Source organism: Arachis hypogaea, chromosome 10, assembly GCF_003086295.3.
Source record: "Arachis hypogaea cultivar Tifrunner chromosome 10, arahy.Tifrunner.gnm2.J5K5, whole genome shotgun sequence".
NCBI lineage: Eukaryota > Viridiplantae > Streptophyta > Magnoliopsida > Fabales > Fabaceae > Arachis > Arachis hypogaea.
This window is the reverse complement of record NC_092045.1, coordinates 32566544-32710722: the sequence shown is the minus strand read 5'-3', so window position 1 is coordinate 32710722 and position 144179 is coordinate 32566544. Positions and strand designations below refer to the sequence as shown.

At 39.9% G+C, this 144179-nt stretch overlaps 1 non-coding gene across 1 annotated transcript; it reads right to left on the bottom strand.

Annotated features, from left to right (window-relative positions):
* Window positions 1-87499: 87499 nt before the first annotated feature.
* Window positions 87500-87607, bottom strand: LOC112718924 (small nucleolar RNA R71). Its single transcript, XR_003161250.1, has one exon. It is a non-coding gene; the product is annotated as a small nucleolar RNA R71 (small nucleolar RNA).
* Between the last annotated feature and the right edge of the window lie 56572 nt (window positions 87608-144179).

Sequence of the window (144179 nt, the reverse complement as noted above, 5' to 3'; positions counted from 1 at the left end):
ATTGATCCCACTTAAGTCCATAATGGACAAAAGGGAAATGATAATGATTGCAAAGAGATAAATTTTGTTTGTTTTTTTTTTGAATTTACGAAAAAAATAGAATAAAACAAAATAAAATTAAAATAAAAATTCGAAAATTAAAAAGAAAATGAGATCAAAGCAAATTGAAAACTGAATCAATGAGTTAATAAAAAAGATTTTGAAAACAGCAATTAAAAAGATATGATTGAAAAATTTTTATGAAAAAGATTTGATTTTGAAAAGAGGAAAGAGAAAAACACAAAAAGACACCAAACTTAAAATTTTTAGAAAATCAAACACACCGTTTTCGAAAATTTTTAAGGGAAAAACACAAAGAGGACACCAAACTTAGAATTTTTATAAATCAAAAAGGGACTAAGAACATGCAAAAATCGAAAATTAAAAGAAAAACAAAAGCATGCAATTGACACCAAACTTAAAATATGAAACTAGACTCAACTAAAAGACTCTAAACCAACAAAAATAAAATAGTCCTAATCTAAGCAACAAGATAAGCCGTCAGTTGTCCAAACTCGAACAATCCCCGGCAACGGCGCCAAAAACTTGGTGCACGAAATTGCAATCACACTTTTGCAACTCCGCACAACTAACCAGCAAGTGTACTGGGTCGTCCAAGTAATACCTTGCGTGAGCAAGGGTCGATCCCACAGAGATTGTCGGCTTGAAGCAAGCTATGGTTATCTTGTAAATCTTAGTCAGGATATCAGAAATTATCAGGATTGATTGTGAAAGACAAAAGAACATGAAATGATTACTTGTTTTGCAGTAATGGAGAATAGGTTGAGGTTTGGAGATGCTCCATCTTCTGGATCTCTGCTTTCCTACTGTCTTCTTCTTCAAACACGCAAGTCTCCTTCCATGGCAAGCTGTATGTAGGGTTTCACCGTTGTCAATGGCTACCTCCCATCCTCTCAGTGAAAGCGATTGCATATGCTCTGTCACAGCATAGCGGAATTCATCTGTCGGTTCTCAATCAGGCCGGAATAGAATCCAGTGATTCTTTTGTGTCTGTCACTAACGCCCCACCTTCAGGAGTTTGAAGCACGTCACAGTCATTCAGTCATTGAATCCTACTCAGAATACCACAGACAAGGTTTAGACCTTCCGGATTCTCTTGAATGCTGCCATCAGTTCTAGCTTATACCACGAAGATTCCGGTTAAAGAATCCAAGAGATAACTACTTAGTCTAAGGTAGAACGGAGGTGGTTGTCAGGCACACGTTCATAGTTGAGAATGATGATGATTGTCACGGATCATCACATTCATCCGGATTAAGAACAAGTATTATCTTAGAATGGAAGCAAGCATGATTGAATAAGAAACAGTAGTAATTGCATTAATCCATCAAGACACAGCAGAGCTCCTCACCCCCAACCATGGGGTTTAGAGACTCATGCTGTAGAAAGTACACAAAGAAGGGTGTAAAGTGTCATGAGGTCATAAGGTACAGATACAATGTCAAAAGATCCTATTAATAGTAAACTAGTAGCCTAGGGTGTACAGAAATGAGTAAATGACGTAAAAATCCACTTCTGGGTCCACTTGGTGTGTGCTTGGGCTGAGCAATGAAGCATTTTCGTGTAGAGACCTTTTCTGGAGTTAAACGCCAGTTCTCATGCCAGTTTGGGCGTTTAACTCCAAGTTTTATGCCAGTTCCGGCGTTTAACGCTGGAATTTCTGAGGGTGACTTTGAGCGCCGATTTGGGCCATCAAATCTTGGGGAAAGTATGAACTATTATATATTGCTGGAAAGCCCAAGATGTCTACTTTCCAATGCCGTTGAGAGCGCGCCAATTGGGCTTCTGTAGCTCCAGAAAATCCGCTTTGAGTGCAGGGAGGTCAGAATCCGACAGCATCTGCAGTCCTTTTTGGTCTCTGAATCAAATTTTTGCTCAGGATCCTCAATTTCAGCCAGAAAATACCTGAAATCACAGAAAAACACACAAACTCATAGTAAAGGCCAGAAAAGTGAATTTTAACTAAAAACTAATAAAAATATACCAAAAACTAACTAAATCATACTGAAAACATACTAAAAACAATGCCAAAAAGCATACAAATTATCCGCTCATCAATGACATAGGGTCAAAAGAGCTTCAAGTCTCAACCTAGAGCACGTGATGGCTAGCCACTGCTTTCTCCCAGGGAAACTCTCATCTCCGATAATGGAAGTGCAACATTCATTATTCATTCAATAGCATATAAATGGATTTATTCTTAGCCATAATCATGGCTCCGCCGCAACACGGCAATAATCCAGCCATCCGGCTCACGGTTAAATCCATAACCAGCCACCCGGCTCACGGTTAAATCCATAACCAGCCATTTCATTAACAATTACGACCTTTCGATCCATGGCATAACAAGCACTTCCACCACCATCCTCCGCCTCTCACGTAATCATCTTTGATCCTCATTGATCATTCATTTTTCCCTTGCTTCACTCGCAAGTTACCACATCCCCTAGCTCCTTTTCTAATAGCTAGGCATATTAACATAATTTAAGACATAAGTGGTGAGATCGGAGGCTTAGAAGTATGAGATTTAGCTTTTAAAATTCAAAAATCAACTTTGGGATGAAAATAGGGACACTCGTACGCGCACTCCGCGCGCACGCGCGGATGGCCACAAAAACTCATCGGCGCGTAGGGGCCCTTAACGCGGACGCGCACATTCAAAGATTAGTCAACGGCGGCACGCATCAACCACGCGTACGCGTGGGTACTCTTGTGCCCCAGGCACAAAACTGGCACAACTCTGGCACAACTCACTGGAAAATAGCTGGGCATTGGGTGCAGCCCATCGGCGCGCCCGCGCACATCACGCGCACGCGTGAATGGTGCTTTCTGGAACAACGGCGCGTACGCGCCAAGTGCGCCTACGCGCGGGGGATCATTCTGCTAAAAATTTTCTAAGTTAAAAACTGCAAAATTCACAGATTCAACCCCCAATCTTCCGACCGACATAACTTCCTCATTTTAAATCGTTTTTCACCCGTTCTTCGAACGGCATGGACATCCCGGATCCAATTTCATTTCTAAACAGATTTGGCACAGAACAGAGATTCGTAGTCCAAGTTATGTCCCGTCAAAGTATGCCCAAAAACCAAGTTTTTCATAAAAACCACAAAGTGCCATTTTCAAAACAAGCCATTTTCAACTCTTTTCAAAATCAATCAAAACATGCCAATTTCATCCCTTTTCTTTGAAATCAATCAAAATATATCAAATTCAACACCAAGCCTCCTCAACTCACACATAGACAATTTACCACAATTTACCAAAATCACTATCTCATCATTTTAACCCACTTCACCCAAGTGGCTCAAACTCAAACATATTTACATATCATATACTCTTCCTCATGCCAATTTTCAACAACACCAATTCCAAAAAATCATCATTATACACAATCAATATCATACTCACCATCAACATGGTTCCACCCACAATTCAACCATAACCAAACATCAAGCATATATCACAACATGCATATTTCTCATACATCATACCATCAAGGCATCAATAATCATCATCACATATATGACCACATCATATATTTCAACCATTCAACAACATCAACAATTCAATGCCTATCTTAGGGCCTCTAGCCTAAGTATTTCCTACCACATTACATATTAGATACGGGAAACCGAAACCATACCTTAGCCGATTTCCCAAGCTCAACCGGAGCACTTCCAAATCACTTATCCACAAGCTCTCAAGGCCTCAACACCTCCAAGAACAGATTTTTCACCACCAAACCCTCTTTAAGCTTTTCAATATCACCAACCAAGCTCCAATATTCACACACACACAACCTAAGCCACAATCATCACACCCATACACAACATCTCAAAACCCAAACATCATAGAACCACAAATTACACTAGGGTTGAGAATATTACCATACCCAAGGTACAAGGAGACAAGATTAACCTTCTCCTTCAAGAGAGCTGGGTCCTATAACATCAAAGAGCCCAAAATCTCAACTTTTTTGCTCATAAAACTCGAAATCAAGGCTAGAAATTCGAAGAGCAAAACGTGGCTTACCTCAAGATTGGTTGTATGGGTTTTGTAGAGCTCTCCACGGTGAACACGTGGCCATAAACGGTGCAGCGATCGGAGCTCTAGATCAAAAGTTATGGTGGTTTGAAGATCAAGTGAGAGAAAGAACTTGAGAGAGTGTTCTTCCTCCCCTCTCTTCAATTTTCAGCGTGAGTTTGAGTGTTGTGAGGAGAGAGAGTGCTGAAAACTAGGGTTTTGGTTTAGTTATGTTGGGCCAAGGGCCCACTTTGGGTCTGGTTGACCCGGTTTGGCCCGTTCGGTCCAATCTTGGTCCGAATTTTATAAAATTGGTACCGAAATTCTCGTCTCAATCTCCTCTATCTTATTAAGCCATAAAAAATCACATTTTGGGCTTTCTAGAATAAATTCTCATTTATGGGTTAATTAGCCGTTAATTAACCGTGTTTTACATTCTACCCACCTAATTGGGAATTTTGCCCGCAAAATTCAGATATAGATACCTGAGAATAAGTGCGGATAATCCGTTTGCATCTCCGACTCAAGTTTCCAAGTGTGTTCCTCAATACCGCCTCGACTCCATGCCACTTTGACTAATGAAACCTCTTTTCCACGCAACCGTTTGATACTAGTATCATCAATTCTGACTGGAGCCACTGGAAGCGTCAAATCTTCTCTTAACTGAACCGATTCAGGTTCCAACACATGGCTAGCATCAGGAGTGTACTTCCGAAGCTGTGACACGTGAAACACGTCGTGCAGGTTCGAAAGATGAGGTGGTAGAGCCATCCGATACGCCACCGGTCCAATCCTCTCCAGGATCTGAAATGGACTAATGTATCGAGGATTTAACTTCTTTGCCTTAATCGCCCTACCTACTCCTGTAGTTGGAGTAACCTTAAGGAAAACATGATCTCCTTTCTCAAATTCTAAGGGTTTTCGCCTCTGATCGGCGTAACTCTTTTGACGACTCTGTGCAGTAAGCATCCTATCACGGATTTTCTTGACTCATTCAGTGGTCTCAGCTATCATTTCCGGTCCCAACAAGCCTTTCTCTCCAGATTCATACCAACATAGCGGAGATTGACATTTCCTCCCATACAAGGCCTCATACGGAGCCATTCCGATGCTCGCATGGTAACTATTATTGTATGCAAACTCCACTAATGGCATATACCGATCCCAACTCGCCGGTTGGTCCAAAACACAAGCTCTCAACATATCCTCTAGTGTTTGGATCGTCCTCTCGGATTGACCATCTGTTTGAGGATGGTAAGCCGTGGTCAAGCTTAGTCGGGTTCCAAAAGCTTTCTGAAATGCACCCCAAAATCTTGAAGTGAAACGAGGATCTCTATCAGAGATTATAGTAGCAGGTACACTATGAAGTCTCACAATCTCCTTTATGTATAACCGTGCTAGCTCTTCGAGGATGTAAGTCATACGAATGAGTAAAAAGTGAGCTGACTTCGTCAGTCGGTCCACAATCACCCAAATAGCATCAAAACCAGCCCTAGTCCTTGGCAATCCCGACACAAAGTCCATTGCAATACTTTTCCACTTCCATTGTGGAATCTCTAAAGGTTGCAACACCCCAGAAGGTCTTTGATGTTCAATCTTTACCCTTTGACAAGTTAGGCACTTTGAAACATATTCCGCCACATCATTCTTCATACCCGGACACCAAAACATCGCCTTTAAATCATGGTACATCTTAGTACTTCCCAGGTGAATGGAGAAGCCGCTTTTGTGTGCCTCCTTTAAGATATCCTGCCTCAAAGTGCCAACATCCGGCACAATGATCCTACCCTTGAACCTCCATAACCCATCTTTTTCTTCTGACACTCTCCACTGTTTTCCTTGCTCAATGGCCGGTAACACCTTCCATAACGCTTCATCATTTTGATGAGCCTTTAGGAGCTCGGACTTAAAGTCACTTGAGATTTCTAATCGGCTCAAACATAAGGTTCCGGATACTTCTCGAGCACCAATTTTTAGACTCTCGAATCCCTTGAGCAACTTCTCCTCTTGGAGCATCATCCAAGCCGCATATAACGACTTCCGACTTAACGCATCCGCCACTACATTCTCCTTTCCCAGATGGTAATTCAACTTAAAGTCGTAGTCCTTCAATAATTCCATCCACCTTCTCTGCCTCATATTAAGCTCTTTCTGATCAAAGAGATATTTCAAACTCTTGTGATCGGAGAAGACTTGGAACTTAACCCCATAGAGATAATGCTTCCACACCTTCAAGGCAAACACAATCGCAGCGAGTTCCAAATCGTGCGTAGGGTAATTCACTTCATGCGGTCTCAACTATCGTGAGGCATACGCCACCACATTATGATGTTGCATCAGTACGCACCCTAGACCCTCTAATGAGGCATCACAGTACACCTCAAATGGCTCGTTCGGCTCAGGTAACACTAACACAGGTGCAGTGGTCAACTTTTTCTTCAATGTCTAAAAGCTCTCCTTGCACTCAGGAGTCCAAACAAATGAAGTGTCTTTGCGGGTTAACTTTGTCATTGGCAAGGCTATCTGTGAAAAATCCTTGATAAACCTTCGGTAATAGCCAGCTAAGCCCAGAAAACTCCTTATCTCTGTTACGGTGGTTGGTTGCTTCCAATCCATCACAGCCTCCACCTTAGTTGGATCTACGGCTATTCCCTTCTTACTCACCACGTGACCCAAAAACTTCACCTCACTCTTCCAAAACTCGCACTTAGACAGTTTTGCATAGAGTTTCTTCTCCTTTAGAATTTGCAACACAGACCTCAAGTGTTCTGCATGCTCTTCTTCGGTCTTGGAATAAATCAGTATGTCGTCAATGAAGACAACAACAAATTTATCCAGAAACGGACGGAAAACTCTATTCATGTAATCCATGAATACTGCTGGAGCGTTCGTCAACCCAAAAGACATCATAGTGTACTCGTAATGACCCTAACGAGTCCTAAAAGCGGTCTTAGGGATATCCTTACCCCTCACCCTTATCTGGTGATAACCGGATCGCAAATCGATCTTGGAAAAAACCCTAGCTCCTTGTAACTGATCCATGAGATCATCAATTCTCGGCAGTGGGTACTTATTCTTTATTGTAACCTTGTTCAGCTGCCTGTAATCCACACAGAGCCGCATACTCCCATCTTTCTTCTTTACCAATAGCGCTGGCGCACCCCACGGAGAGACACTCGGTCGGATAAAATTCTTACCCAACAAATCCTCTAACTGAGACTTTAGCTCGTTCATCTCTAACGGTGACATCCTATAAGGAGCACTTGAGATTGGTCCCGCCCCGGGCACCAACTCAATAGCAAACTCAACCTCTCGGTTAGGTGGAAACTCATCAATATCATCGGGAAACACTTCCAAAAACTCACACACAACCGGAATCTGCTCCAACCTTTGATCATCATCCGAAACGCCCGCGGTTAACAACAGGATTCCCTGACATTCGGTTCCGGAATAGTTCACCATCATCGAATTCAAGTAATAATTATTCACCACGACCGGCCCTTCTGTATCCTCCGGCATAAAGTACACCGACTTTGTAGAACAATCAAGCAGGTCATGGTTCTTAGATAACCAGTCTAATCCCAAGATAAGATCAAGACCGATCATCGGTAAGCATGCTAAATTATGAACAAAATCACACTGCTTGAACCTAAAGGAAACTTCCGGGCATCTTAGCCTAGTCACCATGGCTTCATGGGTAGCATTATATACTTTTAGGTTATAACCTAAGATTACGATCTTCAATCCTAACTCATGGGCTTTCTCAAATGCAATGAATGAATGCGATGCTCCCGAATCAAATAAAGCATTTAAAGTTTGACCAGCCATTTCACAGTTACCTCGGATGAGTGTCTCGGATCCCACGACACCTATAGCTGAGGTGGTGAACATCCGACCAGTCTGTTGTGCTTTCCCAGCACCTTGTTTCTGCTTCTCTGGACAGTTTGGGACCTTATGTCCCGCCTTACTATAGTAATAGCACAAACCCCATCCGGCCATACACGGGGCTCCCGGATGGTGACTTCCACACCTAGCACAAGCTTGCTCATTCTGTGGTTGCTTCCCAAACCTTTTCCCTTGGGAGTTGTTGTTGTTGGGCCTCCTGAAAGAACTTCTCCACTTGAAAGGCGGACCTCTAGGTGCAAAGTTCTTCCCTCGGTTCTGTGGGAATGGTCCCTTGTGATTTCTTCTCTCAGCGGCTGCCTTTTTCACATACTCTTCAGCAACCCTACTCTTGTTTACCATCACAGAGAAAGCTCTAACCTCTATTGGTCCCTGAGCTCTATTTCTGTTGTTGCCATGATTGTTTATCCGTTGCCCAAAAGCTTCAGCAGTGGCTTGCATCGCAGCAGCCACATTCTCCAACGCAATCATAAGGTTTACCGGGTCATTAGAGTTAACCTCAGGTGCACGAGCATAAGTACGACCTCTACCACAGCCTCTACCATGGCCTCTACCACGGCCTCTACCGCGTCCACGAGGCGCCATCTGGTTCCTATACACACCAAACAATCGATATTAAGTTGATCAGTCTCAATATCGGAAGTTTAGTGCTTCAAGTCCCAAATGCATGCTCATGAACGTTTATGCCAATTATATCAAGCAGATATACTAACAGCACATAACACACATACAGAGAATGCACAGAAGCATAGTCAGTCCATCCCTCAGGCTCTACAGGAACGAACTGCTCTGATACTATAATGTAATACCCTACCATACAGAGTCTTATACTTAAGTCATAATTCAGAGATGGCAAGGTATTACGACCTCTAAAATAAAAATTTAGTACGTATAGTAGTATGAATGATTGATTATAACTAGGAGCCTTTGTAGAAAAAGGGGTAAACAAAAATCGCAACTCGAAAATGCAACACTCCGATCGATAACGTAACGAACAAGGATAACCAACGCGAGATTATATATATACAAATGAGTGTCAAAAACAGGAATATCAAGACTCAAAATCCAGCTGTGAAGATAACCGGTCCAAGCATAGCAATATATATATACATATGATAAAATAAGGAAACCCCAAAGGAAACCCAAAGGGACACAAAAACAGAAACCTAATCTCTAAAATCTCCCATAAGAGGAGTCATCATAGTTTGTATTATTTAATGGAGATAAAAGTATCTAAGCAAAACATATAACCCAAAATGTAGTCCCGAGAACAAAGGATCTTCGCAAATCTAGAAGTCTCCAGCATGCCTCAGCGGGAAACCTCACGTCCTGCATCTGAAAACCACAAAATCCGCATGGGTGAGAACCAGAGGTCCCCAGCATGGTAACAGCTTCCACATATATAATACATAATAATAGAGGAAAGCCAAAGGCAATCCTAGAACTTCCTCCAGATAATATCCAAGCTTATAAACAAGCTAAACCATAAATGGCGACTGACTAAAGCTTCTTCAGTCTAACTAATACTTCCCTTTCCAATTCCTTCAGACCTCCCAACCACCAACAGAAGTATAATGTAGCAAACACAGTTATATCAAACAAGAAATATACAAATAGGAACAATTAAGGCATTTAGACAATTAGTAAGTAATATGCAGTCAAATAGGCAATCTCAAACAATTCATATAGTATGCATATGATGAATGCCTGTCCCTAGTGGCTGATGATATCATCTGTCGGTTATAGAGCCAACTCGACAAGTCCTGGTAGTTAACCATTGGACTGTCCCTCTATCGTGGGTCTAACTCGAGTTATACTCAATATAAACTTGATCATAATCATGATCCATATCCATCACCCTCACTGGTGAATATTTAAGGGGGTGAGCTCATCCGGGGCTTTCACAGTGCCCAGCCACTGATGAGCGGATAATTTGTACGCTTTTTGGCATTGTTTTTAGTATGTTTTTGGTATGATATAGTTAGTTTTTAGTATATTTTTATTAGTTTTTAGTTAAAATTCACTTTTCTGGACTTTACTATGAGTTTGTGTGTTTTTCTGTGATTTCAGGTATTTTCTGGCTGAAATTGAGGGACCTGAGCAAAAATCTGATTCAGAGACTAAAAAGGACTGCAGATGCGGTTGGATTCTGACCTCCCTGCACTCGAAGTGGATTTTCGGGAGCTACAGAAGCCCAATTGGCGCGCTCTCAACGGCGTTGGAAAGTAGACATCCTGGGCTTTCCAGCAATATATGATAGTCCATACTTTGCCCAGGATTTGATGGCCCAAACCGGCGTTCAATGTCACCCTCAGAAATCCCAGCGTTAAACGCTGGAACTGGCGCCCAAATGGGAGTTAAACGCCCAAACTGGCACTAAAGCTGGCGTTTAACTCCAAGAAGAGTCTCTACACGAAAATGCTTCATTGCTCAGCCCAAGCACACACCAAGTGGGCCCGGAAGTGGATTTTTATGTCATTTACTCATTTCTGTAAACCTTACGCTACTAGTTCTCTATAAGTAGGACCTTTTACTATTGTATTTGTAGACTTTGGTAGCTATCTTCCTTTTTATGCTATCTTAGATCATTGGGAGGCTGGCCATTCGGCCATGCCTAGACCTTGTTCTTATGTATTTTCAACGGTGGAGCTTCTACACACCATAGATTAAGGTGTGGAGCTCTGCTGTACCTCGAGTATTAATGCAATTACTATTGTTCTTCCATTTAATTCCGCTTGTTCTTGTTCTAAGATATCACTTGTTCTTCAACTTGATGAATGTGATGATCGGTGACACTCATCATCATTCTCACCTATGAACATGTGACTGACAACCACCTCTGTTCTACCTTCGATTGGGTGAATATCTCTTGGATTCCTGATTGCACGATGCATGGTTGATCGCCTGACAACCGAGTGCTCGCCTGACAACTGAGCCAACCATTCCGTGAGATCAGAGTCTTCGTGGTATAGGCTAGAACTGATGGCGGCATTCAAGAGAATCCGGAAGGTCTAACCTTGTCTGTGGTATTCTGAGTAGGATTCAATGATTGAATGACTGTGACGTGCTTCAAACTCCTAGCAGGCGGGGCGTTAGTGACAGACGCAAAAGAATCGATGGATTCTATTCCGGCCTGACCGAGAACCGACAGATGATTATCCATGCTGTGACAGAGCATAGGCAACATAATCACTGAGAGGATGGGAGGTAGCCATTGACAACGGTGAAACCCTACATAAGCTTACCATGGAAAGGAGTAAGAAGGATTGGATGAAGACAGTAGGAAAGCAGAGAGACGGAAGGGAAGGCATCTTCATGCACTTGTCTGAAGTTCCTACCAATGAATTACATAAGTACCTCTATCTTTATCTTTATGTTTATTTCGTTCATCATTGATGACATGTCATCATATACCCATTTTCTATGCTTTTTCATACAAGAAATTGATGATTTGTGCTTAAATATTGAATGCTTTTTGTACTTAAATGATATATTTTCTTGATATTTTAATTTTATAAATCTTGTAGGAAATAAGAAGAAAAAGAAGCAAAGAAGCACAAAAAAAGGAGAAAAAAAGAGCTTTGGGGTACACTTTGAAGTTGGGGTACACTTTGGAGCCTTAGGCCACGCTTTTAAAAGCGTGGCCCATGACCAAATCAAGGAAGGAAGCAGCCAGCACGATTCTGCCCTGCCCTTGCCAAGGGCAGGATCGTGATGCACATTAAGGATTGGAAGCAAAATTTTCGCTAAGTTAAAATCTGGGCGCTCACAGCATGACCATGCCTACTTCAAAGGGCTATAACTTGAGCTACAGACGTCCGATTGATGTGCTTCCAGTTGCGTTGGAAAGCTGACATTCAGTGCTTTCCAACGATATATAGAAATCCATATTTGGCGCACAATTAGGGCAGGAACGAGAGGCATCTTTAAGGGCCAAAAATAAGCAAAAAGAAGCCAAGGAAAATGATGTAGCGTGTTTGCCTCCTCCGTGATTCGAACTTGGGACGTGAAGGAAGGAACATTGCCCTGCCCTTGGCGCGGGCAGGGCAGCATTTGGATGGCACAAGAAATTGGCGCACCAAGCAACAAATTTGGCGCACCAATTTCCTCCCCTGGCAGCGTCCCACGCACCAATTTTCAACCTTGGCGCACCAATTTTCTTCCTGGCAGCACCAACGCACGCACGCCTCAACCTTGGCAGCACCAACTTTTCTGCCCTGCCCTTGGCATGGGCAGGGCAGCATCTTGCCACACCAGGACGTGCCAGACTTGCACCAATGGCGCACCAAACTCGCACCATGCAGCGCCAAGCTCCCGCACCATGCATCAATTTTCTGCCCTGCCCTCCACAAGGGCAGGGCAGCCTACTGGGAGTGTTATGGGCCAAAAATCAACTAAAATTCAATTTAATTCAATTTCTCACCAAATTGAATCAAGGCCATCCAAGACCCATTTCTCCTCAAATCCAAAGCAAGCAAAGCCCACATCATCACTCAAAGGCACATGGATCAATTAAATTAGGATTTTCATTTTTGTAATTTGTTTTAATTTCATTTTCATTTTATTTTGTAAAGCCTATATAAGGCATCATTTCCATCTTTGTAAAGAGGCGGCTCCATTAGGAATAGATAGTTCTCTCTTTAATCTTTCTCTTGTTTTGAAATTTTGGATTGAGGTTGGAGGAATTCTGTTCCAATCTTTGATCTGAAATTCAATTGTGTTCTTCTGCATAATTAAAGGAATTGTGATTTGAATCAAGGCTCTCTTTGCTGCTTCTATTTTTCTTTCTTCTTCAATCTATTTGCTGTTGGATCAAGGAAGGGAGTGAGATCTAGACTTGTTTTCTAGTCTCATTGATTCCCTGAGATCTTGTCTCTTTAAATTTCAAAATCAAGCTGAGTTACATTCTGTGTTGCTTCTTCAAGCAATTTTCCATTTCTGTTTAAATCTGCTGCACTTATTTCATCTTTTACTTTTCTGTTTGATTGCTCCTTACATTCTCTTGTTGAATTTTAAATTCCCAGCACCCAAGTCCTTTTAATTTTCATGCAATTTAATTATTCTGCAATTATTCTAAGTGTTGCTTATTGCTTTCCTTTAAATTTTCTGCACCCATTCCCCTTTACATTTAATGCAATTTACATTTCTTGTCATTTAAGATTTTGTCAATTTACTTTTCTTGTTCTTTAAGCTTCCTGCCTATTTACATTCTGCAATTTAAGTTCACTGCTATTTACATTCTGTTGCCACAATTCTCACTTAAATGTTAGCTTGACTAAACTAATCACCCACTAAAATTGCTTGATCCATCAATCCCTGTGGGATCGACCTCACTCTTGTGAGTTATTACTACTTGATGCGACCCGGTATACTTGCCGGTTGGATTTGTGTGTTGGAAATTCATTTTTCCACAAAAACACCATCAAGTTTTTGGCGCCGTTGCCGGGGATTGATTTAGATCAACAATGATTAAGTGGGTGAGAAGTCTAGATCAAGCATTTTTTTTATTTTTGTTCTCTGATTCAAATTGAAACCAAGGTGTTTGTGTTTTTGCCTCACTAAGCAAAACTCATATCTGATATGAGTAATTTCAATTTTCATTGGTGTTGTGTTCTACAAAATTCAAATGGAGTTCACCTCATCTTTTAATCAACCAAACTTCATAGGATATTGCCCACCATCACAATATGATTCAAGTCATTATTCTAATGATGGTTGGGAATATCACCAAGAAGATACAGATTCTGAGCACTCCAATTCATGGAGCTATGCTTCAGAACCACAAGATGAGAAAGAAAATCATATGGGATATTTCCCTCCACCACAAAATGATGCAAGTCATGATTCTAACAGTGGCTGGAAAGGGAATTCTAGTGCTCCATGTGATATTCATCCAAACACATCATCACTTGACCATACTTCAACAGAAAGCCCCTTTCAAAACTCACCACCCACACAAACTTCCATGAACCACTCAAGGCTCTCGAAGCTTGAGTCCATGTTCAAAAAATATGAGGAGGAGACAAAGAAATTTTGGAAAAGAAAAGAAAACTTCTTCACAAACATGGAAGTGCACGTAGCTCAAGTGGTGAGTGCAACGAAAAAGGAGGAAAAACAAGAGGAAGAGGCTACTGCATCAAGTGAAATTGCAAAGAAGGAAGAGGTGGTGGAAACATTTGAACCTAAAACTGCACTTGAGATGACAAGAGAACCTGAACACTCACAACCTCCTCAAACTCCCCTGGACCAAAGATGCTCAACACTGATCGAAAAATATGAAGAGGAGATGAAGAAAGCTTGGGAAAATCAACAAACCTCCTCCATGAAAGAGCTATTAAAGCAAATGTTGAGTGTAAAAGAGGAAGTGGAAGAACAAGCTAGTGAGGAGGATACTCAAGAGAAGTCAAACTCAAGTGAAGCAGAGAAGTACATAGAAGACAAGTTCATTGAACCACCAATTCAAAAGGTTCTGGATGAAGATCAAACTCCAAAAATCACACAGCAACCAATTCATGAATCCAAAAAAGTGAAGGCAACTAACAAGAACACCAATTCTGTCCCTAATCCAGCAAGCAAGATCAATCAAGCCATTTGCAAAAGGAAGCTTGCTGAGGAAAGGCCAAGACAAGGGACACTAGCTGAATCTTTCCCTCCTTTGAGGTCATTCCTCTTAACAAACTGGAAAAAGAGGAAGAAAGTGAAGAACAACATGTCAAGCTAATGACACTAAAAGAGCACTTGTTGGGAGGTAACCCAACCATAGGTACATTTCTTTCTATGCTTTGTTTAAATTCAATAAATTGGCATATGGTTACATTCTAGGTTTGGTGTTGCCTTGCAACAAATTGTTTTCAATCTTTTTGGATGATTGCATCAAATCAAAAATGAAAGTGACGCACCAAGATTCTAAGTTTGGTGTGCCACTTATTTTTCTATGCAATTCATTCAAGCAACACCACTTGTTTACATAATCATAATGCCGCTGCAGTGTTGTTTTTTTTTAGTTAGACAATTTTAGTTTTCTTGATTGTTTTAGTCATTTCCTTGTTTTTAATGCTTTCTTTTATTAACTGTGTTTGTTAATACATCACCCAAACATCCTTACTCATGACAGATTCTTCACTTGGTGATTGTATTCAACAAATAACAGTTTCTTTTGTTTAGTTTTAATTCAAATAAATTGACATATGGTTGTATTCTAAGTTTGGTGTTGCTATGCAACAAAATTTGGTTCAAATACTTACAAGATACTTGCATCAATTCCAAGTGAAAGTGTCACACTAAGTTTGGTGTGCCACTTATATTTTTTTTATGCAATGTATCATGCACACCATCTTATGTTTGCAATCATAGTGTTTTTATTTCTCTGTGCCTTGATTGTTATCTTAATCTTGCTTGCCTAAACACATATGCTACTGACATCCTTTTGTGTGAGACATTCATGATCCATTTTAGACCCCACCACCATTGTTCTAATTGTTGCTTAAGAAAGAGCAAGCATTCTAATTTGGTATGGGAAGGAGAAGAATGGGAGGAAAATGACAACAATAGAGAAGATGGACTACAAGGTTGTAAAGTTCCTTTTCCTCTCATTTATTTCTAGCACTTTAAATTGCATGATTGTCTTTATATTTTCTGTATACATGTGTGGTATGACCAAGCATAGCTTGAATTTGATTTGAAATATGTTGTTGTGACATTATGACTACCAACTTAAATCCTGTGAGTTCAAAAGCAATAAAGCATCATGATCATAAACAAACAAGGCATTAAAGAAGATTTTAGCATGTGCATACAAGTATTGGAAAGCTAGTATGATTGATTGTTGCTCAATTGCATTGGATTTTATTTAATTGAAGTTTTTCATCTAGTACATTTTGTGAAATCTTTTGAAATCATGAAAACCTTGAAGAAGCAAATACAATTAAAGCAAGAAAAGAAAAAGGGAAAGAATGAGAAAGCTAAAGGCTCTGAGTACCAATGGCAATTTATTTGCTAAGTGCTTGTGGTGTTTATGTATCAAGCCAAATGCTTGAAAACAAAACACTTAGAAGTCAAGGCTAGGCTCAAGTGCAAAAGCACTCCCTCAAAGCTCAAGGTTCTGAGCATCAATGATTAGAGAGTCAAAGAAAAGAAAAAAAAATGAGCTTAATGAAGTCCTCTAATTAAATGCTTGTGGTGCTTATGTATCAAGTGGTAATACTTGAAAACAAAGCATTTAGAAGTCGTAGCTTTGTTATTTACTCATGGGGCAAAGCACCCAAAAGGAGAAAAAAAAATCAAAAGCTTGTTTCAAGGAAGAATTATAAGAAAATGATTTCATAAAATAAGCTAGATAGAAGCATCAATCATTTACATCTCTTTTGTAATTGTAGCATGCAGAGAAACCTAGCTTGCCATGAACATTGAGTTGCTATTCTTCTTACCTTGGATTGTCAATCTTTATTGCATGATTCTTTTCTTGCTTGGGGACAAGCAAGATTTAAGTTTGGTGTTGTGATGACATGTCATCATATACCCATTTTCTATGCTTTTTCATACAAGAAATTGATGATTTGTGCTTAAATATTGAATGCTTTTTGTACTTAAATGATATATTTTCTTGATATTTTAATTTTATAAATCTTGTAGGAAATAAGAAGAAAAAGAAGCAAAGAAGCACAAAAAAAGGAGAAAAAAAGAGCTTTGGGGTACACTTTGAAGTTGGGGTACACTTTGGAGCCTTAGGCCACGCTTTTAAAAGCGTGGCCCATGACCAAATCAAGGAAGGAAGCAGCCAGCACGATTCTGCCCTGCCCTTGCCAAGGGCAGGATCGTGATGCACATTAAGGATTGGAAGCAAAATTTTCGCTAAGTTAAAATCTGGGCGCTCACAGCATGACCATGCCTACTTCAAAGGGCTATAACTTGAGCTACAGAAGTCCGATTGATGTGCTTCCAGTTGCGTTGGAAAGCTGACATTCAGAGCTTTCCAACGATATATAGAAATCCATATTTGGCGCACAATTGGGGCAGGAACGAGAGGCATCTTTAAGAGCCAAAAATAAGCAAAAAGAAGCCAAGGAAAATGATGTAGCGTGTTTGCCTCCTCCGTGATTCGAACTTGGGACGTGAAGGAAGGAACATTGCCCTGCCCTTGGCGCGGGCAGGGCAGCATTTGGATGGCACAAGAAATTGGCGCACCAAGCAACAAATTTGGCGCACCAATTTCCTCCCTTGGCAGCGTCCCACGCACCAATTTTCAACCTTGGCGCACCAATTTTCTTCCTGGCAGCACCAACGCACGCACGCCTCAACCTTGGCAGCACCAACTTTTCTGCCCTGCCCTTGGCATGGGCAGGGCAGCATCTTGCCACACCAGGACGTGCCAGACTTGCACCAATGGCGCACCAAACTCGCACCATGCCGCGCCAAGCTCCCGCACCATGCATCAATTTTCTGCCCTGCCCTCCACAAGGGCAGGGCAGCCTCCTGGGAGTGTTATGGGCCAAAAATCAACTAAAATTCAATTTAATTCAATTTCTCACCAAATTGAATCAAGGCCATCCAAGACCCATTTCTCCTCAAATCCAAAGCAAGCAAAGCCCACATCATCACTCAAAGGCACATGGATCAATTAAATTAGGATTTTCATTTTTGTAATTTGTTTTAATTTCATTTTCATTTTATTTTGTAAAGCCTATATAAGGCATCATTTCCATCTTTGTAAAGAGGCGGCTCCATTAGGAATAGATAGTTCTCTCTTTAATCTTTCTCTTGTTTTGAAATTTTGGATTGAGGTTGGAGGAATTCTGTTCCAATCTTTGATCTGAAATTCAATTGTGTTCTTCTGCATAATTAAAGGAATTGTGATTTGAATCAAGGCTCTCTTTGCTGCTTCTATTTTTCTTTCTTCTTCAATCTATTTGCTGTTGGATCAAGGAAGGGAGTGAGATCTAGACTTGTTTTCTAGTCTCATTGATTCCCTGAGATCTTGTCTCTTTAAATTTCAAAATCAAGCTGAGTTACATTCTGTGTTGCTTCTTCAAGCAATTTTCCATTTCTGTTTAAATCTGCTGCACTTATTTCATCTTTTACTTTTCTGTTTGATTGCTCCTTACATTCTCTTGTTGAATTTTAAATTCCCAGCACCCAAGTCCTTTTAATTTTCATGCAATTTAATTATTCTGCAATTATTCTAAGTGTTGCTTATTGCTTTCCTTTAAATTTTCTGCACCCATTCCCCTTTACATTTAATGCAATTTACATTTCTTGTCATTTAAGATTTTGTCAATTTACTTTTCTTGTTCTTTAAGCTTCCTGCCTATTTACATTCTGCAATTTAAGTTCACTGCTATTTACATTCTGTTGCCACAATTCTCACTTAAATGTTAGCTTGACTAAACTAATCACCCACTAAAATTGCTTGATCCATCAATCCCTGTGGGATCGACCTCACTCTTGTGAGTTATTACTACTTGATGCGACCCGGTATACTTGCCGGTTGGATTTGTGTGTTGGAAATTCATTTTTCCACAAAAACACCATCAATCATCATATCCATTTGAGTTTGCCTAACTAAGATTTACAAGATGACCATAGCTTGCTTCATACTAACAATCTCCGTGGGATCGACCCTTACTCGCGTAAGGTTTATTACTTGGACGACCCAGTGCACTTGCTGGTTAGTTGTGCGAAGTTGTGTAATGCCATGGTACTGAGCTACCAAGTTTTTGGGGTTCATGACCGGGGATTATGAGAGTTGTGAAAAGTATTGTTCACAATTTCGCGCACCAAGTTTTTGGCGCCGTTGCCGGGGATTGTTCAAGTTTTGAGCAAGCTTTTTGTCCGGTAACATCAGTGCCAAGATCCGGCAACAGCACCAAGTTTTTGGCGCCGTTGCCGGGGATTGTTCAGTTTGGACAACTGACGGTTCATCTTGTTGCTTAGATTAGGTATTTTTTTTCAGAGTTCTTAAGAATGAATTCTAGTGTTTCAAGGTGATGTTCTTATCATCACCAAAGCTGATTGATCTTCATCAATTTAGCTCTTGAATGTGATGTTCTGCTGAAGCTTGGCTGACCATGTCTAATTCCTTTAGACTGAAGCTTTAGACTAACATTGCATGATTCCTGGAATTCTCATTAAGAATTTTGATACCTTTTTCCACCTTATTTTCGAAAAAAAAAATTTACAAAATCATAAAATCCAAAAATTTCTTGTTTGAGTCTAGTGTCTCATCTTAAGTTTGGTGTCAATTGCATGCATTCATTCATGTGTCTTAAGGATCTTCAAGTAATTCTTGATGATTTTCGTGCTCTGATCTTTAAATTCTATTGACTTGAGTGTTTTGAGTGTCTCATATGCATTCTCATTTTGTTAGTGTCAGCAGTATACAAACTGCTAAGTTTGGTGTCTTGCATGCATTGTTATTTGATTCTTGTTGCATTTTGATTTTTCCTTATTATTAAAAATCCAAAAATAATTTTAATTTGTGTCTTTTCAAGTCAATAATACAGAGAATTGAAGATTCAGAACATACAGCAGAGGAATTGCACAGAAAAAGCTGGGCGTTCAAAACGCCCAGTGAAGAAGGACAGACTGGCGTTTAAACGCCAGCCAGGGTACCTGGTTGGGCGTTTAACGCCCAAAAGGGTATAGTTTTGGGCGTTAAACGCCAGAATGTGCACCATTCTGGGCGTTTAACGCCAGGATGGCTAAAGGGGGAAGATTTTGTTTTCAAATCAAATTTTTTTTCAAGTTTTCAAAATCTTTTCAAAATCAAATATTTTTCAAATCAATTTTTCAATCAAATCTTTTTCAAAATCAATTTCTTTCCATTTTCAAAGATACTTACTATCAATTAATGATTTGATTCAACATTTCAAGTATGTTGCCTTTTCTGTTGAGAAAGGTTTAATGTTTGAATCATATCTTTTCTTGTTAGTCAAGTTTTTAATTTTCAAAATCAAATTTTTTTAAAATGTTTTTCAAATCATATCTTCTCAATCACATCTTTTTAAAACCAATCATATCTTCTTAACCACATCTTTTTCAAAATAATTTTCAATCAAATCTTTTTGATTTCTGATTTCAAATTTTTTTTTTCAAAAAACACTTAATTTCTTTTCCACTTTCATTTTCGAAAATCTAGTAGTGTTGTCAAAAATGTTTTCAAAATTTTTCACTTAATTTTCGAAAATCACTTCCCTTCTTCTCACATCCTTCTATTTATGGACTAACACTATCCCTTAATGCAAAATTCGAACTCCATCTACTTTGATAAGTTCAAATTTTCTACTTCTGTCTTCTACTTTTCTTTTCCTCTGACACCTAAAGGAATCTCTATACTGAGACATAGAGGATTCCACATTTTCTTGTTCCCTTCTCTTTCTTATGAGCAGGAACAAAGACAAAAACATTCTTGTTGCGGCTGATCCTGAACCTGAAAGGACCTTGAAGAGAAAGCTAAGAGAAGCCAAAGCACAACTCTCTTTAGAGGACCTGACCGAATTCTTCAAAGAAGAAGAACTCATGGCAGCCGAAAACAACAACAATGCCAACAATGCAAGGAAGGTGCTGGTGACTTTACTGCACCTACTCCCGATTTCTATGGGAGAAGCATCTCTATCCCTGCCATTGGAGCAAACAACTTTGAGCTTAAGCCTCAATTAGTTTCTCTAATGCAACAGAATTGCAAGTTCCATGGACTTCCATTGGAAGATCCTCATCAGTTCTTAGCTGAGTTCTTGCAAATCTATGACGCTGTCAAGACTAATGGGGTTGACCCTGAGGTCTACAAACTTATGCTATTCCCTTTTGCTGTAAGAGACAGAGCTAGGACATGGTTGGACTCTCAACCTAAAGAAAGCCTGGACTCTTGGGAAAAGCTAGTCAATGCCTTCTTGGCAAAGTTCTTTCCACCTCAAAAATTGAGTAAGCTTAGAGTGGAAGTCCAAACCTTCAGACAGAAGGAAGGAGAATCCCTCTATGAAGCTTGGGAAAGATACAAACAATTAATCAGAAAGTGTCCCTCTGACATGCTTTCTGAATGGAGTATCATAGGTATTTTCTATGATGGTCTCTCTGAACTGTCCAAGATGTCTTTGGATAGCTCTGCAGGAGGATCTCTTCATCTGAAGAAGACGCCTACTGAAGCTCAAGAACTGATTGAAATGGTTGCAAATAACCAATTCATGTACACTTTTGAAAGAAATCCTGTGAACAATGGGATTAGTCAGAAGAAAGGAGTTCTTGAGATTGACACTCTGAATGCCATTTTGGCTCAGAACAAGATATTGACTCAACAAGTCAATATGATTTCTCAAAGTCTGTTTGGAATGCAAAATGCACCAAGCAGTACTAAGGAAGCTTCATCTAAGGAAGAAGCTTATGATCCTAAGAACCCTTCAATGGAAGAGGTGAATTACATGGGAGAACCCTATGGAAACACCTATAACCCTTCATGGAGGAATCATCCAATTCTTTCATGGAAAGATCAACAGAGACCTCAACAAGGTTTCAATAACAATAATGGTGGAAGAAACAGGTTTAGCAATAGCAAGCCTTTTCCATCATCTTCTCAGCAACAGACAGAGAGTTCTAAGCAGAATAACTCTGACTTAGCAACCATGGTCTCTGATCTGATCAAAACCACTCAAAGTTTCATGACTGAAACAAGGTCTTCCATCAGAAATTTGGAAGGACAAGTGGGTCAGCTGAGCAAGAAAATTACTGAACTCCCTCCTAGTACTCTTCCAAGCAATACAGAAGAAAATCCAAAAGGAGAGTGCAAGGCCATCAACATGGCCGAATTTTGGGAGGAAGAAGAGGCAGTGAACGCCACTGAGGAAGGCCTCACTGGGCGTCCACTGGCCTCCAATGAGCTCCCCAATGAGGAACCATGGGAATCTGAGGCTCAAACTGAGACCATAGAGATTCCATTGGAGTTACTTCTGCCATTCATGAGCTCTGATGAGTATTCTTCCTCTGAAGAGGATGAGTATGTCACTGAGGAGCAAGTTGCTAAATACCTTGGAGCAATCATGAAGCTGAATGACAAGTTATTTGGAAATGAGACTTGGGAGGATGAACCCCCTTTGCTCACCAAAGAACTGGATGACTTGTCTAGGCAGAAACTGCCTCAAAAGAGACAGGATCCTGGGAAGTTTTCAATACCTTGTACCATAGGCACCATGACCTTCAAGAAGGCCTTGTGTGACTTAGGGTCAAGTGTAAACCTCATGCCTCTCTTTGTAATGGAGAAGTTAGGAATCTCTGAGGTGCAAGCTACAAAAATCTCACTAGAGATGGCAGACAATTCAAGAAAACAAGCCCATGGACTTGTAGAGGATGTTCTGGTTAAAGTTGAAGACCATTACATCCCTACTGATTTCATAGTCCTAGAGACTGGGAAGTGCATGGATAAATCCATCATCCTTGGCAGACCATTCCTAGCCACAGCAAGGGCTGTGATTGATGTTGATAGAGGAGAGTTGATCATTCAAGTGAATGAAGAATCCTTGGTGTTTAAGGCTCAAGGATATCCCTCTGTCATCATGGAGAAGAAGCATGAAGAGCTTCTCTCAAAACAGAGCCTAACAGAGCCCCCACAGTCAAACTCTACGTTTGGTGTTGGGAGGCCACAACCAAACTCTAAGTTTGGTGTTGAACCCCCACATTCAAACTCTAAGTTTGGTGTTGGGAGGTTCCAACATAGCTCTGGGCATTTCTGAGGCTCCATGAGAGTCCTCTGTCAAGCTAATGACATTAAAGAAGCGCTTGTTGGGAGGCAACCCAATGTTATATTTTATCTATTTTATTTTGTTATTTTCTCTTTTTTGTAGGTTGATGATCATGAGAAGTCACAAAATCAATGAAAAACGCAAAAACAGAATGAAAAACAGGAAGAAAAACAGCACACCCTGGAGGACGCACCTACTGGCGTTTAAACGCCAGTGAGGCTAGCTGTTGGGCGTTTAACGCCCAGTCTGGCACCATTCTGGGCGTTTAACGCCAGAAAGGGGCACCAGACTGGCGTTAAACGCCAGAAATGGGCACCAGCCCGGCGTTTAAACGCCAGAAATGGCTAAAAACGTGATTTTGTTTGCCATTTGGTGCAGGGATGACTTTTCCTTGACACCTCAGGATCTGTGGACCCCACAGGATCCCCACCTACCCCACCACCCTCTCTCTTCTTCTTCACCCATTCACCAATCACCTCAACACCTCTTCCCCAAAAAAACCCTTCACCTATCAAATCCCATCTTTCTCATCACCACTCACATCCATCCTTCATAAAACCCCACCTACCTCACCATTCAAAATTCAAACCACTTTCCCACCCAAACCCACCCTCAAATGGCCGAACCCTACCCTTCCCCTTCTCCTATATAAACCCTCCTTCACTCCTTCATTTTCACACAACATACACACCACTTCTCCCCTTCTTTGCCGAAAACAAAAGCCATTCCCTTTCCCCTCATTTCTTCTTCTTCTACTCTCTTCTTTCTTCTTTTGCTCGAGGACGAGCAAACATTTTAAGTTTGGTGTGGTAAAAGCATTGCTTTTTGTTTTTCCATAACCATTTATGGCATCCAAGGCCGGAGAAACCTCTAGAAAGAGGAAAGGGAAGGCAAAAGCTTCCACCTCCGAGTCATGGGAGATAGAAAGATTCATCTCAAGGGTGCTTCAAGACCACTTCTATGAAGTTGTGGCCTTGAAGAAGGTGATCCCCGAGGTCCCTTTTTCACTCAAAAAGGGTGAATATCCAGAGATCCGACATGAGATCCGAAGAAGAGGTTGGGAAGTTCTTACCAACCCCATTCAACAAGTCGGAATCTTGATGGTTCAAGAGTTCTATGCCAATGCATGGATCACTAAGAACCATGATCAAAGTGTGAACCCGAATCCAAAGAATTATCTTACTATGGTTCGGGGGAAATACTTAGATTTTAGTCCGGAAAGTGTGAGGGTGGCGTTCAACTTGCCCATGATGCAAGGAGATGAACATCCTTACACTAGAAGGGTCAACTTTGATCAAAGGTTGGACCAAGTCCTCACAGTCATATGTGAAGAGGGCACCCAATGGAAGAGAGATTCAAGAGGGAAGCCGGTTCAATTGAGAAGGCATGACCTCAAGCCCGTGGCTAGAGGATGGTTGGAGTTCATCCAACGCTCAATCATTCCCACTAGCAACCAGTCCGAAGTTACCATAGACCGGGCTATCATGATCCATAGCATCATGATTGGAGAAGAAATAGAAGTTCATGAGGTTATAGCCCAAGAACTCTATAAGGTGGCGGACAAGTCCTCTACCTTAGCAAGGTTAGCCTTCCCTCATCTCATTTGTCACCTCTGTTATTCAGTTGGAGTTGACATAGAGGGAGACATCCCCATTGATGAGGACAAGCCCATCACTAAGAAGAGGATGGAGCACACAAGAGACCCCACTCATCATGAGATCCCTGAGATACCTCAAGGGATGCACTTTCCTCCACAAAACTATTGGGAGCAACTAAACACCTCCCTAGGAGAATTGAGTTCCAACATGGGACAACTAAGGGTGGAGCATCAAGAACACTCCATCATCCTCCATGAAATTAGAGAAGATCAAAGAATCATGAGAGAGGAGCAACAAAGACAAGGAAGAGACATTGAGAAGCTCAAGCACTCCATAGGATCTTCAAGAGGAAGAAAGAGCCGCCATCACTAAGGTGGACCCGTTCCTTGATTTCCTTGTTCTTTATTCTTCTGTTTTTCGAATTTTAGTGCTTATGTTTATCTATGTTTGTGTCTTGTGATCATTAGTGTCTTAGTGTCTATGCCTTAAAGTTATGAATGTCCTATGAATCCATCACCTTTCTTGAATAAAAACGTGCTTAAATTGAAAAGGAAAGAATTGCATGAATTTTGAATTTTATAACAGTTTAATTATTTTGATGTGGTGGCAATATTTTTGTTTTCTGAATGTATGCTTAAACAGTGCATATGTATCTTGAATTTGTGGTTCATGAATGTTGGCTCTTGAAAGAATGATGAAAAAGGAGACATGTTACTGAGGATCTGAAAAATCATTACAATGATTCTTGAAGCAAGAAAAAACATTACTATTCAAAAAAAAAAAACGAAAAAAAAGAAAAAGAGAAAGAAAAGAAAGAAAAATAAAGTTGTGATCCAAGGCAATAAGAGTGTGCTTAAGAACCCTGGACACCTCTAATTGGGGACTCTAGCAAAGCTGAGTCACAATCTGAAAAGGTTCACCCAATTATGTGTCTGTGGCATGTATGTATCCGGTGGTAATACTGGAAGACAGAGTGCTTTGGGCCACAGCCAAGACTCAATAAATAGCTATGTTCAAGAATCATCATACTCTACTAGGAGAATCAATAACACTATCTGGATTCTAAGTTCCTAAAGAAGCCAATCATTCTGAATTTCAAAGGATAGAGTGAGATGCCAAAACTATTCAGAGGCAAAAAGCTAAAAGCCCCGCTCATCTAATTAATACTGATCTTCATAGATGTTTTTGGAATTTATTGCATATTCTCTTCTTTTTATCTTATTTGATTTTCAGTTGCTTGAGGACAAGCAACAATTTAAGTTTGGTGTTGTGATGAGCGGATAATTTGTACGCTTTTTGGCATTGTTTTTAGTATGTTTTTGGTATGATATAGTTAGTTTTTAGTATATTTTTATTAGTTTTTAGTTAAAATTCACTTTTCTGGACTTTACTATGAGCTTGTGTGTTTTTCTGTGATTTCAGGTATTTTCTGGCTGAAATTGAGGGACCTGAGCAAAAATCTGATTCAGAGACTAAAAAGGACTGCAGATGTTGTTGGATTCTGACCTCCCTGCACTCGAAGTGGATTTTCGGGAGCTACAGAAGCCCAATTGGCGCGCTCTCAACGGCGTTGGAAAGTAGACATCCTGGGCTTTCCAGCAATATATGATAGTCCATACTTTGCCCAGGATTTGATGGCCCAAACCGGCGTTCAATGTCACCCTCAGAAATCCCAGCGTTAAACGCTGGAACTGGCGCCCAAATGGGAGTTAAACGCCCAAACTGGCACTAAAGCTGGCGTTTAACTCCAAGAAGAGTCTCTACACGAAAATGCTTCATTGCTCAGCCCAAGCACACACCAAGTGGGCCCGGAAGTGGATTTTTATGTCATTTACTCATTTCTGTAAACCTTACGCTACTAGTTCTCTATAAGTAGGACCTTTTACTATTGTATTTGTAGACTTTGGTAGCTATCTTCCTTTTTATGCTATCTTAGATCATTGGGAGGCTGGCCATTCGGCCATGCCTAGACCTTGTTCTTATGTATTTTCAACGGTGGAGCTTCTACACACCATAGATTAAGGTGTGGAGCTCTGCTGTACCTCGAGTATTAATGCAATTACTATTGTTCTTCCATTCAATTCCGCTTGTTCTTGTTCTAAGATATCACTTGTTCTTCAACTTGATGAATGTGATGATCGGTGACACTCATCATCATTCTCACCTATGAACATGTGACTGACAACCACCTCTGTTCTACCTTCGATTGGGTGAATATCTCTTGGATTCCTGATTGCACGATGCATGGTTGATCGCCTGACAACCGAGTGCTCGCCTGACAACCGAGCCAACCATTCCGTGAGATCAGAGTCTTCGTGGTATAGGCTTGAACTGATGGCGGCATTCAAGAGAATCCGGAAGGTCTAACCTTGTCTGTGGTATTCTGAGTAGGATTCAATGATTGAATGACTATGACGTGCTTCAAACTCCTAGCAGGCGGGGCGTTAGTGACAGACGCAAAAGAATCGATGGATTCTATTCCGGCCTGACCGAGAACCGACAGATGATTATCCATGCTGTGACAGAGCATAGGCAACGTAATCACTGAGAGGATGGGAGGTAGCCATTGACAACGGTGAAACCCTACATAAGCTTGCCATGGAAAGGAGTAAGAAGGATTGGATGAAGACAGTAGGAAAGCAGAGAGACGGAAGGGAAGGCATCTTCATGCGCTTGTCTGAAGTTCCTACCAATGAATTACATAAGTACCTCTATCTTTTTCTTTATGTTTATTTCGTTCATCATCATATCCATTTGAGTTTGCCTGACTAAGATTTACAAGATGACCATAGCTTGCTTCATACTAACAATCTCCGTGGGATCGACCCTTACTCGCGTAAGGTTTATTACTTGGACGACCCAGTGCACTTGCTGGTTAGTTGTGCGAAGTTGTGTAATGCCATGGTACTGAGCTACCAAGTTTTTGGGGTTCATGACCGGGGATTATGAGAGTTGTGAAAAGTATTGTTCACAATTTCGCGCACCAGTCACACTGACGACATAGGGTCAAAAGAGCTTCAAGTCTCAACCTGGAGCACATGATGGCTAGCCACTCCTTTCTGATGACAAGTCATCATATACCCATTTTTTAAGCTAATTTCACTTGTTTCACTAGTCTTTATGCACTTTCTTGCATCCTAAGTAAGTAATTTGGAATGGAAATGCATGACTTCTTTAAATCAAACAACCACCATTTAATTGATGCTAAATCATGAGGTTTGAGCTAAAATTAATTGATTTTTAATAAATTATAAACCTTATGAGTTTGGAGATACTTTGATTGGTTGCATTGATTTCTTGTAGGTGAAGAAAAGAAGAAAAAAAGAAAAGAAGAAAAACGTGGCTTAAGAAGTGTGGCCAAGGGAAGAAAATGGTGTGGTGAAAGAAGGAGAAGTGTGGCGCAACATTGAAGGAGGAAGCAACACTGCTCTCCACAAGAACACACTGCCCTCCAAGAGAGCAGCATAATAAACCAAGCCTCCAAAATATCACTGCCCTGCCCTCCATAAGAGCGGAGCACAATTCTATGCCAAGGACCAAAGGAAGAAAAAATTCTGCCCTGCCCTCCTCAAGAGCAATATCGGGCTCCATGCAAGAAAAATTCAAAGGAAATTGCTCTCCTAGTGCTACCCATGGGTTTCGATCCCAAGACAAGAAGGGAAGGAGGTAGCACTCAAATACAAGGAAAACAATTGGCTTGTTTTCAACCTTCAAGGATCGAACACAGCACCTTGGGGAAGCAAGGAACTAGGCGCTACTTTGGTGCCAAGAAAGCCAAGGAAAAAGGGGCAGTGTATGCCCCCACCAATTTTCGAACCAAGGACCCTTGGTTGCCTTGCTGTGCTGCCCACAAGAAGAGCAGAGCAGCGTTCCTTAGTATGGCACGGGTAGCACATTGACGCACGGCTAGGAGCTTGGGCGCGCACACAAATTGGCACGGCCAGAAGCAAGCACGCACGCACACTGCCCTGCTCTCCGCAAGGGCAGGGCAGCATCCTGATGCTACACACGCAGCACAAGCACGCACGATGCCTCATGCTAGATTTCCCTGCTCTGCTCTCCACAAGAGCAGAGCAGCCTCCTAGAGCCAAATTCTTCATGGGCTGAAAATTGGATTAAAAATCCAATTCAATTCATTTCTTCACCAAATCAAAAGCCCATTCAAATTCCAAAATCCAAGAATAGAAAGTGTATAAATAGGAGATAGTTTCATGTAATTAGGACTTTTCTTTTGATTTTTGAATTTTTACATCTTTAGACTTCATTTTTGAGCTTTGAACGGAAATCTTAGAGAATTGGGAAGGATAATTGATCTCTCTTCTTCCTTGTTCTTGCTTGAGCACTTTTTACTTTTCTTGATTGAGTCTTGAGTGTGAAGAATTAAGGAACTTCTGTCTCAATCTCCATTTAAGAACTCTTTGATTTTCCTACTGCATAATTGAGTTGTATTCAATTTCCTTTACTGCTTCATTCTTCAATTTCTCTTTAATTGCTTTGTGAACTTGGATCTGGGAAGGCAATTGAGATCTAGACTTTGCTATCTAGTCTCTGGAGTCCTGAGATCTAATTTTCCTTTTGGTGCTTCTGTTGAACCACTGCTGCAATCAAATTTCCATTTCTATTTGAGATCTAGACAATTTCAATTCATCTCTTGCTTTAATAATTGCTGCAAGTTAATTTTCCTTGCTTAAATTCTGAATTCCCAGTCCTCAAATCCCTTTTTCCATTCAAGCAATTTATATTTCGTACACTTTAAGTTACTGCAATTTAGATTTCTTGCACTTTAAGTTTCAGTCATTTAATTTCTTGTTCTTTAAGATTCAGCACTTTTACTTTCAGTTCTCTTTAATTTCTGCAATTCATCCCTCTCCCTTTACATTTTCTGCTATTTACTTACTGTTGGATACACAATCACTCAACCAATACTTGATTCGCTTGACTAAACTAACCACTGAACTAAAATTGCTCAATCCTTCAATCCCTGTGGGATCGACCTCACTCCCGTGAGTTTTATTACTTGATGCGACCCGGTACACTTGCCGGTGAGTTTTGTGTTGGATCATTTTCCACACATCACTTTCTCCCAGGGAAACTCTTATCTCCGATAATGGAAGTGCAACATTCATTATTCATTCAACAGCATATAAATGCATTTATTCTTAGCCATAATCATGGCTCCACCGTAACACGGCAATAATCCAGCCATCCAGCTCACGGTTAAATCTATAACCAGCCGTTTCATTAACAATTACGACCTTTCGGCCCATGGCATAACAAGCACTTCCACCACCATCCTCCACCTCTCACGTAATCATCTTTGATCCTCATTGATCATTCATTTTTCCCTTGCTTCACTCGCAAGTTACCACATCCCCTAGCTCCTTTTCTAATAGCTAGGCATATCAACATGATTTAAGACATAAGTGGTGAGATCGGAGGCTTAGAAGTATGAGATTTGGCTTTTAAAACTCAAAAATCAACTTCGGGATGAAAACAGGGACATGCGTACGCGCACTCCGCGCGCACGCGCGGATGGCCACAAAATCTCATCGGCGCGTAGGCACCCTTCACGCGGATGCGCACATTCAAAGATTAGTCAACGACGCGCACGCGTCAACCACGCGTACGCGTGGGTACTCTTGTGCCCCAGGCACAAAACTGGCACAACTCTGGCACAACTCTCTGGAAAATAGCTGGGCATTGGGTGCAGCCCATCGGCGCACCCGCGCAAATCACGCGCACGCGTGGATGGCGCTTTCTGGAAGAACGGCGCGTACGCGCCAAGTGCGCCTACGCACGGGGGATCATTCTGATAAAAATTTTCTAAGTTAAAAACTGCAAAATTCGTAGATTCAACCCCCAATCTTCCGACGGACATAACTTCCTCGTTTTAAATCGTTTTTCACCCGTTCTTCAAACGGCATGGACATCCCGGATCCAATTTCATTTCTAAATAGATTTGGCACAAAACAGAGATCCGTAGTCCAAGTTATGTCCCGTCAAAGTATGCCCAAAAACCAAGTTTTTCATAAAAACCACAAAGTGCCATTTTCAAAACAAGTCATTTTCAACTCTTTTCAAAATCAATCAAAACATGCCAATTTCATACTTTTTCTTTGAAATCAATCAAAATATATCAAATTCAACACCAAGCCTCCTCAACTCACACATAGACAATTTACCACAATTTACCAAAATCACTATCTCATCATTTTAACCCACTTCACCCAAGTGGCTCAAACTCAAACATATTTACATATCATATACTCTTTCTCATGCCAATTTTCAACAACACCAATTCCAATAAATCATCATTATACACAATCAATATCATACTCACCATCAACATGGTTCCACCCACAATTCAACCATAACCAAACATCAAGCATATATCACAACATGCATATTTCTCATACATCATACCATCAAGGCATCAATAATCATCATCACATATATGACCACATCATATATTTCAACCATTCAACAACATCAACAATTCAATGCCTATCTTAGGGCCTCTAACCTAAGTATTTCCTACCACATTACATATTAGATACGGGAAACCGAAACCATACCTTAGCCGATTTTCCAAGCTCAACCGGAGCACTTCCAAATCACTTATCCACAAGCTCTCAAGGCCTTAACACCTCCAAGAACAGATTTTTCACCACCAAACCCTCTTTAAGCTTTTCAATACAACCAACCAAGCTCCAATATTCACACATACACAACCTAAGCCACAATCATCACACCCATACACAATATCTCAAAACCCAAACATCATAGAACCATAAATTACACTAGGGTTGAGAATCTTACCGCACCCAAGGTCCAAGGAGACAAGATTAACCTTCTCCTTCAAGAGAGTTGGGTCCTATAACATCAAAGAGCCCAAAATCTCAATATTTTTGCTCATAAAACTCGAAATCAAGGCTAAAAATTCGAAGAACAAAACGTGGCTTACCTCAAGATTGGTTGTATGGATTTTGTAGAGCTCTCCGCGGTGAACGCGTGGCCACAAACAGTGCGTTGATCGAAGCTCTAGATCAAAAGTTATGGTGGTTTGAAGATCAAGTGAGAGAAAGAACTTGAGAGAGTGTTCTTCCTCCCCTCTCTTCAATTTTCAGCGTGAGTTTGAGTGTTGTGAGGAGAGAGAGTGCTGAAAACTAGGGTTTTGGTTTAATTATGTTGGGCCAAGGGCCCACTTTGGGTTTGGTTGGCTCGGTTTGGCCCGTTCGGTCCAATCTTGGTCCGAATTCTATAAAATTGGTACCAAAATTCTCGTCTCAATCTCCTCTATCATATTAAGCCATAAAAAATCATATTTTGGGCTTTCTAGAATAAATTCTCATTTATGGGTTAATTAGTCGTTAATTAACCGGGTTTTACATTCTGCAGGTGGATCCATTCACCTAAAGAAAACGCCTGCAGAAGCTCAAGAACTCATTGACATGGTTGCAAATAACTAATTCATGTACACCTCTGAGAGGAATCCTGTGAGTAATGGGATGCCTCAGAAGAAGGGAGTTCTTGAAATTGATGCTCTGAATGCCATATTAGCTCAGAACAAAATGTTGACTCAGCAAGTCAACATGATTTCTCAGAGTCTGAATGGATTGCAAAATGCATCCAACAGTACTAAAGAGGCATCTTCTGAAGAAGAAGCTTATGATCCTGAGAACCCTGCAATGGCAGAGGTGAATTACATGGGTGAAGCCTATGGAAATACCTATAATCCCTCTTGGAGAAATCATCCAAATTTCTCATGGAAGGATCAACAGAAGCCTCAACAAGGCTTTAATAATGGTGGAAGAAACAGGTTTAGTAATAGCAAGCCTTTTTCATTATCTTCTCAGCAACAGACAGAGAATTCTGAGCAGAGCCACTCTAGCTTAGCAAACATAGTCTCTGATCTATCTAAGGCCACTTTAAGTTTCATGAATGAAACAATGTCCTCCATTAGAAACTTGGAGGCACAAGTGGGTCAGCTGAGTAAGAAAATCACTGAAACTCCTCCTAGTACTCTCTCAGGCAATACAGAAGAGAATTGATGAGCGGATATTTTATACGCTTTTTGGGGCAATTTCATGTAGATTTTAGCATGTTTTTATTAGTTTTTAATAGAATTTTATTAGTTTTTAAGCAAAAATCATATTTCTGGACTTTACTATGAGTTTGTGTGTTTTTTTGTGATTTCAGGTATTTTCTGGCTGAAATTGAGGGAGCTGAGCAAAAATCTGATTTAGGCTAAAAAAGGACTACTGATGCTGTTGGATTCTGACCTCCCTGCACTCGTAATGGATTTTTTGGAGCTACAGGAGTCCAATTGGCGCGCTCTCAATTGATTTGGAAAGTAGACATCCAGGGCTTTCCAGAAATATATAATAGTCCATACTTTGCGCGAAGATAGATGACGTAAATTGGAGTTTAACGCCAGTTCCATGTTGCAGTCTGGCGTCCAGCGCCAGAAACACGTCACGAACCAGAGTTGAACGCCAGAAACACGTTACAACTTGGCGTTCAACTCCAGAAACAGCCCGGGCACGTGAGAAGCTTATGTCTCAGCCCCAGCACACACTAAGTGGGCCCCAGAAGCGGATTTCTGCACTATCCATCTTAGTTTACTCATTCTCTGTAAACCTAGGTTACTAGTTTAGTATTTAAACAACTTTTAGAGACTTATTTTGTACCTCATGACATTTTTAGATCTGAAATTTGTACCTTTTGGCAGCATGAGTCTCTAAACCCCATTGTTGGGGGTGAGGAGCTTTGCAGCGTCTCGATGAATTAATGCAATTATTTCTGTTTCCCATTCAAATATGCTTGTTCCTATCTAAGATGTTCATTCGTGCTTCACTATGAAGGAGGTGATGATCGGTGACATTCATCACCTTCCTCACCCCATGAACGTGTGCCTGACAACCACCTCCGTTCTACATCATATTAAATGAGTATCTCTTAGATTCCTTAATCATAATCTTCATGGTATAAGCTGGAATTGATGGCGGCATTCATGAGAATCCGGAAAGTCTAAACCTTGTCTATGGTATTCCGAGTAGGATTCTGGGATTGGATGACTGTGACGAGCTTCAAACTCGTGAGTGTTGGGCGTGATGACAAACGCAAAAGAATCAATGGATTCTATTCCAACATGATCGAGAACCAACAGCTGATTAGCCGTGCTGTGACAGAGCATTTGGACCGTTTTCACTGAGAGGATGGGAAGTAGCCATTGACAATGGTGACACCCTACATATAGCTTGCCATGGAATGAGCCTTGCGAATTCTGAAAGTAAGAAAGCAGTATGTTGCAGAGATTCAGAGGACAAAGTATCTCCAAAACTCCAACATATTCTCCATTATTAAGTAACAATTATTTATTTTATGCTCTTTTATTTTTCGTAATTCAAACTGATAATTATAATTGATATCCTGACTAAGAATAATAAAATAACCATAGCTTGCTTCAAGCCAACAATCTCTGTGGAATTCGACCCTTACTCACGTAAGGTATTACTTGGACGACCCAGTGCACTTGCTGGTTAGTTGTGCAAATTTGTAAGAAATCTTGATTTTGATATTGACATTACAATTTCGTGCACCAAGTTTTTGGCGCCGTTGCCGGGGATTGTTTGAGTTTGAACAGCTAAAGGTTTATTTTGTTGCTTAGATTAGGAATATATTATTGATGCTATAGAGTCATTAAATTTGAGTCCTTTAATTTCTCTTCAAAAAATTTTCGAAAATATTACTTGTCCTTATTAATTTTTAATTTTTAGTGGGTTTAGTGTCTTGTTCTAAGTTTGGTGTCAATTGCATATCTTGTATTTTCCTTTAAATTTTTGAATTAGTGTTCTTTGTTTTTCCTTGATCTTCAAATTGTTCTTGTCAATTTTTCTTGTTTGATCTTTGGTTTGTCTTGTTCTGTGTCTTTTCTTATTTTTCTTGTTCTTTTTCAAAACATTAGTTTTCAAAAAAAAATTTATTTTTATCTATAAAAATAATACATCTTTAAAACACGTTACATTTATAGCTCAGTTGGCTAGAGCGTTGGCTTATGTTCTTAGCAATTGGGTATCTTCTTTTTAAAACTTTTTCAAAAATAATTTTTCTTTGATTAATTCTTGTGCCAAACTTTAAGTTTGGTATCTTCTTGTTAATCTTTTTATAATTTTCAAAAATTTATTTTAGTTTTCCCAAAAATTTTAAGTTTGGTGTTTGATGACAAGTCATCATATACCTATTTTTCTATGCTTTTTCATACAAGAAATTGATGATTTGTGCTTAAATTTTGAATGCTTTTATACTTAATTGGTATATTTCCTTGATCTTTTAATTTTATAAATCTTGTAGGAAATAAGAAGAAAAAGAAGCAAAGAAGCACAAAAAAAGGAGAAAAAAGAGCTTTGGGACACACTTTGAAGTTGGAGCACACTTTGGAGCCTTAGGCCACGCTTTTAAAAGCGTGGCACATGACCAAATTAAAGGAGAATAGGCAATCAGCACACACTGCCCTGCTCTTGCCAAGGGCAGGGCAGAATCGTGATGCAAAGTGAGGTTGGAAGCAAGAATTTTCGCTAAGGTAAAATCTGGGCGCTCACAGCATGACCATGCCTCCTTCAAAGGGCTATAACGTGAGCTACAGACGTCCAATTGATGTGCTTCTAGTTGCGTTGGAAAGCTGACATTCAGAGCTTTCCAACAATATATAGAAATCCATATTTGGCGTACAATTAAGGCAGGAACGGAAGGCATCTTTAAGGGCCAAAAATCAGCGAAAATAAACCAATGTGCTTCCACCAAGATTCGAAGCTGGAGCCTCACCCTAAAGCAAGTAGCGCTCATTTTTCTGCTCTGCCCTCTTGGAGAGCAGGGCAATGTCGTGCTCTTCATGAAAAATCAAGGAAAATTGCTCCCCCAATTGCTTTCACCAAGGTTCGAACACAAGACCTCCAAGGAAGCCAAGCCTTATGCGTGAATTAGGTGCCAAGGAAACCAAGGAAAAGGAGCAGCGTGTGCCTCCACCAAGTTTCGAACTTGGAACCTCACCTTTTGGCAATATTGCCCTGCCCTCTGCAAGGGCAGGGCAGCAATTCTTGGTGCATGGCATAAAAACTAGCACGGCCAGCTTGCACAATTGTCGCGCACCAAAGGAATTTCGGCCAGCAACAAACGCGCACCATGGCAACTCTGCCCTGCCCTCCACAAGGGCAGGGCAGTATCCTGATGCTTCCAAGCCTTGGCACGCAAATTGGATACCCACACAAAGTTTCCCTGCTCTGCCCTCCACAAGAGCAGGGCAACCTCCTGGGAGCAACATGGGCCAAAATTCAACCAAAATTTTATTTAAATTCAATTCCTTTCCAAATTGAATGAAGGCCAACCAAACCCATTTCTCCTCAAATCCAAAGCAAGCAAAGCCCACATCATCACTCAAAGGCACATGGATCAATTAAATTAGGATTTTTATTTTTGTAATTTGTTTTAATTTCATTTTCATTTTTCATTTTGTAAAGCCTATATAAAGGCATCAATAGGAGCTGAATGGGGAAGGCAAGCTCCACTAGGGAGCATTAGGAATTGAGAGTTCCCTCTCTTAGTTTTCATTTCTGTTTGAATTTTGGATCAAGAATTGAAGGAATTCTGTTTCACTTGATCTGAAATCTCTTGTTCTTCTTCTGCATAATTTCAGAAAATTGAGAATTGAATCTGAGTTTTCATTTACTGCTTCCATCTTCATTTCTTCTTCAATCTGTTTCTTGGTTGGATCAAGGAAGGGAGTGAGATCTAGACTTGTTTTCTAGTCTCATTGATTCCCTAAGATCTTGTCTCTTTAAATTTCAAAATCAAGCTGAGTTACATTCTGTTTAAATCTGCTGCACTTATTTCATCTTTTACTTCTCTGCTTGATTGCTCTTTACATTTTCTTGTTGGATTTTAAATTCCCTGCACCCAACCCCCTTTACATTTTCTGCAATTTACATTTCTTGTCATTTACTTTTCTTGCAATTTAAGTTTCAGCTATTTTACATTCTTGTTATTTAAGTTACTTGCAACTTTACTTTCTGCATCTTTAAGATTTCTGCAATTTTACTTTCTGTTGATCAACTTCACACAATTCACTCAATGTTAGCTTGACTAAACTAATCACCCACTAAAGTTGCTTGATCCATCAATCCCTGTGGGATCGACCTCACTCTTGTGAGTTATTACTACTTGATGCGACCCGGTATACTTGCCGGTGAGTTATGTGTGTTGGAAATTCGTTTTTCCGCAAAAACACCATCAAGTTTTTGGCGCCGTTGCTGGGGATTGATTTAGATCAACAATGATTAAGTGGGTGAGAAGTCTAGATCAAGCATTTTTTTTGTTTTTGTTCTCTGTTTTAAATTGATAGCAAGGTGTTTGAGTTATTGCCTCACTAAGAAATTCTATCTCTGTGACATGAATTTCAAATTTCATTGATGTTTGCAAAATACAAAATGGAGTTTAACTCATCTTATGGTCAAACAAAATTTTATGGGATATCACCCACCATCACCGATCTCTAATGGTGTTTGGGAATATCACCAAGAAAATACAAATTCTAAGCACTCCAGTCCATGGAGATTTGCTTCACAGACACAAGATGAGCAAGAAAATCATATGGGATATTTCCCTCCACCACAAAATGATACAAGTCATAATTCCAACGGTGGCTGGGAAAGGAATTCTAATGCTCCATATGATATTCATCCAAAGATATCATCACTTGACCATGCTTCAACAAAAAGCCCCTTTCAAAACTTACCACTCACACAAACTTCCAATAGCCAAAGAATCTCAAAGCTTGAGTCCATGCTCAAAAGATTTGCGGAGGAGAAAGAGAAGTACTAGAAAGAACAAGAGAACTCCCTCAAAAATATGGAAGTGCAGTTAGGCCAATTGTCGAAAGCATGGAAGGAGAAAATGGAAAAACAAAAACAAAAGGTCCCTATATCAAGTGAAATTGCAAAGAAGGAAGAGGTGGTGGAAACATTTGAACCTGAAACTGCACTTGAGATGACAAGAGAACCTGAACACTCACAACTTCCTCAAACTCCCCTGGACCAAAGATGCTCAACATTGATCAAAAAATATGAAGAGGAGATGAAGAAAGCTTGGGAAGATCAACAAACCTCCTCCATGAAAGAGCTATTAAAGCAAATGTTGAGTGTAAAAGAGGAAGTGGAAGAACAAGCTAGCGAGGAGGATACTCAAGAGAAGTCAAACTCAAGTGAAGCAGAGAAGTACATAGAAGAAAAGCTCATGGAACCACCAATGCAAAAAGCCCTGGATGAATACAAAACTCCAATAATCACACAGCAACCAAGTCTTGAATTCAAAGAAGTGAAGGCAACTAACAAGAGCACCAATTCTGTCCCTAATCCAGCAAGCAAGATCAATCAAGCCATTTGGAAAAGGAAGCTTGCTGAGGAAAGGCCAAGGCAAGGGACAGTAGCTGAATCTTCTCCCCCTTTGAGGTCATTCCTCTTAACAAACTGGAAGAAGAGGAAGAAAGTGAAGAGCAACATGTCAAGCTAATGACACTAAAAGAGCACTTGTTGGGAGGTAACCCAACTATAGGTACATTTCTTTCTATGCTTTGTTTAAATTCAATAAATTGGCATATGGTTACATTCTAAGTTTGGTGTTGCCTTGCAACAAATTGTTTTCAATCTTTTTGGATGATTGCATCAAATCAAAAATGAAAGTGACACACCAAGATTTTAAGTTTGGTGTGCCACTTATTTTCTATGCAATTCATTCAAGTAACACTACTTGTCTGCATAATCATAATGCCTCTATAGTGTTATTTTTTTTCTTTTTTCTTTTAATTTGACACTTTGTCATTCTACTTTCTTTAGTCATTTTTCTGTTTTTAAATGCTTTCATTTTAGTTTGCTTATTTACTGTGTTTGTTAATACATTACCAAGAGAGCTTTATTCATGACAGACTCTTCATTTGGTGATTGTACTTAACAAATAACAGTTTCACTTGCTTAGTTTCAATTCAAATAAATTGACATATGATTGCATTCTAAGTTTGGTGTTGCTGTGCAACAAAAATTTGGTTCCAATATCTACTAGATACTTGCATCAATTCCAAGTGAAAGTGTCACACTAAGTTTGGTATGCCACTTATTCTTTATGCAAAGTATTGTGCACACCTTCTTATGCTTACAATCACAATGTCTCTGTCCTTTGTGCCTTGATTTTTATCTTTCATTTTGCTTGCTTAGAACACATGTACTACTAACATCCTCTTGTGGAAGACATTCATGATCCATTTTAGACTCCACCACCATTGTCCTAACTGTTGCTTAAGGATAAGCAAGCATTCTGAGTTGGTATGAGAAGGAGAAGAATGGGAGAAAAATGACAACAATAGAGAAGATGAATTGCAAGGTTGTAAAGTTCCTTTTCCTCTCATTTATTTCCAGCACTTTAAATTGCATAATTGTCTTTATATTCTCTGTATGCATGTGTGGTATGACTAAGCATAGCTTGAATTTAATTTACAATATGTTGCTGTGGCATTATAACTGCCAACTTGAATTCTGTGAGTTCAAAAGCAATAAAGTATCATGATCATAAACAAACAAGGCATTAAAGAAGAACTTAGCATGTGCATAAAAGTTTTGGAAAGCTAGTATGATTAATTGTTGCTCAATTGCATTAGATTTTATTTAATTGAAGTTTTTATCTAGGATATTTTGTGAAATCTTTTGAAATCATGAAAACCTTGAAGAAGCAAATACAATTAAAGCAAGAAAAGAAAAAGGGAAAGAATGAGAAAGCTGAAGGCTCTGAGTACCAATGGCAATTTATTTGCTAAGTGCTTGTGGTGTTTATGTATCAAGCCAAATGCTTGAAAACAAAACACTTAGAAGTCAAGGCTAGGCTCAAGTGCAAAAGCACTCCCTCAAAGCTCAAGGTTCTGAGCATCAATGATTAGAGAGTCAAAAAAAATGATTAGCTTAATGAAGTCCTCTAATTAAATGCTTGTGGTGCTTATGTATCAAGTGGTAATACTTGAAAACAAAGCATTTAGAAGTCGTAGCTTTGTTATTAACTCATGGGGCAAAGCACCCAAAAGGAGAAGCTAAAAAAAAATCAAAAGCTTGTTTCAAGAAAGAATTATAAGAAAAATATTTCATAAATTGAGCTATATGGAAGCATCAATCATTTACATTTCTTTTGTGATTGAAGCATGCATAGAAAACTAGCTTACCATGAACATTGAGTTGCTATTCTTCTCACCTTGGGTTGTCAATCTTTATTGCATGATTCTTTTCTTGCTTCGGGACAAGCAATATTTAAGTTTGGTGTTGTGATGACAAGTCATCATATACCTATTTTTCTATGCTTTTTCATACAAGAAATTGATGATTTGTGCTTAAATTTTGAATGCTTTTATACTTAATTGGTATATTTCCTTGATCTTTTAATTTTATAAATCTTGTAGGAAATAAGAAGAAAAAGAAGCAAAGAAGCACAAAAAAAGGAGAAAAAAAGAGCTTTGGGACACACTTTGAAGTTGGAGCACACTTTGGAGCCTTAGGCCACGCTTTTAAAAGCGTGGCACATGACCAAATTAAAGGAGAATAGGCAATCAGCACACACTGCCCTGCTCTTGCCAAGGGCAGGGCAGAATCGTGATGCAAAGTGAGGTTGGAAGCAAGAATTTTCGCTAAGGTAAAATCTGGGCGCTCACAGCATGACCATGCCTCCTTCAAAGGGCTATAACTTGAGCTACAGACGTCCAATTGATGTGCTTCTAGTTGCGTTGGAAAGCTGACATTCAGAGCTTTCCAACAATATATAAAAATCCATATTTGGCGTACAATTAAGGCAGGAACGGAAGGCATCTTTAAGGGCCAAAAATCAGCGAAAATAAACCAATGTGCTTCCACCAAGATTCGAAGCTGGAGCCTCACCCTAAAGCAAGTAGCGCTCATTTTTCTGCTCTGCCCTCTTGGAGAGCAGGGCAATGTCGTGCTCTTCATGAAAAATCAAGGAAAATTGCTCCCCCAATTGCTTTCACCAAGGTTCGAACACAAGACCTCCAAGGAAGCCAAGCCTTATGCGTGAATTAGGTGCCAAGGAAACCAAGGAAAAGGAGCAGCGTGTGCCTCCACCAAGTTTCGAACTTGGAACCTCACCTTTTGGCAATATTGCCCTGCCCTCTGCAAGGGCAGGGCAGCAATTCTTGGTGCATGGCATAAAAACTAGCACGGCCAGCTTGCACAATTGTCGCGCACCAAAGGAATTTCGGCCAGCAACAAACGCGCACCATGGCAACTCTGCCCTGCCCTCCACAAGGGCAGGGCAGTATCCTGATGCTTCCAAGCCTTGGCACGCAAATTGGATACCCACACAAAGTTTCCCTGCTCTGCCCTCCACAAGAGTAGGGCAGCCTCCTGGGAGCAACATGGGCCAAAATTCAACCAAAATTTTATTTAAATTCAATTCCTCTCCAAATTGAATGAAGGCCAACCAAACCCATTTCTCCTCAAATCCAAAGCAAGCAAAGCCCACATCATCACTCAAAGGCACATGGATCAATTAAATTAGGATTTTTATTTTTGTAATTTGTTTTAATTTCATTTTCATTTTTCATTTTGTAAAGCCTATATAAAGGCATCAATAGGAGCTGAATGGGGAAGGCAAGCTCCACTAGGGAGCATTAGGAATTGAGAGTTCCCTCTCTTAGTTTTCATTTCTGTTTGAATTTTGGATCAAGAATTGAAGGAATTCTGTTTCACTTGATCTGAAATCTCTTGTTCTTCTTCTGCATAATTTCAGAAAATTGAGAATTGAATCTGAGTTTTCATTTACTGCTTCCATCTTCATTTCTTCTTCAATCTGTTTCTTGGTTGGATCAAGGAAGGGAGTGAGATCTAGACTTGTTTTCTAGTCTCATTGATTCCCTGAGATCTTGTCTCTTTAAATTTCAAAATCAAGCTGAGTTACATTCTGTGTTGCTTCTTCAAGCAATTTTCCATTTCTGTTTAAATCTGCTGCACTTATTTCATCTTTTACTTCTCTGCTTGATTGCTCTTTACATTTTCTTGTTGGATTTTAAATTCCCTGCACCCAACCCCCTTTACATTTTCTGCAATTTACATTTCTTGTCATTTACTTTTCTTGCAATTTAAGTTTCAGCTATTTTACTTTCTTGTTATTTAAGTTACTTGCAACTTTACTTTCTGCATCTTTAAGATTTCTGCAATTTTACTTTCTGTTGATCGACTTCACACAATTCACTCAATGTTAGCTTGACTAAACTAGTCACCCACTAAAGTTGCTTGATCCATCAATCCCTGTGGGATCGACCTCACTCTTGTGAGTTATTACTACTTGATGCGACCCGGTATACTTGCCGGTGAGTTATGTGTGTTGGAAATTCGTTTTTCTGCAAAAACACCAGTTCTTGGTGTTCTTGTGAATCTTCAAAGTGTTCTTGAGTCTTCTTTATGTTTTGATCTTAAAATTTTTAAGTTTGGTGTTTCTTGGTGTTTTCCCTCCAAAATTTTCGAAAACAAGGAGCATTAGATCTAAAAATTTTAAGTCTTGTGTCTTTTGTGTGTTTTTCTCTTTCATTATAAAATTCAAAATTCAAAAAATATCTTTTCTAACTATTTTTAAGCTACTTTTTTGAAATTTTTTTATAAAAATTCAGATTTCAATTTCAAAATTTTTCAAATCTTATCCTTTTAAGATAAAAAAGAAGATACTATTATATCTTTTTTGAAAATATCCTAACCATTTTCTCTCTCCTCATTTTTTTCTGAAAATCTTCATAAAATATTTTCAAATTCTTATTAATTTTTTAATTTTAATTTTCTTATTTTATCTTATTTTTATTTTGGTTTTTATTTTATTTTATTTTATTTCAAAAATCATTTTTTTTATTTATTTATAAACTAAAAATTTAAATCCACATTACCCCCTTTACTCCAACATGGACATAAGTGGAAATAAACAGTCTAGAAGAACTCTGGGGTCATATGCTAACCCCACTACTGCTTCATATGGGAATAGTATATGTATACCCTCCATTGGAGTTAGTAGTTTTGATTTGAATCCTCAGCTCATTATCATGGTGCAGCAAAGTTGCCAGTATTCCGGTCTTCCACAAGAAGAACCTACAGAGTTTCTGGCACAGTTTTTACAAATTGCTGACACAGTACATGATAAGGAGGTAGATCAGGATGTCTATAGGCTATTACTATTCCCATTTGCTATAAAAGACGAAGCTAAGAGGTGGTTAAATAACCAACCTAAGGACAACATAAAGACATAGAAACAGCTGTCAGAAAAATTCCTGAATCATTATTTTCCTCCGAAACGGATGACACAGCTAAGGCTGAGCATCCAAGGCTTCAAACAAGGGGATAATGAATCTCTCTATGATGCCTGGGAGAGATACAGAGAGATGCTAAGAAAATGCCCCTCTGAAATGTTTTAAGAGTGGGTGCAGTTAGACATCTTCTACTATGGGCTTACAGAAAGAGCTCAGATTTATCTAGACCACTTAGCTGGTGGATCTATACACATGAGAAAGATAATAGAAGAAGCTCAAGAGCTCATTGATACAGTTGCCAGAAATCAGCATCTGTACTTAAGCAGTGAACCTTCCATGAAAGAAGAGGCTAAAACAGTAACTGTTGAAATGAGTCCTGCAGAACAAGTTATAGAATTCAATCAGCAATTGGATTTTCTAACAAAACAATTAGCTGAATTCAAAGAGATGTTACAAGAAACAAGAATGGCTAATATGAATATGGAAGTGCAATTGAAGCAAACAGAATAGTAGTTATCAAAACAAATAACAGAAGAGTGCCAAGTAGTTCAATTAAGAAGTGGGAAAACATTAAATACCTCACTTCAAGACAGCAGGAAGCCAAGAAATGAGCAAACTACACAAAATCCCTCTGAGGACAGTAAGAGCCCAGAGAGGAATAATTCTGGCGCTCAAACGCTAGAGAATGGGTGGAAAGCTGGCGTTGAACGCCCAAACCATGCTCAGTCCTGGCGTTCAACGCCAGAAACAAGCAATGATTTGGCATTGAACGCCCAAAGGGAGCACTGATAAACCCCATTTTGACGGTTTATCTTGTATTGATTTTAAGAGATATTATCACATTTTACCAACATTTATTCAATGAAATAGCATGGTTTTGTGATTGTCTCCTTATTTGTGCTTAGATGTGAAAACATGCTTTTAAACCCTTAATTTGATGGTTTTAATCTCCATTTGATTCCACTAGATGCCTTGATATGTTTATTAGTGATTTCAGATTGAAAAGGGCTAGGAATGGATCAAAGGAGTGAAGAGGGAAAGCATGCAAAGTGGAGAAATCATGAAAAGTCAAAGAAGTTGAACTCGCCCATGGACGCGCGCGCGCACCTGGCGCTTGTGCGCACCCGCGAATCACCCCATGGACGCGTACGCGTGCTGTGCGCGTACGCGTCGGTGCTGGTTTATGATTTTTTAATGAAAACGTGACCAACAAATTCTCAAGGGTTGTGGGGCCCAATCCCAACCAACTTTGGCGCCAAAGATGCTATTTAAAGCCAAGGATTGAAGAGAAAAGGGATTCCAACCATTAGTTCATTCACACTCATTAGGATTAGTTTTAGAAGTAGTTTCTAGAGAGAGAAGCTCTCACTTCTCTCTAGGATTAGGATTAGGATTAGTTCTTAGATCTAGGTTTTAATCTTTGCTTTCTTCTACTTTTACCTCTCAATTCTTTGTTGCTACATTCATCTTCTTCTACTCTTTTGTTGTAATTCCCTTTATGTTGTTCTTATATTTTGTTGTAGATCTAGTATTGTTCCATCCATTTTCCTTCAATTAAATAAGAGGTAATTCATAATAATTGTTCTTCTTTGCTTTTCTATTGTTGATCTCTTGCCTTTGTAGTTAGATCTCTCTTTAATTCTTGCAATTTATGTTGTTTACTTTTATTGCTTTTTATGTGTTTGTTGAAATGCCTCTTCTAGATATAGTATAGATTTTGTTCCTCTTGGCCTAGGTAGAGTAATTAGTGACACTTGAGTTATCTAATTCCTTTGTTGATTGGTAATTGGAGAGATTGCTAATTGGTTTGGAGTGCACTAAAGCTAGTCTTTCCTTGGGAGTTGGCTAGGACTTGTGGCTCAAGTCAATTCATCCACTTGACTTTCCTTTATTTAGTAAGGGTTAACTAAGTGGTAGCAATGAATAATTCTCATCACAATTGAGAAGGATAACTAGGATAGGACTTCTAATTTTCATACCTTGCCAAGAGCCTTTTATAGTTGTTAGTTTATTTTCATTGCCATTTACTTTTCATGCTTCTTATCCAAAACCCCAAAACACATCACAACCAATAACAAGACACTTCATTACAATTCCTAGGGAGAACGACCCGAGGTTTGAATACTTCGGTTTATAAAATTAGTGGTTTGTTACTTGTGACAAATAATCTTTTGTATGAAAGAATTTTTGATTGGTTTGGAAACTATACTTGCAACGAGATTTCATTAGTGAAATTCTAAACCATCAAAAATCTAATCATCAAAATGGCGCCGTTGCCGGGAAATTGCAATGGTATTATGTTATTGGTTATTGTATATATGTGAATAGCTTGCTTTTTAGATTGCTTGTTAGTTTTTGCTAGTCTTAGTATTTTGTTTCATTATTTCTTATTAGTTTTTGTTTCTTATTTTCTCTTGCTTCCATGAATTCTCATTTTGGCTATGAGTGTGATTACAATTATGTTGAAGGTGATGAGGACTATAATGAAGATGTGTATCAAGGATGGGATAACCAAAGGTGGGAGAAGCCATATGCTTATGATCAATCCTCATGGCAACAACCCCCACCAATGCACTATGAAGAAGAGCCATTCTATGATGCATACCAATCAAATGGCTATGGTGAATCTCCTTGTGACTTTCAAGAACCACCACCATATGCCTATGAACCATATCCTCAACATAACTCTCAACCATACTCACAAGCCCCTTCTTACCAACCACCTTCATATGACCCTAATCCATATCCATCACACCAACCAACTTTTGAGCCATATGAGCCATATATGGAACCACCACAACATCAACATTTTCAAGAGCTACCCCCTCTATATTATTACCAAGATGAACCACCTCCAATAAATGAAAATTTTCAACCACAAGATGAATACTATTTTCCACCACAACCTCTCATGGAAGAATACTCATATCCATTGATCCAAGAGCCACATGATCCTAATCATATTATCCAAGAGGAACAAGAGTCAAGGGATCGTCTCAAGGAAGCATTGGATCAATTTCAAGCAACCATGGAGTGTGTGGTGCAACAAGTGGAAAGAATGGAAAACATAGAACCACCACAATTCTACCAAGAACCACCTTCCTACTATGAACCCTCCCCCCAATTTGATGAACCCTTCCACCCACCCCAATCTCTAATGGATGAAACCGTTGGTGTTCTTGTTCAAGGGAAAGAAGAGATGAAAAGGGATGTGCAAATTTTCATGGCCGCCTTGGATGCGGTAACAAATCAATTAGCCTCCCAATACTTGAACACTCAAGGAACTCCCATGGTTCAAGAAGAGCATAGCATGAAGGAGAGATTGGAAATTCCGGTGGGAAATGAGGGAAGTTGCTTTGTATTGGAACAATTGGAGGAAGCTTTAATTGTTGAAGACAAGGAAGAAGTGGTAGAAGATTTGGGAGATACGGAGCCTCCATGGGAACATAGAGTTGAAGAAAACCCCTCCAAGATGATTGAAATTGATGCTAGGGTGGAAAGTGCACACCTTCCAAGGCATATTCCATATGAAGACTTGGATGGGATAGAGAAAGAATTGAGTTCCCTTGGTGATGAAGAGCAAGCATCAAGTCCTAATGGTGGAAAATCCTTTGAACTTGAAGAACCTTCTCCCGGTGCATTTGAAAATGTTGTGGAGGTAAACTTCTTTCACTCTCCCAATTATAGTTTGATTAAGGGAAAAGGCTTAGATAGTATTAATGAACAAAGGATTGAATTAGAGAAATCTTGTGAAGAGGTGGAGGTCCTTAGAAATAGAAGGATGGGAGTGGAATACGCTTTGTCAAGATCGTTGAAAGCATCTTTGCCTAGGTTGTCATCTACATCTTCATTTGAGTGGGTGAAGTTCATTTCTATTAGCTTCATTATCCCACTTGAATATGGTTTGCTTGAAACAGATGGCCAACTTAGGGAAGTTTGTGGGATGAAGCGTAAGCGGAAAAGGTTTTGTGGTGGGCGTTGCAAATCAAGGCTCATTATGGTTGATGCATCAAACATGAGATATAAAGGTTAGAGTAGTGCTCAAATAGATGGGTCTAGAAGGATTGTTGGCCACTATATAGAGAATTCACCTTACTCACCACCCGGTTGGACTAATAATGATGATCAACCTCAAGACGGGTGTGAAAACAAATTGTGGGATCCCAGATTACAAGAAGAGGACCAACTTTGGGAGCCCCAAGCTTGTGAAGAACTCCATCAACACTTGGCTCAATCCATAAGAAATCTTGGGGCACAATGGAGATTCAAGCATTGGTGGAAGTTTCAAGATGAGTACAAGCACAAGCCACCTTGAGAGGAGCTCCCCATAAGTCCAACTTAAGGACAATAAACAAAAGTACTAGGTGGGAGACACCCCACCATGGTAAAATCCTTTCATTTTCTCTTTTGTACATATTGGTAGAATTAGTTTAATTTCTTGTTTTGATTGTTTTAATGAGTCTAATTGGTAGTTTAGTATGTTAAATAAGGTTTTATGGTATTTTGGTAGCTGTTTGGAGGTTTGGAGTGCTTGGATTGGTGCAAAAACATAGAAAATTTTTGAAAACAGAGCACCATCCACGCGTACACGCACTGCGTGCGTACGTGTGCATAAAGCGTTTTGGACCACCTACGCGAGCGCGCCATGCACGCGTACGCGTGGATTGAGAAGTTTCACCTTCCATACCTTGACCTGAGAGTTAGGCCTGCACTGTGCGGAAATTGGGCCTGAGGCACAAACCTATTTGCGCGCTCGCGCACATGACGCGTACGCGCCACTCTCGAAATAAGCCATCGACGCGCGCGCGCCATGCATGCGTACGCGCGGATTTCCTTCCTTCACCACATTTCTTTTCTTCTCCTCTTTCCATTTCTTTCCTTCTCCTTTCTTCTTCCCCCCTCCTACCCCTCATCCAACACTTCCAAACACCATGGATAACCATTTATTTTAGTTAGTTAATTAGTTAGTTGGTTAGTCGATTAGTTAGTTTTAGTTAGTTTTCATTTCATTCTCTCCTTTTTTTATTATAAGTGTTGGATTATTGACTTTGTTTACTACACATTGTTGCCTCTTATTGCCTAAATGCTATTTTAGCATGAATGTTTTTCGATAACCTTTGTTGGACTATTTAATTGAGGTTATATTTTGCTACTTGATTTTGAGTTTTTCATGCTTACCTTTTAAGAATACCAAGTGATGAGAATTGCATTTGAACTTGTAACTCTTTTTGAATTGCATGATTTGGCCACCATGTGATTTGAACCATATTCTTTGATTAGGCAATCTCTTGATGGATGATGTTGAGCATTTACCTTAATGCATTGTATTTCATGATTATATGCATCCATATGTTTGACTTGAATGCTTTCATGCTTCTCTAATGCTTGTTTTACCTTACAAGTTCACTTAAAGCATCTCAAGCACACTAAAATGAGTAAAGTGCATGATTCTTTTGTGACATAACTTTTATGCTAATGTGTGTTCTAAACCGCGCAATTTAGAATTCACACACCTATTTGTCATTAATGTCACAATAATTCACTCACTCATTTCTAGTGATTTACCTCATTCCAACAATGTATGCTTCCTTGCTTTTATATCTTCTCCTCTTATGGTGTTATATTTTTTTTATGATGAATGCACCACAAGCAAACATGGAAGCAAGACTAAGAACACGCAACAATCCGGAGAGTCGGCGTGCCCCCTTGCTCATCTTTGAGTGCACCGAGGACGGTGCAAACTTTTAAGTGTGGGGAGGTCGTCTGACCGGTTGGCGATTTTGGGTGACAAATTTCTAATTCCAACACTTTTGCATTTCATGCTAGGATTCTAGGATTTTTACTTGCATTTTCTTAATTTTGCATATATATACAAAATAAGCTTAGTCAAAATAATGAATTTTCAAGATTTCTATCTATAGGGCACCAATTGATTTGAGTGAAAACTTTTCATTAAACTTGCTTGAATTATATATCTTGTGGAACATGAATTTTTGAGCTAAGAACACAAGCTTGTGAGATTTGAGCCTAATGGTGTGGTTACATCTTATAACCACTTATTTTCTTTCTTGTTGCATTATTCTCTTTCTATGATTGTAATCTTTGATTTGTTTGATTCTTTATGTCCATTATTTTGTGTATTCATGCATTTATATGATTGAGGCCATCATTTCATTAGCTCACTTATCCAAATAGCCAACCTTTTATATTCCTTTGTTAGCCAATTTGAGCCTACGCTTAACCCACTTGTTCTAATTTTAGCACATTACAAGCCTTAAAGCGAAAAATAATAAATGTCCTAATTTGGATCTTTGATTGGCTTAGACTAGTGTGTGTGAGTACCATTCAAGTGTGGGAATCTTGGGACATTGGGTGAATAAAAGGGTAGTTTTGTATTTTTATTGAAAATATTGGGAATTGGGTACATGCTCATGTATTGATCAAATGTAAAACCTTATGCATTGAGATTCTTGTATATAAAAAAATGAGAAAAACAAAAGAAAAAAAGAAAAAAAATAGAAAAAGAAAGAAAAAAAGAAGAAAAAGAAAGAAATAAAAAGGGGGACAAAATGCCCCAAAGCAAAGTGTAGCTCAATAAAATCAATGCATGAGTGTTGTGAAATGAAAAGAAATTGCATGAGTATGTGAAAAAGTGAGAAATGGGTAGTTAGGATAGCTTTGAAATTGTATAGGATGTCATAGGTTAGGTGGGAAGTTTAAGCTTATCAAAGATTCAAATTCCAAACTCACTTAACCAAATATGCATCCTACCTTGACCATAGCCCCATTACAACCTATGAAAAGACCTCATGATATATGTATGCATGCATGAAATATTTGTTGATTGTTAGAATAAAAACAAATCTTAGAAAGCATGATTAGGAGAGAATTGAGAGAATCGACCCTAAACACTTGAGCGAATAGAGTGCAAACACTACCGGTGAGGGTTTGATGCTCAATTACATGTTTCCACCTATGATCATCTCTTTTCATGCAAGTTTATAAAAATATTTAATAACTCAATTCAATTGTGGATTAGACTTGCTAGTCCTTAGCCCTTGTGCATATATGTTTCTTGGGAATTGATTTATTTTGACCAAGCAATTGCATTCATTTAGATAGTTGCACATAGGTAGATTGCATTTAGTTAGTTCCATTGAATAAATGCCATACCCTTACTTCATTCTTGGTTTAAGCATGAGGACATGCTTGGTTTAAGTGTGGGGAGGTTGATAAACCCCGTTTTGACGGTTTATTTTGTATTGATTTTAAGAGATTTTATCACCTTTTACCCACATTTATTCAATGAAATAGCATGGTTTTGTGATTTTCTCCTTATTTGTGCTTAGATGTGAAAACATGCTTTTAAACCCTTAATTTGATGGTTTTAATCTCCCTTTGATTCCACTAGATGCCTTGATATGTTTATTAGTGATTTCAGATTGAAAAGGGCTAGGAATGGATCAAAGGAGTGAAGAGGGAAAGCATGCAAAGTGGAGAAATCATGAAAAGTCAAAGAAGTTGAACTCGCCCATGGACGCGCGCGTGCACCTGGCGCTTGCGCGCACCCGCGAATCACCCCATGGACGCGTACGCGTGCTGTGCGCATACGCGTCGGTGATGGTTTATGATTTTTTAATGAAAACGTGACCAACGAATTCTCAAGGGTTGTGGGGCCCAATCCCAACCAACTTTGGCGCCAAAGATGCTATTTAAAGCCAAGGATTGAAGAGAAAAGGGATTCCAACCATTAGTTCATTCACACTCATTAGGATTAGTTTTAGAAGTAGTTTCTAGAGAGAGAAGCTCTCACTTCTCTCTAGGATTAGGATTAGGATTAGTTCTTAGATCTAGGTTTTAATCTTTGCTTTCTTCTACTTCTACCTCTCAATTCTTTGTTGCTACATTCATCTTCTTCTACTCTTTTGTTGTAATTCCCTTTATGTTGTTCTTATATTTTGTTGTAGATCTAGTATTGTTCCTTCCATTTTCCTTCAATTAAATAAGAGGTAATTCATAATAATTGTTCTTCTTTGCTTTTCTATTGTTGATCTCTTGCCTTTGTAGTTAGATCTCTCTTTAATTCTTGCAATTTATGTTGTTTACTTTTATTGCCTTTTATGTGTTTGTTGAAATGCCTCTTCTAGATATAGTATAGATTTTATTCCTCTTGGCCTAGGTAGAGTAATTAGTGACACTTGAGTTATCTAATTCCTTTGTTGATTGGTAATTGGAGAGATTGCTAATTGGTTTGGAGTGCACTAAAGCTAGTCTTTCCTTGGGAGTTGGCTAGGACTTGTGGCTCAAGTCAATTCATCCACTTGACTTTCCTTTATTTAGTAAGGGTTAACTAAGTGGTAGCAATGAATAATTCTCATCACAATTGAGAAGGATAACTAGGATAGGACTTCTAATTTTCATACCTTGCCAAGAGCCTTTTATAGTTGTTAGTTTATTTTCATTGCCATTTACTTTTCATGCTTCTTATCTAAAACCCCAAAACACATCATAACCAATAACAAGACACTTCATTACAATTCCTAGGGAGAACGACCCGAGGTTTGAATACTTCGGTTTATAAAATTAGGGGTTTGTTATTTGTGACAAACAATCTTTTGTATGAAAGAATTTTTGATTGGTTTGGAAACTATACTTGCAACGAGATTTCATTAGTGAAATTCTAAACCATCAAAAATCTAATCATCAAGCACAGTTCTGGCGTTCAGATGCCAGAAACAAGTAAGGAGTTGGCGTCTAACGCCACTCCAGCTTCCATCCCTGGCATTCAAATGCCAGTGGGGGATCAGACACATACAAGTGCTGATAATAACCCATCTAAAAAGGCTTCTCAACCCACATCTGTAGGCAATAAATCTGCAGCAACTAAGGTTGAGGAATACAAAGCCAAAATGCCTTATCCTCAGAAACTCCGCCAAGCGGAACAGGATACGCAATTTGCCCACTTTGCAGACTATCTCAGGACTCTTGAAATAAAGATTCCATTTGCAGAGGCACTTGAGCAAATACCCTCTTATGCTAAGTTCATGAAAGAGATCTTAAGTCATAAGAAGGATTGGAGGGAAACTGAAAAAGTTTACCTCACTGAAGAATGCAGTGCAGTCATTCTGAAAAGCTTACCTGAGAAGCTTAAAGATCCGGGAAGCTTTATGATACCATGTACATTAAAAGGTACTTGTACCAAGCAAGCTCTATGTGATCTTGGGGCAAGTATTAACCTAATACCTGCAGCTACTATCAAAAAGCTTAGGTTGACTAATGAAGTTAAACCAACCCGGATATGTCTCTAACTTGCTGATGGCTCCATTAAATACCCATCAGGCGTAATTGAAGACATGATTGTCAAGGTTGGGCCATTTACCTTTCCCACTGACTTTGTGGTGCTGGAAATGGAGGAGCATAAGAGTGCAACTCTCATTCTGGGAAGACCTTTCCTAGCAACTGGCCAAACCCTCATTGATGTTCAAAAATGGGAAGTAACCCTGAGAGTCAATGAGGATGAGTTCAAGTTGAATGTTGTCAAAGCCATGCAGTATCCAGACACCCAAAATGACTGCATGAGCGTTGATATTATTGACTCTCTGGTAAAAGAAGTCAATATGGCTGAGAGTCTCGAATCAGAACTGGAGGATATCTTTAAAGATGTTCAACCTGATCTGGAGGAATCAGAGAGAATAATAGAACCTCTGAAAATCCCTCAGGAAGAGGAGAAACCTCCTAAACCCCAGCTCAAACCATTACCACCATCCCTGAAATATGCATTTCTGGGAGAAGGTGATACCTTTCCTGTAATCATAAGCTCTATCTTAGAGACACAGGAAGAGGAAGCACTAATTCAAGTGCTAAAGACACACAAGACAGCTCTTGGGTTGTCTATCAGTGATCTTAAGGGCATTAGCCTAGCCAGATGCATGCACAAGATTTTATTGGAGGGTGACGCTAAGCCAGTGGTTCAACTACAAAGGCGGCTGAATCCATCCATGAAGGAGGTGGTGCAAAAGGAGGTCACTAAATTACTAGAGGCTGGATTTATTTATCCCATTTCTGATAGCCCCTGGGTAAGCCCTGTCCAAGTCATCCCTAAGAAAGGCAGCATGACAGTGGTCCATAATGAAAAAAATGAACTGGTTCCTACAAGAACAGTTACAGGGTGGCATATGTGTATTGATTCCAGAAGGCTCAATACAGCTACCAGAAAGGATCATTTTCCTTTATCATTCATAGACCAGATGCTAGAAAGACTAGCAGGTCATGAATACTACTGCTTCCTGGATAGATATTCAGGTTATAATCAAATTGTAGTAGATCCCCAGGATCAAGAGAAAATAGCATTCACATGTCCATCTGGAGTATTTGCATACAGAAGGATGCCATTTGGTCTGTGCAATGCACCTGCAACCTTTCAAAGATGCATGCTCTCAATTTTCTCTGATATGGTGGAAAATTTTCTGGAAGTCTTCATGGATGAATTTTCAGTATTTGGAGATTCATTCAGCTCCTGTCTTGACCATCTAGCACTTGTTCTAAAGAGGTGCCAAGAGACTAACCTAGTTTTAAACTGGGAGAAATGTCACTTTATGGTGACTGAAGGAATTGTCCTTGGGCACAAAATCTCGAACAGGGGAATAGAGGTGGATCAAGCTAAGGTAGAGGTAATTGAAAAATTACCACCACCAGCCAATGTTAAGGCAATCAGAAGCTTTCTGGGGCATGCATGATTCTATAGGAGGTTTATAAAGGATTTTTCAAAAATCGCCAAACCTCTAAGTAATCTGCTAGTTGCTGACACGCCATGTATCTTTGATAAGGAGTGTCTGCAGGCGTTTAAGACTCTGAAAGTTAAGCTGGTCACAGCACCAGTCATCTCTGCACCAGACTGGACATTACCTTTTGAATTGATGTGTGATGCCAGTAACCATGCCATTCGTGCAGTGTTGGGACAAAGGCATGACAAGCTTCTGCACGTCATTTACTATGCCAGTTGTGTTTTAAATGATGCACAGAAGAACTACACAACCCACAGAAAAAGAGCTACTTGCAGTGGTTTACGCCATTGACATGTTCAGATCCTATTTAGTAGGATCAAAAGTGATTGTGTACACTGACCATGCTGCTCTTAAATACCTGCTCACAAAGCAGGATTCAAAACCCAGACTCATAGGATGGGTGTTACTTCTGCAAGAGTTTGATATAGAAATAAGAGACAGAAAAAGGACAGAGAATCAAGTAGCAGATCACCTGTCCCGAATAGAACCAGTAGAAGGGGCGTCCCTCCCTCTTACTGAGATCTCTGAAAACTTTCTGGATGAGCAACTCTTTGCCATCCAGGAAGTGTCATGGTTTGCAGACATTGCGAACTACAAGGCAGTGAGATTCATACCCAAAGAATACAGTAGGCAGCAATCAAAGAAGCTGATCACGGATGGAAAGTATTATCTTTGGGATGAGCCGTATCTCTTCAAGAGATGTGCAGACGGAGTAATCCATAGATTTATGCCTAAAGAAGAAGCGCATAAGATCCTATGGCATTGCCATGGATCACAATATGGAGGACATTTTGGAAGTGAGCGAACAGCCACAAGAGTCCTCCAATGTGGCTTCTACTGGCCTACTCTTTATAAAGATTCCCGAGTGTTTGTACTTAATTGTGACAGTTGCCAAAGATCTGGTAATCTGCCTTACAGTTATGCCATGCCTCAACAAGAGATCTTGGAGATTGAGTTGTTTGATGTATGGGGTATTGACTTCATGGGGCCTTTCCCACCATCATACTCAAACACTTATATTCTGGTGGCAGTGGATTATGTATCCAAATGGGTGGAAGCTATTGCAACACCCACTAATAACACTAAGACAGTGTTAAAATTCCTCTAGAAACACATCTTCAATAGATTTGGCACCCCTAGAGTACTAATCAGTGAGGGGGGCACTCATTTCTGCAATAAACAGCTTTACTCTGCTTTGGTTCGTTATGGAGTTAGCCACAGGGTAGCCAGTCCATATCATCCACAGACAAATGGGCAAGCTGAAGTCTCTAACAGAGAACTTAAAAGAATCCTGGAACGAATTGTAATTAACCGTAGAAGGGATTGGGCAAGAAGCTTGGATGATGCTCTGTGGGCATACAAAACTGCATTCAAAATCCCTATAGGGACCTCCCCATACCAGCTTGTGTATGGAAAGGCATGTCACTTGCCAGTGGAACTGGAACATAAGGCCTACTGGGTGACCATATTCCTAAACCTTGATGCCAAGTTAGCTGGAGAAAAGCGTTTGCTCCAGTTAAATGAGTTAGAGGAATTTAGACTCAATGCTTTCGAAATGGAAAAATTTACAAAGAGAAAGCAAAAAGATGGCATGATAAGAAACTGTCATCCAGAGTCTTTGAGCCTGGACAGAAAGTTCTGCTATTTAATTTTAGGCTCAGATTATTCCCCGGGAAATTGAAATCCCGGTGGAGAGGACTATATGTGATTACAAGTGTGTCACCATATGGATACGTAGAGCTTCAGGATAATGATTCTAACAAAAAGTTCATTGTTAAAGGATAGAGAGTTAAACATTATCTTAAAAGCAATTTTGAGCTAGAATGTTCAAAAAATGAGGCTTGATTAAAGCTTAGTAATAGTCCAGCTAAAGACAATAAAGAAGCGCTTACTGGGAGGCAACCCAGTCAGTTACAACGTTTATTTATTGATTAATTAATTTTTACAGGTATATCTCAGTTATCTTCAAGCTAGAATAGCAATTGCTTGAGTTCACAGAGTTACAGGGGAATTTGGAAGTTCACTGGCCTGAAAAAACCAGTAATAAATATTTTGGGCGTTGAACGCCCAAAAGAAGCATCCACTGGGCGTTCAACGCCAGTAAGGATAGCCATCTGGGCGTTAAACGCCAGAAAGAAGCATCTTCTGGGCGTTGAACGCCAGAAAGAAGCTCCTTTTGGGCGTTTAACGCCAGAATTACAGCGTCTTGGGCGTTCAGAAAAACACCCAGTGACAAAGTACTTCCTGGCATTCAACGCCAGAAAGAAGCAACAGCTGGGCGTTGAATGCCCAGGAGAAGCAGCAATTGGGCGTTAAACACCCAAAACATGCAATGTTTGGGCGTTTAACGCCAGGATAGTGGGGAGGAGGTAAAATTCGTTTTTCTTCACAAATTTTCTATTTTTGTATGTTTCAATTCATGATTTTTTGCATAAACATGTTCAAAATGTCATCCTTCAATTTCAAATTTTTTTTTTCTAAAAACCCTAATTTCTAAAATCCCTTTTTCAAAAATATCAAATATATCTTAATACATAAATACAAATCTTTTTCCAATCCAATCCAACTCTTTTTCAAATTTTTCAAAACTCAATTATCTTTTAAAATCTTTTTCAAATTAAAAATTCAGATTTATTTTTTTCAAATATCATTCACAACTTTTTAACTTTAAATTATATCTTTTTCTTATCATATTTATCTTTTATAAATCATATCTTCTATCTTATTGGTGGACGAAATTGTGATCACTACAACTTCGCACAACTAACCAGCAAGTGTACTGGGTCGTCCAAGTAATAAACCTTACGCGAGTAAGGGTCGATCCCACAGAGATTGTTGATATGAAGCAAGCTATGGTCACCTTGTAAATCTTAGTCAGGCAAACTCAAATGGTTATGAATGATGAATAAAACATAAAGATAAAGATAGAGATACTTATGTAATTCATTGGTAGGAATTTCAGATAAGCGTATGAAGATGCTTGTCCCTTCCGTCTCTCTGCTTTCCTACTGTCTTCATCCAATCCTTCTTACTCCTTTCCATGGCAAGCTGTATGCAAGGGTTTCACCGTTGTCAGTGGCTACCTCCCATCCTCTCAGTGGAAATGTTCAACGCACCCTGTCACGGCACGGCTATCCATCTGTCGGTTCTCAATCAGGCCGGAATAGAATCCAGTGATTCTTTTGCGTCTGTCACTAACGCCCCGCCCTCAGGAGTTTGAAGCTCGTCACAGTCATTCAATCATTGAATCCTACTCAGAATACCACAGACAAGGTTTAGACCTTCCATATTCTCTTGAATGCCGCCATCAGTTCTAGCTTATACCACGAAGATTCCGGTTAAAGAATGCAAGAGATATCCACCCAATCTAAGGTAGAACGGAGGTAGTTGTCAGGCACACGTTCATAGGTGAGAATGATGATGAGTGTCACGGATCATCACATTCATCAAGTTGAAGAACAAGTGATATCTTAGAACAAGAACAAGCGGAATTGAATAGAAGAACAATAGTAATTGCATTAATATTCGAGGTACAGCAGAGCTCCACACCTTAATCTATGGTGTGTAGAAACTCCACCGTTGAAAATACATAAGAACAAGGTCTAGGCATGGCCGAATGGCCAGCCTCCCAAAGTGATCAAAAGATCTCAAGATCAAAAGATTCCAAAGATCCGAAGATGAAAATACAATAGTAAAAGGTCCTATATATAGAGAACTAGTAGCCTAGGGTTTACAGAGATGAGTAAATGACATAAAAATCCACTTCTGGGCCCACTTGGTGTATGCTTGGGCTGAGCATTGAAGCATTTTCGTGTAGAGACTCTTCTTGGAGTTAAACGCCAGCTTTGGTGCCAGTTTGGGCGTTTAACTCCCATCCTTGTGCTAGTTCCGGCGTTTAACGCTGGGAATTCTGAAGGTGACTTTGAACGCTGGTTTGGGCCGTCAAATCCTGGGCAAAGTATGGACTATCATATATTGCTGGAAAGCCCAGGATGTCTACTTTCCAACACCATTGAGAGCGCGCCAATTGGGCTTCTGTAGCTCCAGAAAATCCACTTCGAGTGCAGGGAGGTCAGAATCCAACAGCATCTGCAGTCCTTTTTAGTCTCTGAATTAGATTTTTGCTCAGGACCCTCAATTTCAGCCAGAAAATACCTGAAATCATAGAAAAACACACAAACTCATAGTAAAGTCCAGAAAAGTGAATTTTAACTAAAAACTAATAAAAATATACTAAAAACTAACTAGATCATACTAAAAACATACTAAAAACAATGCCAAAAAGCGTACAAATTATCCGCTCATCACAACACCAAACTTAAATTGTTGCTTGTCCCCAAGCAACTGAAAATCAAATAAGATAAAAAGAAGAGAATATACTATAGACTCCAAATTATCAATGAAACTTAGCTCTAATTAGATGAGCGGGACTAGTAGCTTTTTGCCTCTGAACAGTTTTGGCATCTCACTTTATCCTTTGAAATTTAGAATGATTGGCTTCTTTAGGAACTCAGAATCCATAGTTAAGTATGATGATTCTTAAACACAGCTACTTATTGAGTCTTGGCCGTGGCCCAAAGCACTCTGTCTTCCAGTATTACCACCGGATACATACATGCCACAGACACATAATTGGGTGAACCTTTTCAGATTGTGACTCAGCTTTGCTAGAGTCCCCAACTAGAGGTGTCCAGGGTTCTTAAGCACACTCTTTTTGCCTTGGATCACAACTTTATTTCTTTCTTTTTCTCTCTTTTTTTTTCTTTTTTCGTTTTCTTTTCTCCCTATTTTTTCGTTTTTCTCCTTCTCTTTTTTCTTTTTTTTTGTATTCACTGCTTTTTCTTGCTTCAAGAATCATTTTTATGATTTTTCAGATCCTCAGTAACATGTCTCCTTTTTCATCATTCTTTCAAGAGCCAACAATTTTTAACATTCATGAACAACAAATTCAAAAGACATATGCACTGTTCAAGCATACATTCAGAAAACAAAAAGTATTGTCACCACATCAAAATAATTAAGCTAGTTTTAAAGATGAATTTGAAATCCTGTACTTCTTGTTCTTTTGTAATAAAAACATTTTTCATTTAAGAGAGGTGATGGATTCATAGGACATTCATAACTTTAAGGCATAGACACTAAGACACTAATGATCACAAGACACAAACATAAGCACTAAAATTTGAAAAACAGGAAAGTAAAGAACAAGGAAATTAAAGAACGGGTCCACCTTAGTGATGGCGGCTTGTTCTTCCTCTTGAAGATCCTATGGAGTGCTTGAGCTCCTCAATGTCTCTTCCTTGTCTTTGTTGCTCCTCTCTCATGATTCTTTGATCTTCTCTAATTTCATGGAGGAGGATGGAATGTTCTTGATGCTCCACCCTTAGTTGTCCCATGTTGGAACTCAATTCTCCTAGGGAGGTGTTTAGTTGCTCCCAATAGTTTTATGGAGGAAAGTGAATCCCTTGAGGCATCTCAGGGATTTGATGATGAGAGGGGTCTCTTGTTTGCTCCATCCTCTTCTTAGTGATGGGCTTGTCCTCATCAATGGGGATGTCTCCCTCTATGTCAACTCCAACTGAATAACAGAGGTGACAAATGAGATGAGGAAAGGCTAACCTTGCCAAGGTAGAGGACTTATCCGCCACCTTATAAAGTTCTTGGGATATCACCTCATGAACTTCTATTTCTTCTCCAATCATGATGCTATGAATCATGATAGCCCGGTCTATAGTAACTTCGGACCGGTTGCTAGTGGGAATGATTGAGCGTTGGATAAACTCCAACCATCCCCTAGCCACGGGTTTGAGGTCATGCCTTCTCAATTGAACCGGCTTTCCTCTTGAATCTTTCTTTCATTGGGCGCCCTCTTCACAAATGACTGTGAGGACTTGGTCCAACCTTTGATCAAAGTTGACCCTTCTAGTGTAAGGGTGTTCATCTCCTTGCATCATGGGCAAGTTGAATGCCAACCTTACATTTTTCGGACTAAAATCCAAGTATTTCCCCCGAACCATAGTAAGCCAATTCTTTGGATCCGGGTTCACACTTTGATCATCGTTCTTGGTGATCCATGCATTGGCATAGAACTCTTGAACCATTAAGATTCCGACTTGTTGAATGGGGTTGGTAAGAACTTCCCAACCTCTCCTTCGGATCTCATGTCGGATCTCCGGATATTCACTCTTTTTGAGTTTGAAAGGGACCTCGGGGATCACCTTCTTCAAGGCCACAACTTCATAGAAGTGGTCTTGATGCACCCTTGAGATGAATCTCTCCATCTCCCATGACTCGGAGGTGGAAGCTTTTGCCTTCCCTTTCCTCTTTCTAGAGGTTTCTCCGGCCTTGGATGCCATAAATGGTTATGAAAAAACAAAAAGCAATGCTTTTACCACACCAAACGTAAAAGGTTTGCTCGTCCTCGAGCAAAAGAAGAAAGAAGAGAGTAGAAGAAGAAGAAATGAAGGAGATGAAGATGGCTTTGTGGTTTGGCCAAAGGGGGAGAAGTAGTGTTTAGGTTATGTGAAAATGAAGGAGTGAAGAAGGGTTTATATAGGAGTGGGGGGAGGGTTATGGTTCGGTCATGTATGGGTGGGTTTGGGAGGGAAAGTGGTTTGAATTTGAATGGTGGGGTAGGTGGGGTTTTATGAAGGATGTATGTGAGTGGTGAAGAGAAAGATGGGATTTGATAGGTGAAGGGTTTTTGGGGAAGAGAAGTTGAGGTGATTGGTGAATGGGTGAAGAAGAGAGAGAGTGGTGGGGTAGGTGGGGATCCTGTGTGGTCCACAGATCCTGAGGTGTCAAGGAAAAGTCATCCCTGCACCAAGTGGCGAGCAAAATTGCTCTTCATGCCAATTCTGGCGTTAAACGCCGGGCTGGTGCCCCTTTCTGGCGTTTAACACCAAGTTCTTGCCCTTTTCTGGCGTTTAACGCCAGTCTGGTGCCCCTTTCTGGCGTTAAACGCCCAAAATGGTGCCAGACTGGGTGTTAAACGCCCATCTGCTAGCCTTACTGGCGTTTAAACGCCAGCAGGATCTTCCTCCAGGGTGTGCTGTTTTTCTTTCTGTTTTTCATTCTGTTTTGCTTTTTCAATTGATTTTGTGACTTCTCATGATCATCAACCTACAGAAAACACAAAATAACAAAGGAAAATAGATAAAATATAACATTGGGTTGCCTCCCAACAAGCGCTTCTTTAATGTTAGTAGCTTGACAGAGGGCTCTCATGGAGCCTCACAGATGCTCAGAGCAATGTTGGAACCTCCCAACACCAAACTTAAAGTTTGAATGTGGGGGTTCAACACCAAACTTAGAAGTTGGTTGAGGCCTCCCAACACCAAACTTAGAGTTTGACTGCGGGGGCTCTGTTTGGCTCTGTTTTGAGAGAAGCTCTTCATGCTTCCTCTCCATGATGACAGAGGGATATCCTTGAGCCTTAAACACCAAGGATTCTTTATTCACTTGAATGATCAATTCTCCTCTATCAACATCAATCACAGCCTTTGCTGTGGCTAGGAAGGGTCTGCCAAGGATGATGGATTCATCCATGCACTTCCTAGTCTCTAGGACTATGAAATCAGCAGGGATGTAATGGTCTTCAACCTTTACCAGAACATCCTCTACAAGTCCATGAGCTTGTTTTCTTGAATTGTCTGCCATCTCTAGTGAGATTTTTGCAGCTTGCACCTCAAAGATCCCTAGCTTCTCCATTACAGAGAGAGGCATGAGGTTTACACTTGACCCTAAGTCACACAAAGCCTTCTTGAAGGTCATGGTGCCTATGGTACAAGGTATTGAAAACTTCCCAGGATCCTGTCTCTTTTGAGGCAGTTTCTGCCTAGATAAGTCATCCAGTTCTTTGGTGAGCAAATGGGGTTCATCCTCCCAAGTCTCATTTCCAAATAACTTGTCATTTAGCTTCATGATTGCTCCAAGGTATTTAGCAACTTGCTCTTCAGTGACATACTCATCCTCTTCAGAGGAAGAATACTCATCAGAGCTCATGAATGGCAGAAGTAAGTCCAATGGAATCTCTATGGTCTCATTTTGAGCCTCAAATTCCCATGGTTCCTCATTGGGGAACTCATTGGAGGCCAGTGGACGTCCATTGAGGTCTTCCTCAGTGGCGTTCACTACCTCTTCCTCCTCTTCAAATTCGGCCATATTGATGGCTTTGCACTCTCCTTTTGGATTTTCTTCTGCATTGCTTGGAAGAGTACTAGGAGGGGGTTCAGTAATTTTCTTGCTCAGCTGACCCACTCGTGCCTCTAAATTTCTAATGGAGGACCTTGTTTCAGTCATGAAACTTTGAGTGGTTTTGATTAGATCAGAGACCATGGTTGCTAAGTCAGAGTTGTTCTGCTTAGAACTCTCTGTCTGTTACTGAGAAGATGATGGAAAAGGCTTGCCATTGCTAAACCTGTTTCTTCCACCATTATTATTGTTGAAACCTTGTTGAGGTCTCTGTTGATCCTTCCATGAGAGATTTGGATGATTTCTCCATGAAGGATTATAGGTGTTTCCATAGGGTTCTCCCATGTAATTCACCTCTTCTATTGAAGGGTTCTCAGGATCATAAGCTTCTTCTTCAGATGAAGCTCCCTTAGTACTGTCTGGTGCATTTTGCATTCCAGACAGACTTTGAGAAATCATATTGACTTGCTGAGTCAATATTTTGTTCTGAGCCAATATGGCATTCAGAGTATCAATCTCAAGAACTCCTTTCTTCTGATTCGTCCCATTGTTTACAGAATTCCTTTCAGAAGTGTACATGAATTGGTTACTTGCAACCATTTTAATTAGTTCCTGAGCTTCTGTAGGCGTCTTCTTCAGATGAAGAGAGCCTCCAGCAGAGCTATCCAAAGACATCTTGGACAGTTCAGAGAGACCATCATAGAAAATACCTATGATGCTCCATTCAGAAAGCATATCAGAGGGATACTTTCTGATTAATTGTTTGTATCTTTCCCAAGCTTCATAGAGGGATTCTCCTTCCTTCTGTCTGAAGGTTTGGACTTCCACTCTAAGCTTACTCAATTTTTGAGGTGGAAAGTACTTTGCCAAGAAGGCATTGACTAGCTTTTCCCAAGAGTTCAGGCTTTCTTTGGGTTGTGAATCCAACCATGTCCTAGCTCTGTCTCTTACAGTAAAAGGGAATAGCATATGTTTGTAGACCTCAGGGTCAACCCCATTAGTCTTGACAATGTCACAAATTTGCAAGAACTCAGCTAAGAACTAATGAGGATCTTCCAATGAAAGTCCATGGAACTTGCAATTCTGTTGCATTAGAGAAACTAATTGAGGCTTAAGCTCAAAGTTGTTTGCTCCAATGGCAGGGATAGAGATGCTTCTCCCATAGAAGTCGGGAGTAGGTGCAGTAAAGTCACCCAGCACCTTCCTTGCATTTTTGGCATTGTTGTTGTTTTCGGCTGCCATGGGTTCTTCTTCTTTGAAGATTTCTGTTAGGTCCTCTACAGAGAATTGTGCCTTAGCTTCTCTTAGCTTTCGCTTCAAGGTCCTTTCAGGTTCAGGGTCAGCCTCAACAAGAATGCTTTTGTCTTTGCTTCTGCTCATATGAAAGAGAAGAGAACAAGAAAATATGGAATCCTCTATGTCACAGTATAGAGATTCCTTGAGGTGTCAGAGGAAAAGAAAAATAGAAGGCAGAAGTAGAAAATTCGAACTTATCAAGAAAGATGGAGTTCGAATTGTTCATTAAGGAATAGTGTTAGTCCATAAATAGAAGGATGTGAGAAGTGGGGAAGTAATTTTCGAAAATTAAGTAAAAGATTTTGAAAACATTATGAAAAACACTAATTGATTTTCGAAAACCATTGGTGGAAAAGAAATCAAGTGATTTTTGAAAAAGATTTTGAAATTAGAAAATAAAAAGATTTGATTGAAAACTATTTTTGAAAAAGATGTGATTGAGAAGATATGATTTGAAAAATATTTTGAAAAGATTTGATTTTAAAAATTAATAACTTGGCTAACAAGAGAAGATATGATTCAAACATTAAACCTTTCTCAACAGAAAAGGTAACATACTTGATATGTTGAATCAAATCATTAATTGATAGCAAGTATCCTTAAAAATAGAAAGAAATTGATTTTGAAAGAGATTTGATTGAAAAGATATGATTTGAAAAAGATATGATTTTGAAAAGATTTTGAAAACTAAAAAAAATTTGATTTGAAAACAAAATCTTCCCTCTTGTGCCATCCTGGCGTTAAACGCCCAGAATGGTGCACATTCTGGCGTTTAACGCCCAAACTACTACCCTTTTGGGCGTTAAACACCCAGCCAGGCACCCTGGCTGGCGTTTAAACGCCAGTCTGTCCTTCTTCACTAGGCGTTTTGAACGCCCAGCTTTTTCTGTGTAATTCCTCTGCAGTATGTTCTAAATCTTCAATTCCCTGTATTATTGACTTGAAAAGACACAAATTAAAAATATTTTTGGATTTTTAATAATAAGGAATAATCAAAATGCAACTAAAATCAAATAACAATGTATGCAAGACACCAAACTTTAGCAGTTTGTACACCACTGACACTAACAAAATGAGAATGCATATGAAAAACAACAAAACACTCAAGTCAAGAGAATTTAAAGATCAGAGCAATGAAATCATCAAGAACATCTTGAAGATCACTTAAGACACATGAATGAATGCAAGAAGAACAGAAACATGCAATTGATACCAAACTTAACATGAAACACTAGAGTCAAACAAGAAATTTTTGGATTTTATGATTTTGTAAAATTTTTTTTTGTGCTTTTTTGAAAATTAAGTGGAAAAGAAAATAAAGGTATCAAAATTCTTAAAGAGAATTCCAGGAATCATTGCAATGCTAGTCTAAAGCTTTAGTCTAAAGAAATTAGACATGGCTGAATAAGCTTCAGCAGGACATTGCATTCAAGAGCTAAATTGATGAAAATCAATCAGCTTTGGTGATGATAAGAACATCACCTTGAAACACTAGAATTCATTCTTAAGAACTCTGAAAAAAAAAATACCTAATCTAAGCAACAAGATGAACCGTCAGTTGTCCATACTCGAACAATCCCCGGCAACGGCGCCCAAAACTTGGTGGACGAAATTGTGATCACTACAACTTCGCACAACTAACCAGCAAGTGTACTGGGTCGTCCAAGTAATAAACCTTACGCGAGTAAGGGTCGATCCCACAGAGATTGTTGGTATGAAGCAAGCTATGGTCACCTTGTAAATCTTAGTCAGGCAAACTCAAATGGTTATGAATGATGAATAAAACATAAAGATAAAGATAGAGATACTTATGTAATTCATTGGTAGGAATTTCAGATAAGCGTATGAAGATGCTTGTCCCTTCCGTCTCTCTGCTTTCCTACTGTCTTCATCCAATCCTTCTTACTCCTTTCCATGGCAAGCTGTATGCAAGGGTTTCACTGTTGTCAGTGGCTACCTCCAATCCTCTCAGTGGAAATGTTCAACGCACCCTGTCACGGCACGGCTATCCATCTGTCGGTTCTCAATCAGGCCGGAATAGAATCCAGTGATTCTTTTGCGTCTGTCACTAACGCCCCGCCCTCAGGAGTTTGAAGCTCGTCACACTCATTCAATCATTGAATCCTACTCAGAATACCCACAGACAAGGTTTAGACCTTCCGGATTCTCTTGAATGCCGCCATCAGTTCTAGCTTATACCACAAAGATTCCGGTTAAAGAATCCAAGAGATATCCACCCAATCTAAGGTAGAACGGAGGTGGTTGTCAGGCACACGTTCATAGGTGAGAATGATGATGAGTGTCACGGATCATCACATTCATCAAGTTGAAGAACAAGTGATATCTTAGAACAAGAACAAGCGGAATTGAATAGAAGAACAATAGTAATTGCATTAATACTCGAGGTACAGCAGAGCTCCACACCTTAATCTATGGTGTGTAGAAACTCCACCGTTGAAAATACATAAGAACAAGGTCTAGGCATGGCCGAATGGCCAGCCTCCCAAAGTGATCAAAAGATCTCAAGATCAAAAGATTCCAAAGATCCGAAGATGAAAATACAATAGTAAAAGGTCCTATATATAGAGAACTAGTAGCCTAGTGTTTACAGAGATGAGTAAATGACATAAAAATCCACTTCCGGGCCCACTTGGTGTATGCTTGGGCTGAGCATTGAAGCATTTTCGTGTAGAGACTCTTCTTGGAGTTAAACGCCAGCTTTGGTGCCAGTTTGGGCGTTTAACTCCCATCCTTGTGCTAGTTCCGGCGTTTAACGCTGGGAATTCTAAAGGTGACTTTGAACGCCGGTTTGGGCCATCAAATCTTGGGCAAAGTATGGACTATCATATATTTCTGGAAAGCCCAGGATGTCTACGTTCCAACGCCATTGAGAGCGCGCCAATTGGGCTTCTGTAGCTCCAGAAAATCTACTTCGAGTGCAGGGAGGTCAGAATCCAACAGCATCTGCAGTCCTTTTTAGTCTCTGAATCAGATTTTTGCTCAGGTCCCTCAATTTCAGCCAGAAAATACCTAAAATCACAGAAAAACACACAAACTCATAATAAAGTCCAGAAAAGTGAATTTTAACTAAAAAATAATAAAAATATACTAAAAACTAACTAGATCATACTAAAAACATACTAAAAACAATGCCAAAAAGCGTACAAATTATCCGCTCATCACTTATCTTTTTAAAATTTTCGAAAACCCACCCCCTCCCTTTTAAATTCACATTCAGCTTCCCTCTTCTCATCCACCATTCGACATTAGCTCTCCTTCTATCCCTCTCCTTTCTTTTCTTTTTCTTGAGGACAAGCAAACCTCTACGTTTGGTGTGTTTATCCGTGATCACAAAAATATACTCACTAAGATCATGGCTCCTGTTCATACCCTGACCGAGCTCCTCCAACTCGGTGAAATCCATGAAAGGTCCGACCTCGTCCCAAGGCCCACACCTGAGGTCGGACCTCGGATAGCAAAAGCTAAAGAAGGCCCATCAAAAGGAACGCAGCCCAAAACCTAAAGGCCGAAAAGGCCTAGGAAAGGCGGTTCCACAAAGATAGAGATAAAACTCCCAAAAGATAAGATAAGATAAGAATATCTTATCCAGGGAAGATCACGGCCAACTATTATAAATACACTGGAGCACCCAGGTATAACTCATACTCTAATTCTACTCAATATCTGCTTGGACCCATGCTAACTTAAGCATCGGAGTGTCATTGCAGGTACAACCACCAACCACTCCACATATCAAGCTCGGGTCCCTGACCCCCACCTCGGGCCTCACCAAGACGTCCGAGCTACTCGTTTCAGGTAACCCTCGGAACATTGGCGCCGTTGCCGGGGACCTGGAAGTCATCCCTTTACCATGGCGGACGACCCTCTTGACAATGACCACGCTGCATCAGAGCAAGAGGATGAAGTTGACACCGGAGAACGACCGGACAGCCCTCTATCACCGTGCACTCCAGGAGGAAACAAACAGAATCGCCCAAAGACATCACTCCAAAACAAAGATCCACAAAATCCCGAAAAAGAAAAGAGCTCGGAAATTCTAGAAGCAGTTCGGGCACAACAAAACCGACTGAAACAACTCGAAGAGGATATAAAGAAGCAAAAGGAAACTGAACAAGAGCTGAGAAGAGAGGCTCGAAAGCGCAGAGAATTAGAAGAAAAACTACGGAAAATAGAGGCCAATCTGAAAGACCAGACAGAACGCGGCACCACCCCCGAATGCAACCATGATCCCTTCACGCAAGAGATCATGAAGGAGAAGGTACCACGAAACTTCAAGCCACCCGATATGGATCTCTACGACGGCACCACCGATCCAAGTCACCACCTCAGCAACTTCAGAAGCAGAATGTACCTAGTCGACGCCTCCGATGCGATTCGATGCAAAGCCTTCCCCACCACTCTCACCAAGTCGGCCATGAAGTGGTTCGACAACCTGCCACCAAGATCAATCACCAGCTTCGAAGACCTAACCAAAAAATTCCTGACAAGGTTCTCTATTCAAAAGGACAAAACGAAACATGCCCCCAGTCTACTCGGAATCAAACAAGGTAACCAAGAAACTCTCCGAGAGTACATGGAGCGATTCAACAGAGACTGCCTGGACATACAACACTTGCCGACTGAAGCAGCCATCATGGGACTAGCAAAACGGCCTAAAGGAGGGACCATTTAGCTAATCCCTATCCAAACGATACCCGACCTCCCTATACGAGGTGCAGGAGCGAGCAGAAAAATATATCAACATGGAGGAAACCTCCCAGTTAAGAGACTCTTCTAGGAAGGAATCGACCTACCCACTCCGAGATCGAGATCGGGAACAGAGGAAGAAGGAAGAAACCAACTCGGACAAGCCACGGAAGTACCACAGTTACAGCCCCCTCCGAGTCTCCTTGGTAGACATCTACAGAGAAGTATGCCACACCGAAAAGATCCCACCACCTCGACCGCTAAAACACAAGAGAGCGGGGAGAGATCGGTCCGAATACTGTGAATATCACAAGCTCTATGGTCATTCTACTAACGACTGCCACGACCTAAAGAATGTTATAGAGAAGCTAGCCAGAGAAGGAAAACTCGACAGATACATAGTAGAGAAAGGAGAAGAGACCAAGAAGAGAAGGAGGGGAGATAATGAAGATCGGGCTGAACAAACCCCGCGAACCCCTAAAAGGCACGTTCACATGATAAATGGAGGTTTTGCAGGCAGAGGAAACATCCAGATCCTCGCGAAAAAGACACCTCAAAGAAGTCTACCACGTCTGAGAAGACAATCCCCTGCCCGAACTACCTACTATCTCGTTTACCCGAGAAGATGCTCAAGGGATAATACCCGGGCACGACGATCCAATGGTAATCACCATTATCCTAGCAAACGCCAACTTACATCGGACCCTGATTGACCAGGGAAGCTCAGCAGATATCCTATTCAAAACGGCCTTCGACAAACTCGGACTCGAAGAAAAAGAACTAAAGGCCTATCCCACCGACCTATTCGGGCTAGGAGATGCCCCGATCCATCCCTTAGGATACATCTCGCTACACACTACCTTCGGAAAAGGCGAGCAATCTAAAACATTGAGCATCGACTACATTATAGTCGACGTCACTTCAGCATACAATGCCCTCATTGGGCGACCAACCTTAAACAGACTGGCAGCTATAGTCTCGACCCCACACCTCTGTATGAAGTTCCCTACCGCAAAAGGAATCGCCACCCTAAAAGGCGACCAAAAACTGGCGCGGCGATGCTACAACGAAAGCCTGAGCTTAAAAGGAAAAGAGATCAACACAATAGAACTCGGGCGAGTTCAAGCCCGAGAAGATCTTCGGCCACAACCAGAGGGAGAAACCGAAAAAGTCCAGATCGGAAACACTTCTGAAAAAGTCACAAACATAGGAGCAAACCTCGAAGCAGGCCTAAAAGAGGAACTCATAACCCTCTTAAAAGAAAATTCCGATCTCTTCGCCTGGAAAGCCTCGGACATGCCGGGCATAAGCCCCGACCTGATGTGCCATAGGCTATCAGTGTACCCGGGATCCCGACCTGTCCAACAAAGACGCAGGAAGCTCGGGCCCGAACGCATGCAAGCAATAGAAGAACAAGTACAAGCACTACTAGATGCAGGGTTCATTAGGGAAGTAAAATATCCCCTATGGCTCGCAAACGTGGTCCTGGTAAAAAAGCCCAATGGAAAATGGAGGATGTGCGTCGATTACACGGATCTCAACAAAGCCTGCCCCAAAGACCCATATCCACTACCAAACATCGACGCCTTAGTAGACGCCGCCTCAGGCTATAGATACCTCTCCTTCATGGACGCATACTCGGGATACAATCAAATCCCGATGTACGGACCCGACCAAGAAAAGACCTCGTTCATAACCCCAAGGGCAAACTACTGCTACGTAGTAATGCCCTTCGGGTTGAAGAACGCAGGGGCAACCTACCAGAGGCTAATGAACAAAGTATTCTCAGAGCACATCGGACTACAATTAGAGGTGTACGTCGACGACATGCTGGTAAAGACACAAGAAGACGGAAACTTGCTGACCGACCTCACCAGTGTCTTCGGCACCCTCAGAAAGCACAACATGAGACTTAACCCGGCAAAGTGCACCTTCGCCGCAGAAGCCGGAAAGTTCTTAGGCTTCATGCTGACTCAAAGGGGCATCGAAGCAAACCCGGACAAATGCCAAGCGATACTCAATATGAAGAGCCCGACGTGTGTCAAGGAAGTACAACAACTGAATGGAAGGCTGGCCGCCCTATCAAGATTCTTGGCAGGATCAGCGATAAAATCACTACCTCTATACTCACTCCTAAAGAAAGGGAAACCCTTCTCGTGGACCCCGGAGTGCGAAAAAGCCTTTCAAGAGTTCAAGGAATTCCTCGGGCAGCCACCAATCCTAACCCGACCTTTAAAAGGGGAAGAGCTCGTACTATACCTCTCGGTCGGACATCGAGCAGTCGCTTCAGCATTAATACGAGAAAATGACCAAGGACAACACCCCATATACTTTGTAAGCAAGGCACTACAAGGGGCCGGATTAAACTATCAGAAAATAGAAAAATTCGCCTACGCCCTAGTGTTCACAGCTCGGAGGCTCCGTCCCTACTTTCAAGCCCACACCATCAAAGTCCGGACAAACCAACCCATGAGACACATCCTACAAAAAACAGACCTGGCAGGACGAATCCTACAATGGGCGGTGGAACTGTCCGAGTTCGACCTCCACTATGAAGCCCGAACTGCCATAAAATCTCAGTATCTAGCCGACTTCATCGCAGAATACACTGAGACCCCTGGAAACCCACTCTCGTGGAACCTATATGTCGACGGGTCCTCAAACAAAACAGGAAGCGGAGCCGGTGTTATACTCGAAAGCGACCAAGGAACGCGGATAGAACTATCCCTAAAATTCGAGTTCCAGGCTTCAAACAACCAAGCCGAATACGAGGCCCTACTAGCAGGACTAAAGCTAGCCGAAGAGGTCGGAGCCCGGAAAATCACAATCTTCAGCGACTCTCAGGTCGTCACATCACAAGTAAATGGAAGCTACCAGGCCAAAGACCCCACCATGAAAAAATACCTGGACCAAACACAGGCACAACTGCGCCACTTTTCAGAGATACAGATTCAGCACATACCTCGGGAACAAAACGCCTGGGCAGACGCCCTCTCGAAGCTCGCCAGCACCAAGCCCGGAGGCAACAACAGAAGTCTTCTCTAGGAAACCTTGCAATCCCACTCCGTGCTAAGAAAGGAAGAAACGCTGAGCATATCCAACCAACAGCAAGGATGGATGACCCCCATACTCAACTACCTGAAGTCGGGAACTCTTCCCGCCGAAAGAAAGGAAGCCAAAAGACTCACGAAAGACGCCCAGAATTATACACTAATTCACGACGTATTATACAGAAGAGGATTCACAACTCCCCTCCTTCGGTGCGTCCCGACCTCAGAAACAAAGAACGTCCTCGAAGAAGTCCACGGAGGCATGTGTGGGAACCATCTCGGAGCTCGGGCATTGTCCAAAAAGGTAGTCCGAGCCGGGTTCTACTGGCCGACCTTGCAGAAAGACTCGACGGAATTCGTGAAAATATGCCCCCCCTGCCAAAAACACGCCAATTTCCACAAGGCACCACCAGAAGACCTTATCAGCATCACCGCACCATGGCCCTTCGCAAAATGGGGACTTGACCTGCTCGGCCCGTTCCCCCAAGGACCGGGGCAAGTCAAATACCTCATAGTAGGGGTCGACTACTTCACAAAGTGGATCGAAGCTGAACCCTTATCCACCATTACGGCTCAGAAAAGCCGCAAATTCCTATACAAAAACATTGTCACGAGGTTCGGAGTCCCCTACTCCATCACAACGGACAATGGAACACAGTTCACGGACACAAGCTTTCAGAACTTAGTAGCCGAACTAAAAATCAGACAGCAATTCACCTCAGTCGAGCACCCACAAGCCAATGGACAAGCAGAGGCTGCAAATAAAGTCATCTTGGCAGGGTTAAAACGAAGACTCCAAGAGGCCAAAGGGGCATGGGCCGAGGAGCTCCCCCAGGTACTATGGGCGTATCGGACAACCCCACACTCTACAACGGGAGAATCACCGTTCCGACTAGCTTACGGGATGGAGGCAATGATTCCTATCGAAATAGACGAAGGGTCACCCAGAGTCATCTTCTACAACGAAGAAGGCAACCCACAGGCACAAAAGGAAGAACTCGACCTCCTCCCCGAGGTCCGAGAAAGAGCCCGAGTCCGAGAAGAAGCCTTAAAACGACGAACGGCCCTCAGATACAATCAGAAAGTAATAAAGCGAAGCTTCTCCATTCACGACCTGATTCTAATCCGAAATGACATCGGAACACAAAATTCGGGAGAAGGAAAGCTAGCCGCAAATTGGAAAGGGCCCTACAAGGTAACAGAAGTCTTAGGGACAGGCTATTACAAAGTATCCGACCTAGAAGGCAATGAGCTGCCCAGGGCCTGGCACGCCTGTAATCTAAGGCGGTACTACAGCTAGAAAAACTTACCCGAGGTGTACTCTTTTTCCCTACAAGGGTTTTTTAATGAGACACCCGGTTAAGTAAGACACCCGACCTAGTCAAAAGGGTAAACACTCTGTAAATATTCTTTCTTTTTTAATACTAATCAAATTTCTCTATTTTCTTTTCCTTTTCCTCATGATGAAACGAATCCTAGAAAGTACCCCACCAAGGCGCATTAATTTATGCTCGGCAAAACGCAAAAAATCATTTGCCAAGAGACCACACAAGGTCGGCAAAGATGAAGCGACGAGGTTCAAATTAATGTGAGAAGTTATAAAGTAACTCTGAAAAGGCTCAAAAGGCCAAATAAAAAGAGATTACAAAAATAACTTAAAAGGCCGACCAACAACAAGGTCGGACCCAACAAAGGGAAAGTTATAAAGTAACTCTGAAATGGCTCAAAAAGCCAAATAAAAAGAGATTACAAAAATAACTCAAAAGGGCCGACCAACGACAAAGTCGGACCCAACCAAAAGGAGGTACTCAAGCGCCCGAGGACCGAGAAAAAGCTCGGATCCAAGAAAGAAGCCTTAAAACGAAAGGGAACCAAGATTTCGAAAAACGCTTACTAAAAAAGTTGCTTTACAAAAAGCAACTAAAAAGTACAAGCAAAAGAACGAAAGCAAAGGAAGTTTCGAGACGCTAGCTAAAAAGTTGTTATCCAAAAACAACTAAAAAGCACAAAAGCGGAAACAAAAAAGTCAAAACGCGAACAAAAACACCGCATAATAAAGTTACTTCAAGTAGCTAAATAAAGCAAAAGGTGTCCAAAGCGTTCACAGAAACCATCCAAAAACAAAAAAGCCCACAAGCCGGGCAAAACACCAAAAAGATTACAGAGGATCAAGGTCCTTTCCGGACTCCACATCAACAGCAGACTGCGGAGGAAACATAGAGATCGGGACTGCATCGACGGCAACGTCATCCCGGTTTGGAACCTCCACACCAGACCCATCCCCGACCAAAGGTGAAGTCGGGTTCTCAATCGGAACTTTGGGGTCGGACATCGGAACCTCATCCTCGGTAGGAGCAGGAACAATCTTTCCCTCCACAACAATGTTATCCGTACTGAATAAGCTCAGATCCAGGTCGGGAGCAAGAACCCGGACCTGAGCCCTCAAATTTTCGAACATAGCATCCATACCCTTGGCCACATGACCTTCCAGCTCGTAAAACTCGTCCTGCGCAGATTGCAACTTCTCCTTCGTCTCCACAAGCTCGGCATATAGCCGAGTATAATTCTCTGTAGCCGCCTTCGCCATCTCCTCAGACGTCTTCGCTGCCGCCACAGCCGCGGTAGCTTTAGTTTTCTCTTTCTCCAAAGAGGCCTCCAGCTCAGTAATCCGGGCAGCCTTCAGTTGACTAATCTTATCAAGCTCGGACTGAGCCTTCTCAAGTCGGGAGCTGGTCGCCCCAAGGGGGGATCTCCTGAACTCCCGGGCAATAGCGGCATGAAGACTAGCCATCCGGACGCAGCTCCGCGCCATATACTGAAAATGATGCTCCATAGACACATCATCAGTAGAAATAAAGGTCTGAGGGAGAATATGCTGTTCAATCCAACCAAGAGCATCAAATTCCTTATCGTTGAAATCGGCAAGCTCCTGAGAGGTCTTCTGCTTCTTGGGAGGAGGACCCGAAAACGGAGGAGGAGAAGAAGTAGCAGGCCCAGAGGTCGGAGGATCCTGACTTACAGCTCGGAACTGGGGAGTCGGAATAGTCTTCGACCGAGTCTGAACACCCCCGGTAGTCTTCTGTGGAGAAGATCGGGCAGAAGCCTCCCCGGCCTCGATATTCCGAGCAGCCACAGACTTCTTCGTCCGACGAAGGAACTTCATGGAATCCGCCTGAGAAGACATCTCTGCAAGAAATAAAGAAAGGGATTACCACAAACAGAAATTCCACCAAAAAACAAGCAAAACCAAAGTACTAAAAAAGATGAATCTCGGAAGAGGTCGGGAACTACCTAACTCGGAACGGAGAAGGCTTGGATCCCCCAACATTTTCTTCGTGTCCAAGTGAGGTGCCCGACCCCATAAACTGCTCACCACACCCACAGAAGCCTGCTCCACCTCATCTAGACTCTCAAAGGTATACTTAGCAGACACTACATTCTCCTGCCAACAAAGAGGAAAAGAAGGCTCCCCACTCTCATCGAGAAAGAAAGGTCGGGCGTCTCCAGTAGCCCGGACCTTGAAATAAAAGTTCTTAAAATCGTGAAAGGACTCATCATACAGGGTACAAAACTTTCTTCCCTGGTTAGCCCTAAAAGAGACCCAAGATACCTTCCCTACACCCGACCCCGGCTTCGTCAACACAAACAAGTAGGAAAAAAGAGAAATAAAGGGAGCAACGCCCAAAAACTGACACAAAAGTTGAAACAGCTTTAAAAATGCCCAGGAATTTGGATGGAGCTGCGTAGGGGCAAGGTTACAAGACCATAACACCTCGGACTCCAGGTCGGTAAAAGGAAGTCGGACACTCAGCTTAGAGAAAAAACAATCATAAGCGTAAAAGAAGAGCTTCTCGGAACTATCTAAGGGCGGGAAGCAAACTCTCTCCTCGGAATCCGGGGCTACTAGTTCATAATCCCTCTCAGACTCTCTATCTTCACATATGCTACATTGCCTACGAAACCTAGCTAAATACTCAGAATCTACCACAGAAGGGACTCTTAGAGGAACAGGATCTACCCAACCAAGACCACTTGGAATCTTGGTCGACATCGCTTGAAGAACCTTTCGAGACATAAAATTCTTGCCTACAAAGAAGAATACAACAGCAAAGCAAAAATCACATAAAAGCAGACAGAAAAAACCCATCCAGCAAAGCAAGAAAACAAAAATCTTTTAGAAGAAAATACAGCAACCCGGAGCAAAATACCAGAGAACAAAAAAGAGTCCCCCCCATACAAACAAACAAAGCAATGGCGGCGCCTCTTTTCGGGGCAACCCAGGCATAGAGAAAAGAAACAAACAAAGAGCCACACAAAAGAAACAGAAGCATATGTGCACAAAAAAAAAGAGATGGGAACAAACCTGGAAGAAAGAAACGAGGACGACGAGCTCCAAAGCAAGGAGAACAGAACGGCGGCGCAGAGGAAACCCCGGAAAAACGCACAGAAAGATTCGAGGAAGAAGAACAAAAGAGAAAAGAAGAAAGCGATGCTCGAAAAAGAGATGGCGAAAACTCAGAAAACAGGAAGGGAACAGAATAAACGAAGAAAAGGAGGAGAGGGGCAAATAAATAGTACCTTCACCAAAGCCCGAACGGAAATCGAGGAGAAACGGTAAAATGCAATAAATGCAGGAACGGCCACCTTTTGAAATTTGAAAAACTACTATGCCCGAGCTCGACCTCTCAAAAAGGACGAACTCGGGCAGGGGCACTGTTCATACCCTGACCGAGCTCCTCCAACTCGGTGAAATCCATGAAAGGTCCGACCTCGTCCCAAGGCCCACACCTGAGGTCGGACCTCGGATAGCAAAAGCTAAAGAAGGCCCATCAAAAGGAACGCAGCCCAAAACCTAAAGGCCGAAAAGGCCTAGGAAAGGCGGTTCCACAAAGATAGAGATAAAACTCCCAAAAGATAAGATAAGATAAGAATATCTTATCCAGGGAAGATCACGGCCAACTATTATAAATACACTGGAGCACCCAGGTATAACTCATACTCTAATTCTACTCAATATCTGCTTGGACCCATGCTAACTTAAGCATCGGAGTGTCATTGCAGGTACAACCACCAACCACTCCACATATCAAGCTCGGGTCCCTGACCCCCACCTCGGGCCTCACCAAGACGTCCGAGCTACTCGTTTCAGGTAACCCTCGGAACAGCTCCTAAAGGAAAACAGCCCACTCCATGAGGCAAGAAAGAGAATATTCCAAAACCACTTTGGAATCAAGGGAGGTTCTTAACCAAAGAACATTCAGACCATTACTACAAAATAATGGGTCTGAGGTCAGTGATCCCGGAAGTCAAGTTCGATCTGAAAGAAGATGAATATCCAGAGATACAAGAGCAAATTCGAAACAGGAACTGGAAAATCCTAGCTAATCCTGAAACAAAAGTGGGAAGGAATATGGTTCAGGAGTTCTATGCTAATCTGTGGCAAACAGACAGGCAGAGAATATCTGGAACTTCCCTCTATGACTATCAGACCTTGGTCAGAGGAAAGATTGTTCACATCTACCATGACAAAATCAGAGAGATCTTTAAGCTGCCTCAGCTGAAAGATGACCCAGACTCCTTTAATAGGAGAATGATGAGAACAAACAAGGGCCTGGACAAGATTCTAGAGGATATATGCATCCTTGGAGCCAGGTGGACCACCAGCGCCACGGGTGTCCCAAGTCAACTCAAGAGAGAAGATCTCAAACCAGTAGCCAGAGGCTGGCTGGACTTCATTGGGCATTCCATATTGCCCACTAGCAACCGTTCTGAAGTCACTATTAAAAGAGCAGTGATGATTCACTGCATTATGTTGGGAAAAGAAGTAAAAGTTCATCAGTTAATTTCATGTGAACTCTACATAATAGCAAACAAGAAATCTAAAGACGTCAAGTTGGCTTATCCAAGCCTAATTTCTATGCTCTGCAAAGATGCCAGAGTAAGGATGGGAATAACTGAGTATATCTCAGTTGAGCGGCCAATCACTAAAATATCAATGGAAAAATAACAGTTGCAGGATGACCCCATCAAGAGGAGAGCACAGGAATTCCTCCCAGAAATCCCTCAATTTGAATACTGGGAGCATCTTGAGGCATCTGTTTCCAAGTTGCAAGAAGCTATGGACCAAATAAAGGAAGAACAGAATAATCAAAATAGCATGCTTTGCAAATTGCTTAGGGAACAAGAGGAGCAAGGGCGTGACTTAAGGGATCCACTTCCCAAAATACAGGTTGTTGAGTTCTAATTTTAGCTTTAACTCTGAGATAGTTGTTGTTATAGGAATTTACCTTAGAAGATATATATATGAGTAGTGGTAATTAGTATATCTATTTTGATTTTATTTTCAATTAAGTTATAATTTATTTTTCTCATCATCATCAAACATGAATAAAATAGTATATTTTTAGAATAAAGAGGTAATTTATATTTTTCGAGTTCTTAATAAGAAAAATTGTAATTAATTATATGTGGTGGCAATACTTTTTGTCTTCTGGATGAATGCTTGAACAGTGCATATTTTTTATCTTGAATTTCATGAATGTTAAAATTGTTGGCTCTTGAAAGAATGAGGAACACAAAAAATATTATTGATGATCTGAAAAATCATGAATTTTGATTCTTGAAGCAAGAAAAAGCAGTGAAAAAAAAAGAGAGAGAGAAAAATTACAAGGAATCATTGTATCAAGAAAAAAAAAGCCAATAGCCCTTAAAACCAAAAGGCAAGGGTGAAAAGGATCCAAGGCTTTGAGCATCAGTGGATAGGATGGCCCAAGGAAGTAATTCCAGGCCTAAGCGGCTAAATCAAGCTGTCCCTAACCATGTGCTTGTGGCATGCAGGTCCAAGTAAAAAGCTTGAGACTGAGTGGTTAAAGTCATGATCCACGGCAAAAGAGTGTGCTTAAGAACTCTGGACACCTCTAATTGGGGACTTTAGCAAAGCTAAGTCACAATCTGAAAAGGTTCACCCAATTATGTGTCTGTGGCATTTATGTATCCGGTGGTAATACTGGAAAACAAAGTGCTTAGGGCCACAACCAAGACTCATAAAGTAACTGTGTTCAAGAATCAACATACTACACTAGGAGAATCAATAATACTATCTGAATTCTGAGTTTCTATGGATGCCAATCAGTCAGAATTTCAAAGAATAAAGTGAGATGCCAAAACTGTTCGGAAGTCAAAAAGCTACTAGCCCCGCTCATCTAAATAAGAATATGAGCTCCACTTAAAACTCTGAAATATTATTGCTTCTTAATTTCTTTTCATCCTATTTTATTTATCTAGTTGCTTGAGGATAAGCAACAGTTTAAGTTTGGTGTTGTGATGAGCGGATATTTTATACGCTTTTTGGGGGTAATTTCATGTAGATTTTAGCATTTTTTATTAGTTTTTAAAAGAATTTTTTTAGTTTTTAAGCAAAAATCATATTTCTAGACTTTACTATGAGTTTGTGTGTTTTTCTGTGATTTCAGGTATTTTCTGGCTGAAATTGAGGGAGCTGAGCAAAAATCTGATTTAGGCTGAAAAAGGACTGCTGATGCTGTTGGATTCTGACCTCCCTGCACTCGGAATGAATTTTTTGGAGCTACAGAAGTCCAATTGGCGCGCTCTCAATTGGGTTGGAAAATAGACATCCAAGGCTTCCCAGAAATATATAATAGTTCATACTTTGTGCGAAGATAGATGACATAAACTGGCGTTTAACGCCAGTTCCATGTTGCAGTCTGGCGTCCAGCGCCAGAAACACGTCACGAACCAGAGTTGAACGCCAGAAACGCGTTACAACTTGGCGTTCAACTCCAGAAACAGCCCAGGCACGTGAGAAGCTTAAGTCTCAGCCCCAGCACACACCAAGTGGGCCCCAGAAGCGGATTTCTGCACTATCCATCTTAGTTTACTCATTCTCTGTAAACCTAGGTTACTAGTTTAGTATTTAAACAACTTTTAGAGACTTATTTTGTACCTCATGACATTTTTAGATCTGAAATTTGTACCTTTTGGCAGCATGAGTCTCTAAACCCCATTGTTGGGGGTGAGGAGCTCTGCAGCGTCTCGATGAGTTAATGCAATTATTTCTGTTTCCCATTCAAATATGCTTGTTCCTATCTAAGATGTTCATTCGCGCTTTACTATGAAGCAGGTGATGATCCGTGACATTCATCACCTTCCTCACCCCATGAACGTGTGCCTGACAACCACCTCTATTCTACATCAGATTGAATGAGTATCTCTTAGATTCCTTAATCAGAATCTTCGTGGTATAAGCTGGAATTGATGGCGGCATTCATGAGAATCCGGAAAGTCTAAACCTTGTCTATGGTATTCCGAGTAGGATTCTGGGATTGGATGACTGTGACGAGCTTCAAACTTGCGAGTGTTGGGCGTGATGTCAAACGCAAAAGAATCAATGGATTCTATTCCGACATGATCGAGAACCAACAGCTGATTAGCCGTGCTGTGACAAAGCATTTGGACCGTTTTCACTGAGAGGATGGGAAGTAGCTATTGACAATGGTGACACCCTACATATAGCTTGCCATGGAAGGAGCCTTGCAAATTCTGAAAGTAAGAAAGCAGTACGTTGCAGAGATTCAGAGGAAAAAGTATCTCCAAAACACCAACATATTCTCCATTATTAAGTAACAATTATTTATTTTATGCTCTTTTATTTTTCATAATTCAAACTGATAATTATAATTGATATCCTGACTAGGAATAATAAAATAACCATAGCTTTCTTCAAGCCAACAATCTCCGTGGGATTCGACCCTTACTCATGTAAGGTATTACTTGGACGACCTAGTGCACTTGCTGGTTAGTTGTGCGAATTTGTAAGAAATCTTGATTTTGATATTGGCATTACAATTTCGTGCACCAAGAATCTAAAAAGAGAGTGCAAGGCCATTGATATAATCAAAATGGCCGAATTCAAAGAGGAAGGGGAGGACGTGAATCCCAATGAGGAAGATCTCATGGGACATTGCCCAGACAGAAAGGAATTCCCTATTGAGGACCTAAAAGAATCAGAGGCTCGTATAGAGAACATAGAGATTCTATTAAACTTCCTTCTGCCATTTATGAGCTCTGAGAACTATTCTTCCTCTGAAGAGGATGAAGATGTAACTGAAGAGCAAGTTGCTCAATATCTAGGAGCCATCATGAAGCTGAATGCCAAGTTGTTTGGTAATGAGACTTGGGAAGATGAACCTCCCTTGCTCATTAGTGAACTAAATACATGGGTTCAGCAAACTTTACCTCAAAAGAAACAAGATCCTGGTAAATTCTTAATACCCTGTACCATAGGCACCATGACCTTTGAGAAGGCTCTGTGTGACCTGGGGTCAGGTATATATCTTATGCCACTCTCTGTAATGGAGAAACTAGGGATCTTTGAGGCACAAGATGCAATAATCTCATTAGATATGGCAGATAAATCAATAAAACAAGCTTATGGATTGGTAGAGGACGTGTTAGTAAAGGTTAAAGGCCTTCACATCCCTGCTGATTTCATAATCTTAGACACTGGGAAGGATGAGAATGAATGCATCATCCTTGGAAGACCCTTCCTAGCCACAGCAGGAGCTGTGATTGATGTTGACAGAGAAGAGATAGTCTTTCAATTGAATGGGGACTATCTTGTGTTTAAAGCACAAGGATCTTCCTCTGCAACCATGGAAAAGAGGCACGATAAGCTTCTCTCAATACAGAGTAAAACAAAGCCCCCACAATCAAACTCTAAGTTTGGTGTTGGGAGGCCACAACCAAACTCTAAGTTTAGTGTTGAGAAGCCCCCATATTCAAACTCTAAGTTTAATGTTGGGAGGCCCTCACAATGCTCTGAACATCTGTGAAGCTCCAAGAGAGCTCACTGTCAAGCTATTGACATTAAAGAAGCACTTATTGGGAGGCAACCCAATTTTTATTTATCTATATTTTTATTGTTCTTTTATGTTTTATTAGGTTTATGATCATGTGGAGTCACAAAATAATTGCAAAAATTAAAAACAGAATAAAAAATAGCAGAAGAAAAAGCACACCCTGGAGGAAGAGCTGTCTGGTGTTCAAACGCCAGAAACGAGTATCTGTCTGGCGTTGAACGCCAGAAACAAGCATCAAGCTGGCATTTAACGCCAGCAAGACACATTAGGCTAGTGTTAAATGCCAGAAACATGCATCAGTCTGGCGTTAAACGCCAGGATTGCATACAGAGGGCATTTTACATGCCTAATTGGTGCAGGGATGATAAATCCTTGATACCTCAGGATTTGTGGACCCCACAGGATCACCTCAGGATCTGTGGATCCCCCGCAGGATCCCCACCTACCTTTTCCCTCTCCTGTATATCTTCTTCTTCTTCTTCTATTATTTCTCTTCTTTTGCTCGAGGGCGAGCAACATTCTAAGTTTGGTATAGTAAAAGCATAGCTTTCTTGTTTTTCCATAACCATTGATGGCACCTAAGGCTGGAGAAACCTCTAGAAAAAGGAAAGGAAAGACAATTGCTTCCACCTCTGAGTCATGGGAGATGGAGAGATTCATCTCAAGGGTCCATAGCTCAGTAGTAGAGCATTTGACTGCACAACAAGAGATCCCACTCATGGACCTCAACAAGAGCATGAGGAATTCCCTCATCAAGAAATCCCTGAGATGCCTCAAGGGATATATTTTCCTCCACATAACTATTGGGAGAAACTACGGATAGGAGCACCAAAATCACTAGGGATGAAGCAACAAAAGCAAGGAAGAGACATAGAAGAGCTCAAAGACACCATTGGTCCTTCAAGAAGAACGCCACCCTCACTAAGGTGGACTCATTCCATAACTTCCTTGTTTTTATCTCTCTGTTTTTCGATTTTATGCTATATGTTTGTCTAAGTTTTGTGTCTTTATTACATGATCATTAGTATTTAGTAACTATGTCTTAAGACTATGAATAATTCCATGAATCCTTCACCTTTCCTAAATGAAAAATGTTTCTAAAACAAAAGAACAAGAAGTACATGAGTTTCGAATTCATCCTTGAAATTAGTTTAATTATATTGATGTGGTGACAATACTTTTTGTTTTCTGAATGAATGCTTGAATAGTGCATATTTTTTATCTTGTTGTTTATGAATGTTAAAATTGTTGGCTCTTGAAAGAATGATGAAAAAGAGAAATGTTATTGATGATCTGAAAAATAAAAAAAAATTGATTCTTGAAGCAAGAAAAAGCAGTGAAGAACAAAGTTTGCAGAAAAAAAGCAAGCAGAAAAAGCCAATATCCCTTAAAACCAAAAGGCAAGGGTAAAAAGGATCCAAGGCTTTGAGCATCAATGGATAGGAGGGTCCAAGGAAATAAAATCTAGGCCTAAGCGGCTAAATCAAGCTGTCCCTAACCATGTGCTTGTGGCATGCAGGTCCAAGTGAAAAGCTTGAGACTGAGTGGTTAAAGCTGTGATCCAAAGCAAAAAGAGTGTGCTTAAGAGCTCTGGACACCTCTAACTGGGGACTTTAGCAAAGCTGAGTCACAATCTGAAAAGGTTCAACCAATCATGTGTCTGTGGCATTTATGTATCCGGTGGTAATACTGGAAAACAAAATGCTTAGGGCCATGGCCAAGACTCATAAAAGTAGATTGTTAAGAATCAACATACTTAACTAGGAGAATCAATAACACTATCTGAAACTCTGAGTTCCTATAGATGCCAATCATTTTGAACTTCAAAGGAAAAAGTGAGATGCCAAAACAGTTCAGAGGCAAAAAGCTACAAGTCCCGCTCATCTAATTAAAACTAATATTCATTGATATTTTTGGATTTATAGTATATTCTCTTCTTTTTATCCTATTTGATTTTCAGTTGCTTGGGGACAAGCAACAATTTAAGTTTGGTGTTGTGATGAGCGGATAATTTATATGCTTTTTGGCATTGTTTTTAGTAGGATCTAGCTACTTTTAGGGAAGTTTTTATTGGTTTTTATTCAAAATTTACATTTCTGGACTTTACTTTGAGTTTGTGTGTTTTTCTTTGATTTCAGGTATTTTCTGGCTGAAATTGAGGGACCAGAGCAAAAATCTGATAGGAGGCTGACAAAGGATTGCTGATGCTGTTGGATTCTGACCTCCCTGCACTCGAAATAGATTTTTTGGAGCTACAAAACTTCAAATGGTACGCTCTCAATTGCGTTGGAAAGTAGACATCCAGAGCTTTCCAGTAATATATAATAGTCTATACTTTATTCGAGATTAAATGATGCAAACTGGCGTTCAACGTCAGTTCCATGCTGCATTCTGGAGTGAAACGCCAAAAACACGTCACAAACCAAATTTAAATGCCAAAAATACGTTACAACTTGGCGTTTAACCACAGAAGAAGCCTATGCACGTGTAAAGCTCAAGCTCAGCCCAAGCACACACCAAAGTGGGTCCCGGAAGTGGATTTCTGCACTTAGACTTATTTTTGTAAACCCTAGTAACTAGTCTAGTATAAATAGTACATTTTACTATTGTATTAGACATCTTTAGATTGAGTTTTTGACCATTTAGTCTCTTGATCACATTTTGGGGGCTGGCCATTCGGCCATGCCTGGACCATCACTTATGTATTTTCAACGGTGGAGTTTCTACACACCATAGATTAAGGGTGTGGAGCTCTGCTGTACCTCGAGAATTAATGCAATTACTATTATTCTTCTATTCAATTCAAGCTTATTCTTATTCTAAGATATTACTCGTACTTCAACCTGATGGATGTGATGATCCGTGACACTCATCATCATCCGTCCTTATGAACGCATGCCTGATGATGAGCGGATAATTTGTATACTTTTTGGCATTGTTTTTAGTATGTTTTTAGTATGATATAGTTAGTTTTTAGTATATTTTTATTAGTTTTTAGTTAAAATTCACTTTTCTGGACTTTACTATGAGTTTGTGTGTTTTTCTGTGATTTCAGGTATTTTCTGGCTGAAATTGAGGGACCTGAGCAAAAATCTGATTCAGAGACCAAAAAGGACTGTAGATGCTGTTGGATTCTGACCTCCCTGCACTCGAAGTGGATTTTCTGGAGCTACAGAAGCCCAATTGGCGCGCTCTCAACGGTGTTGGAAAGTAGACATCCTGGGCTTTCCAGCAATATATGATAGTCCATACTTTGCCCAAGATTTGATGGCCCAAACCGGCGTTCAAAGTCACCTCAAGAAATCCCAGCGTTAAACGCTGGAACTGGCACCCAAATGGGAGTTAAACGCCCAAACTGGCACCAAAGCTGGCGTTTAACTCCAAGAAGAGTCTCTACACGAAATTTGCTTCATTGCTCAGCCCAAGCACACACCAAGTGGGCCCGGAAGAGGATTTTTATGTCATTTACTCATTTCTGTACACCTTAGGCTACTAGTTTCTTATAAGTAGGACCTTTTGCTATGTATTAGAAATCTTTGAATCTTTGGATCTTTGGATCTTTGAATCTTTGGATCTTTGAATCTTTGGATCTTTGGATCTTTGGGTCTTTGGATCTATATATCTTTTGATCACTTTTGATCTTAGATCATTGGGAGGCTGGCCATTCGGCCATGCCTAGACCTTATGCTTATGTATTTTCAACGGTGGAGTTTCTACACACCATAGATTAAGGTGTGGAGCTCTGCTGTACCTCGAGTATTAATGCAATTACTATTGTTCTTCAATTCAATTCCGCTTGTTCTTATTCCAAGATATCACTTGTTCTTCAACTTGATGGAGGTGATGATTGACGCCCATCACCATTCTCACCCATGAACAAAGTGACTGACAACCACTCTTGTTCTACAAGCATTTGAGGCTTGGTGAATATCTCTTGGATTCCTGATTGCACGATGCATGGTTGATCGCCTGACAACCGAGTGCTCGCCTGACAAACGAGCCAGCCATTCCGTGAGGTCAGAGTCTTCGTGGTATAGGCAAGAACTGATGGCAGCATTCAAGAGAATCCGGAAGGTCTAACCTTGTCTGTGGTATTCTGAGTAGGATTCAATGACTGAATGACTGTGACGTGCTTCAAACCTGTAACCTACTGGGCGTTAGTGACAGACGCAAAAGAATCAATGGATTCTATTCTGGTAGGGGAGGGAACCACACCGGTGATTGGCAGCACTGTGACAGAGTGTGTGCATTAGCTTTCACTGCGAGGATGGGAGGTAGCTGCTGACAACAGTGAAACCCTACACGAGCTTGCCATGGAAAGGAGTAGGAAGGATTGGATGAAGGCAGTAGGAAAGCAGAGAGACGGAAGGGAAGGCATCTTCATGCGCTTATCTGAAGTTCCTACCAATGAATTACATAAGTATCTCTATCTTTACCTTTGTGTTATTTTCGTTCATCATCATTATCATTTGAGTTTGCCTGACTAAGATTTACAAGATGACCATAGCTTGCTTCAATACTAACAATCTCCGTGGGATCGACCCTTACTCACGTAAGGTTTATTACTTGGACGACCTAGTGCACTTGCTGGTTAGTTGTGCGAAGTTGTGTAATGCCATGGTATTGAGCGCACCAAGTTTTTGGAGCCATTACCGGGGATTATGAGAGTTGTGAAAAAGTATAGTTCACAATTTCGCGCACCAAGTTTTTGGCGCCGTTGCCGGGGATTGTTCAAGTTTTGAGCAAGCTTTGGTAACATCAGTGCCAAGATCCGGCAACAACATCAAGTTTTGGTGTTATTGCCCGGAATTGTTTAGGCTGGACAACTGACGGTTCATCTTGTTGCTTAGATTAGGTATTTATTTTTTTTCGAAATTCTTGAAGATGAATTCTAGAGTTTCATGATGATTTGTTGAAATCTGGCTGGCTGAGAAGCCATGTCTAATTTCATTGGACCGAGGTTTCAACTTATCACCACAAGAGCTTGTTGATTTCTATCAATCTCGCTTTTGGAGCAGTGATCTGCTAAGGCTTGGCTGGCCTCTGGCCATGTCTAGTGTTTTGGACCGAAGCTTTCTCTGAAAGCTTGGCTGGCTGTGAAGCCATGTCTAATTCCTGGACCAGAGTCTTAGACTAACATTGCACTGATTCCTGGAATTCTCATTAGGAATTTTGATACCTTTACCATTTAATTTTCGAAAAAAAAAAAAATTTGCAAAATCATAAAATCCAAAAATATTTCTTGTTTGAGTCTAGAGTCTCATCATAAGTTTGATGTCAATTGCATGCATTCATGTATCTTGGTGATCTTCAAGATGTTCTTGATGATTCACTTGCTCTGATCTTTGAATTCAATTTGACTTGATTGTTTTGTGTGTCTCATATGCATTTTCATTTTGTTAGTGTCAGTAGTTTACAAACTGCTAAGTTTGGTGTCTTGCATGCATTGTTATTTGATTCTTGTTGCATTTTGGTTTGTCCTTATTATTAAAAATCCAAAAATATTTTTAATTTATGTCTTTTCAAGTCAATAATACAGAGAATTGAAGATTCAGAACATACAGCAGAGGAATTGCACAGAAAAAGCTGGGCGTTCAAAACGCCCAGTGAAGAAGGACAGACTGGCGTTTAAACGCCAGCCAGGGTACCTGGTTGGGCGTTTAACGCCCAAAAGGGTAGCATTTTGGGCGTTAAACGCCAGAATGTATACCATTCTGGGCGTTTAACGCTAGGATGGCTAGGGAGGAAGATTTTGTTTTCAAATCAGATTTTTTCTAAGTTTTCAAAATCTTTTCAAAATCAAATCTTTTTCAAATCAATTTTCAATCAAATCTTTTTCAAAATTAACTCCTTTCCTTTTTCAAAGATACTTACTATCAATTAATGATTTGATTCAACATTTCAAGTATGTTGCCTTTTCTGTTGAGAAAGGTTTAATGATTGAATCATATCTTTTCTTGTTAGTCAAGTTTTTAATTTTCAAATCAAATCTTTTTAAAATGTTTTTCAAATCATATCTTCTCAATCACATTTTTTTAAATCAATCATATCTTCTTAACCACATCTTTTTCAAAATAGTTTTCAATCAAATCCTTTTGATTTCTAATTTCAAAATCTTTTTCAAAAATCACTTGATTTCTTTTCCATTTTCATTTTCGAAAATTAAGTAATGTTTTTCAAAAATGTTTTCAAATTTCCCACTTAATTTTCGAAAATCACTTCCCTCCTTCTCACATCCTTCTATTTATGGATTAACACTATCCCTTAATGCAAAATTCGAACTCCATTCTCTCTGATAAGTTCGAATTTTCCCACTCCTGTCTTCTACTCTTCTTTTCCTCTGACACCTAAAGGAATCTCTATACTGTGACATAGAGGATTCCACATTTTCTTGTTCTCTTCTCTATCTTATGAGCAGGAGCAAGGACAAAGGCATTCTTGTTGAGGCTGATCCTGAACCTGAAAGGACCTTGAAGAGAAAGCTAAGAGAAGCCAAAGCACAACTCTCTTTAGAGCACCTGACCGAATTCTTCAAGGAAGAAGAACACATGGCAGCCGAAAACAACAACAATGCCAACAATGCAAGGAAGGTGCTGGGTGACTTTACTGCACCTACTCCCGACTTCTATGGGAGAAGCATCTCTATCCCTGCCATTGGAGAAAACAACTTTGAGCTTAAGCCTCAATTAGTTTCTCTAATGCAACAGAATTGCAAGTTCCATGGACTTCCAATGGAAGATCCTCATCAGTTTTTAGCTGAGTTCTTGCAAATCTGTGACACAGTCAAGACTAATGGGGTTGACCCTGAGGTCTACAGACTGATGCTATTCCCTTTTGCTGTAAGAGACAGAGCTAGAACATGGTTGGATTCTCAACCTAAAGAAAGCCTGGACTCTTGGGAAAAGCTAGTCAATGCCTTCTTGGCAAAGTTCTTTCCACCTCAAAAATTGAGTAAGCTTAGAGTGGAAGTCCAAACCTTCAGACAGAAGGAAGGAGAATCCCTCTATGAAGCTTGGGAAAGATACAAACAATTGATCAGAAAGTGTCCCACTGATATGCTTTCTGAATGGAGCATCATAGGTATTTTCTATGATGGTCTCTCTGAACTGTCCAAGATGTCTTTGGATAGCTCTTCTGGAGGATCTCTTCATCTGAAGAAGACGCCTACTGAAGCTCAAGAACTGATTGAAATGGTTGCAAATAACCAATTCATGTACACTTCTGAAAGAAATCCTGTGAACAATGGGACTAGTCAGAAGAAAGGAGTTCTTGAGATTGACACTCTGAATGCCATACTGGCTCAGAACAAAATATTGACCCAACAAGTCAATATGATTTCTCAAAGTCTGTCTGGAATGCAAAATGCACCAAGCAGTACTAAGGAAGCTTCATCTGAGGAAGAAGCTTATGATCCTGAGAACCCTTCAATAGAAGAGGTGAATTACATGGGAGAACCCTATGGAAACACCTACAACCCTTCATGGAGGAATCATCCAAATCTTTCATGGAAGGATCAACAGAGACCTCAACAAGGTTTCAATAACAATAATGGTGGGAGAAACAGGTTTAGCAATAGCAAGCCTTTCCCATCATCTTCTCAGCAACAGACAGAGAGTTCTAAGCAGAATACCTCTGACTTAGCAACTATGGTCTCTGATCTAATCAAAACCACTCAAAGTTTCATGACTGAAACTAGATCTTCCATTAGGAATTTGGAAGGACAAGTGGGTCAGCTGAGCAAGAAAATTACTGAACTTCCTCCAAGCACTCTCCCAAGCAATACTGAAGAAAATCCAAAAGGGGAATGCAAGGCCATCAATATGGCCGAATTCTGGGAGGAAGAAGAGGCAGTGAACGCCACTGAGGAAGCCCTCAATGGACGTCCACTGACCTCCACTGAGTTCCCCAATAAGGAACCTTGGGAATCTGAGGCTCAAACTGAGACCATAGAGATCCCATTGGACTTACTTCTGCCATTCATAAGCTCTGATGAGTATTCTTCCTCTGAAGAGGATGAGTATGTCACTGAAGAGCAACTTGCTAAATACCTTGGAGCAATCATGAAGCTGAATGACAAGTTATTTGGAAATGAGACTTGGGAGGATGAACCCCCTCTGCTCACCAAAGAACTGGATAACTTGTCTAGGCAGCAATTGCCTCAAAAGAGGAAGGATCCTGGGAAGTTTTCTATACCTTGTACCATAGGCACCATGACCTTCACGAAGGCCTTGTGTGACTTAGGGTCAAGTGTGAACCTCATGCCCCTCTCTGTAATGGAGAAATTAGGGATCTTTGAGGTGCAAGCTGCAAAAATCTCACTAGAGATGGCAGATAACTCAAGAAAACAAGCCTATGGACTTGTAGAGGATGTTCTGGTTAAAGTTGAAGACCATTACATTCCTACTGATTTCATAGTCCTAGAGACTGGGAAATGCATGGATGAATCCATCATCCTTGGCAGACCCTTCCTAGCCACAGCAAAGGCTGTGATTGATGTTGATAGAGGAGAGTTGATCATTCAAGTGAATGAAGAATCCTTGGTGTTTAAGGCCCAAGGATATCCCTCTGTCTTCATGGAGAGGAAGCATGAAGAGCTTCTCTCAAAACAGAGCCAAACTGAGCCCCCACAGTCAAACTCTAAGTTTGGTGTTGGGAGGCCACAACCAAACTCTAAGTTTGGTGTTGAACCCCCACATTCAAACTCTAAGTTTGGTGTTGGGAGGGTCCAACACGGTTCTGAGCACTTCTGAGGCTCCATGAGAGTCCTCTGTCAAGCTAATGACATTAAAGAAGCGCTTGTTGGGAGGCAACCCAATGTTTTATAATTAATTATTTTCTTTTGTTATTTTATCTTTTTTGTAGGTTGATGATCATAAGAAGTCACAAAAACAATGAAAAAAGCAAAAACAGAATGAAAAACAGGAAGAAAAACAGCACACCCTGGAGGAAGATGCTGCTGGCGTTTAAACGCCAGTCAGCCTAGCAGTTGGGCGTTTAACGCCCAGTCTGGCACCCATCTGGGCGTTTAACGCCAGAAAGGGGCACCAGACTGGCGTTAAACGCCAGTAAAGGGCAAGAACCTGGCGTTAAACGCCAGGAATGGGCACCAGCCCGGCGTTTAACGCCAGAAATGGCTCAAAACGTGGATTTTGATGCCATTTGGTGCAAGGATGCCTTTTCCTTGACACTACAGGATCTGTGGACCCCACAGGACCCTACCATCACTCTCTCTCTTCTTCCCCCATTCACCAATCACCTCAACACCTCTTCCCCAAAAACCCCTCACCTATCAAATCCTACCCTTCTCTTCACCACTCACATCAACCCTTCATTTTCACACAACCTAAACACCACTTCTCCCCCTCTTTGGCCGAACACACCACCATCTCCCTCTTCCTCATTTCTTCTTCTTTTACTCTCTTCTTTCTTCCTTTGCTCGAGGACGAGCAAACATTTTAAGTTTGGTGTGGTAAAAGCGTTTCTTTTTCGTTTTTCCATAACCATTATGGCATCCAAGGCCGGAGAAACCTCTAGAAAGAGGAAAGGGAAGGCAAAGGCTTCCACCTCCGAGTCATGGGAGATGGATAGATTCCTCTCAAAGGTGCATCAAGTCCACTTCTATGAAGTTGTGGCCTTGAAGAAGGTGATCCCCGAGGTCCCTTTTTCACTCAAAAAGGGTGAATATCCGGAGATCCGCCATGAGATCCGAAGAAGAGGTTGGGAAGTTCTTACCAACCCCATTCAACAAGTCGGAATCTTGATGGTTCAAGAGTTCTATGCCAATGCATGGATCACCAAGAACCATGACCAAAGTGTGAACCCGAATCCAAAGAATTATCTTACTATGGTACGGGGGAAATACTTGGATTTTAGTCCGAAAAGTGTGAGGGTGGCGTTCAACTTGCCTATGATGCAAGGAGATGAACATCCTTACACTAGAAGGGTCAACTTTGATCAAAGGTTGGACCACGTCCTCACAGTCATATGTGAAGAGGGCGCACAATGGAAGCAAGATTCAAGAGGAAAGCCGGTCCAATTGAGAAGGCATGACCTCAAGCCCGTGGCTAGAGGATGGTTAGAGTTCATACAACGCTCAATCATCCCCACTAGCAACCGGTCCGAAGTTACCATAGACCGGGCTATCATGATCCATAGCATCATGATTGGAGAAGAAATAGAGGTTCATGAGGTTATAGCCCAAGAACTCTATAAGGTGGCGGACAAGACCTCCACCTTGGCAAGGTTAGCCTTCCCTCATCTCATTTGTCACCTCTGTTATTCAGTTGGAGTTGACATAGAGGGTGACATCCCCAAGGACAAACCCATCACCAAGAAAAGGATGGAGTACACAAGAGATCCCACTCATCATGAGATCCCTGAAATTCCTCAAGGGATGAATTTTCCTCCACAAAACTATTGGGAGCAACTAAACACCTCCCTAGGAGAATTGAGTTCCAACATGGGACAACTAAGGGTGGAGCACCAAGAACACTCCATCATCCTTCATGAGATTAGAGAAGATCAAAGAATCATGAGGGAGGAGCAACAAAGACAAGGAAGAGATATTGAGGAGCTCAAGCACTCCATAGGATCTTCAAGAGCAAGAAAGAGCCGCCATCACTAAGGTGGACCCGTTCTTTGATTTCCTTGTTATTTGTTCTTCTGTTTTTCGAATTTTATGCTTATGTTTATCCATGTTTGTGTCTTGTGATCATTAGTGTCTTAGTGTCTATGCCTTAAAGTTATGAATGTCCTATGAATCCATCACCTTTCTTCAATAAAAACGCGCCTAATTGATAAAAGAAAGAATTGCATGAATTTTGAATTTTATAATAGTTTAATTATTTTGATGTGGTGGTAATATTTTTGTTCTCTGAATGTATGTGTAAACAGTGCATATGTATCATGAATTTGTGGTTCATGAATGTTGGCTCTTGAAAGAATGATGAAAAAGGAGACATGTTACTGAGGATCTGAAAAATCATAAAAATGATTCTTGAAGCAAGAAAAAGCTATTCAAAAAAAAAAAAAACCGAAAAAAAAAAGAGAAAAAGAAAACGAAAAAAATAGAGAAATAAGAGTTGTGATCCAAGGCAAATAAGAGTGTGCTTAAGAACCCTGGACACCTCTAATTGGGGACATTAGCAAAGCTGAGTCACAATCTGAAAAGGTTCACCCAATTATGTGTCTGTGGCATGTATGTATCCGGTGGTAATACTGGAAGACAGAGTGCTTTGGGCCACAGCCAAGACTCAATAAATAGCTATGTTCAAGAATCATCATACTTTACTAAGAGAATCATTAACACTATCTGGACTCTGAGTTCCTAAAGAAGCCAATCATTCTAAATTTCAAAGGATAGATTGAGATGCCAAAACTGTTCAGAGGCAAAAGGTTAAAAACCCCGCTCATCTAATTAATACTGATCTTCACAGATGTTTTTGGAATTCATTGCATATTCTCTTCTTTTTATCTTATTTGATTTTCAGTTGCTTGAGGACAAGCAACAATTTAAGTTTGGTGTTGTGATGAGCGGATAATTTGTATACTTTTTGGCATTGTTTTTAGTATGTTTTTAGTATGATATAGTTAGTTTTTAGTATATTTTTATTAGTTTTTAGTTAAAATTCACTTTTCTGGACTTTACTATGAGTTTGTGTGTTTTTCTGTGATTTCAGGTATTTTCTGGCTGAAATTGAGGGACCTGAGCAAAAATCTGATTCAGAGACCAAAAAGGACTGCAGATGCTGTTGGATTCTGACCTCCCTGCACTCGAAGTGGATTTTCTGGAGCTACAGAAGCCAAATTGGCGCGCTCTCAACGGCGTTGGAAAGTAGACATCCTGGGCTTTCCAGCAATATATGATAGTCCATACTTTGCCCAAGATTTGATGGCCCAAACCGGCGTTGAAAGTCACCTCTAGAAATCCCAGCGTTAAACGCTGGAACTGGCACCCAAATGGGAGTTAAACGCCCAAACTGGCACCAAAGCTGGCGTTTAACTCCAAGAAGAGTCTCTACACGAAATTTGCTTCATTGCTCAGCCCAAGCACACACCAAGTGGGCCCGGAAGAGGATTTTTATGTCATTTACTCATTTCTGTACACCTTAGGCTACTAGTTTCTTATAAGTAGGACCTTTTGCTATGTATTAGAAATCTTTGAATCTTTGGATCTTTGGATCTTTGAATCTTTGGATCTTTGAATCTTTGGATCTTTGGATCTTTGGGTCTTTGGATCTATATATCTTTTGATCACTTTTGATCTTAGATCATTGGGAGGCTGGCCATTCGGCCATGCCTAGACCTTATGCTTATGTATTTTCAACGGTGGAGTTTCTACACACCATAGATTAAGGTGTGGAGCTCTGCTGTACCTCGAGTATTAATGCAATTACTATTGTTCTTCAATTCAATTCCGCTTGTTCTTATTCCAAGATATCACTTGTTCTTCAACTTGATAGAGGTGATGATTGACGCCCATCACCATTCTCACCCATGAACAAAGTGACTGACAACCACTCTTGTTCTACAAGCATTTGAGGCTTGGTGAATATCTCTTGGATTCCTGATTGCACGATGCATGGTTGATCGCCTGACAACCGAGTGCTCGCCTGACAAACGAGCCAGCCATTCCGTGAGGTCAGAGTCTTCGTGGTATAGGCAAGAACTGATGGCAGCATTCAAGAGAATCCGGAAGGTCTAACCTTGTCTATGGTATTCTGAGTAGGATTCAATGACTGAATGACTGTGACGTGCTTCAAACCTGTAACCTACTGGGCGTTAGTGACAGACGCAAAAGAATCACTGGATTCTATTCCGGTAGGGGAGGGAACCACACCGGTGATTGGCAGCACTGTGACAGAGTGTGTGCATTAGCTTTCACTGCGAGGATGGGAGGTAGCTGCTGACAACAGTGAAACCCTACACGAGCTTGCCATGGAAAGGAGTAGGAAGGATTGGATGAAGGCAGTAGGAAAGCAGAGAGACGGAAGGGAAGGCATCTTCATGCGCTTATCTGAAGTTCCTACCAATGAATTACATAAGTATCTCTATCTTTACCTTTGTGTTATTTTCGTTCATCATCATTATCATTTGAGTTTGCCTGACTAAGATTTACAAGATGACCATAGCTTGCTTCAATACTAACAATCTCCGTGGGATCGACCCTTACTCACGTAAGGTTTATTACTTGGACGACCCAGTGCACTTGCTGGTTAGTTGTGCGAAGTTGTGTAATGCCATGGTATTGAGCGCACCAAGTTTTTGGAGCCATTACCGGGGATTATGAGAGTTGTGAAAAAGTATAGTTCACAATTTCGCGCACCACCTGACAACCACTTCCGTTCTACAAGCAAAAGCTAGAGTGAATATCTCTTGGATTCCTTAACCAGGATCTTCGTGGTATAAGCTAGAATCCATTGGCAGCATTCTTGAGAATCCGAAAAGTCTAAACCTTGTCTGTGGTATTCCGAGTAGGATTCAGGGATTGAATGACTGTGACGAGCTTCAAACTCGCGAGTGTTGGGCGTAGTGACAGACGCAAAAAAATCATTGGATTCTATTCCGACATGATCAAGAACCGACAGATGATTAGCCGTGCTATGACAGAGCATTTGGACCATTTTCACTGAGAGGACGGGAGGTAGCCATTGACAACGGTGAAACTCAACATACAGCTTGCCATGGAAAGGAGTAAGAATGACTGGATGAAGCAGTAGGAAAGCAGAGATTCAGAAGGAACACAGCGTCTTCATACACTTATCTGAAATTCCCACTAATGAATTACATAAGTATCGCTATCTCTATTTTATGCATTAATTAGTTTTATATTCGAAAACCATTATAACCATTATAATCTTCCTGACTAAGATTTACAAGATGACCATAGCTTGCTTCATACCAACAATCTCCGTGGGATCGACCCTTACTCACGTAAGGTATTACTTGGACGACCCAGTGCACTTGCTGGTTAGTTGTGCGGAGTTGTGACAAAGTGTGATTCACATTTGAGAGCACAAAGTCTTTGGCGCCATTATTAATTTACGCGCACCAGCCATCGCTGCTGTTGGATACGTAGAACTGCGTCCACTGCAGAACGGTGTCGCAGTTATTCCTTCCCTGGCGGTTGTTGGAAATGAAGGATGGTTGATTCTCTCCATCCAAAGTTGCGAGAACCGAACCGGTCAATGAACTGGTGATGTGATTGGTTCACAGGTTTAACTGGGTTCAACCGGTTTAATTAAATATTAAACAAAATTATTAAAAATTTAGTATATAAACACATTAAACACAACACGAGTTCCATAATGCATTGATGAGAAAATTATCCAATAGCTATTAAATGTACAACGATGATGCCTATACCAAATGAATTATGTAAATGGAACACAAACTTAAAAACAATCTATAACCTCTAGAGCTCTTAGAGGCTTCAGTTCCCTGTGAACTTTTCCATCTGCATTACTCATTGACTCCCCTGCCCTGTTGCATTCTTCATTGCTCTTGACCTGCTCCTCTGCTATGTTGCGCAGTTTATCAAGAGCCATTCCATTCTCATATTCACATTCACCATTCTCTCTACAATCTTCAGGTGGAGATGCATGAGGGACATCCTCCTGGCAGGTTCAGAAGCATCACTTTCAGATACTTTCACCACCAACACAATATAACAAAAATCAAGCACATAAAATGCACCAAAATTAGATAAAATTCCAACTTGATAAATTCAGATGATACGGAAATGAAGTGATAAAACTATAGTAAAATTCAGAATAACAACAATTCAGAATCTAAACGATTATATCAATTCATACAATTCATACAACATTCAATATAATTAAATTCAGCATTTCATACAGTTAATTCACCAAAATTCAATATAGCAGAATTCAATAGAGCACAATTGAACTTATATAGCGAAATTCAATATAGAAAAATTTAAAAACCAGAGTCCCAAAATTGAACTTTTATCAAATTTATATTCGGTAAAATTTAGAATTACAAAATGATTAATCCATATAATTAACAAAATAAAAAAATTTGAAAAGTAGAAGAACTCAAAACAAGAACTCTGCATCTGAAGTTATGAACTCAAATCTGCCCTAAATTCCACACTGAATAAAAAATTAATTGAAAAAAAACAAAAACCAGAAAACATTTCAACATTGATAAGTTTAGAAAACTCAAATTTATTTTGATGATGATCAAACATTATTGAAATAATTAATTACAAAATTATTAATTTGATTTTCATTTAACATATGTTAATTAATAATTTTGTGATGCAGGTTTTATTATTCGGCCAAACAGAAAAGAAAAATTATTGCAAGCCCAATATGCTTAAAACCAATCAGCCTTGATTAATGTTTCCTATATTATATGGCTGAAGTAATTTGTGATTATTTGGGCTAGATTGAACTATTATCACTATAAGCCCAATTACAATCTTTGCTAATTAGACCAATGCATGGTCCGAATCCACTAAACAAAGAAAGAAAAGTTCCATTACTTCCAACGGATCTCTTCTTTAATCATGTAATGGAACTCAAAATTTTATTGAGAAGAGTTAATACATGCATGGGAACTATGAGAGAGAAAGTATCATTGATTTGATTGAAGACATCAATGCTGCACGCTAATTTACAAGGGAAGTAAAAGCAATCCCATTTCAATTAATTTGATTCATTTAATTACTTTTCTTCTAGCTCTATCTTTTCTCTCATCTCTTTCTTTTCTTCGGTCATATCACAGAGGAAATTATGGAAGCTAAGTTGATCTACCAAAAGAAAGAAGGAGCTACATGCATCAAGACCATTGAGCTGATGGCAAGAAAACATAAAAATATAGTGGCTGAGATTCTTATCACTTGTGATAAGATATGGTGATGAGATCTTGGCTTCTCCATACCAAAAATGGTTGAAGGAGATTCGGCCAGCAAGGAGAAGATCCTTGGAGGGTTGGCTTGTCTCTGCTTTTAGGTTCACTCATCATAGAAGGTAGCTAGGGTGGCTACGTGAGAGAGGAAGCAAAAGTGAAGTAGGTGAAGCTATCATCATCATAAAGCATCAAGGGCCAGAAATTCATCTTGGAGAGCAAGCCAAGGATGGAGCGCTCGGATTGATGTAGATTGATGACCAAGGAAGGACTAGAGGTAATTGCATGTTGGGTTTTGCATGGGTTATCTCTTCTCTCTCTCTAGCCGAACCGGTTTTATTCTTGGAGAAGATGAAGTTGGCTTGGTTTTTGGCTTCAAATGTGGAGGCTTCCCTCTTCTATAAAAAGAGAGAACAGCCACGGTTTGGAGCAAGGAGAAAGTGTGAGAGTACAAGGCACATAGTTCTCAAAGCTACTTGAGCTAATAGATTTCTCTGCTCTTTCAATGTATTCTGTTTTGTATTTTTCTGTTTAATTTTGTCATGTCTTGAATCTCATGGAAAAAGGAAAATAGTGAGGTTTGTATGAAAAAGCCATAGAGCGGAAAAAGGCAGAGAGTGCAAAATTAAAAGAAAAAGCCATAGATGTCCTTAGAGTTCCTTTGTACATCTGTGTTGTATTTCATGTTTCTGTGGAAATCCCCTTGTAAGTTGGGTTAGCACTTTACAGTCTGTAATCAAGAAGATTATAGTGAAATTCCATCATTGTTGTGATGGAGACTGGATATAGGCTGCACTGCACTTAGCAGCTGAACCAGGATATATCTGGGTGTAATTTTTCTCTCTTTTCTACTGCACAGGAGCTAAAACTGAAAAATATCTCGTGCCAAGTGACGAGACAAAAATAAAAGTCGCATGGCTAGGGACGAGACAAAAATAAAAAAGTCTTCTGAAGTTATTTCAAAGACCAGCAAGTGTTACTGAGCAAAAAAAAGGGGCTAAGATTCAACCCCCTTCTCTTAGCCACTGAAAACCATCAATTGGTATCAGAGCTTGGTCTCAAAGAGATCAAGCTTTGCAGCTTGGAGAAAAGATCCAGATGACAGAAAGCAGTGGCTCAAATCTGGTGTCCTACAACCTTACAGAAGGACAGTCAAGCAACAGACTGCCTTTTTTCAATAGGAAAACCTATACCTATTGGAAGGAGAGAATGAAAATCTTTGTGCAAGCAGTAGACTACAGACTCTGGAAGATCATCCTAGAGGGTCCTCAATTTCCAACTAACACAAGTGCTGAAGGAGTAGTCACTCTTAAACCAGAAGCAAGCTGGACCGAGGAAGATAGAAAGAAGGTGGAACTAAATGCCAAGGCTGTAAATCTACTCAACTGTGTTACCAGCTTCGAGGAATACCGACGGTATCATGATGCACAATGGCAAAGAAAATCTGGGACAAACTGCAAATCACTCATGAAAGAACCACCATTGTAAAGAAGACTCGGATAGACATGTTGAACAGAGAGTATGAAATGTTTGCAATGAAGGAAGGAGAATCTATTGATGAACTGTTTGAATGGTTCAACACCATCATTGTTGTCTTGGATGCTATGGGAATAACATATTCTGATTCTGTGCTTGTGAGAAGAGTGTTGAGATATCTCACTAAAGAGTGGGAAACAAAAGCTTTAATTATTTCTGAGAGTAGTAGCCTTGATTCCATGACATGTGATGATTTGAGAGGAAATCTTCTTGCTTTTGAAAAAATACTTATTTGAAAAAAGATTCAAAAAAGAAAAGAATTGCTTTTTCTTCTGTAACTAACCCCCTGGATGATGAATCCAGTGATAATTCCTCTGAAAATGAGTTTGTGTTGTTTGCCAAAAAATTTAGAAAATAGTAAAGTTCAAAGGGAAAGGCAAAGGCAGTAGCTCAAGGAAAATGAAGAAAGACCTAAGCAAAGTAGCTTGTTACAACTGCAAGAAAATGGGGCATTTCAAATTTGATTGTCCCAAGTTGAAGAAGGAGGAGAAGCCAAAAGGAGGAAAGAAGAAGGGACTGATGGCTTTATGGGAGGACTTGGAAAATGACTCAGACGATGATGAAGAATCAGATACCAAGTCACAAACTTGTCTCATGGCAGATCACATAGATTAGGTAGTCTTTCACAACCCTAACACTGAAGATCTTCATCTTATGATAGACCACCTTTCTGGAAAAATAAGATGTTTTCTACTTGATAACCAAGATCTTGAACAACAAATTATCATTCTTAAAACTGAAAATGGTTTTCTCAAGGAAAAGCTAAGGGAGGCCGAAACTGCTTGTGATCTTGTTGAAGAAAATAAGCAGTTAAAAGCCCAACTTAGAAGTTGTGAAAGTGACCATTCTATTATTGCATATGTAAATTGTTTTAAGGAGAATGAAGAGTTGCTGAAAAAGATTAAAAATCTTGAAAATGACTTAGTCAAGTTTACTCAAAGTTCTGAAAATTTAAATCAAATATTGGCTAGTCAAAAATCACTCTTTGATAAAGCTGGTTTGGGGTTTTACAAATCTGATAAACTTTCTTTTGAAAATAGTGCTTCATCTTCTAATGACACAAGGTTTTAAGATCCCACCTACTTTAACAAATCAGCAACTCCAAGTATTTTGTAGACTATGCAACCGAAATGGACACTTTTCCATTCAATATTTTTTTGGTGAAAGAATGATTGGTGACAAAGTTTACAAAGTTGTTTTTAATTACAATGGCTTGGGTCATAGGAGATGGTTTAACGTGAAAGGATCCAAGAAATTTTGGATACCTAAGGTCACTTGAGCTTGTTTTGTAGGTGTGTCTAGCATCTAAATGGAAGGAAAATATGTGGTACATGGACAGCGGATGCTCTAGGCACATGACCGGAAAGACAACCTTCTTCATAAAGCTTGATGAATATGATGGAAGACTTGTCACTTTCGGTGATGATGGTAAAGGAAAGATAGTGGCCGTTGATAAAGTTGGTAAAAGCTTTTCATCTTGTATAAATGATGTTCTTCTTGTAAATGGTTTGAAACATAACTTACTTAGTGTAAGCCAATTATATGATTTAGGTTTTGAAGTTGTTTTTAGAAAATTTGTGTGTTTGGTTGTTTGTGAAAAAACTGGGGATATTTTATTTGAAACTAAAAGATGCAACAATGTGTATGGATTAACTCTTGAGGACTTGAAAGAACAAAATGTAACATGTTTTACCTCTATTGAATCTGAAAAATGGCTATGGCATAGAAAGTTGGGTCATGCTAGCATGTACCAAATTTCTAAGCTAGTAAAGAAAAATCTAGTTAGAGGAATTCCTAAAGTCAAATTTGATAATGATCTTATTTGTGAGGCTTGTCAATTAGGCAAACAAGTTAAATCCTCTTTTAAACCAAAAGATGGAATTTCAACCAAAAGGCCATTGGAGATGTTACACATTGATCTTTTTGGTCCAACAAGAACTCAAAGTCTAGGAGGTAAACACTATGGTTTAGTAGTGGTAGATGATTACTCTAGATTTGGTTGGATACTTTTTATTGCTCATAAAAATGATGCTTTCCATGCTTTCTCAACTCTTTGAAAGAAAATTCAAAATGAAAAAGATTTAAAAGTGGCCCATTTGAGAAGTGATCACGGAAAAAATTTTGAAAACCAAGACTTTGAAAAATTCTGTAATGACTTTGGAATTACTCATAATTTTTCATGCCCTAGAACACCTCAACAAAATGGAGTTGTTGAAAAAAGGAATAGAAGCCTTCAAGAGATGACTAGGGCTATGTAATATAAGAATAAGGTTCCAAAGTTTCTATGGGCTGAAGCTGTAAATACAGCATGTTATATTTTGAATAGGACCATTATTAGAAAAGGGTTAAAGAAAACTCCTTATGAGCTATGGAAAGGAACCCCTCCAAATCTTAAGTATTCCCATGTTTTTGGATGCAAGTATTTTGTGCTTCAGAACAAAGAAAATCTTGGCAAATTTGATCCAAAATCATATGAGGGCATGTTTGTTGGATATTCCACTACTAGCAAAGCCTATAGAATTTACCTCAAAGATTATAGAACTATAGAGGAATCTATACATATTACTTTTTATGATTCTAATTTAATTTCCAGTATTGTGATAGATAATGATTCAGATTGTGAAGAAGCTGGAACAAGCAAAGAAAATCCCAAGTCTACCCAAAATGAAGAATGTGCCAGTTCAGTTTTGTCTCATCAGAATGGAGGAGACATTTCCATTTTGTCTCCTGAGCCAGCAAGAGAAACTGAAACAATGAGGCCCATGATGAGTGGATTTTTGACGGTTTAGAATTTCACCAATGAATTCTTGTTGTAAAGTATAGTCTCTAAACCAACAATAACCCTCTCATACAAAAATTTGTTTGTCACAAGTACAAATCCCTAAAATCTATAAACCGAAGTATTTAAACCTCGGGTCGTCTCTCAAAGGACTTGTAGGGTAGTGTTCTTGTTATTGGTTATGGACTTGTTTATTTTGGGGTTTTGAATGAGAAACATTAATAGTAAATGGTAATGAAATTCTATTAATAAAATGGTCTTGGCAAGGTTTGGTTGTCAAGGGTCTCTATCATTATCACTAGCCACAATTATGGTAGTTGCAAGGATTAATCCCACTTAGTCATCCTTTAATCAAGTAGCAAAGGAAAGTCAAGTGCGTTATATCAATCCAAGTTCATAAATCCTAGCTTTCCACTAATTGAATTAATGAAGGCTAGAGTCAATGGCTATCAACTATCAATCACTTGGATATTAGTAACTCAAGAAATCCTAAGTTACCTTCCCAAGTCAAAAACATAAAATCCTACTCTAATATCCTTCCAAGCATTTCATCAAACACTTGGAAGGTACAAAAGAAAAGTATAGTAAATCACAACAAGAATGAATTCTAACAACATTTGAATGCAAAGAATTAACAAAAACAATCAAGGAAATCACAATTATCATGAATTACCTCAAATTGCATCATTAAAAGAAAACTAAGAGAACAAGAGTATCTCAATTACAAAACCTAGAAACAAAAAAAGAGAAATTACAACAAGAGAGTAGGGATAGAAAGAAGAACCAAAGTGTAGCAATCACCAATTGAAGGTGGAAGTAGAAGTAGACTTGAATTAAACCTAGAACTATGAGATCCTAGTCTAACCCTAATTCCTAATCCTAGAGAGAAGTGAGAGCTTCTCCCTCTAAAACTAACTAATCCTAATCCTAATGAGTGTGTAAGATACAATGAATGAAAGATGCTTTCCCCTTCAATCGTTGGTCTTTTTAATCCTTCTCTACCAGAATTCCAGCGCCAAAATGGGTCCAAAAACCCTCCAAACTCGCCAGGCATGAGTTGCTTTAATGAAATCATGTGCGGACTGTGACGCGTACGCGCACGGTACGCGTACGCATCCCTGGCCGATTCACGAGGTGCGCGCGAGCGCCTTGTGCACGTGCGCGTCCTTGGCCGAGATCAATTCTTTGGCTTTTTGTGCTTCTCTCTACTTGCATGCTTCCTTCCTTGCTCCTTTGATCCATGCCTAGCCTATTTCAGCCTGAGATTACTAGCAAACACATCAAGGCACCTTATGGAAACAAGAGAGAATTAAAATTATCAAATTAAAGGCCTAGAAAGCATGTTTTTATAATTAAGTACAAATAAGGGAGAGATCACAAAATCATGCTAATTCATTGGCTAAATGTGAGAAAAGGTTAGCAAAATACTCTAAATTCAACACAAGATAAACCCTAAAAATGGGGTTTATCAGCCTCCCCACACTTAAACCTTAGCATGTCCTCATGCTAAAATAAGAAGGAAACAAGGGATATGATCTTTATTTGATGTAACTAAACCATATGAGCCCTATCTAAATGCAATTACTTAAAGTGAATGCAAATGCTTGGTCAACATAATTCAACTTTCCAAGAAAACATGTGTAAGCACAAGAGCTAGAGCAATAGGAACCAAGTCCAAACCAAAACTTATTGAATTATCAAAAGAAATTCAAGCTTGCAAGAATATAGATAATATGGGTGAACACATGTAATTGAACTTTTGAACCCTCACCAGATGTGTATCCGCTCTATTCACTTAAGTAGTTAAGGGTTAATTCACTCAATTCTCTTCTAATCATGTTTTTCCAAGATCTGTTCTTCTTCTAACAATCAACACTTAATCCATGCATGCATACATTCATCATGAGGTCTTTCATAGGTTGTAATGGGGCTTGGGTCAAGGTAGGATCATATATGGCTAGTGGACTAGGAATTGAATTTTTGATTAGCTTAAACTTTCCCACCTAACCTATATAATAACCTATACAATTAAGTGCTAATCTAACTACCCATTCCTCACCTTTTTGCATACTCATTCATTTTCTTTTGATTACCACATATATGCATCGATTTTATTTGAACTTTACTTTGGGGCATTTTGTCCCCTTTTTATTATTTTCATTTCTTTTCTTTCTTTTTCTATATATACTTTTTCTATATTTTGCTTTTCTTTTCTTTTCCATATAAATTTTTTTCTTTTCTTTTATTTTTCTCATCATATTTTTTTTCTTCTTTCAAGAATATCAATGCATAAGGTCTTACACTTAATCAATACATGAGCATACACCCAATTCCCAAATATAAAAATACAAAACATCCCTTTTATCCCAACCAATGTTCCCAAATCTCCCCAAATTTGAATAATAGACACTCTCAATAGCCTAAGCCAATCAAAGATCCAAACAAGGGACTTTTATTGTTTTCTGCTTTAGGGCTTGTAATGTGCTAAAATGAAGAATAATTGGGTTAACCGTAGGCTCAAACTTGGTTGCAATGGATGATAAAAAGTAGGCTTTTTGGTTAAGTGAGCTAATGAAATAATGGCCTCAATCATATAAATGCATGAATACAAGGAGCAATTGGACATATAGAATTGGGCAAATCAAGGATCACACTCATAGAAAGAGAACAATTGCACACAAGAAGGGAAAATAGGTGGTTATAAAATGTAACCACATCAATAGGCTCAAGTCTCACAAGCTTGTGTTCTTAGCTCAATACATGCTTCATGGTGCACGAAATTGTGATCTCTAACAATGGCATTCAACTTGGTATGCGCATCTACTAACTCAGCACTTTCTTCACAACCTCACACAACTAACCAGCAAGTGCACTGGGTTGTCCAAGTAATAAACCTTACGTGAGTAAGGGTCGATCCCACGGAGATTGTTGGTATGAAGCAAGCTATGGTCATCTTGTAAATATCAGTTAGGCGGATAATAATTGGTTATGGAATTTCGAATAATAATAATAAATAAATAGAAAATAAAGATAGAAATACTTATGTAGATCATTGGTGAGAATTTCAGATAAGTGTATGGAGATGCTTTGTCCCTGTTGGATCTCTGCTTTCCTACTACCTTCCTTCAATCCTTCATACTCCTTTTCATGGCAAGCTGTATGTAGGGCATCACCGTTGTCAATGGCTACATCCCATCCTCTTAGTGAAAATGGTCCAAATGCTCTGTCACAGCACGGCTAATCATCTATCGGTTCTCGATCATGTCAGAATAGAATCCATTGATTCTTTTGCGTTTGTTATCACGCCAACAATCGCGAGTATGAAGCTCGTCACAGTCATTCAATCCTAAACCCTACTCAGAATATCACAGACAAGGTTTAGACTTTCTGGATTCTCATGAATGCCGCCATCAATTCTAGCTTATACCACGAAGATTCTGATTAAGGAATCCAAGAGATATGCGCCCGGTCTAAGGTAGAACGGAGGTGGTTGTCAGTCACGCATTCATGGGTGAGAATGATGATGAGTGTCACGGATCATCACATTCATCATGTTGAAGTGCAACAAATATCTTAGAACAGGAATAAACTGAATTGAATAGAAAATAGTAGTAATTGCATTAAAACTTGAGGTACAGCAGAGCTCCACACCCTTAATCTATGGTGTGTAGAAACTCCACTGTTGAAAATACATAAGTGATAGTGGTCTAGGCATGGCCGAATGGCCAGCCCCCATGAAGGTCTAAAATCGCATACACTTATTAAAGATCAATCAGACGTCTAATACAATAGTAAAATGTCCTATTTATACTAGACTAGTTACTAGGGTTTACAGAAATAAATAAATAATGCAGAAATCCACTTCCAGGGCCCACTTGGTGTGTGCTTGGGCTGAGCTTGAGCTTTACACGTGCAGAGGCTTCTCTTGGAGTTGAATGCCAAGTTGTAACGTGTTTTTGGCATTCAACTCTGGTTCGTGTCGTGTTTCTGGCGTTTGACTCCAAAATGCAGCATAAAACTGGCGTTGAGCGCCAGTTTGCGTCATCTAATCTCAAATAAAGTATAGACTACTATATATTGCTGGAAAGCCCTGAATGTCTACTTTCCAACGCCGTTGAGAGCACGCCATATGGAGTTCTGTAACTCCAGAAAATCTATTTCGAGTGCATGGAGGTCAGAATCCAACAGCATTAGTAGTCCTTTGTTAGCCTTCTTATCAGAGTTTTGCTCAGGTCCCTCAATTTCAGCTAGAAAATACCTGAAATCACAGAAAAACACACAAACTCAAAGTAAAGTCCAGAAATGTGAATTTTAGCATAAAAACTAATGAAAACATCCCTAAAAGTAGCTAGATCCTACTAAAATCTACCTAAAAAATGCCAAAAAGCGTATAAATTATCCGCTCATCACAACACCAAACTTAAATTGTTGCTTGTCCCCAAGCAACTAAAAATCAAATAGGATAAAAAGAAGAGAACATACTATAAATCTCAGAATATCAATGAATATTAGTTCTAATTAAATGAGCGGGACTTGTAGCTTTTTGCTTCTGAACAGTTTTGGCATCTCACTTTATCCCTTGAAGTTTAGAATGATTGGCATCTATAGGAACTTAGAATTTCAGATAGTGTTATTGATTCTCCTAGTTAAGTATGTTGATTCTTGAACGTAGATACTTTTATGAGTCTTGGTTGTGGCCCTAAGCACTTTGTTTTCCAGTATTACCACCGGATACATAAATGCCACAGACACATGACTGGATGAACCTTTTCAGATTGTGACTAGCTTTGTTAGAGTCCCCAGTTAGAGGTGTCCAGAGATCTTAAGCACACTCTTTTTGCTTTGGATCACGATTTTAACCACTCAGTCTTAAGCTTTTCACTTGGATCTGCATGCCACAAGCACATGGTTAGGGACAGCTTAATTTAGCCGCTTATACCTGGATTTTATTTCCTTGGGCCCTCCTATCCATTGATGCTCAAAGCCTTGGATCCTTTTTACCCTTGCATTTTGGTTTTAAGGGCTATTGGCTTTTCAAATTTTTCAAGAAGACTTACCAAGAACAACTTGAAGATCATGAAGAACACCATGGATGAATTTTCGAAAATTGCATAAAATTTTTTTTAAAACATGCAATTGACACCAAACTTAAAAATTGACACTAGACTCAAACAAGAAATACAAAATATTTTTGGTTTTTTATGATTTTCTAATTTTTTCGGATTTTTATTATTATTTTTTTTCGAAAATTATTTTTTTGAAAAACGAAAACAAGGAAAATATTTTGAAAAAATTTTTGAAAACTTTTTGAAAAGAAAATTACATAATCTGAGCAACAAGATGAACCGTCAGTTGTCCAAACTCGAACAATCCTCGGCAATGGCGCCAAAAACTTGGTGCACGAAATTGTGATCTTTAACAATGGCATTCAACTTGGTATGTGCATCTACTAACTCAACACTTTCTTCACAACCTCGCACAACTAACCAGCAAGTGCACTGGATCATCCAAGTAATAAACCTTACGTGAGTAAGGGTCGATCCCACGGAGATTGTTGAAGTAAGCTATGGTCATCTTGTAAATCTCAGTTAGGCGGATAATAATTGGTTATGGAGTTTTCGAATAATAATAATAAATAAACAGAAAATAAAGATAGAAATACTTGTGTAGATCATTGGTGAAAATTTCAGATAAGTGTATGGAGATGCTTTGTCCCTGTTGGATCTCTGCTTTCCTACTGCCTTCCTTCAATCCTTCATACTCCTTTTCATGGCAAGCTGTATGTAGGGCATCACTGTTGTCAATGGCTACATCCCATCCTCTCAGTGAAAATGGTCCAAATGCTCTGTCACAGCACAGCTAATCATCTGTCGGTTCTCGATCATGTCGGAATAGAATCCATTGATTCTTTTGCGTTTGTCATCATGCCCAACAATCGCGAGTTTGAAGCTCGTCACAGTCATTCAATCCCTGAACCCTACTCAGAATATCACAGACAAGGTTTAGACTTTCTGGATTCCCATGAATGCTGCCATCAATTCTAGCTTATACCACGAAGATTCTGATTAAGGAATCCAAGAGATATGTGCCCGGTCTAAGGTAGAACGGAAGTAGTTGTCAGTCACGCGTTCATAGGTGAGAATGATGATGAGTGTCACGGATCATCACATTCATCATGTTGAAGTGCAACAAATATATTAGAACAGGAATAAACTGAATTGAATAGAAAATAGTAGTAATTGCATTAAAACTTGAGGTACAGCAGAGCTCCACACCCTTAATCTATGGTGTGTAGAAACTCCACTGTTGAAAATACATAAGTGATAGTGGTCCAGGCATGGCCGAATGGCCAGCCCCATGAAGGTCTAAAATTGTATACACTGATTAAAGATCAATCAAAAGACATCTAACACAATAGTAAAATGTCCTATTTATACTAGATTAGTTACTAGGGTTTACAGAAATAAGTAATTAATGCAGAAATCCACTTCCAGGGCCCACTTGGTGTGTGCTTGGGCTGAGCTTGACTTTTACACATGCATAGGCTTCTCTTGGAGTTGAACGCCAAGTTGTAACATGTTTTTGGCATTCAACTCTGGTTCGTGACGTGTTTCTGGCGTTTGACTCCAGAATGCAGCATGGAACTCGCGTTGAGTGCCAGTTTGCATCATCTAATCTCAAATAAAGTATGGACTATTATATATTTCTGGAAAGCTCTGGATGTCTAATTTCCAACGCTGTTGAGAGTGCGCCATTTGGAGTTGTGTAGCTCCAGAAAATCCATTTCAAGTGCAGGGAGGTCAGAATCCAACAGCATCAGCAGTCCTTTGTCAGCCTTCTTATCAGAGTTTTGCTCAGGTCCCTCAATTTCATCCAGAAAATACCTAAAATTATAGAAAAATATACAAACTCATAGTAAAGTCCAGAAATGTAAATTTTAGCATAAAAATGAATGAAAACATCCCCAAAAGTAGCTAGATCCTACTAAAAACTACCTAAAAAAGCCAAAAAGCGTATAAATTATCCGCTCATCACTTCACAAAGTATGAATTCAAGCAAGTTTCAAAAAAATTTTCAATCAATTGGGTTGTGCTCTTTAGATGGGTTCCTTGGAAAAATTTTATCATTTTGACTAAGCATTGTTGTGATTGAAGAATTCCGAAAAAAAATTCCGTAGTTCACTCTTTTCTTTCTCAATCAAAACAAGTGTATATGCAAAAAGGGTTAACTAGGTCTTGACAATTCCACACAATGACTTCAAATCACAATCACAAACTAAGAGGATAACTATATGAGAAAAATCCCTACTAAAGTATGAAATCCAACATCCAAAAAATAATAATGCAAAATGAGAAAATATGCAACAACTAAGGTAAAAGTATCCAAAATAAACCAAAACAACCAATATATACAACAATGTGAAGCATAAGATAACTAGGAAGATATAACTAGGAAATACGCCAAAATGTTCACCGTCCTCTAATGGTGCCAACGGCAACCTCCCCACACTTAAGATCAAGCATCGTCCCTGATGCTAATCCTCAGGCTCAGGGAGAGGTACACCGGTCGACTCTGGCTCTGGCTGGGTGGTGGACGAAATTGTGATCACTATTCTTTGAATTGCATTTACTGTAGAATTGTGGAACTTAGGATTTTTGGCACGAGTGGACACAACTCCGTTCAACTAACCAGCAAGTGTACTGGGTCGTCCAAGTAATAAACCTTACGCGAGTAAGGGTCGATCCCACAGAGATTGTTGGTATGAAGCAAGCTATGGTCACCTTGTAAATCTCAGTTAGGCAGATTAAAGGGGAATTGTGATTATTGGAATAAATAATAAATAAAAAGCAATAATAAAAGGGATAGAATACTTATGCAGATTCATTGGTGAGAATTTCAGATAAGAGGATGGAGATGCTGTATGGCTCAAGAACGCCTGATCTCCTACTGCTTCTACTCAATCCTTCTTACTCCTTTCCATGGCAAGCTTTGTATAGGGGTTCACCATCAACTGTGGCTACTTTCATCCTCTCGGGAAAATGATCCTATGCGGTTGTCAGTCGCACGGCTAATCGTCTGGAGGCATCACCCATGGCTGATGGCTACATCCCATCCTCGCAGTGAAAACTAATGCTCACGCACTCTGTCACAGTACGGCTAATCACCGGTTGGTTCCCTCCCCTACTGGAATAGAATCCCTCTTTTGCGTCTGTCACTAACGCCCAGCAGGTTACAAGTTTGAAGCACGTCACAGTCATTCATTACCGGAATCCTACTCGGAATACCACAGACAAGGTTAGACTTTCCGGATTCCCAGGATCCTACTCGGAATACCACAGACAAGGTGAGACTTTCCGGATCCTCATAAATGCCGCCATCTATCTAGCTTATACCACGAAGATTCTGTTGGGGAATCTAAGAGATACGCATGCAATCTCTGTTTCATGTAGAACGGAAGTGGTTGTCAATCACGCGCGTTCATAAGTGAGAATGATAATGAGGGTAATCTGACTCATAACATTCATCATGTTCTTGGGTACGAATGAATATCTTGGAATAAGAATAAGAGAGATTTGAATAAAAGATAATAGAATTGCATTGATACTTGAGGTACAGCAGAGCTCCACACCCTTAATCTATGGTGTGCAGAAACTCCACCGTTGAAAATACATAAGTAAGAGAGGTTCAGGCATGGCCGAATGGCCAGCCTCCCTAACGTGATCAATGATCTCTTAGGATGAAGAATAAAACAAAACTGAGACTAGCTACTAGGGTTTACATGAGTAAGTAATTGATGCATAAATCCACTTCCGGGGCCCACTTGGTGTATGCTTGGGCTGAGCTTGATCATTCCACGAGCTAAGGCATTTCTTGGCGTCAAACTTCAGGTTATGACGTGTTTTGGGCGTTCAGCTCCGGATAATGACGTTTTTCTGGCGTTTAACTCCAGACAGCAGCGTGTACTTGGCGTTCAACGCCAAGTTACGTCGTCATTCTTCGAATAAAGTATGGACTATTATATATTGCTGGAAAGCCCTGGATGTCTAATTTCCAACGCCGTTGAGAGCGCGCCAGTTGGAGTTCTGTAGCTCCAGAAAATCCATTTCGAGTGCAGGGAGGTCAGATTCCAACAGCATCAGCAGTCCTTTTTTTAGCCTTCTTCAGAGTTTTGCTCAAATCCCTCAATTTCAGTCAGAATTTACCTGAAATCACAGAAAAACACACAAACTTATAGTAAAGTCCAGAAATGTGAATTTAACATAAAAACTAATGAAAACATCCCTAAAAGTAGCTTAAACTTACTAAAAACTATATAAAAACAATGCCAAAAAGCGTATAAATTATCCGCTCATCACAACACCAAACTTAAATTGTTGCTTGTCCCCAAGCAACTGAAAATCAAATAGGATAAAAGAAGAGAATATACTATAAATTCCAGAATATCAATGAATATTAATTTAATTAGATGAGCGGGACTTGTAGCTTTTTGCTTCTGAACAGTTTTGGCATCTCACTTTTTCCTTTGAAGTTTAGAGTGATTGGCTTCTCTAGGAACTTAGAATTTCAGATAGTGTTATTGACTTTCCTAGTTAAGCATGTTGATTCTTGAACACAGTTACTTATGAGTCTTGGCTGTGGCCCTAAGCACTTTGTCTTCCAGTATTACCACCGGATACACAAATGCCACAGACACATGACTGGGTGAACCTTTTCAGATTGTGACTCAGCTTTGCTAGAGTCCCCAGTTAGTGGTGTCCAGAGCTCTTAAGCACACTCTTTTGGATCACGACTTTAACCACTCAGTCTCAAGCTTTTCACTTGGACCTTCATGACACAAGCACATGGTTAGGGACAGCTTGATTTAGCCGCTTAGGCCTGGATTTAACTTCCTTGGGCCCTCCTATCCATTGATGCTCAAAGCCTTGGATCCTTGCTACCCTTGCCTTTTGGTTTTAAGGGCTATTGGCTTTTTCTGCTTGCTTTTTCTTTCTATTTTTTTTTTGCCATTTTTTTTTTCGCACAAGCTTTTGCTTTTCACTGCTTTTTCTTGCTTCAAGAATCAATTCATGAATTTTTCAGTTCATCAATAACATTTCTCTTTGTTCATCATTCTTTCAAGAGCCAACAATTTTAACACTCATAAACAACAAGATCAAAAATATGCACTGTTCATTCATTCATTCAGAAAACAAAAAATTATTGCCACCACATCAATATAATTAAATTAAATTCACTAATAATTTCGAAAATTATGTACTTCTTGTTCTTTTGAATTAAAACATTTTTCTTTTAAGAGAGGTGAAAGACTAATGGATTTTATTCATAGCTTTAAGGCATGGTTACACACTAATGATCATGAAGTAGAGACACACAAAAAAAAACATAGATAAACATAATACTTAAAAACCGAAAACAGAAAGAAAATAAAGAACAAGGAATGAATCCACCTCTAGTGGCATCTTCTTCTTGAAGGACCAATGATGTTCTTCAACTCTTCTATGTCCCTTCCTTGCCTTTGTTGCTCCTCTCTCATTGCTCTTTGATCTTCTCTTATTTCTTGGAGAGTGAGGGCGTGTTCATGGTGTTCCACCCTTAGTTGTTCAACATTATGACTCAAATCTTCTAAAGAGGTACTGAGTTGCTCCCAATAGTTGTTGGGAAGAAAGTGCATTCCTTGAGGCATTTGTTGATGATGAACTTCCTCATGTTCTTCTTGAGGGCCGTGAGGAACTTCTCTTGTTTGCTCCATCCTTTTCTTGGTGATGGGCTTGTCTTCTTCAATGGAGACATCTCCATCTATGATAACTCCGGCTGAATAACATAGATGGCATATGAGGTGGGGGAAGGCTAGCCGTGCCATGTATGAAGGCTTGTCAGCTATTTTGTAGAGTTCATTGGAGATGACTTCATGAACTTCCACTTCCTCTCCAATCATGATGCTATGAATCATGATGGCCCAATCCACAGTAACTTCAGATCGGTTGCTTGTAGGGATGATGGATCTTTGGATGAACTCCAACCATCCTCTAGCTACAGGCTTGAGGTCCAGTCTTCTTAGTTGGACCGGTTTGCCTTTGGAGTCTAATCTCCATTGGGCGCCTTCCACACAAATGTCCATTAGGACTTGGTCCAACCTTTGATTGAAGTTGACCCTTCTTGTGTAGGGGCGTTCATCACCTTGCATCATGGGTAGATGAAACGCCAACCTCACATTTTCCGGACTGAAATCTAAGTATTTCCCCCGAACCATTGTGAGATAGTTCTTTGGATTCGGGTTCATACTTTGATCATGGTTCCTAGTGATCCATGCATTGGCATAGAACTCTTGAACCATCAATATTCCGACTTGTTGCATGGGGTTGGTTATGACTTCCCAACCTCTTCTTTGGATTTCATGTCGGATTTCCGGATACTCATTCATTTTGAGCTTGAAAGGGACCTCGGGGATCACCTTCTTCTTTGCCACAACATCATAGAAGTGGTCTTGATGGCTTTTGGAGATGAATCTCTCCTTCTCCCATGACTCGTAAGTGGAAGCTTTTGCCTTCCCTTTTCCTTTTCTTGAGGATACTCCGGTCTTGGGTGCCATTGATGGTGAATGAAAAATAAAAAGCTTAGGCTTTTTACCACACCAAACTTAAAATTTGCTCGTCCTCGAGCAAAAAAGAAAAGAAGAGTAGAAGAAGAAGAAGAGAATGGAGTAGAGAGGAGAGATTGGGTTCGGCTATGTAGGAGAAGAAGGTGTTTGTGTTGTGTGAAAATGAAGAAGAAAAGAAGGGTATTTATAGGGAGAGGGAGGGTGGGAGTTCGGCCATTTTGGGTGGGAAAGGGTGGGAAATTGAATTTGAATGTAATGGAGGTAGGTGGGGTTTATGGGGAAGAGTGGGTTGATGTGAATGGTGAATGGGGTAATTGGGAAGAGGAATTGAGGTGATTGGTGAAGGTTTTTTGGGAAGTGTGACATTGAAAATGAGATTTGGATTAGGAGAGTGTGATTAGGATTAAAAGAAAAGGTAGGTGGGGATCCTGTGGGGTCCACAGATCCTGAGGTAAGGGATCCTGTGGGGTCCACAGATCCTGAGGTGAAAAGAAATACCATTCCTTCACCATATAGGCGTGTAAATTGCCTTGGTGCATCATCCTGGCGTTCAAACGCCCATTGGTGCATGATCTGGGCGTTAAACGCCCATGTAATGCATGTTTCTGGCGTTGAACGCCAGTTTCATGCTTGTTTCTGGCGTTCAGCGCCAGATTGTCCTCTGTGTGCACATCCTGGCGTTAAACGCCAGGTTGTTGCTTGTTTTGGGCGTTCAGCGCCAGAAAGATGCTCTGTTCTGGCGTTGAACGCCAGCCAGATGCATCTTACTGGCGTTGAACGCCAGTCTGCGCTGCCTCCAGGGTGAAAATTTTTTTCTTCTGTTTTTGACTCTGTTTTTAATTTTTTTGATTTTTTCGTGACTCCTCATGATCATGTACCTAATTAAACACGAAAATAGCAAAGAAACAAAATAAAATAAAATTAGATAAATAAAATTGGGTTGCCTCCCAACAAGCGCTTCTTTAATGTCAATAGCTTGACAGTGACTCTCATGGAGCCACAAGGTGCTCAGGTCAATGTTGTATAGTCCCAACACCAAACTTAGAGTTTGGATATGGGGTTTGAACACCAAACTTAGAGTTTGGTTGTGGCCTCACAACACCAAACTTAGAGTTTGACTGTGTGGGCTCTTCTTGACCTTGAACTGAGAGAAGCTCTTCATGCTTACTCTCTTTTGTCACAGAGGGATGGCCATGTGCCTGAAACACAAGGTATTTCCCATTCAATTGAAGGACTAGCTCTCCTCTGTGAACATCTATCACAGCTTCTGCTGTGGCTAGGAAAGGTCTTCCTAGGATGATGCATTCATCATCTTCCTTCCTAGTATCTAGGATTATGAAATCAGCAGGGATGTAAAGGTCTTTAACCTTCACTAGCACGTCCTCTACCATTCCATAAGCTTGTCTCATTGACTTGTCTGCCAATTGTAATGAGAACAAGGCAGGTTGTACCTCAATGATCCCCAGCTTCTCCATTACAGAGAGTGGCATAAGGTTTATCCCTGACCCAAGATCACATAGAGCTTTTTCAAAGCTCATGGTGCCAATGGTGCAAGGTATTAAGAACTTGCTAGGATCCTGTTTCTTTTGAGGTAGAGTTTCCTGAATCCAAGTATCTAAGTCACTAATGAGCAAGGGAGGTTCACTTTCCCAAGTCTCATTACCAAATAACTTGGCATTCAGCTTCATGATAGCTCCCAAGTATTGAGCAACTTGCTCTCCAGTCACATCTTCATTCTCTTCAGAGGATGAATATTCTTCAGAGCTCATAAATGGCAGAAGGAGGTTTAGTGGAATCTCTATGGTCTCTGTATGAGCCTCAGATTCCTCAGGATCCTTAATAGGAAACTCCTTCTTGCTTGAAGGACATCCCAGGAGGTCTTCCTCACTAGGATTTTCGTCCTCCTCCTCCCCTAAGCATTCGGCCACTTTGATTAAATCAATGGTCTTGCACTCTCCTTTTGGGTTTTCTTCTGTATTGCTTGGGAGAGTATTGGGAGGAGTTTCAATAACTTTCTTACTCAGCTGGCCTACTTGTGCCTCCAAATTTCTAATGGAGGATCTGGTTTCATTCATGAAACTGAAAGTGGCCTTTGACAGATCAGAGACTATATTAGCTAAATTAGAATTATTTTGTTCAGAGTTCTCTGTCTGTTGCTGAGAAGATGATGGATATGGCTTACTATTGTTCAGCCTATTGCGTCCACCATTGTTAAAGCCTTGTTGAGGCTTTTGTTGATCCTTCCAGGAGAAATTTGGGTGATTTCTCCATGATGGGTTATAGGTGTTTCCATATGGTTCACCCATGTAATTAACCTCTGCCATGGCAGGGTTCTCAGGATCATAAGCTTCTTCAGAAGCTGCCTCCCTAATACTGTTGGATGCATGTTGCATTCCATTCAGATTTTGAGAGATCATGTTGACCTGTTGAGTCAACACTTTGTTCTGAGCCAGTATGGCATTCAGAGCATCAATTTCAAGAACTCCTTTCTTCTGAGGTATCCCATTATTCACGGAATTCCTCTCAGAGGTATACATGAACTGGTTGTTTGCAACCATGTCAATGAGTTCTTGAGCCTCTTCAGGCGTTTTCTTCAGGTGAATAGATCCACCTGCAGAATGGTCCAATGACATTTTCGAAAATTCAGATAGACCATAATAGAATATATCTAATAAAGTCCATTCTGAAAACATGTCAGATGGACATCTCTTGGTCAGCTGCTTGTATCTTTCCCAAGCTTCATAGAGGGATTCACCATCTTTTTGCTTGAAGGTTTGAACATCCACTCTTAGCTTGCTCAGCTTTTGAGGAGGAAAGAATTTATCCAAGAAGGCAGTGACCAGCTTATCCCAGGAGTCCACGCTATCCTTAGGTTGTAAATCCAACCATATTCTAGCTCTGTCTCTTACAGCAAAAGGGAAAAGCATGAGTCTGTAGACTTCAGGATTAACTCCATTCGTCTTTACAGTATCACAGACTTGCAAGAACTCAGTTAAAAACTGATAGGGATCTTCAGATGGAAGCCCATAAAACTTGCAGTTTTGTTGCATTAATGCAACTAGTTGAGGTTTAAGCTCAAAGTTATTGGCTCCAATGGCAGGAATGGAGATGCTTCTTCCATCAAACTTGGACGTTGGCTTTGTGAAGTCACCAAGCATTCTCCTTGCATTATTATTATTATTTTCGGCTGCCATGTCCTTCTCTTGTTCGAAAATTTCTGAAAGGTTGTTTCTGGATTGTTGTAATTTAGCTTCTCTTAATTTTCTCTTCAGAGTCCTTTCAGGTTCTGGATCAACTTCAACAAGAGTGCCTTTTTCCCTGTTCCTGCTCATATGAAAGAGAAGAAAACAAGAAAAGAAAGAGGAATCCTCTATGTCACAGTATAGAGATTCCTTTATGTTAGTGGAAAAAGAAAGGGGTATAAGATAGAAGAAGAATTCGGATTTTTAGATGAAGAGAGGTGAAGAGAAGTGTTAGTAATTAAATAATTAAATAGAAGAAGAAAAGAGAAGGAAGATTTCGAAAATAATTTTTGAAAAAGAGGTTAGTAATTTTCGAAAATCAAAGACAAAATATAATTAAAATTAAAAATTTAAAACAAAAAGAATTTTTGAAAAAGAGAGAGAATTTTCGAAAATAGAAGAGGGAAAAGTAGTTAGGTGGTTTTGAAAAAGATAAGAAACAAACAAAAAGTTAGTTAGTTGGTTGAAAGAGATTTGAAATCACATTTTGAAAAAGATAAGAAGATAAGAAAAGATAAGATATTTTGAAATCAAATTTTGAAAAAAAGATAAAATTTTTGAAAAAGACAAGATAAAAGATAAAAAGATAAGATAAAAATTTTAATAAAAATATATTTTGAAAAAGATTTAATTTTAAAATTGACTTAACTAACAAGAAACTACAATATAAGATTCTAGAACTTAAAGATTGAACCTTTCTTAACAAGAAAGTAACAAACTTCAAATTTTTGAACCAATCACATTAATTGTTAGCTAATTTTCGAAAATTTGATATAAAGATAAGAAAAAGATTTTGAAAATATTTTGAAAAAGATTTTTGAAATTTTCGAAAAAAATGAAAAAGATATGATTTTTGAAAAAGATTTTGAAAAGATAAGATTTTTAAAATTGAAATTTTGACTTGACTTGTAAGAAACAATTAATTTTTAAAACTTTTTGACCAAGTCAACCCAAAATTTCGAAAAATTGGAGGAAAATAAGGAAAAGATATTTTTGATTTTTTTAAAATTTTAAAGAAAAACACAAAAATGACCCAAAACATGAAAATTTTGGATCAAGATGCAAGATGCATGCAAGAATGCTATGAATGTCAATATGAACACCAAGAACACTATGAAGATCATGATGAACATCAAGAACATAATTTTGAAAAATTTTTTTGATGCAAAGAAGACATGCAAGACACCAAACTTAGAAATTTTTAATGCATGAAAAATATGGATGCAAAAGTGCACCTGAAAAACAACAAACAACACAAAACAAGAAATCATCAAGATCAAACAAGAGGACTTATCAAGAACAACTTGAAGATCATGAAGAACACTATGAATGCATGGGATTTTCGAAAAAAATGCAAGAAAAATTTTAAAAGCATGCAATTGACACCAAACTTAAAAATTAACACAAGACTCAAACAAGAACACAAAATATTTTTGATTTTTATGATTTTATAATTTTTTTTGTATTTTTATTATTATTTCGAAAAAATAGTTTGGAAAAACGAAAAATAAAAGAAAAATTTTTGAAAAAGATTTTTGAAAAGAAAATTTCCTAATCTGAGCAACAAGATGAACCGTCAGTTGTCCATACTCGAACAATCCCCGGCAACGGCGCCAAAAACTTGGTGGACGAAATTGTGATCACTATTCTTTGAATTGCATTTACTGTAGAATTGTGGAACTTAGGATTTTTGGCACGCGTGGACACAACTCCGTTCAACTAACCAGCAAGTGTACTGGGTCGTCCAAGTAATAAACCTTACGCGAGTAAGGGTCGATCCCACAGAGATTGTTGGTATGAAGCAAGCTATGGTCACCTTGTAAATCTCAGTTAGGCAGATTAAAGGGGAATTGTGATTATTGGAATAAATAATAAATAAAAAGCAATAATAAAAGGGATAGAATACTTATGCAGATTCATTGGTGAGAATTTCAGATAAGAGGATGGAGATGCTGTATGGCTCAAGAACGCCTGATCTCCTACTGCTTCTACTCAATCCTTCTTACTCCTTTCCATGGCAAGCTTTGTATAGGGGTTCACCATCAACTGTGGCTACTTTCATCCTCTCGGGAAAATGATTCTATGCGGTTGTCAGTCGCACGGCTAATCGTCTGGAGGCATCACCCATGGCTGATGGCTACATCCCATCCTCGCAGTGAAAACTAATGCTCACGCACTCTGTCACAGTACGGCTAATCACCGGTTGGTTCCCTCCCCTACTGGAATAGAATCCCTCTTTTGCGTCTGTCACTAACGCCCAGCAGGTTACAAGTTTGAAGCACGTCACAGTCATTCATTACCGGAATCCTACTCGGAATACCACAGACAAGGTTAGACTTTCCGGATTCCCAGGATCCTACTCGGAATACCACAGACAAGGGGAGACTTTCCGGATCCTCATAAATGCCGCCATCTATCTAGCTTATACCACGAAGATTCTATTTGGGAATCTAAGAGATACGCATTCAATCTCTGTTTCATGTAGAACGGAAGTGGTTGTCAATCACGCGCGTTCATAAGTGAGAATGATAATGAGGGTAATTTGACTCATAACATTCATCATGTTCTTGGGTACGAATGAATATCTTGGAATAAGAATAAGAGAGATTTAAATAAAAGATAATAGAATTGCATTGATACTTGAGGTACAGCAGAGCTCCACACCCTTAATCTATGGTGTGCATAAACTCCACCGTTGAAAATACATAAGTAAGAGAGGTTCAGGCATGGCCGAATGGCCAGCCTCCCTAACGTGATCAATGATCTCTTAGGATGAAGAATAAAACAAAACTGAGACCAAAGATGTCTAATACAATAGATAAATGTCCTATATATACTAGACTAGCTACTAGGGTTTACATGAGTAAGTAATTGATGCATAAATCCACTTCCGGGGCCCACTTGGTGTATGCTTGGGCTGAGCTTGATCATTCCACGAGCTAAGGCATTTCTTGGCGTCAAACTTCAGGTTATGACGTGTTTTGGGCGTTCAACTCCGGATAATGACGTTTTTCTGGCGTTTAACTCCAGACAGCAGCGTGTACTTGGCGTTCAACGCCAAGTTACGTCGTCATTCTTCGAATAAAGTATGGACTATTATATATTGCTGGAAAGCCCTGGATGTCTACTTTCCAACGACGTTGAGAGCGCGCCAATTGGAGTTCTGTAGCTCCAGAAAATCCATTTCGAGTGCAGGGAGGTCAGATTCCAACAGCATCAGCAGTCCTTTTTTTCAGCCTTCTTCAGAGTTTTGCTCAAATCCTTCAATTTCAGTCAGAATTTACCTGAAATCACAGAAAAACACACCAACTCATAGTAAAGTCCAGAAATGTGAATTTAACATAAAAACTAATGAAAACATCCCTAAAAGTAGCTTAAACTTACTAAAAACTATATAAAAACAATGCCAAAAAGCGTATAAATTATCCGCTCATCACTGGGGCTGTGGTACTGGCTACGAGTCCTCAGGGGGCTACTGGGTCTCTGTGGTGGCATGTGTCGCTGGGGGTGCATCCTGCCGAGTCGGCTCCTCAACATGCTCCTCCTGATCCTGCTCATTGGAGGCTGGAGAATTCGGGAGCGGAGGTAGCTCAATACCCTGGGAGACAAACACCTGGTCTATGCGATCGAGACGTCGCATGATACGATGCTCGATGTGCTCCATCAAGCGAAACAGGTGCTGTATTAGTAGGTAAGTTGGCTCAGGAGCTGGCGGTGGTGGCAAATGGGCTGCGGCTGCTGAGGAAGAAGGAGCTGCAGAGGAGGACGGAGCTGCTGCCGTGGAGGACGAAGGTCTAGCTGCCTCCACAACCGCTCTAGCCCGAGAACGGCGTCTAGTTGGGGGCTTCTCGTGCACCCAGCCACCCCATGGAATGGTAACTTCCTTGTCGTCGTCATCTGGGGGTGGTGGTGTCACATCATCATCCTGCCATGGAACATCGGCTAGCTCAGCCATACTGGTGACCAGTGTAGGAAACGGAAGTAGGCCACGAATGTGCGCTTGCCATATGCTCTACCGGATCAACCGGGGAAAATATACCTCCTTGCCCTCCATGACACAGCCAATCAGAACTAACATGTCCATCAGGATCTCAGAAAAATGAGTAGTGGGTAGGACATAGTGGGCAAATATCATCTGCCAAGTCTTAGCCTCTCTAGACAGATAAGTGAATAGCATCCCTTTGGGCTTCATGTTGCCTGAATCCATTACCCATGGAGCATCTGGTATGGCAATCACGCTCTTAAGCGCCTCATAATCAAAGGTCATGCAGTGAATGGTTGTCTCTGCTTGCTGGTAGGCGCATGGGTTATCAGTGGGGGGTCGGCAAAGTAATGCCTCCCCAATGGCTGCCTCAGTGATCAAGATCTCCCTACCCCGCAGGTGAACCGAATCAAGAAGGGCGCAGAAGAAGTTACAGTAGAACTCTCTCACCCATGAAGTGTTGATCTTCCCCAAATCTCTATCAACAAAATCCAAGCCCAATTCTAGAATGTGGGCGTTTATGGCACGCCTCACATCATTTGGAAGGTCCAATCTCTTTTCAATGTTTAAATTTGTCTTCCGGTACTTAGGGAAGCGAAGCTCACAGTAGAGGTTGGAAAATTTGGTTGGGTCAGTGGATGGTAGTAACTAATTCTCTTTATCCGCATCATTCAGCGGGTTTTTAGCATAGTTGGCATAAGGGGAAGGGGTGGAAGTTTTGTCGCGCTTCCTCTTCTTTAAGGTAGTTTCAATGGCTTTTCCTTTTTCTGACATCCTGAAAAGTAGAATAGAATAGAATATAAGCAATTAAGCAAGTAGCATGAGGTAAGGAGAAGCATGTTCAGGATGTAAGGTAGATGGCAAGTAATCATGTTGTGAACCAAAGTTGAAAACTTGGAATGCAAGTAATCATGGAAAGCATACTATAGACCAAGAATTCAAATAATTCAAACATTGTAGCAGACAACTCATGCATTAGGCATATCCATCATCACACCTCAAAAGAATGGTTAAAGAGGTAATTGAAATGAGAAGTCAAGTTAAGAGGTTAAACAAGTTAGTGAGTAAGAGGGAATGATGCTGAAAGTTAATGGCATGATGGAGAATGACCTAATTAACAGAGAATTGCAGTGTGTACAACAATCATGCTCACACACATGAGGGAAGCGCAGTCATTGATGATGAAATAGGAAATTACAAGAAAAGAAATTAATTGGAAACAAGTCATCAGTCAATTCTTTGCAATAATTGATGTTACAAGTTTGAAATGTATATTGTGTAACACAATTCAAGATAGAAATAAATCGAGTGAAAACGAGTCACACAAGTAAAATTCACCAATTGTTGCTAATGCATGAACCATTTGCACAAAATCGCAAGTTAGACCGAATGGGGAGTGAAGCACAAGATAAAGGCATTCGACTATCTTGAGAAAAATGGAAACATGAAATGGTTCAAAGCAAGTCACAGGAAACATAGGGAATACGGAAAGCCGACCCAACAATACCTAAGAAATGAACTTGGTGTGGCTGGGTAGGGTCCCAATTTCAAAACCAACAAGTTCATTTATAGGTAACATGTTTAAAAGCAAAGCAATATCGTGAAAATTTGGCAGTATTCCGACAGTAATTCAGATGTTTTCGGGTAGCAAATAACAACAGGGAAGCCACAAGAAACCAAGGAAGCAAGAAACGTAGACAAACAGTAGCAAAAAGCAGTATTCATAATGATCTGTGAAATGAACAAAACCTTTATCCAGAAACAAAGTATGAAGAATAGGAAAATGTGAAAAGCAGCAGGCAACAAAGTATGAAGAATGCGTCACAGCAGAACGATCAACACTACTCAGCAAGCAATCAATACGTGCACAATTAGGTAAATAAATACGGCATAATTATCAGGCCTAGAATCCTCTATCCAAAACCTAACTACCTAACAGTAGAAATTTCTATCTATCCTAACAATCAAAATTCAAATTCTAACTAACTAGCAAGAACTAACACTAACTAACAACAGAAATAAACTAAGGAAATAGAACAGAGTTGGAGCAGAGGCTAGTAACCTGGAATGCAAGGCAGAGATGAGGATTGGAACTGGGTAGGCAATAGGGGTAAGGTGGGTCAGAAATGGAGTAGCCACCTCAGATGGTGGTGGCGGCAGAGACCCACGGCAATGGAGCAATGGTTAGGGCAGAGGGGGAATTGAGAGACGAGACAGAGACAGTGAAGAGCTGGGGTTGAGGGGTGTTGTAGGTGGGAGAAGAATGAAAGAAAGGGGGGAGCTAGGTTCGCCAATGGCAGAGGCCGCGGTGATGGCAGAAGCGCGGCAATGATATATGGGGGAGAAAGGGTGAGTGAGGGTTTGAAGGAATGGGGGTGAAAGAGGAGACGAGGGGTAGTGGCGGTGACTGTCACCGGCGGGTGGTTCGAGTGGTGGTTGGGAGAAGATAGGTAAAGAGGAAGCAGAGACGTTGGGGGGAAGAGAATGGTGCGCGACTGCACTGGCTGGTCTCGCGTAGTTAGGGTTATAATTTTTGAATCCGCGTGCTCGCGCACCATGCGCGTCCGCGTGGATTGGCGAGAAGAGCAACTGGCGCGGTAGCGCCGTGCGCGCCTTCGCGTGGATGGAAGGTGTAGTCATGGGCGCGAACGTGTACATCGCGCGTCTGTGCCATAAGTGTTGGGTCAGAGGCTTAACGCGAGCCCAGGGTTGTCATAACTTTCTGGAATTTGGCCTAGAGGCCGCATCAGTGAATCGGCGCGCACGCGGCATGTGCGCGAGCGCGCGCATTCTCTTATAAACTCATGGGTGCGCAGGCGCGCAGTGCACGTCTGCGCGATGGCGGTTGGGCCAGGAGCTTAATGCTGGCCCAACGCCAGCACAACTCTCTAGAAAATATCTGGGCTGGTGCCATCATCCTAGGGACTAGGGCTGTCAAATGGGCCAGCCCAGCCCATTTAAGCCCAGACCGATTAACCCACGGGTTAAATGGGCTAGCCCATTTAAGCCCACTTTGTTCACGGGCCTAAATTTTATAGCCCGGACCATTTATGGCCAGCCCAACGGGTTAAATGGGCTGGCCCGTTTATCTGTTGAAATTTTTTTTTTTGAAATTTTTTTGAAAAAAAGCTAAAAAAGTCCAATTTTGAGGAGAAAAACTAGTGTATATATTTGGACAAAAAAATCCTGTTTGGCACAAATAAAAGCAAAGTTCTAGTAAACAACTAAATACATTTGATTTGAGTAACTATTATGTTCTAAATTTGTTGTTTTAACTCAAAACAGAACCACATTCACATCCAATTAGTGATTCCATATTTCTAATAGAGTATTATAAATCAACATAGCAACATCATATAATTAATAGAGTATTATAAATCAACATAGCAACATCATAATTCTACCAAAAAGCCACACAAAGGTAAAAAAAAAGTATTTAACAGATTACATGGCATGCAAATATTTTACAAAAGTAGCAAGCAATGTAATCCCCAAAAATCTTTTATCCAATCCACCAAATTAGTCAACACCTGCAATAGAAAGAAAAATAAATTATCAAATAAAAGTTAGTGACTTAGTGGCAGAAAATGAATTTTCATAGAATTGAATTAAAAAATGCATGGTTTGAAACAATTACACAATACTAATAAAATACCAGGCATCATATTAATTGAATCCACTTTATCTTTATAATGTTCTTTGTCACTTTCATTTTGACACTCAAATTCAGCATCTACAATTTAAAGTTAGTTAGTAGAAAACTAAATAAATACAATATGCAAGTTATTCATTATTTATTGCCAATAGAAGTTAACAAAATAAATATTAAAAAGTGAATTACCATCATCTTCAAATCCATGTATCCAATTACGAGCACAAATAAGAGCTTGCACATTCTTATCCAAAATAGAATTTCTATACTTATTTAGGACATGTGCACCAATGGAAAAGGCCGATTCTGAAGCTACTGTAGTTATTGGAATACTAAGCACATCACAAGCCATGGAAGCTAAATCAGAAAAGCGATGGACTTGAGACCTCCAATATTGCAAGACATCTATTTTAGAGTTCATATCAAGAGTTGACTCTTCCAAATAGATATCTAAAGAAGACTTTCTTTGTGAAGCATTAGTTTGAAAATTTATATTTCTCAACTCCTACAATATTCAAAAAATAATAATAAAACAATTAAGAAAGTAACATATTGACAGAAACATATAAAAGAAAATTATATTAACATAATGCACAACAGAGATAAAACTTACATCAGGCACATCAAATGAAAGTGAATCATCTTCTCTAGAAGTAGAAATTCTTATTTGACCACCAGAAGCATTAGAAGAGGCATTATGTGACAAAGTTTCTGAATATGCTTCAAACAACAAATACAGCTTTTTCTTGATGGTGGTCAATTTCTCATTAGCAGTACATGGATCCACTTTATTCAAACAATATTCCAAAACATGAAATTTCATTCGAGGATCAAGAATAGCCCCTAGAGAGAGAATTATGGAATAATCGCTCCAATACTTATCAAATTTAGCTTTCATTGGTTGCACCATTTTTCTTATGACCTCATCCTCACTAATGGAAAATTCTTTCAGCAAACATTCAATCCTCCAAATTTGCATAAAATATAAATTTGAAGTAGGATAAGATTGACCAGACATCAAGGTAGTAATTTTATAAAATGGATTTAGAAATTTACAGATTTCTCTTCCTCTTTTCCACTCTTCTTCCGATGGACAATCTCTGAAATTGTTATCCTTCAAAGAGAGTCTAACAAAACCACGCTCGCATCTCAAAGCACTCTCCAACATCAAGAAAGTAGAATTCCATCTAGTAGGCACATCTAAGTTCACTCTAATGTCAGAAATTTCAAGTGACTTAAGAACATCTCTAAATTGGATAGCCCTTGCCTCCGATGCTCTCACATACTTGATGCTCTCTCTGATATTATGAAAAGTAGAACTAGCAACCTTCAACCCATCTTGAACTATCAAGTTTAAGATATGAGCACAACACCTCACATGAAAAAAGTCCCCATTACACAATAACCCATCACTTAAAAGGAGGTTTCGCTTGAGTAAAGTTTGCATGCTATCATTAGATGAAGCATTGTCTAAGGTTATTGAAAATATTTTCTTTTCTATTCCCCTTTCAGATAACAACTCAAGCACTTTATTTGCTAATTGATGTCCTGTATGTGGAGGGGGCAAGTGAGAAAATGAGAGTATCTTAGAATTTAATTTCCATCGTGAATCAACATAATGGGCAGTCAAAGTCATATAACCCTCTGTTGTGCATGAAGTCCAAAGATCAGTAGTTAAACATATCCTACTTCGAAGTTTCCCTAACTGACATTTTAACTTTTCTTTTTCAGCAATATAAAATTTAAAAATATCAGCTACAGCAGTGTTTCGAGAAAACATCTTAGCATCAGGATTCAAGTACTTAAAAACATCCCTAATTCTTCTATACTCAACAAATGAGAAAGGCAAATCATGTTCTATGATTGCTAGTGCAATTTTTTCACGAAAAACCATAGGATCAATGATGAGCGGATAATTTATACGCTTTTTGGCATTGTTTTCATATAATTTTTAGTAAGTTTGAGCTACTTTTAGGGATGTTTTCATTAGTTTTTATGTTAAATTCACATTTCTGGACTTTACTATGAGTTTGTGTGTTTTTCTGTGATTTCAGGTAAATTCTGACTGAAATTGAGGGATTTGAGCAAAACTCTGAAGAAGGCTGACAAAAGGACTGCTGATGCTGTTGGATTCTGACCTCCCTGCACTCGAAATGGATTTTCTGGAGCTACAGAACTCCAATTGGCGCGCTCTCAACGGCGTTGGAAAGTAGACATCCAGGGCTTTCCAGCAATATATAATAGTCCATACTTTATTCGAAGAATGACGACGTAACTTGGCGTTGAACGCCAAGTACACGCTGCTGTCTGGAGTTAAACGCCAGAAAAACGTCATTATCCGGAGTTGAACGCCCAAAACACGTCATAACTCAGAGTTCAACTCCAAGAGATGCCTCAGCTCGTGAATTAATCAAGCTCAGCCCAAGCATACACCAAGTGGGCCCCGGAAGTGGATTTATGCATCAATTACTTACTCATGTAAACCCTAGTAGCTAGTCTAGTATATATAGGACATTTATCTATTGTATTAGACATCTTTGATCTCAGTTTTGTTTTATTCTTCATCTTAGGAGATCATTGATCACGTTAGAGAGGCTGGCCATTCGGCCATGCCTGAACTCTTTGCTTATGTATTTTCAACGGTGGAGTTTCTGCACACCATAGATTAAGGGTGTGGAGCTCTGCTGTACCTCAAGTATTAATGAAATTCTATCTTCTTTTATCCAAATCTCTCTTATTCTTATTCCAAGATATTCATTCGTACCCAAGAACATGGTGAATGTTATGAGTCAAAATTACCCTCATTATCATTCTCACTTATGAACGCGCGTGATTGACAACCATGTCCGTTCTACATGCAACAGAGCTTGAATGTGTATCTCTTAGATTCCCCAACAGAATCTTCGTGGTATAAGCTAGATAGATGGTGGCATTTATGAGGATCCGGAAAGTCTCACCTTGTCTGTGGTATTCCGAGTAGGATCCTGGGAATCCGGAAAGTCCAACCTTGTCCGTGGTGTTCAGAGTAGGATTCCGGTAATGAATGACCGTGACGTGCTTCAAACTTTAACCTGCTGGGCGTCAGTGACAGACGCAAAAGAGGGATTCTATTCCAGTAGGAGCGGGAACCAACCGGTGATTAGCCGTACTGTGACAGAGTGCGTTAGCATAGTTTTCACTGCGAGGATGGGATGTAGCCATCAGCCATGGGTGATGCCTCCAGACTGGTTAGCTGTGCGAGTGACAGCCGCACAGGATATTTCCCCGTGAGGAATGAAAGTAGCCACAGTTGATGGTGAACCCCTATACAAAGCTTGCCATGGAAAGGAGTAAGAAGGACTGAGTAGAAGGAGTAGGAGAGCAGGCGTCCAAGAGCCCTACAGCATCTCCATCCGCTTATCTGAAATTCCCACCAATGAATCTGCATAAGTGTTCTATCCCTTTTATTATTTCTTATTTTTATTATTAATTATTTGAAAACCCATAAACCATTTTTAATCTGCCTAACTGAGATTTGCAAGGTGACCATAGCTTGCTTCATACCAACAATCTCTGTGGATTCGACCCTTACTCACGTAAGGTTTATTACTTGGACGACCCAGTACACTTGCTGGTTAGTTGAACGGAGTTGTGAATTTAACCAAGAGACACAATAGTTTTTGTGTATATGCCAAAGAACCAATATTGATGATCACAATTTCGTCCACCAAGTTTTTGGCGCCGTTGCCGGGGATTGTTCGAGTATGGACAACTGACGGTTCATCTTGTTGCTCAGATTAGGTAATTTTCTTTTCAAAAATCTTTTTCAAAATTTTTTCTTTTTATTTTTCGTTTTTCCAAACTATATTTTCGAAAAAATTAAAATAAAAATACAAAAAAATCATAAAATCATAAAAATCAAAAATATTTTGTGTTTCTTGTTTGAGTCTTGTGTTAATTTTTAAGTTTGGTGTCAATTGCATGCTTTCAAAATTTTTCTTGCATTTTTTTCGAAAATCTCATGCATTCATAGTGTTCTTCATGATCTTCAAGTTGTTCTTGACAAGTCTTCTTATTTGATCTTGATGAATTCTTGTTTAGTGGTGTTTGTTGTTTTTCATGAGCATTTTTGCATTCATATTTTCCATGCATTAAAAATTTCTAAGTTTGGTGTCTTGCATGTTTTCTTTGCATCAAAATTTTTCAAAATTATGTTCTTGATGTTCATCATGATCTTCAAAGTGTTCTTGGTGTTCATCTTGACATTCATAGCATTCTTGCATGCATCTTGTGTCTTGATCCAAAATTTTCATGTTTTGGGTCATTTTTGTGTTTTTCTTTAAAAATTTAAAAATCAAAAATATCTTTTCCTTATTTTCCTCCAAAATTTCGAAATTTTGGGTTGACTTGGTCAAAAATTTTCAAAATTAGTTGTTTCTTACAAGTCAAGTCAAAATTTCAATTTTAAAAATCTTATCTTTTCAAAATCTTTTTCAAAAATTATATCTTTTTCATTTTTGACATAATTTTCGAAAATTTCAAAATTATTTTTCAAAATATTTTCAAAAATCTTTTTCTTATCTTTATATCAAATTTTCGAAAATTAGCTAACAAGTAATGTGATTGGTTCAAAAATTTGAAGTTTGTTACTTTCTTGTTAAGAAAGGTTCAATCTTTAAGTTCTAGAATCTTATCTTGTAGTTTCTTGTTAGTTAAGTCAATTTTAAAATTAAATCTTTTTCAAAATATCTTTTTCAAATATATCTTTTTATCTTTTATCTTATCTTTTTCAAAATTTGATTTCAAAATATCTTATCTAACTTCTTATCTTCTTATCTTTTTCAAAATTTGATTTCAAAATCTTTTTCAATCAACTAACTAACTTTTTGTTTGTTTCTTATCTTTTTCAAAACCACCTAACTACTCTTCCCTCTCTAATTTTCGAAAATTCTCCCTCTCTTTTTCAAAAATTCTTTTTGTTTTAAATTTTAATTTTAATCTCATCTTATCTTTAATTTTCGAAAATTACTAACCTCTTTTTCAAAATTATTTTCGAAAATCTTCTTTTCTTTTCTTCTTCTATTTTAATTATTTAATTACTAACACTTCTCTTCACCTCTCCTCATCCAAAAATCCGAATCTCCTTCTTCATTCTTCTACCTCTTTTTTCTTCTACTAACATAAGGGAATCTCTATACTGTGACATAGAGTATTCCTCTTTCTTTTCTTGTTTTCTTCTCTTTCTTATGAGCAGGAACAAGGATAAAGGCACTCTTGTTGAAGCTGATCCAGAACCTGAAAGGACTCCGAAGAGAAAATTAAGAGAAGCTAAATTACAACAATTCAGAAATAACCTTTCAGAAATTTTCGAACAAGAGAAGGAGATGGCAGCCGAAAATAATAATAATAATAATGCAAGGAGAATGCTTGGTGACTTCACAAAACCAACGTCCAAGTTTGATGGAAGAAGCATCTCCATTCCTGCCATTGGAGCCAATAACTTTGAGCTTAAGCCTCAACTAGTTGCATTAATGCAACAAAACTGCAAGTTTTATGGACTTCCATCTGAAGATCCTTATCAGTTTTTAACTGAATTCTTGCAGGTCTGTGATACTGTAAAGACGAATGGAGTTAATCCTGAAGTCTACAGACTCATGCTTTTCCCTTTTGCTGTAAGAGACAGAGCTAGAATATGGTTGGATTCACAACCTAAGGATAGCCTGGACTCCTGGGATAAGCTGGTCACTGCCTTCTTGGATAAATTCTTTCCTCCTCAAAAGCTGAGCAAGCTGAGAGTGGATGTTCAAACCTTCAAACAAAAAGATGGTGAATCCCTCTATGAAGCTTGGGAAAGATACAAGCAGCTGACCAAGAGATGTCCATCTGACATGTTTTCAGAATGGACCCTATTAGATATATTCTATTATGGTCTCTCTGAATTTTCGAAAATGTCACTGGACCATTCTGCAGGTGGATCTATTCACCTGAAGAAAACGCCTGAAGAGGCTCAAGAACTCATTGACATGGTTGCAAACAACCAGTTCATGTATATCTCTGAGAGGAATTCCGTGAATAATGGGGTCCCTCAGAAGAAAGGAGTTCTTGAAATTGATGCTCTGAATGCCATACTGGCTCAGAACAAAGTGTTGACTCAACAGGTCAACATGATCTCTCAAAATCTGAATGGATTGCAACATGCATCCAATAGTACTAGAGAGGTAGCTTCTGAAGAAGCTTATGATCCTGAAAACCCTGCCATGGCAGAGGTTAATTACTTAGGTGAACCTTATGGAAACACCTATAACTCATCATGGAGAAATCATCCAAATTTCTCATGGAAGGATCAACAAAAACCTCAACAAGGTTTTAACAATGGTGGACGCAATAGGCTGAATAATAGTAAGCCATATCCATCATCTTCTCAGCAACAGACAGAGAACTCTGAACAAAATAATTCTAATTTAGCCAATATAGTCTCTGATCTGTCAAAGGCCACTTTCAGTTTCATGAATGAAACAAGATCCTCCATTAGGAATTTGGAGGCACAAGTAGGCCAGCTGAGTAAGAAAGTTATTGAAACTCCTCCCAGTATTCTCCCAAGTAATACAGAAGAGAATCCAAAAGGAGAGTGCAAGGCCATTGATTTAATCAAAGTGGCCGAATGCATTAGGGAGGAGGAGGACGAAAATCCTAGTGGGGAAGACCTCCTGGGATGTCCTTCAAGCAAGAAGGAGTTTCCTATTAAGGATCCTGAGAAATCTGAGGCTCATACAGAGACCATAGAGATTCCATTAAATCTCCTTCTGCCATTCATGAGCTCTGACTATTATTCGTCCTCTGAAGAGGATGAAGATGTGACTGGTGAGCAAGTTGCTCAATATTTAGGAGCTATCATGAAACTGAATGCCAAGCTGTTTGGTAATGAGACTTGGGAAAGTGAACCTCCCTTGCTCATTAGTGATTTGGATACTTGGATTCAGGAAACTCTACCTCAAAAGAGACAAGATCCTGGCAAGTTCTTAATACCTTGCACCATTGGCACCATGAGCTTTGAGAAAGCTCTATGTGATCTTGGGTCAGGAATAAACCTTATGCCACTCTCTGTAATGGAGAAGCTAGGGATCATTGAGGTACAACCTGCCTTGTTCTCATTACAATTGGCAGACAAGTCCATGAGAGAAGCTCATGGGATAGTAGATGACGTGCTAGTAAAGGTTGAAGGCCTTTACATCCCTACTGATTTCATAATCCTAGATACTAGGAAGGAAGATGATGAATGCATCATCCTAGGAAGACCTTTCCTAGCCACAGCAGGAGCTGTGATAGATGTCAACAGAGGAGAGTTAGTCCTTCAATTAAATGGAGAATATCTTGTGTTTCAAGCACATGGCCATCCCTCTGTGACAAAAGAGAGTAAGCATGAAGAGCTTCTCTCAGTTCAAGGTCAAGAAGAGCCCACACAGTCAAACTCTAAGTTTGGTGTTGTGAGGCCACAACCAAACTCTAAGTTTGGTGTTCAAACCCCATATCCAAACTCTAAGTTTGGTGTTGGGACTAGACAACATTGACTTGATCACCTTGTGGCTCCATGAGAGCCACTGTCAAGCTATTGACATTAAAGAAGCGCTTGTTGGGAGGCAACCCAATTTTATTTATCTAATTTTATTTTATTTTGTTTTGGTGTTATTTTTTGTGTTGAATTAGGTACATGATCATGAGGAGTCACGAAAAAATCAAAAGAATTAAAAACAGAGTCAAAAACAGAAGAAAAAAATTTTTTCACCCTGGAGGATGCACGGGCCGGCGTTCAACGCCCAGAAGGTGCATCTGGCCGGCGTTCAACGCCAGAACAGAGCACCATTCTGGCGCTGAACGCCCAAAACAAGCACCAACCTGGCGTTAAACGCCAGGATGGTGCACAGAGAGGACAAACTGGCGCTGAACGCCAGAAACATGCATCACATGGGCGTTGAACGCCCAGAGCATGCACCAATGGGCGTTTAAACGCCAGAATAGTGTGCCAAGGCATTTTACATGCCTATTTGGTGCAGGGATGGAATTCCTTGACACCTCAGGATCTGTGGACCTCACAGGATCCCCACCTACCTCGCCCTCTCTCTTTCCATTCATGATCATCCCTTCTGTTTCTCATTCACCACCTGCTGCTACCCATTCTACCCCACACACCCCACCTACCTTTACAATTTAACTTCTCTTTCCCACCCAATCCCACCCATATAGCCGAATCCATCTCCCCTCACTCACCTCCATTATCTTCTTCTTCTTCTTCTCTTCTTTCTTTTCTTGCTCGAGGGCGAGCAATTTTCTAAGTTTGGTGTGATAAAAGCATAGCTTTTTTGCTTTCCCATTACCATTAATGGCACCTAAGGCCAGAGAAACCTCAAAGGGAAGACAAAAGCTTCCACCTCCGAGTCTTGGGAGATGGAAAGACTTATATATGTAAGCTGGAATAGCTCAGTTGGTTAGAACATATGGCTGCAAATCAAGAAGATTCCTGAAGATACCTCAGGGAATAAGTTGTCCTCCACACAACTTTTGGGAGCAAATAATGTTAAAAACACCAAAATCACTAGGGATCATGCAACAGAAGCAAGGAAAAGACATAGAGGAGCTCAAAAAGCACCATTGGACCTTCAAGAAGGCGCCACCCTCACTCAGGTGGATTCATTCCTTGCTCTTTATTTCTTTCTGTTTTCGTTTTTAATATTGTGTTTATCCATGTTTTGTGTCTTCACTTCATGATCATTAGTATGAAACCATGCCTTAAAGATTATGAATAAATCCATTAGTCCTTCACTTCTCTTAAATGAAAAAAGTTTTAATTCAAAAGAACAAGAAGTACATGATTTTCGAAATTATTAGTGAATTTAATTTAATTATATTGATGTGGTGACAATACTTTTTGTTTTCTGAATGAATGCTTGAACAGTGCATATTTTTGATCTTGTTGTTTATGAGTGTTAAAATTGTTGGCTCTTGAAAGAATGATGAACAAAGAGAAATGTTATTGATGAACTGAAAAATTCATGAATTGATTCTTGAAGCAAGAAAAAGCAGTGAAAAGCAAAAGCTTGTGCGAAAAAAAAAATGATGGCGAAAAAAATAGAAAGAAAAAGCAAGCAGAAAAAGCCAATAGCCCTTAAAACCAAAAGGCAAGGGTAAAAAGGATCCAAGGCTTTGAGCATCAATGGATAGGAAGGCCCAAGGAAATTAAATCCAGGCCTAAGCGGCTAAATCAAGCTGTCCCTAACCATGTGCTTGTGTCATGAAGGTCCAAGTGAAAAGCTTGAGACTGAGTGGTTAAAGTCGTGATCCAAAGCAAAAGACTGTGCTTAAGAGCTCTGGACACCACTAACTGGGGACTCTAGCAAAGCTGAGTCACAATCTGAAAAGGTTCACCCAGTCATGTGTCTGTGGCATTTGTGTATCCGGTGGTAATACTGGAAGACAAAGTGCTTAGGGCCACAGCCAAGACTCATAAGTAGCTGTGTTCAAGAATCAACATGCTTAACTATGAAAGTCAATAACACTATCTGAAATTCTAAGTTCCTAGAGAAGCCAATCACTCTAAACTTCAAAGGAAAAAGTGAGATGCCAAAACTGTTCAGAAGCAAAAAGCTACAAGTCCCGCTCATCTAATTAAATTAATATTCATTGATATTTTGGACTTTATAGTATATTCTCTTCTTTTATCCTTTGATTTTCAGTTGCTTGGGGACAAGCAACAATTTAAGTTTGGTGTTGTGATGAGCGGATAATTTATACGCTTTTTGGCATTGTTTTCATATAATTTTTAGTAAGTTTGAGCTACTTTTAGGGATGTTTTCATTAGTTTTTATGTTAAATTCACATTTCTGGACTTTACTATGAGTTTGTGTGTTTTTCTGTGATTTCAGGTAAATTCTGACTGAAATTGAGGGATTTGAGCAAAACTCTGAAGAAGGCTGACAAAAGGACTGCTGATGCTGTTGGATTCTGACCTCCCTGCACTCGAAATGGATTTTCTGGAGCTACAGAACTCCAATTGGCGCGTTCTCAACGGCGTTGGAAAGTAGACATCCAGGGCTTTCCAGCAATATATAATAGTCCATACTTTATTCGAAGAATGACGACGTAACTTGGTGTTGAACGCCAAGTACACGCTGCTGTCTGGAGTTAAACGCCAGAAAAACGTCATTATCCGGAGTTGAACGCCCAAAACACGTCATAACTCAGAGTTCAACTCCAAGAGATGCCTCAGCTCGTGAATTAATCAAGCTCAGCCCAAGCATACACCAAGTGGGCCCCGGAAGTGGATTTATGCATCAATTACTTACTCATGTAAACCCTAGTAGCTAGTCTAGTATATATAGGACATTTATCTATTGTATTAGACATCTTTGATCTCAGTTTTGTTTTATTCTTCATCTTAGGAGATCATTGATCACGTTAGAGAGGCTGGCCATTCGGCCATGCCTGAACTCTTTGCTTATGTATTTTCAACGGTGGAGTTTCTGCACACCATAGATTAAGGGTGTGGAGCTCTGCTGTACCTCAAGTATTAATGAAATTCTATCTTCTTTTATCCAAATCTCTCTTATTCTTATTCCAAGATATTCATTCGTACCCAAGAACATGATGAATGTTATGAGTCAATTACCCTCATTATCATTCTCACTTATGAACGCGCGTGATTGACAACCATGTCCGTTCTACATGCAACAGAGCTTGAATGTGTATCTCTTAGATTCCCCAACAGAATCTTCGTGGTATAAGCTAGATAGATGGCGGCATTTATGAGGATCCGGAAAGTCTCACCTTGTCTGTGGTATTCCGAGTAGGATCCTGGGAATCCGGAAAGTCCAACCTTGTCCGTGGTGTTCAGAGTAGGATTCCGGTAATGAATGACCGTGACGTGCTTCAAACTTTAACCTGCTGGGCGTCAGTGACAGACGCAAAAGAGGGATTCTATTCCAGTAGGAGCGGGAACCAACCGGTGATTAGCCGTACTGTGACAGAGTGCGTTAGCATAGTTTTCACTGCGAGGATGGGATGTAGCCATCAGCCATGGGTGATGCCTCCAGACTGGTTAGCTGTGCGAGTGACAGCCGCACAGGATATTTCCCCGTGAGGAATGAAAGTAGCCACAGTTGATGGTGAACCCCTATACAAAGCTTGCCATGGAAAGGAGTAAGAAGGACTGAGTAGAAGGAGTAGGAGAGCAGGCGTCCAAGAGCCCTACAGCATCTCCATCCGCTTATCTGAAATTCCCACCAATGAATCTGCATAAGTGTTCTATCCCTTTTATTATTTCTTATTTTTATTATTAATTATTTGAAAACCCATAAACCATTTTTAATCTGCCTAACTGAGATTTGCAAGGTGACCATAGCTTGCTTCATACCAACAATCTCTGTGGATTCGACCCTTACTCACGTAAGGTTTATTACTTGGACGACCCAGTACACTTGCTGGTTAGTTGAACGGAGTTGTGTCCACTAGTGCCAATTTCTAAAATCCAATTACAAGAAAATAGGAATCACAATTTCGTCCACCAATCAACTTGTCTAGCTCTTAACCTCCCAGCTTCATCAAGCATCATTTTTCCCAAATCATGAAATTTGGGAAGTTCACGACACACAGGGATATGTCGTCTCAATGTAGAGGTACCATGAGCACTATCCCCACCTTTGTATTCTTTTCCACACCCTTTACATTTGCACCTTGTTTTTCCATCTTCCCCAACTATTTTTGTAAAGCTATCCCAGACATTAGATGTAGTTAACCGTTTTCTCTTTTTAGCATTTGACCCATCAATAGCAGCAGGTGGAATACTTACAAGAGGTGTCGCTTGAGTTACTTCCGGCGAGACTTCGTCATCAACAACATCATCAAAGTCATCATCAGAGTCTGAGTCTGAGTCCAAAAAAATTTGTTCTACCTTAGCATTTGGATCAACAATATCTCTTGCATAGTCGTCCATAACTCCAAATTAAATCACTACCAAAAAATAAAAACAGAAAGTTTATAAGTAAACAAAAAATAAAAGTACATAATGACAAACCCAGAACAGAAGCAATGAGAACAGAAAATGCAAAACAGAACAGCAGCAGAACAGAACAGAACAGAAAATAATCAAAATATTCATCATGATTTGATTCATGAAGCAGTGAGCTAACAAAAGCAGAACAGAACAGAAGCAGCTAACAAGGTCACAGAAGCAACAATGCAAAAAAGAAGCAGCTACCAGAAGCAGAAAAAAATATTCATCATGATTTGATTCATGAAGCAGTGAGCTAACAGAAGCAGCAATGCAAAAAATATTCAAAGCAGCTATCAAGGTCACACAAGCAACAATGCAAAAAAGAAGCAGCTACCAGAAGCAGAAAAAAAATATTCATCATGATTTGATTCATGAAGCAGTGAGCTAACAGAAGCAGCAATGCTAAACATATTCAAAAATCAAAATAAAAAAAATGCATCCTTAAAATCAAGGGGGGCTCAGAAAATCAAAATCCAAAATCAATCATTGAACAGGCGGTAACAGAAGCAACAAGCCTAGGTCCCAGAATGTAACAAGGTCACAGAAGCATGTAACAAGGAATCCAAAATCAAAACAGAACAGCAGCATGTAACAAGGTCACAGAAGCAGGTAACAAGGTCACAGAAGCAACAATGCAAAAAAACCCTAGCAGCTACCAGAAGCAGAACCTCAGAACCTCAGAAAATCAAAATCAAGAAGCATAGGTGAAAGAAGAGAGTCTTACCAAATTCAGAAGGAGGCGGGCTCGGCCGGTGGTCGTCGGCTGCTGTCGATGGTTGTGGGTGGCGACGAGGAGGCGGGCTCGGCCGGTGGTGGTCGCTGTTGCTGTCGATGGTTGTGGGTGGCGACGAGGAGGCGGGCTCGGCCGGTGGTGGTCCCTGTTGCTCTCGATGGTTGTGGGTGGCGACGAGGAGTCCTGTTGCTCTCGATGGTTGTGGGTGGCGACGAGAAGGCAGGCTCGGCCGGTGGTGGTCGCGGGCTCGGGTATGGTGGCCTTGATGGCTGTGGGTGGCTATGGACGCGGCGCGCTGTGGGTGGCTATGGACGCTGTGGGGAAACCGGGAAAGGGAACTGGGGAAGAAAGGGGAAAGAAAGGGGGGGTTATCAGATTAGGGTTAGTGTCGCGAACGTTACTTTTTTTTTTTTAAAAAAAATGCCATAACTTATGTCTTAATGTCTTATGGCTACTCTAAAGTGATTTTTCCTTTTCCTTTCATCCTTTCCTTTGTACGTTACAATTTTTAGTGAGTGTTAGAGAGAGTTTTTTTTTTTTTGTACTCTTAATCTTATATTGTATATGGGTTGGGTTATATTTTGGGCTGGGTTTAAGGATTTTTTTTATCTTGCATAATATATAATATTGGACTATTGGTCTTTTTGTTATTTTTGTACGGGTCGGGTTTTTTTTTCCCAATGATGCTGGGCCAAAATTTGAAATTTCAATTTAAAAAAAAACTAAATTTTATGCGGGCCCCCATTTAGCCCGCGGGCTAGCCCATTTAACCCGCAATTTTTTTCGGGTTAATCGGGCTCAGCCCGTTTAGCCCGAAATTTAAATGGGCCTGAATTAGAGGCAAAAGCCCGCCCATTTAAACGGGTAAACGGGCCAGCCCAATGGGCTTGGCCCATTTTGACGGCCCTACTAGGGACGCGTACACGGCAAGTGCGCATCCACGTGCTTTCCCCTAAAGGTGTACGGACGCGCACGCACGTTGTGCCCTCTCTTCCTTTTTTTTTACTAAAAGACAGAAAAATGCCCAAGAGTTTCCTATAATGCCTACAACTATTTATTCAATCAAAAATCATACAATTCACAAAAATGTAATTTGGTATTGATGTTTATTCAACTACTAATGAACACAATATACTAACAACCAATCTATACAAACAAATCAATATGAAATGAAAATCTACCTACAATGGCAACTCAAATCACTTATTAAACAAAACTAAAAGAGAATGGAAAGAGTTTACCATGGTAGGGTGTCTCCCACCTAGCACTTTTAGTTTAAGTCCTTAAGTTGGACATTTTGAGGAGCTCATTGTCATGGTGGCTTATGTTTGTACTCATCCTTGAATCTCCAAGGATCTTTGCTTCTTGAATGGTTAACAGAAATTACAACCATCTTCACCAATCTAGGGTAGAGTTCTACCCAAGATATGAGTCCCCATAGTTGGTCTTCTGATGAGCGGATAATTTATACGCTTTTTGGCATTGTTTTTAGGTAGTTTTTAGTGAGTTCAAGCTACTTTTAGGGATGTTTTCATTAGTTTTTATGTTAAATTCACATTTCTGGACTTTACTATGAGTTTGTGTGTTTTTCTGTGATTTCAGGTAAATTCTGGCTGAAATTGAGGGATTTGAGCAAAACTCTGAAGAAGGCTGACAAAAGGACTGCTGATGCTGTTGGAATCTGACCTCCCTGCACTCGAAATGGATTTTCTGGAGCTACAGAACTCCAATTGGCGCGCTCTCAACGGCGTTGGAAAGTAGACATTCAGGGCTTTCCAGCAATATATAATAGTCCATACTTTATTCGAAGAATGACGACGTAACTTGGCGTTGAACGCCAAGTACATGCTGTTGTCTGGAGTTAAACGCCAGAAAAACGTCATGATCCGGGGTTGAACGCCCAAAACACGTCATAACTCGGAGTTCAACTCCAAGAGAAGCCTCAGCTCGTGGATAGATCAAGCTCAGCCCAAACATACACCAAGTGGGCCCCGGAAGTGGATTTATGCATCAATTACTTACTCATGTAAACCCTAGGAGCTAGTTTATTATAAATAAAACTTTTTACTATCATATTATCATCCTGGATTGTATTTTGAATCCTGTGATCACGTTCTGGGGGCTGGCCATTCGGCCATGCCTGAACCTTTCACTTATGTATTTTCAACGGTGGAGTTTCTGCACACCATAGATTAAGGGTGTGGAGCTCTGCTGTACCTCAAGTTTCAATACAATTACTATTACTTTCTATTCAATTCTCTTTTATTCTTATTCCAAGATATACGTTGCACTTCAACTTGATGAATGTGATGATCCGTGATACTCATCATCATTCTCACCCATGAACGCACGTGACTGACAACCACTTCCGTTCTACCTTAGGCCGGGCGCATATCTCTTAGATTCCCCAACAGAATCTTCGTGGTATAAGCTAGATAGATGGCGGCATTCATGAGGATCCGGAAAGTCTAAACCTTGTCCGTGGTATTCCGAGTAGGATTCTGGGATTGAATGACTGTGACGAGCTTCAAACTCCTGAAGGCTGGGCGTGATGACAAACGCAAAAGAATCAAGGGATTCTATTCCAACCTGATTGAGAACCGACAGATGATTAGCCGTGCTGTGACAGAGCATAGGAACGTTTTCACTGAGAGGATAGGATGTAGCCATTGACAACGGTGATGCCCTACATATAGCTTGCCATGGAAAGGAGTAGGAACGATTGGATGAATATAATAGGAAAGTAGAGATCCAAGAGGAGCACAGCATCTCCATACACTTATCTGAAATTCCCACCATTGGATTACATGAGTAACTTTATCTTTATTTTCAGTTTATTTAATTTAATCCTATAATCTCTTAATTTAGTTATTTAACCTGACTGGGATTTACAAGGTGACCATAGCTTGCTTCATACCAACAATCTCCGTGGGATCGACCCTTACTCACGTAAGGTATTACTTGGACGACCCAGTGCACTTGCTGGTTAGTTGAGCGAGACTGTGAAGTTAATTTTGGACCATGGTTCTGTTCACCAAGTCTTTGGAGCCATTACCTTGGATTGTTGAAGTGAAAAGAATGAATCACGATTTCGCCCACCATCTTCACATAGCGAACTGGGATCCCATATCTTATCTTCACACCCATCCGTGAGTTGAGTTTCATGATTTTTCCATACGGGTGGTTGACATAAGGGCGGTCGACATATAGAATTCTCTTTAGCCCACAAATTCTTCCTTCTAGCCCCATACAAAGTGGTTCTTGTCTCATCATAATCCCTATACCTCAAAGCTTTGACCTTAACGAGCTTAATACCAAATTTCCAACCACTACACAACTCGTTCTTACTTTTAATTCCACAAAGAGCTCTAAGTTGTCCATCCGTTTCAATAAAACCATATCCAAGTGAGAAATTAAAGTTTGAACATAAGAATTTTGCCCACTTGAATGTTATGTTGGATGGTGATTTGGGAAGGAGAGCCTCCCCACACTTAGACAATGCAAGGTTGACTTCTTTATGCTCTTCTTTGAATATCCCCACCTCTTGACAAGTTTCTTCACTTTCAACCTTTTCTCCTTTGTCATTTATCTTGGTGTTGGCTTCAAGAATTTCGATTTCTTGCCCAATGGGAGGTGATTCAATTTTGGATAGGAATTCATTGATGAATAAATCTGTTTCTTGATCAACCTCTTCATATTCTTCAATTTCGATATACACCATGCCAACTTGTTCCTCTTGGTAGCTTGTTTTCGACTTGTCCTGTTCCTCATTGCTCACCAAGGGTACGGGAGGTTGTGCACACTATTCTATTATTCTAGCTCCATGTCCAATAGGGAGAGATTCAATTGTAGATAGAAATTCATCCATGATTAAATCTATCTCTTGATTAACCTCCTCGTATTCTTTAGGCTTGATATGCTCCGGAGGTCGTTGAGATTCACATGGCGGTTTCACAACTCCTAAATCTTGGACCACTTCCTCTTTTATTTCAATAACCGTAGACTTCTCCAATTGTTCCATTACTATTACCAATTCTCCCTTTTCACCGGATTCTTCGATATCTTCTTCATGCTTTGCTCTTCCTTTGGCTTTTCACATGTGGCTACGGGAACAACTCGAGTATTCAAACATTGGTGGGCTAAAGTGTGCACCACCTTGGTCAAGTTGGTCACAAACTCAAGTGTATCCCGCTTCATGGCCATTTGTCCTTGGAGTAACAAAGTGAGAGAATCACCTATTGAGGCTTGGGGTGAGTAGGAAGGTTCATTATTTTGGAGAGAGGGTTCATGGTAGGAAGGTGGTTTCTCTTGGTAAAATTGTGGAGAAGGTGTGCATTAAGATGGTTCTTGGTAGTAATCTTGATAGAGTTTTGGTGGTTCTAAGGGTTCTTGCTCATAATGATCACAAGGATGTGGTACGGGTGGTTGGTTATATGATGGATAAGGGTCACATAAAGGTACTTGGTAGAAAGGGGCTTGTGAGTATGGTTGAGCATCATGTTGAGGATAAGATTCATAGGCATATGGTGGTGGTTGATTATCACAAAGGGAGTCACCATAGCCATTGAATTGGCATGCATTAGGATGGAAATTATAACTATAAGTGTCCGGAGGTTGTTGCCAATAGGGGTGATCAATTTCTTGAGACTCCTCCCATCTTGGAGTGTTCCATCCTTGGTGCATGTTATCATTGAAGTTCACATTTCCTACAACACAATTAGAGCCAAACTCATAGCCAAAGTGAGAATTCATTATGGAAGGACAAAATAAAACTAACAAAGCTAGTAATCATACAATAGCAACCTATTCACAATATTCACATATGTACAATAACCAATAACATAACACCATTGCAAATCCCCGGCAACGGCGCTATTTTGATGAGTGGATTTTTGACGGTTTAGAATTTCACCAATGAATTCTCGTTGTAAAGTATAGTCTCTAAACCAACAATAACCCTCTCATACAAAAATTTGTTTGTCACAAGTACAAACCCCTAAAATCTATAAACCGAAGTATTTAAACATCGGGTCGTCTCTCAAAGGACTTGTAGGGTAGTGTTCTTGTTATTGGTTATGGAATTGTTTATTTTGGGGTTTTGAATGAGAAACATTAATAGTAAATGGTAATGAAATTCTATTAATAAAATGGTCTTGGCAAGGTTTGGTTGTCAAGGGTCTCTATCATTATCACTAGCCACAATTATGGTAGTTGCAAGGATTAATCCCACTTAGTCATCCTTTAATCAAGTAGCAAAGGAAAGTCAAGTGAGTTATATCAATCCAAGTCCATAAATCCTAGTTTTCCACTAATTGAATTAATGAAGGCTAGAGTCAATGGCTATCAACTATCAATCACTTGGATATTAGTAACTTAATAAATCCTAAGTTACCATCCCAAGCCAAGAATATAAAATCCTACTCTAACATCCTTCCAAGCATTTCATCAAACACTTGGAAGGTACAAAAGAAAAGTATAGTAAATCACAACAAGAATGAATTCTAACAACAATTGAATGCAAAGAATTAACAACAACAATCAAGAAAATCACAATTGTCATGAATTACCTCAAATTGCATTATTAAAAGAAAACTAAGAGAACAAGAGTATCTCAATTACAAAACCTAAAAACAAAATAAGAGAAATTACAACAAGAGAGTAGGGATAGAAAGAAGAACCAAAGTGTAGCAATCACCAATTGAAGGTGGAAGTAGAAGGAGACTTGAATTAAACCTAGAACTATAAGATCCTAATCTAACCCTAATTTCTAATCCTAGAGAGAAGTGAGAGCTTCTCCCTCTAAAACTAACTAATCATAATCCTAATGAGTGTGTAAGATACAATGAATGAAAGATGCTTTCCCCTTCAATCCTTGATCCTTTTAATCCTTCTCTACCAGAATTCCAGCGCCAAAATGGGTCCAAAAACCCTCCAAAATCGCCAGGCAAGAGTTGCTTTAATGAAATCACGTGCGGACTGTGACGCGTACGCGCACGGTACGTGTACGCGTCCTTGGCCGATTCGCGAGGTGCGCGCAAGGGCCTTGTGCGCGTGCGCGTCCTTGGCCGAGATCAATTCTTTGGCTTTTTGTGTTTCCCTCCACTTGCATGCTTCCTTTCTTGCTCCTTTAATCCATGCGTAGCCTATTTCAGCCTGAGATTATTAGCAAACACATCAAGGCACCTTATGGAATCAAGAGAGAATTAAAATTATCAAATTAAAGGCCTAGAAAATATGTTTTTACAATTAAGCACAAATAAGGGAGAGATCACAAAATCATGCTAATTCATTGGCTAAATGTGAGAAAAGGTTAGCAAAATACTCTAAATTCAACACAAGATAAACCCTAAAAATGGGGTTTATCAACCCACAAAAGCTCATCAAAGCCCAACACCACAAAGAAAGCCTAGAGAATGGAAGTCCATGAGGGGTTATCCTCATGACTTTATCATTGGAGATCCCTCTCAAGGCGTAACAACAAGATCCTCAACCAAAAAGCAAACCAAACCAAGCAGTCTTGCACTCTTATCACAAATGGAGCCCAACAATGTCAAACAAGCTCTTGAAGATCCATCATGGGTGAAAGACATGCAAGAAGAGCTTGCTCAATTTGACAAGAATGAGGTTTGGACATTAGTACCTCACCCGGATGGTAAGAAGGTAACGGATGCTAAGTGGGTTTTTAAAAATAAACTTGGTGAGGATGGACAAGTTGTTCGTAACAAGGCTAGATTAGTGGCCCAAGGTTACGATCAAGAAGAAGGTATAGATTTGATGAATCTTTTGCTCCGATAGCTAGAATGGAAGCAATTAGGTTACTTCTTGCCTATGCTGCCCATAATGGCTTTAAAATATTTCAAATGGATGTAAAATGTGCTTTTCTTAATGGCTTTATTGATAGAGAAGTGTTTGTGGCATAACCCCCCAGTTTTGAAGATAAAGAATTTCCAAACCATGTTTTCAAACTCTCTAAGACTCTTTATGGTCTTAGACAAGCTCCAAGAGCTTGGTATGAAAGGCTTAGTGCCTTCTTGTTGGAAAATCAATTTCAAATGGGTAATACGGATACTACTTTATTTATTAAAGCATCTAATGATGATATTCTCCTAGTTCAAGTTTATGTGGATGACATTGTGTTTGGGTCGGCCAATGAGTCCTTGTGTGAAGAGTTTGGAAAACTCATGACTAGTGAGTTTGAAGTGAGTTTAATGGGAGAGCTAACTTTCTTTCTTGGCCTCCAAATTAAACAAACTCCTAGTGGTACATTTATTGACCAAGGAAAGTATGCACTAGAAATAATCAAGAAATTTGGCCTAGAAAATTATAAACCAATGGGAACACCAATGCATCCTAACACTAAACTTGAAAAGGATGACGATGGGAAAAATATGGATGAAACAAGGTATAGAGGAATGATTGGTTCACTCATGTATCTAACCTCCTCTAGACCGGATATTGTTCAAAGTGTGGGTGTATGTTCAAGATTTCAATCTCACCCAAAAGAATCTTATCTTTCAGCCGTCAAATGCATCATTAGATACATTAAGGGAACTAGTGATTATGGCTTGTGGTATCCAAAATCTGATGATTTTTGTGCAGTAGGGTTTTGTGATGCAGATTATGCAGGAGATAGGGTGGATAGAAGGAGCACATCCGGCATGTGTTGCTTCCTTGGAAGATCACTCAACATGTGGTCAAGCAAAAAACAAGCAACCGTGGCCCTATCCACCGCTGAAGCTGAATATATTTCTGCATCTGCATGTTGCTCACAATTAATTTGGTTAAAAACGCAGTTGAAAGATTACAAATTAAAGATCAATAGTATACCCTTGTTTTGTGATAACATGAGTGCTATAAATATTTCAAAAAATCCTGTTTTGTACTTGTTCCGAGGGTTACCTGAAACGTGTAGCTCGGTCGTTTTGGAGAGGCCCGAGGTGGGGGGATTGATGACCCGAGCTTGATATGCAGAGTGGTTGGTGGTTGTACCTGCAATGACACTCCGATGCTTAAGTTAGCATGGGTCCAAGCAGATATTGAGTAGAATTAGAGTATGAGTTATACCTGGGTGCTCCAGTGTATTTATAATAGTTGGCCGTGATCTTCCCTGGATAAGATATTCTTATCTTATCTTATCTTTTGGGAGTCTTATCTTTATCTTTGTGGAACCGTCTTTCCTAGGCCTTTTCAGCCTTTAGGTTTTGGGCTGCGTTCC